Source organism: Centropristis striata, chromosome 13 (genome assembly GCF_030273125.1).
Source record: "Centropristis striata isolate RG_2023a ecotype Rhode Island chromosome 13, C.striata_1.0, whole genome shotgun sequence".
NCBI classification, from domain to species: Eukaryota; Metazoa; Chordata; class Actinopteri; order Perciformes; family Serranidae; genus Centropristis; species Centropristis striata.
This window is the reverse complement of record NC_081529.1, coordinates 24,434,486-24,578,664: the sequence shown is the minus strand read 5'-3', so window position 1 is coordinate 24,578,664 and position 144,179 is coordinate 24,434,486. Positions and strand designations below refer to the sequence as shown.

Sequence of the window (144,179 nt, the reverse complement as noted above, 5' to 3'; positions counted from 1 at the left end):
ATGAATGTATAAATGTTGGATGAAAGTCTAACAGGTGGTTGAAGAGACTGAGTGTGACTCCAAACAGCATGTGGATGACTCCCAGGATAACAGACATCTTCATCTTAAACGAGTTCAGGAACGTCAACTTGTTGGAGGCAATGTTCCATATCTGAGAGACAAAAGGGTCAAAGATGAGTGGCCTTTATCCTTTATATTTATATTAAAAGGGGAGATATTCTGCTCATTTTCAGGTTCATGCTTGTATTTTGGGTTTCTATTAAAAGATGTTTACATAATTTAAAGTACAAAAAACATTTTTTTTTCTAATACGGTAATAATACAGTCTAAATATGTCTGGATTCACCCGGTGTCTGAAATGCTCCTTTTCAGCATGTCTCTTTAAGGCCCACCTCCCAAAAAAAGCTCATTCTGCCCCGATTGGTCAGTGTTTTTTCGGGTCTTTCATATCTGCATTCTCAGGATCTCTGCACAATCATTGCAGCCGGAGAATAACTGTAACTACACTGTAGCATCACTTTCTATCTATATATAACATATTTGTGATATCAACCTTCCTGAAGTCCTGAAGGCTTGTTTAAAGGCAGTTTTTACTTTCACGGTATTTATATTGCACGTGGAAATCTCCTTTTTTATATTATGGGAATATTGTTAATAATTTGTAAAGGAGTGACTTCACTTTGTGCCGTCTGTATTGCATATTGATGACTGAATAGATAATCAACAATTTTTTGCCCCCGATATCATTATTAATGTGATTTTAACTAACTTACTATCAGGACTAAGATGTTACAAAAAGAATTTCCACCAGAAACATCCACCTGCTGAGCCCCTGCATCTCCATTTTCCATATTCATCAGCAATCTCAAGTAACCACGATCGGGTGAAAGAAAATACAGATTACAAAGAAAAATATTCACCGGATCGATGCCAATGGGGTACGGCCCCTTGAACACCCCATCGATTGTCGGGTCCAACTGCAAAACTTTATTACTTTCCAGTGTACTAGTCCTGAAAAGGATGAGAAGACGGATCAGTCATGTGACTTTCTGCACAACTTCAGCAGTCACAGGTTTCAAGCTTCAGTCAGTGATCACAGACGACACTTACGTCCAGTTGGCCCCTCCCCGTTCGTTGAACATGGGCCTGACGCTCCAGCCCGAGCCGAACACGTTAAGGGACTTGGAGAAGCAGTCGTTGTAAATGATCCCAGTGTACACTGAGAAGATTCCCATGAGCAGGATGATGTAGCGCCCTGCGAACACCATGCTGAACATCTGCCAAAGAACAACAAGAGATAAGTAGGTTTCTAAAAGAAGATGGATGGATGGATAGATGGATAGATGGATAGACTTTATTTATCCCAAGCTGGGAAATTACAGTGTAGCAGCAGCATTACACACAGAGACAATAACAACACAATTAAATAAAAAAGAACAACCTAGGCATACTTCAACCAATAAAATATAAAAATACAATAAAATACAATAAAAAATAAAGTGTCTAAAGAAGGAGTATGTATTAAGGAGTAGAATAGAATTGCAGTGCAGAATAAATATGAATATACAGTATAAAAATGCTATGAAACAAATAAGGTGCAATGAACAATGTGCATAAAAAACACATAAAGTGCATAGACAGTATATAATGAACCAGACTATTATTTGTTATTGATCTCTGCAATTATGAACACAAAACCGCAGAATCACAAATTCACAGCTGTGGGCCTGTTGGTGTATAAATAATAAGGATGGTGTAGGAGCTGACGAGATGGCCACAATGACATCCATACCTCGTTATCGTTCTTCTGGGCCATCAGTCGGCTCTCTCTCAACACAAGGTACAGGGCAGCAAGGGTCATGAGCACCCCGTGGCCCATGTCACCAAACATAACGGCAAACAGGAAGGGGAAGGTGATGATGGTGTATGGCGCTGGAGACAATGGAGGCAGGCATCACATGAGGGGAGGACGTTGTGGCAGGTGAAACATCATGAACAGCAAGTCAAACAAGGTGACAGTGGGTGATGACGAGGCAGCACGCCGTTTAAAACCAGAGGCAGCTGGTTAAACAGGCTATATATATATATATATATATAGACTGACAATTTCAATGGTTAAGGGCTGTACAGAGAAACATGCAAGACATACCTGGGTTAATCTCACGGTAGCTGCCAATTCCATAAGCATCCACAATGTTTTGGAAGCCTGAGGTGAACTTGTTTGTCTTGTTATAGGTGGGTGGGGTTTGCTTGGTCTGCATCCTATTGAGGATGGAAGGCACAGTGGAGCCGCTCTTCTCCTAAAGCAAACAAAATGTCACACAACACAAGATTATTCATTTTCTTTCACAGACCCTCTTGGAATATCTAGACAGATGTCTAATACTACGAATGGGATCATGTGCCAGAATGCAGAAGCTGTACACAAAACGTATCATGCTACTTTCACAGCCTATTACTGGTCCAACCTGACACCGCTGACTTCCTTAAAATCTAATGTTAATAAAGTGATTATTGATTATAAAAATGTATACACAGCCTGCCTGGACTACTTTGTAGAAAGGTGAAAGTGGTGGTACAGATGACATCTTGACACATTACACCCTGGCCTTGAGTTTCAAGACGAGCAGAATAAAGACAGCTGAGAGATAAATTGAGTGTAGAGGCATGCCTTACAGGCTGCTACACCAAGTCTGCAGTCAAAGAGTCCAAAACTGATGTCCTGTCTTTTCCTAACCACTTTTCCTTCCTGATGGAAAACGCTGAAGTGAAGGAAAGATGCGAAGGGGAATGTCTATGGAATTAGGAAAAGACAACAACAGTGCTATGAGACTGCTGTTATTGACGTGGGTCTGCCTTGGTAAAACTTAACCGTCAAATCTTCGACTGTTTATATCATCATTTGTTTGTTTTCATGATAAGCTCAATAGTTTGTCAATTTAAATGTTGCTGCTGCAAGGAATTTTGGGTGGGTATTATCTCCTAATCTGTTTTCTTTCGTAAAGGGATGGTCCAGTGAACCCTATGCTAAAAGGAGAATAGAAATGGATTTTTCACTCTGTTAGGAACCTTTCTAAGCAGAAAACTATTTTTTTTTTATTCCACACATTCTTTTTTGCAAATCCTGGTCCCTACCAAGGTTATTATAGTTAACGAAAACTAACGAAAACTAGAATTGAAAAAACATTTTCGTTAACTGAAATAAAAATAAAAACTAACTAACTGAAACTGTATTTTGTGGTTACAAAACTAACTAAAATTATAGTGGAAATGTCCTTAGTTTTCATTTTTGTTAACTCTTTTCATTCATAATTCAGTGTTTCTATTTGAACATGCAACACATGGTGAATATGTTTACTGAGACTGGGATGTTTACACTCCAACCAAAATTCAAAACCGTTAATAACCTTATTGGGGCTGAGATGATAAACCAAAGGAAATAAAGGCAAAATGTATTATGACCACTTTGAATCTGGCACCCAACACATAGCCTATTACAAAAAAACTAAAACTAACACTAAAACTAATAAAAACTAAACTAAAACTAAGCATTTTCAAAAAATAAAAACTAAACTAAAACTAGAAAACTCACTCTAAAAACTAACTAAAACTAACTGAATTTGAAAACAAAAATTCACAACGAAATTAAAACTAAAACTAATGAAAAATCCAAAACTATTATAACCTTGGTCCCTACTTCACCCAAAATGCAACTCAAACACTGTCAGAGATTCAGGTGTGTTATGGCAGTAGTCCCTGATGTACTGTGCCACTAGCCTCAGGCAGGAATGACGAGTGGGGTACAGAGGTCTGGTGAGCTCTCTTTTTTCTGACTCCACTCCCCGAGATTCTTTTTTTATTTTTAGTCCAATGTGCCATGCATGACTACCAAACATGTAACTGCCTATCAGAAAAAAATGACAACCAAAAAAAACAGCATTTGATTCCTGCAGTGTGAGCAGCTGGATGGCTTAATTTAGCTGATTTGCACAGCCTCATTCACCACCTTCCTGTCCACCATGAACAGCTGTCTGCAGCTGGTCACCATGATGGGGAATTGTTGGAGCCAGTATAGCTTTTTGTTTATTTAAAAAGAAAAAAATAACCATTTTTGGATCTGTGTCTGCTTCATGAAGAACTTTAATGTTGTATTTACTGCTGCCATGCCTTATAGGCTCCTCTAGTTGGGAGTTAAATAAACACATCAGTCAAAGTGAATGGACTGAAATTTGAATCCACATATATAAACAGCAAACATCCTGTATGTACTGCCGTAGTTTAGACCTGTTTGGTTCAGGTTTTCCTGGTTTTGCATTGGTCGTGTAGTAGAACCAGTTTTAAACAGAGTCTGCTTTCTATGAATTAAAGGTAGTCCTTCTGTATATTAGCTAAAGACCACTTTACGTTTAATATTTTCCTTAATCACAAAGTCAGTTGCTCAGTTACTCACCGTCCCCCTGCGCAGGGCAAACTGGATGGAGTCCATGTCGGAGACAGGACACCACACTTCAGCGATCAGACACTTCTGAGTGACGTCGATGTTGCAGAGGTTGAGGGTGTGATAGATGGCCTTCATCTTCCTCACCTTGATGAACCAAACCCTGACCGTCTTGGCTGCAGCCTGCAGGACCCTCTGCCTGTGATCCTCGGTCTGATTCAGCACCTTTAAAAGGGACGGGAGAGTAAAGGCTGTGGTCAGAATTAAATCTTTCATATTTGATGAAATTTGGTTCGTCTCTAGCTCATTGTTATTTTTGCATTTCTAGTTAATTAAATATAAGTGATGCTAAATATTGACATTAACTCTGGGAGGATTAACATTACCCTTCCAGTCCTGGAGCCAAAAAGTGACATGATAAATGTCTGTTGTGAGAGTAAACAACTATTTCGATTTCAGTTGAGCCTGTGCTTTTCTATAAACTACAAGCAGATCTAAGGGAAGGAAGATCATGTTTTAAATGAGGAACTTCTTGTTAAAATTCCAGTGAGTAAATATGAACAAATGTGCTATTGAGAAAGAGATTTATCATCTAGAAATCTATCTAAATAAAGTCAGTGTGTTATAATGTTCACAACAATCAGGAAAGGCTGCTAAAAATAGCAGCATCGAATCATACATTCCTTGATATTCATAGACAGGGTTTTACATTTACGGGATTAGTGAGAAGTGAGTCAAATGTTATGGAGCAGCAGGCTGTCTAAGCCATTAGATTTTCCTGAAGGAGATATAGGATATTCCCAGGTATGCTGCTGTATGACTCACATTTAAAGCCCAGTACCATGATCAGCAAATAGCAGGACATTTAAGCTCTGTGCTGTCGGCCTACAGTCTGTTACACATAGCTGGTTGCTGATCAAATAGCTTGACATTCAGTCTGTCATTCAGGCTTCATGCCCACGTAGCGACAAGCATAACACTGTCACAAAACACCAAGACTCGCATTCCCCCATAAGCAAAACCCTGAGAGGGTATCAATCGATTTGTCCAATGGAATGCATGCCGAATCCCAAGTATCTGTGTAGTGCAAGCTTGTTTCTGTGACAAATGTCAATTATCCTATAACAGCTAAGTCCATGACGATTGAACAAAATTGACACAACTGGCTGCAGCGAGAAAAAAACCCTGATCTTTGATATGCGAGTGTCTGTGTGATACGATGTGGGTGGATTTAACATCATACGACAAAAGATATGAGACGGTCATCAGTTGCAAAGCTAAAAGAAGGGGAGGGGGTTTCCTGAGGCTCTACCTTCTGCTTGACACAAGTTACTGAGGAGTAACCCAACACTGCAGGCTAAATAACAACATTTGAATGGAAATGGATTCTGGCTGCTGGAGGATTTATCTTTGACACGTTGATCAGTAGTCGCAAAGGTGTATTAAAACAAACCAATAATTCTATTATTAAAAAAATATTTATTCCCCAAACGGACAGGGCTGTGACTCAGTCGGAAGGTCGGTGGTTCGATCCCTGACCATGGCAGCCTATATGTCGAAGTATCCTTGGGTAAGATGAATTCCCAATGGTGGCAGGTGGCACCGTTTACCTCTTCCCCTGGTATCAATGTGAGTGTAAATGAGCATGTCTCTAGTGTAAAGCTTTGAGTGGTTGACAAAGCGACTAGAAAAGTGCTATATATATCCATCCTTCCATTTACAGGGCAGAAGTTACTGGGGTGTTAACAAGAGAGGACTGCCGGTAAAATGACAGCCGGGCAGTTACTGGAGGCTGTGGTACACAGACAGTCACATTTCACTAAGATAAGTTTTGTAACGAACACATTATTTCATGGAGGGTCTGTTGATTTCTAAAGCCATAGCTAAAACAGTAATGAAAAATTTGGAAGGAAGCAGATTTATCATGTTGTTATCGACAAATTCACAGAGCAACAGGGAAGGGTCTTAAGTAACTGATGCTTAAGTAACCTAAAGAGCAGTTTTGATTGCACGTTCCAACATTATTTATGTCAGTGGGTTGTAAAGCAAACAAAGGAGAAAATTCATATCAAGTAAATAACTCCTGTGGAGGAGACATTTGTGCAACATCTGGCTCAGAGCCTAGACAGGAGACTGAGAATTAACTGTAAAGCGCAGATGTCTTGCATGCATTGTGAAATTTCCTCTACTTACACTTTTTCAGAGGTTCACTTGAAAATATCTTGCTGACCAGGCAGCAACAAAAAACTGACCAGTTCTTGTCTATTTCTGTGGAAGTGAGTCAGCGGTAATGAGTCAACAATGTGTAGCTTTTCCCTGCTAGTGTTTTTACCATTTGCAGGTCGTCAATGCGTGCATTCACTCCTGCCAGCATCTCTTTCCTCTCCTGAGGAGTTTCTGGACACGGGTACAAGGTTGCTCTGAATCTGGAGACAGATGAAGAAGATGCACAGATAAAGATCTGTTGGACATAACACTTCCTAAAAATCGTACAAAATGTTACCCAGTCACTTACCCTTCACAGATCTTCTTGACTCTGTTCTTAAGCTGGTCTCCCTGGAAGAAGATGATGAAGACAGTCTTGTGGACCTGGTCTCCCTGTGGAACAATCATACAGTATTAGAATACTGAAACAGGCACTGACTAACTTCACAGGAGATCAGTGAACAGAACTGACTGTAGTCGGGTCCTCCAGAGGATCTTCAATGTCTGCCTGCCGCAGGAACACATTTCCCCTGCAAACTCTCCACAGCATCCTCTCAAATGTGGGAATACGTTCTCTGCCAATGACTCCAGCCACAAATCTATCACAGATGGAGAAATGCTGTCACTGTTGTTACCTGTTACCTGGGCTGGTGTTGATAAAGCTTCATTAGCTTTTATGAGTGAGGCCCTTTGGATATTAAAACCAAAAGGTACTTTGAGAAAAGTCAGTTTTAAATATTGACAACTTCATGTTTTTTGTTTTTTTTACATTAAAAATAAATATTAGCAACATAAAAACTTTAAGGAAAAAAAATCTTTCTTGGAAAAATATAAAGTTTTGGGTTTTTTTTAGCCTGGAGATATATTCAGCATAATCTGTGGCACTCTTTTTTACGGACTAAATAACTTCTAGATGTCATAGAACTATATTATATATTATAGATCCGATATCAGTTGCAGGAGAGTCAAAACTTTTTTTTCCTGTCCCATTTCTTTTCTTTTTTGAAAATGAACGATTCCTTGTACGGCTGAATTTTTTTTATTTTAAAAAAAAAATATGTGATAACTGTCAAATATTTAGTACTATTTACATAAATACTTAAATTATCCATAGGCTTCATTGGATGTTCAGTACAAAATATAACCAATTGGTGAGGCTTAGAGTAAACATTTAACACATCCCAAAGAGTAGATTTCCACTATAAGTGACCCTTGTTGCCTGACTAAGCTTGTGTGTGGGAGGTGATTGGCTTGTTGTAACACTCCGGACACAGATGGCAGAAGTGCACAGAATGGAAATCTCTAAGAAAAGCTTAATCCTTAAACAGACTCACCCCAGTCTGAGAGGAGCCACTCGGACAGGCTCATTGGGGTCCAGGAGGGTGGATGACTCCTCCAGTAAACTGGGATCCTCCATCTGCATGAGAGTCAGTACATTATTAGTTGTTATCACAACTAAAACTGCATTTCCTTAGATACATACTTGTGAACAATTGTGTTAGAAATCTGCTCAGACAAGAAGAAGAGCCACGGCCAATGTTTGTTTTCAGCAGAGACAGAGACTCTCTCCAGTTAATGGATAAACAGCTTTGTGTTCAGCTCAATGATTCACCTCAATTAAAGCCCATAACAACTTGTAAAAGATGACTTAACATTGTAAGTCAGCCTAGTTGTGCTGTTGTGAAGGCAATGAAGTGGAACTGATGTCGGTCAAAGGTGGGCAGGCTTAGCTTTGCCCAGCAAATGAACAGTATAACAGAATCAGATCTGTACAAAGTAGTATTACAGCAGTGTAATAATGGCATATCCTGTCAATGTGCCAAGAGCATGTGAGCAGCTACACACAATCACGGGTGATACACCTTCTGCTAGATCAAGCTGCAATAAATGCACCATTGTGTGTGTATGGGTGTGTTATCAGTGTAGGCAGCTTATCAGCAGAATCTGTATTATACCAATGTTACCTAGAAATGGCTGCCTTCAGACTAGCATTGTTTTTCTTGCCCATTACCACAGTGAATATATTGAAAAGCTTGTACAGTAACCTATCAATGCATATCAAAAGTTATTTTTGTTTTTGAGCAGCATTTAGTGGTTTAAGAGGTTACAACATAGTAATAAAAGTCACATTTCTCTTCCAGGCCACCACAATGTTAGTAAAATAAAAAAAAGACCTGAGGACATTGTTTTGCAAGGCCTACGTGTTTAGCTGACCTCATCAAAAAACTGCTGCGTGCGACGCAGGATGTGCTTCAGCTCAGTCAGTTCCAGGAAGTTCTTCTTTAGGGCTTCTTGGTTGGTGTTTATTTCCTTCAGCTCATTCTCAAGCTTCTCAAATGTGGCCTGTGGTGAGACATACAGCGGGGTCAGCAGAGGGACACAGTAGACGATGAAGTGCACCGTTTATCTTTATTAGAAAGAGAGAGAACAGTCACCTCCAGGTCGATCATGTCCCTTGGGAAGGGGACTTCAGGGTTCTCTCCTGTGTCAACTATCGGGATGTTGGCCTTCTTTATTTCTTTCTCCACAAATCCTGTGAGAGAGACACACAAGGTAAAAATACAGGTACAAGTGTTTATACTAGATAAAGAACCACTCCACAACTCTTTAAAAAAAGGCCCTGACATAGCTCTTTTAAAGAGTGAAAACTAAATAAAAAAAGGTGAAGTTGTGGTTCAAGACACTGAGTAGAAGTATCTACTTTCACCCAGTGCTCCTGCAAAGGCAGAGGCAGAGATATATCTAAGCTCACTTACTCAGTTTGCGATCCATCTCCTCACATCGTCGTACTTCATTGACAAACTTTCGCTGGAACACATTCACATCAGGATTTAGCTGCAAGAAAAAAAAAAAACATATGTAAGAGTCAAGCAGAAGAACACTGACAGTCATGTTTACGAAATAAAACAGATACATTTTGAAGTTCTTCAGCAGTAAAATTTGTAAAAGCAGAATGGGTGCATCTTAAGGGGTTTTGGTGTCAATAGTTTAATGACCTGCCCTAATTCTACATAGCTATCCATTGACTACCAAACCAATAAAGAGATCTTGACAATATATCAATAAACTCTTTTAAAAAGGTGTAAAAAAAAAAAAAAAAAAAAGAAAAAGAAAAAAAAATCCTTTTCCATATTAACATCTGAAAATGTTATAATTTTTTTTTAATCTGGGGGAGAACATATGATCCGTAGAATGTATCAAGATACCACTGGTGATGCACAGAACATCTCTGTTACAACCCATCCCACAATCTAAGCACAAAGCGTCCCTCATGCTCTTAAGGAATGGGCTTTCTCATGTGTGGAATGAAGGGTCAGCTGTGAGCACATGATGAACATGATGCTAGAGGCATGCACTTTCTCAGCAATGTCACTGATGTGTTAATTTTTATCGCCATGACAAATGACACTGATAACTTGAGCTTGTCCAAATAAATGCCCAAAACAACAGGTAGATTTTGAAAGGTGGTTGGTAGAAAATGACATTCAGAGCAGAATCCTAGATAATAACAGTAGAACAGTGCACTTACATCCCGAAACTGCACCATCCCGATCTCTCCCAGCTCACTGACACAACAGTAGGCAGCTTCCGACTGGAGGAAGAGCTGAGCCAGAGTCATCTCTTCACTTCTGAAGAGTTCCCCCATGTTGCTGAAGGTTATGAGTGCTCAGCACCCTTAAAAACAACCAAAAACTCTAGAAACTGAAAAGAGATGTTGTCAATTAGTCACACTCAAATAGAGGGGGGAAGAAACTCTGGCAAAACATGAAGAATCTGAGACATTCAACACTTTTCTCTGCATGACATTGTAGTGTCAAGATCACTGATGAGGGAGCCCTCCATCGTTTGTGTGTTAGTTTAGCACAAGTGTGAGAAGCTGACATGTGACAAAAAGAGAAGAAAAAAAAAATCAGGTTGCCCTCATGTTGGTCTTATGATCAGCGCAGGAATGTAGTTATGGTGAAAAAATGTTTTCTCTTAACTATTACTACAATAAAATTAACATTTAAGTGGCTTTAATTTCTATTGAGGATGCAAACCACATGTTAATAGTTAATTAGGTAAAATGTTTTTAATTTCACAAAAAGGTGAAGATTCTCAAATAATAATTCAGCTAAACAGCTAGACTCACACTGTAAAACGACCACACAGGGCTTATCTGTGGATTACAAGGTAGCATGTGACCAGTAGCTCCAGTAAGCCTTAACACTCCCACTGCCTCAACACAAGGGGCACATTCATTTATTAAACACACAAAGTACAACGTTTAGACAGGTCCTATTAGATATGTCATCGATTGACAAGTCCGACATCTACTGTAACTTAGCGTAACTTAACTTTAAACTAAATTAGCTTAGCAATGTTCCCCGGTTACTGTAGCTCCACCTGTCAAAAGCTGATGCCAAACAGCTTTCATTAATGGCTAACCAAATTAAATGTCACTGTCACAGCTACTTGGACATAAATCCACCAAAAACGATTAACAACACATAGTAGCAAAGCCACACAATCAAATCAATAGCTAATTAGCTAGCGTTAACGTTATTTAACGTTAGCAGAACAATATTATGGTAGTTGACGACTGCTAGTGAGGTTAGCAACCGTTAAAGTCTAACTTATTTACTTATTTTCCTCTGAAATCATACTATATAAGTAGTAAGCTCACTTATATTACAGTTAACCTAGCTCAGTTTACAGTCTGGGGCTAACAAGAGAGCTAACGCTAACTTAGCGCACCTGTTGCTCAATATTTGACAATAATAACATATTCGCCAGAGTAGTTTAAATAACATAACGTGCCAATTACAGTATAATTAAGCAAAACGCTTTCAACTCAGTGCACTTACTGGTTAGCTGGAGATGTTTCTCTCTTCTCTTTGGTTCCCTTCCTTGTTTCCTCTTGACTGGTCGCTCGGTGGATAGATTGTACTTTACAGCTGACAGCTTCTTCTTCTACTGCTTTGAGGTTTTACGGCACATGACGTCATTGAAGCTTCAGTACTGCCACCTTCTGGATGTAGTCTTCCTCGTTAGTCCAACAGGTCTAATAAAAAAAACAAGACATACCAACTCGTAACACTGTTAAAAAATAATCGCCTAAGTCATTTTTTTGTCAAAATTGTTTTGTTTTTTTGCCTAAATCATCTCCTCATGACGCCGGCCACCTATTATATGGTAAAATCGCCTACATCCTCAGTTGATCACATCATGTGATTTTACCCCTTTAAGATAATGGCCTATGTCAGGTGTGTGACTTAAGCGGATTTATTATGCCCAAGTCAAAATAAAATTTAACTTAGGCAATTTTTTGAACATGCCTTTGTGACTTTGTGAAGCAAGATATGGTAACACTTTATTTTGAAGGTGTCTACATAAGAGTGACATGAGCGTGTCATAAACATGACATGGGATGTGTCATGAACATTAATGACACTTTGAAGTAACATTAATGCTCATGATACTTGTCAGAAGGATACTTTCAGAATCCTATGAAAAAAATGTTGTTGAAATAATTAACTTGAAGTAAAGTTTTTCATACAAAACACATTATGGAAATCAATTGTAAAACAGAAAATGTATTTATGTTACTATCTTTAGTGTATAGAGTAATTACTTGCGATTACTAGTTAATTCTATACAAAGTAATGATGAATTTTGTTACCAATTACTTCATATAATTAGCCTGGGTATACCCATAATGCCTTGCACGCTCGATTTCATTTCGAACCTGGCAGTCTGGCAGCGATGGCCGTTTCTTAGCCCTGTTTTAGGGATCCAATCACAGAACGGGGAGACGATGACGCATACTACTCTACAGGTGGAAGGTTGTAGTTTTGTAGTTTTCTTACGGATCCAACATGGCTGCAGCAGACGCAAAACTCTCTTTTGATCTAGCTGTAGATGACGTTTTAAATAGTTTAGAGCGAAAGTTGATTTTAAAAGAAAAACAACGTTTGACTTTACACTCCTGTTTCACCGCGAAAAAAGGATGTTTTAGCTTTGCTTCCGACAGGACTCAGCAAAAGCCTAATCTACCAACTAGCCCCGCTACCGCTCGCTGCCGTAACGCCAGTGATCTGGCTACCAGCCGGGGGACAGCGGAGCCCCCAGAGACCCCCAGCAGCTCGTCTATTGACCATAAAATCAGTGGATGTGTGTGGCTGAATGACATGATGGGGAATAAGGCGTAAAAAATAAATAATCTTGCAGAAAGCGAGAACTGGAGAAGCAAAGCAGCAAGCAACACTCTCTCTCTCTCTCTCTCTCTCACACACACACACACACACACACACACACACACACACAACAACACTGCCGGTAGACTGTGAGCAGCCAGAGCCAGAACATGCTGCAGAAAAACGTTGCAGAAGCAGAATTGAGCATTTTAGTCTCAAAGTAGAGATGGGCTAGTCTTGCTATGTAAACATCAATTTCTGTCTCTCTACATACGCCATCTGGTATAACTGATACGATTGGCTAAGAGCTACGTACAGGCGCTTTTGATAGACATTCGTAGCGCCCAATAAACGGCTTTGGAGGATCGTAAACCACACCTCCTCTACAGAGAAATGAATGGCTGGTGTCCAGACTAATCTCATTTGTGATTAGTCTAGCTTTAGCCAGACTATCATATAATAGTAATTTGTTAAGCAACGTTGGAAATCATTTTAAATATTTGCTTCAATTAGGTTATTAATATAAAGATACACATATTTTACTGTAGGCTATACCTTCATTTATTTTTCTTGACCTTGAACACATCATGATGACATTTGCCTAATAGTGATTTTGCTGAGCGGACCTTGATCATAAACAAGAGGCGCCAATAATGTTCTGCACCTGCAGTTCTACCGGCGGTAAAAAAAAATAAATAAATAAAAATAAAAAGCTGTTCTACTCTTCCAAACCTAAATCCTATTCATAGTATCTATCTGTAACGTCTTTCTCTTTGGTAATCTAAATCTTAAATATTTAAATGAATATTCTGGGTTTTGTCATTAAAATCACTCTCATAATTTGAAGATTTGATTGCTATTTTAATTGCTTTTTATGTCTTGATAAAAAAAAAAAATCAAACAAACAAACAAAGCCGAGGACTGTTTTCAAAAGTCTTTATTTAGCAGACAAACAACTGAGTTCCATCGTTTCTATTTGGAGAAGTCCTCTGGATAATAACAAACAGAGTTTTGGAGGCTAATAGGAACACAGACTGGAAAGATGCCCCAAAGGTTGGGAAAAAAATGTTCTCAAAATACAATTATAGCTATTTTAGGTGGGTATTGGTCCAGACTAGTCAATGAAAGGAAACTGAAGCACTTAAGGTTGAGAATGCTCTACCAACTCCTTACTTTTGGTAAACAAAAGGCACTCTGCTTCCTGCACTGGGATTGAACATCTGCAATGGTACATCCATTGCCGATGTTTAGTTCTAGTACAATGCCGAGTCCTCCAGTATAAACGTAGAGATAATTAGAGATATTGGTTTATATAATGGAAAAATGTCATACACTAGAGACAAAAGTGTACAATGTTTTTATAAACATTTTATTGAAAGTTAGCCCTTTTAGACATTAATGGAGTGACCTAAAACTAGCTTGGATGTGCTTTTAACTGAGCCTCAAATTTTAAAAATATTATATATTATATTATATAATAAATATACTCAAAATAAAATAAATTCCCTATTCAACCTTTCCTTGTACTTTGCAAAAACATGAATCACTAGACCTATTAAAGGAGTGAATGAATATGGTACATGGAACGTTTCCTTGAAAATAAAAATGAAAATTACATCAAGAATGACCAGATGAAGACAACACATCAACAAAAAATGCAATACAAATGCAAATGTTGTTACAGAAAGACTTATCGTTTGGTTTGGTGTTGCCAGATGCATTAGATTGAGCTTCAATTGCTTCAATTTTTATTGGTAAGATAAATAAATGTCACCGTTATCAACCATCATTATCAAAACACCCGGACCGTACTTCTGTCATTCACAATACAATTCAGTACAGTAAAAATAAAGATGTATATACATCTTTATTTTTTTTCCACATACAGTAGCAGGATGCCCTGCCACTTTTGTTCAAATTGCATATATGTAGGCCTACCACTTTCACAAGAAGACCGGTAAACAAAAACTTCAAAGGCAAATTGAAGGAGTGGATTTGGTGTGCGTCATATTAACATGAGTTATCATAAGCCTGTTAAAGTCACAATAAAGTTATTTATTATATTTTTTTTCCACTTTTACTTCCAATACTTTAGTACATTTAACATCAGAAATTACTTTTGATACTTAAGTACAGTAAATATCCGCGACTTTAAGTCTTTTACTCAAGTAATATTCTAAAAGGTGACTTTAACTTCTACAAAAGTCAAAAATGTATACTCCCTGCCCTGTAGCTTTTACACACATTCATGTTGAACAAAGCATTTATGAGATATATTGGTACGGAATATAATTTTTGTAATGTCTGACTCTTTATCAGTCTTTACCCTTTCTCAGGCAAAGAACTATATTTGGTAACTTCAGGTAATATTTCGAGAAAAAAGTTGCAAATTTACTAGATTAAAGTGGCAAATCTACAAGAAAAAAAAGTTGCAGATTTAAGAGATTTAAAGTGGTGAATCTGTGCGAAAAAAGTTGCAGATTTACTAGATTAAAGTGGCAAATCTACAAGAAAAAAGTTGCAAATTTACTAGATTAAAGTGGCAAATCTACAAGAAAAAAAGTTGCAGATTTAATAGATTTAAAGTGGCAAATCTACAAGAAAAAAAGTTGCAGATTTAATAGATTTAAAGTGGTGAATCTGTGTGAAAAAAGTTGCAGATTTACTAGATTAAAGTGGCCAATCTACAAGAAAAAAAGTTGCAAATTTACTAGATTAAAGTGGCAAATCTACAAGAAAAAAAAGTTGCAGATTTAAGAGATTTAAAGTGGCAAATCTGTGTGAAAAAAGTTGCAGATTTACGAGAAAAAAGTGGGAAAAAAGCAACTTTTTTCTCCCAGATTTGTCACTTTAAATCTCATAAATCTACATATTTTTTTCTCGGATTTGCCACTTTAATCTCGTAAAACTTTTTTCTCAAAATGTGTTTTCGTATGTTTTTTTTTTACACATTCTGGCTTTATGTAATATCCTCCAATATTCTCTAGGGTTGAAATTTGGAATTTGCAAGTATTTCAATGAGTGCCCTATTAAGGGTTAAGGGGATAAAATCAAAAGTCAAAGTCAAAAGTCACTTTATTTTCAGTTCTGCTACACATGTACACATACAGAGAACTGAAATGACTTTTCTCTCAGAACCCTAGTTTAAAACAAATATATATATAAATATATATGTAATCCTGAGCGCCACCAAATGAATGCGGGGAGCGTCATGATCCCACCTGCTACTCATCCGGCTGACTTCAACACTGCTTTGGCCGTTCTCTTCTCCTGCTTCTTTGTGTTCAACATAGAATATGTTATATAAAAAAGGTCGAAACAGCCACAACCCTGGAGTTATTCATTGTCATGAATTGTTTAACCAGCATTTCATCTGGGTGGATTTTAACCATTTTGGTGTTGTTGGGAACTTTAATTTGCAGAATATTTTTTGAATCCTACATCCTAAGATAAAAGCTTTTGCATTGAAAGTTCAACTTAATTTATTATTGTGTTAAATAAAGGGGTGTTAAGATGCTAAATCACTCTCTGTCAGCGAATGGGTAAACAAACTGGCTTCTCTCCAGTTTCTTCCAGCACAGGGTCAAAAACATAAGTGATATCCTCATACACATGAGACTTTTCGGACAGTTTGGCACAATAACGTGGCCACAAACACACCTGTGTGTATCACTTTGCACCGTAAAATGTTGTGCGAGAGATTGAAATGAGATTGAAACTGTTGTTTCACAAACAATAGTTACAAACAGTCATACCAGTACCTCAGTTTAATTTCACAAGTGTAGATTGCTAACATCTTAATGAGAGGCACAGCAGTTATCTAGTACCTCATGGCTTTACAAACACAAGTTAACAATCTAAAGAATGAACATAACGATGACCATGGCTAGTTTTACACATTTAGCGCGAGCTGCAGTGAAAGTATTACTTTTCTACAACCAAACCTTCCAGGCACCACCATCTTAGACCCTCATTACACATAAGGTGCATTACAAAGTAATTATAATTAATGTCATTGTTTTTAATGTCAATTTGGGATTCCATGTTCCTCTCAAGCAATAATCATTTCTAGACAGGCAAGCCCTACAGTTGATGTTTCTTATGATATCTGCTTTCAGTGTGCATTGTTCATGCAAATGTGCAGTATGTTGTAAGCATGACATTTTAATGTTATTATTTTTATATTATGTGTTTATTCTGTATAGAATATTTTCATTTTGTGTATGAAATATACTACAGTATACAGTATAAACTACAAGTTTTTTTTTTACAAGTCATTTACTCTGTAAAGTTGAACACTTGAATAAAAAATGTGTAATTGACAATTTCCTTGTGTTCTGTATTTATCTAATTAAAAAAAGTTAAAATATGGATAATTTTATTTGTGATTCTGATATTTAAATCACAGTCATGGAATTTAAATTTTACAGTAGAAGATTATATTGACAGTGATTAATTGTTATCAAATTAACAACATTGTTTACTGTACCATATTGCCATATATAGTACCATTAAAAATCACAGGGCTTAACTGCTTTTTTTATTCTTACAGTAAAGAAACCAGTATTGTAAATAAAAATAAAACCACAGTGCTTAATTGTTTAATTGTAAAAAAAAAAAGAGTACTGTTTTACAGTAGTTCTACTGTAAATAATAATTACAATAAGTTACTTGTTAATTGCTGCCAATAAGTTACTGTAAAATCAGTGAATTCTTTACAGTGTAGCTGTCTCAATAGTCTCATTTTTTATGTAATTAGTGCAGTAAGCATTTGACAGTACAGACAAGCATGTACACACAACATCACATCACAAAGAGTTTCTGGATGTTTCCCCATAATCAAAACTGTTCTTCTCAGTTTGTCATCTCCTACCATACCAGCTTCATCTTAAAGTGAGAGTAGATTCCTGGTGCAGCCTTTAAAGTTTTAGCCATGCTCCCAAAACAGTTTGTTCATCTCTTTTCCTTCCTCAAATTAATTATTGGAATCTTGTACTATAACAAAGGTATTTGCCATTAACTCTGTCTTTTTTTTGCCATTTTTTATTGCCCTTTTTCTTTTAAAGTTACTGCTACTTTATTTCCATTATTAAAAACACTTTACTTTAATAAGAAGGTGCTCTAATGGAGCTTATATCACACCTTGTCTTTTTAAAATTATAATTATAAAATGTTTTTGGACCCATATTACAGATCAATTGCAGATTCCTTTTTCGATACTAACATATTTTCTTATTTTATTTCCATATTTTAAGCACACTGAATTATTTTATTATCTAACATTTGCAATTAAATGGAGCGTTACAAATCCCACATTTAACCACTAGAGGACAGTAAACACTTTCTGTCATCAACACCTAGAGTCACATATCCATAAAATTAGTATAATATGATATGTGAAGCTCTTCATTGGCATGGTCATTATTAACTTCAGCATAAACATACATTAGGTAATAACTGTATTCATAAAGAGCTGTTCTAATAATACTTTTATGATATGGAGACAGACTACCTGCTATGGCAGTATACCAGTATGCCATACATCAAAATAAACTGAACAAATGGAAGCAATTGGAAAATTAATAACAACATTTACGATCATGTTTATTGTTCTTGTGGTCACACTTAAAGCAACTCAAAGTTCTTCAGTGGGAATAATATAGATATTTACATCTGAGTATCGTAGTATCATCAACAATTTATTCAAGACTAATGTGCGAAACTTTGCTTAGTTTTCAATAATTCCCTTTGTTTTTTTTGTTTTTTATTCCCTCTTGGCTACACCGCATATCACGTAACTCGTTTTGTTTACTACGCCATTTTGACAGGAAGTGTGAGAGCCTTTAATTCCGAGAATTTTTAGTAAAAGGGTATTGAACGCTCTACTGTAAAACATTTCTGACTCTACAGCCTAGATTTGTCAATATATTTCAGCTTTGGAGTCTTCTGGCTAAATATTACTTTGTCCTCACTGGAAGGGTAAGTGTCACTTCAGGGAAAGTTAGCATAAGCAACAGTGTGCTTGTATGTAGCGTTAGCTTGTCTGTATCTTAGATAGAGTTACCTACGTGAATGCTGGGTGAATTAAATTCAAAAGGCGCTACCACCAAATATATAAAATTATACCTTTACTAATGAATTGCAGTTTTTAAAATTTGTATTACAGGTGAATTATTTACCAAAGATTAAACGGCAATTTGCTAAAGCCATGGGTGGCAGTCAGAATTGATTGAGTTGTGTTAGGACCGGAATAAAAGCCTGTCAAATAAATACGATTTTTTCTTTAATTGTCACGTTTCACTGCTCCACCAAAAAGAGGAGTCTGATGGATATGCTTCCCTATGTGCTTGGGGACAGATTGGGTGGAGCCCAGTAGCAGTAGGGGGAGCTGGGGGGCGTGGGCTGGGTGAAAGAAGGAAAAACTTTGACTGGGTGGTTTCACAGGGAGCAGAGGCATTTGAGTCAGGGCACACATGCCTCAGCTGTGAGAGGCCCTACTCCCCTTGGCTGGCTGGCATCCCAGAGCAGAGGCAGAGAGAGACAGAGCAGGCTGAGAGCGAGAGACTGAGGGTGAAGAGAGAGTTTAAGAGTAAAGATTAAGAAGAGGCAAACAAGTGATCAAGAAAGTTGTCTGAAAGAAAAGAGTAAAGATTAGGGAGCGAGTTCTGTGCAGCGTGGCTCCTGCAGGTTGTTTTTCAGTAGTGTATTTTTATCTGTAGTGACCGTGCAGGCAGTTTGACAGCTATGGCGGATACAGGTGTCCAGAAGGAGCACACAGCCCAAGCAGAAGTTTCTTACGATGATGACGAGGTAGCTCTGGTGAGTGCCGCCACAGAGCCTGCAGTAGATGATGATGACCCTGCTGAGGAGGTGGACCTGCTGCTGGCTACTGGCCCTGGAGGCAAGAGTGAGGCGCAGATGAACGGGGTCATGGTCCTGTCTCTGCTGGACAAGATTATTGGGGTGGTAGACCAGATCCAGCAGACCCAGAATGGGCTCGAGGCCCGGCAAGAGGCCATGGAGAAGTCAGTGTCAACCATCCAAGGGGAGCTGGCTAAGTTGTCCAAGAACCATGTCGGCACAGCCAATACTGTCAACAAAATGCTGGAAAAGGTACGCAAGGTCAGCGTCAACGTCAAGACGGTGCGCAGCAACCTGGAGAAGCAGGCGGGCCAGATCAAGAAGCTGGAGAGCAACGAAAACGAGCTGCTCAAGAGACGCAACTTCAAAGTCCTCATCTACCAGGTAAGTCTTTTTACTATTTACATCACGAGTAATAGCAAACAATCTTCGATGAGAATGTGAATGATGTGATGATCATGAGAATGTTGTGGTAGTCTTTTAACATGCGGTTGTTAAAATGACACTCATAGTACATGCTAAAGGGGTGTGCTGCATTCCCCATACCGCAAAGGAAAGTTAGCAGGGGAGTGTGAAATGTACCTGAGAACCTTTCAAACCATCAGAGCAACATTTGACATCATCTCTTCAGAGAGTTAGAGTCACACCGTGGCATGAGTTGACCCTGGTTAGTGGAAAATGGGCTGCAGATTCTCAGGCTAGAGGATGCTGGCTAAAACGTTCTGCTCTGTGGTTTCCATGACATAAATGTCTGAATCACTTATTCCTTAAACCTAAATGAGGCAGTAGTGTTTATGAAGAATCAGTTCTCTATTTAGAAGCTGTTGTATGATTTGTATTCACGCTCAGTGAGAGCTGGTTTCCTCCTCTCACCTATGAGTGGAATAGTCACTTCCATGGAAAAATAAAGTGACCTCTTTCACTCCACAGGACTTCATGATTACCCGTTAAACTATATAAAGACTAGATGGTGTAAATAAAAAGGCCTATAAACACTGGCATGAAGGGCTACTTGAGACATAACCAATGCCCCACCTCTGAGTTCCCAGAGGACAGATAGTTGGCAGAATGCTGCCATGAGAGATGAAGATGTAGTTTTTATTTTTATTTCTCAGAAGTGGGACGCACTGACATTGATGCATTCATAGTGCAGAAACCGGCACTTTAATACCTGAGATTAATGTAAACATTGGGGCAGGGGCAAATTTATCATAGAGATTGTTGTAGCTTCTTCTCAGAGAAAGGAAACTGTTAATAAATAAATAATAATAATAAAGGACACAATATGAAATAATGCATGAGTGTGACAGTGGAGCACTGATCTAACTGTGGTTGTTGTTTTAGTCCAGGTGAGAAACACATTTTTTTCTTTTTTAGCAGGATGTGCTGTCATGTCTGGCTAGTAAACTCAAAGCTTGCATGTATGCACAGCAGCAATCCTATTTGAGATTTTTTTGGGTGCAAAAGGTCTTGCCCTTTAATATGGAATTTTGTGAAAGCTCAAATGTCATAGGTGGTAACTTCATGAACGAGAGACGATTTCTTTGAAATAACATTAGTAACAGTGAATCTGAGAGTTGCAAACCTCTCGTGAGTAGACGTTACTTGCAGAGAGCCGCATTGGCAGTCAATCTTTTTCACCTCCCCCTCCTAGGATGTCTACTATGGGAGCGTGTTACACTATTGGCATGTAGCAGAAATCCAATCAGACATCTAGTCCTTAATAAATTACTCTGTAAAGCAGGTGCCTCCTGCTGTTTTGACACTACTGCAAACCCCCTTTAACCGCACGTCTGTGTGCAATTGGCGCTGTCTCATTTCGATGAGAATGTACTGTGTTATGAGGCTTATGATTTGACTGTTTTTATTTTGGCTTCAAGTTTTGATTAAGCAGACACAAATCACTTTAAGTCATTTCCTGTTGATGTTACCTAAACCGTAATGATCTTATCACCGTCTAAACTGGTCGCCGTCATGTTTCAACGTGGTTGTAGGAGCTGTAGCTTCCATGTTGCAGTAGCTGTTTCGGGTTCCCATGATCTATTTATTGCCAGGGGATGGCTGCACCGTGTCCAGTTTAATTGACTGACTTATAGGCTGGCCAGATATTGGCAGCATTGCAAATCAACACTGGCTCTCGGTCAGGTTTTACCACTTTCCACTGTCTGTTTGTGTGTTAATGTGTTAGAGTGGGATAATTTTAGTATTAGGTTAAGGATGAAGTCAGAGGTTAGAGTTAGGCATGTAGAAGTTAATGTTAAGGTTAAAGTAAACTACAGTAGGCTACAGTAAAGTAGGTCTAAGCTAGTGCAGTGTCCTCCTTAATGTAGTAATGCCAACATGTGTGTGAGTGTGTGTGGCCATTCCTCACCAATATTGCCTTTCAGTCACAGTGTCAATGTCAAGTTAGACTAGAATTTGAGTAAGACAAGTGAAACATTTTCACAGCGTTACCTTTTTTGTTGTACTCTTTGGTAAACTGAAACTGATACTCCTGCCACCCAGTCTCTCCTCTCTGAGAATAGCCACATATTGCAGGAATTTTAGCCTGGAAAGACTTTGACAGTGTTGCTTTATAATTAAACCTGCAATAATGGTGGCATGCAGGAGCCCCCCGCAACAACAGGGTTTGTTGATAAGGTACATCACATGTAAAAACCAGAACATTAACTTAGCAGCAAGCAAGCAAGGATTCTCTATGTAAAGATATAGTGGAGTAATGGAGCCCTGACCGGGGCCAATATGAAGCACAATGTGGTTCCTCTGGCCGTCGCCATGTTGCCAGAGCCTGACTCCGCCCTGCTAATCTGAAGAATGGGTGAAGAGGTGGAGCAACGTGCCGAATGAAGCCTGGTTGCCGAAATACGCCACCTGAGATGGCATCCCCCTGTCAATCAAAACGGCCACGCCTTAATTATGCATAACTTTAAGCAAACGTATAATTTAAAAGGGTGAGTTATGTAGTCATTTATCACCATCCAGTTGTCACAAACAGGGAAATTATCTATTTTTTTTGTGCCAGGCTGTAGCAATTTAAAAATAAATAAATAAATTGGGCATTCAAACATGGTGGTCTATGGGGATTAACTCGCTTTTGAAACCAGCCTCAAGTGGCCATTTGAGAAACTGCATTTTTTTTTGCACTTCATATTGGCTTCATTTTTCAGCCCCTATAGATTGCAGGGTAGCTTAATCTATAATAATTCTGAATATGAAAGAAACAAAAGCTTCCAAATGGATGTAATGGTTGGTAAATAACTACATTTGCCTCCATACTGCAGCAGAGTGTAAATATAAAGCAGAATGAAATAGAAATGAGAGATCTCTGTCTTTACATTTTGATAATGCATGAACAATAATGTATATTAGGTGTACATTATCTTCCTCGTTAGGTGGCATCTTGCAGCAGTTTTAAAATAAGAAACCCTTTACTGTAGGTGACCTTCCAGCAGCTGAGTGTCTCCCGGCTGCAGAAGGCACAACCAGCCTGTCATCACAGCTCCATGTTTCGCAAATGGGCCAGTGATCCAATAGAGTCCCGCTTTCACACCCTCCCTGCATTTCTCTCCTCTGACTGTAGCATGTCTAATATTGCTGTCTTTTATAGACCAATTGTTTTTCCATTTCTAAATGAGTCCAAGGTTATTTCCTTATTTCCCGTTAGGCTCATATTGCCTGGCATTTGCCTATAATAGTTCAGCCTTGCAAGTCTAATTTCCTGTTGTAGTGTTTTCTAACAGCAATTACTGTCAGGAAATAAACAAAGACCCGAGCTGTTTAGAGATAATATTGTGCCTTTCTCATTCAGGCCTCATTATGTTGGTATTATAATGATTAGAAATGTTTAAATGTTTCCCTAGAGGCCTTTCTGTTTAAGTGGAAACTCAGTATTCCTGCAATAAGAAAGTGGTGCATGTCTAAACACATGATAAAGAAATGACTAAAACCATTTATCAACTGTTGAAATAGTTTTTGTACATAGTTTCCAGTTTCCTGTTGCAGAGAACATACAGCTGCCATATTGGTAAAGATTAGCTTCCTGCTGCATCTTCTTCCTTGTCAAGTCTGGCACCTACATTTCCCAGAATGCAACTCAAGCAGCTCAGTCAAATTCAGGGTCTGATATACAAGTGGTGGCTAATGTAGCCTCAAGCCACTAACCTCACTAGCTACAGAGGTCTGATAACCCCACTTCTACAGGCCTCTAGTCATGTATCTATCAGCTCCAGCTGCGATCAGCAGTGATGGAAACATGACACCCGGGTGGACACTCAAAATGTTGTCCTTTTGTGCAACAATGCTATGATTCTTTGTCATCTGAGCTACAAATTCTCCATCCAAGCAGCGCTCTAACATCACTCCGAAATTCATCGGCACTGAGAACATAAATAAAAGTAACCACTGTAACATATTCACTTCACACTGCTTTCTACTGTTTACTAAGTTAAAAAAAAGAAGGCATTCTTGTTTTCTGGCATTGGGAATATTTATGGCCTATGTTTGTGGATTTTCCAGTGTTTAAAACGCATGTAGATAAGAGCGAATTTTGGTGTAAAAAAAGGGTAGAGACAACCATTCACACTCACTTTCACACCACCAATTTGGAGTCAGCAACCCAGCCTGCATGTCTTTGGACACTGGAAGACCCAGACCCCTACACTGCAAAAACGGGGTGTATAAAAACAAGATGAAAACACTAAATCTGAGGGAAATTATCTTGCTGCATGGACAGATAAATTCACTTCACAAGATTTTTTGAATTAAGATTCTTAAATCTAGAAATAAGTATGTTGAACACTTCGCTATTAAAATGAGATGAATTATCTAACCCTTTTTTTAGAATCATGGTAAGAACCAAATTCTTTGCAGTGTATTTCTGTGAGGCAACAGTGCAAACCACTGCACCACCGGCCATCCCTGTAAACAGACTTCCCCTTTGACTAAACAACATGGTTTCCATGTGATGCAAGTACCAGAGTGAGTGCTTATTTAGTTTACGTGATTAGGGGAAATGTGTGCTTTAATTAGATATTTTAAACAGTGACTCAGCCCATCAGAACTGGAGGTCATGAGCGAGTTTCATAATGCGCATTATCTGTTTAATTACGTGGATTAATCCACTTGATGCAATGCGATAGCGTATGTCCTTCAGACTGTGAGACAGTACTGATGTGCGTCTGGAATCAGGGTGTGTTTGGCTGCAGCTCAAAGACAGTGATAGCCATGTGGTCAACTCTATCATGGAGATGTAAGACCTCTCAGTTACAGTCTAGTTATTCCAGGCCAAGCTCACAGACCTTCCAGAGCTCAGATCACAGCCAACAAGCCTCGCCACCAGCCCCAGCCCACTTTTCTTTAATGGCTTTTAACTCTGCCCAGACTATGAAATAACTCTATTCCACTTACTCCACACATGCTGATCCAACCGGAGCTTTTTTGGCAGCGAGAGCTTTCTGAATGTGTGCGTTCAGATCCCCGTCTCATTACAGAGAGGGTAGTTATGAAGCACTTAGCAACCACTTGAAGGCAAGAACAACCAAGAAGCTGGACCAGCAGCACTAAGATAGTGTTGTGATTCATCCCGCTGGCATCTCTCTGCCTCTCCTGCCAACATGCCCACTTGTTCTCCTCCCTTCCATCTCAGTTTCTCTCCCACTATTAATTTAGCCCCTTCTACTCTAACTTAGACGTTTAATCCAGAACCAAGGGCACAGCTCATTCAGTAATTGCTACAGCTCTTGCATACTGTGTTGCTCTCCTCCAGTCTCTCTTCTCTGTCCTTTTCCTTCTGCTGCCCCCTCTTACCCGGGCTTGTGGAAAGATATCTGGCAGGCTCCACATTTCACTATTGCATGTCAGCTACCATGTCAAGCCAGCTTGGAGTTCCAGTGCTCGGTAGCGTGTGAGCCTCTGCATGTAAAAAGGTGTCCAGTAGTTAAAAAAGGTAGCTGTTGCAGGACTATGATATAGTATGTACTGTATATGTGGTAAAAATATATACTGAGAGAAGACATATGAGACACAGTAGGCTGTAACATCAGTGAGTTAAATTCTGAAGATGTTATCCGCAAGATCTTATTAAGATATACTTCCAAATTTAAGTAATGCACGTTTTCATTCGCTTTTTTTGCAGAGATGATTAAGATAGTGGTTTCATGTCTATGTAATTTACTCAGTGACACATGAAGCCAAAACTATTCGCCTTCTGTTTATGAAATTATTGGGACTTTATAGGCTTTTTGACATTTACAGGGCTCATAAGCACACTAAAGACTCCCCCTTGCTTCCTGTCTAAGGCTCCAATAAATTAAATGTGAATAAAATGATGCTCTTCTATACTTTCAAATGTTTTTGGACAGAATGAATCACATTCTGACAGTAAAATTGTTCGTTTTGCAGGGACTTAAATGAAAATAAAGATGCTAAAAGTATCCACTGATTTACAGTCAGTCTTTGTTAGTCTTTGGGAAAACTTATTTTTGGGACCAGGAAGTAATAGCTAGCCTGGCTCTGTCCACAAGTAACAAAGACTTGCCACCATAAATGGCTTACTATTCCTGTAAAGTTAAGCTTGTATTTTCTCTGCTAAGCACTTCCTCTTATCTTATTTGTTGAAAACAGGAATATGTTTCTCTTGGCATGATTGGCCAAATCTGGATATTGTAAAGCCCTGATCCTCTCTCTCTCTCTCTCTCTCTCTCTCTCTTTCTCTCTCTCTTTCTCTTTCTCTCTGACACACACACACACACACACACACACACACACACACATTTTTGTACACCACAAAGAGCAACAAGTGAGTTCCGCTTCAAGCAAGAACAATCCCTTTTTTGTTTGGTTTGAAATTCTTTTACATTTTATGAAGATCAAAAAACAATTAAGACACTCCAATCATTTTGAACACTTAAGATTTACAGTACAAGTGGTTGGTGTGGCATAATTGGACAGGTGTAATTGTATATACAGAGATTCAGTACATGTGCTCTTTGCTCTGCTTTATCAGATCAAGTGTACAACACTGTGGTGTGAGTGTATGTGTGTGTGTGTGTGTGTGTGACAGATACAGGAGGTCGATTTCATAGTGTTACTGTAGCCTTTCCTGTGCTGCTGTCATTATGACATACTGCAGTTGCTACAGCAGAAAAATGATCCCTGCTAATTCAACACATGTCTATATGTTGTTGAGTTATTATGGACACATGTATGACGTTCCATGTCATGTTTTTTTTCTGCTTTAAAACATAAAAAAATAGTTCCCAATCAATTCCTGCGAGTATGTGTTATGTATTATGTGCTACGTCCACATGTGTGCAGCAGTTTACAGTATAAAACTGTCCAGATGTGTTTGTGAGCTGTTTCTCTGAGTGATCTGATCTCAGACCCCAGCTGATCCCCATCCCACAGACGGGATTCACCAGCTGGGAGACCAATCTAGTCCTCCCTTCGGTTTGAACAGTTGTAGTTGTCATCCGGCGTCTTGGCCAGCTAACAGAAATGTGTCCTCATACCACATCACAGCTCGGTGGAAGCTGCTGATACCCTCCCTGCTGTTTATTCCAAGATTTGTAGGCACACCCTTCACCTACAAGGCCACAGCCAAAATAAAGAGTTGGCCAAATTATCCGAGATGGTATATTAAAGGAAACGGCTATGTTGCTGTTGATTATAAATACTCTAGCAGCAATGCAATGGAATGGTGTAGTGTCCCGTTTCATTGAGTGGGCCTGAATTTAGCCATCAGCAGCGCCAACTGATTGATTAATTGCATTAGATATGTGTTTGTGTGGGCTTTTTTCCAATGTGCGTATGTTCATGTTGTTGGTTTATTCGAACATTATATGCAACTGGTATAATGTCATTAATTGAATATATTTCCCGCAATAAATACCATAAAAATGAAACTACCTCCACTCGAGACATCCTCTCAAAGCATTACTTTATTTCAGTAATACAAAAAATTGCTGTTAAAGCAGCATCCATACATTCACTATTAATACAAGTACCTGTTATTGCTGTAATGTAAGAGGTTGCGTGTGAAGGCAAAGTCTGGTATGTTCAAACCTCCAGTCTGAAGTGCAACAGTCAGGTTACTCTGGTGGTATATTTCTCGCTGCTGTGGCGGCTTGCTGTTCTTGTCACTGGTATGTGAGTTATAGGCTGTTGCTGAGAGCGTGCCAGGTTTTGGGTACCCTTAGGATTAGATTTTGCATGCACATGGATGTTTAGGATGATTAATCTAAAAATAATAGAAATTAATAGAACCTAAATTATGTCATCAGAGGCAGTGTGAGAGGCACTGTAAGGTTGAACTTGGACTGTATTTTGGCATTTAGGATTTTCTTCAAATAAACAATATTGTTTAACCCTTTGATGCACAACATATAAACACCTTCTAATGCACAACATGGGTCAAAAATGACCTGCATTCATTTCTCATGTTATTTCATGCTGGCTGTGTGTTTGAATATCTTGTTTTTATTACAACAGATTATCAGATCATTATATCTATTTTATCTTTCATACTTTATGAAGAAAATTGTTTTTTGTATTACACACATGGGTCAAAAATAACCTTGTGCATTAGAAGCGTATACATACAATAAATGATACACTCAATTAACAATTTGAGTACATGTGTAACTATGTTTGTCTTATTTTGAAGGTTTAACTTTAAAATAGTTGTTAGAACCACTAGATTACATTGGATAATCACATATTTTAACATTTGAGACTTATTAGAGCCACCAAATAATAATTTTCATTGGAAAAACACCAATTTAACAAAATAGGATAGTTAATATTTGTGTTTTCTTTGTCAGGTTTTTGGAGATTGGTGAATTGGTGACCCTTTGATGCACAACATATAAACACCTTCTAATGCACAACATGGGTCAAAAATTAGGATGTATGATGATCAAAAACAAGTTATTTGAGGAACACCTGCAATACTAAATGATGAAATTAATTTATTGCAAAGATATAGAATTTAAAAACTTAGTCGGGTCACTTTAGACCATGTTGTGCATCAAAGGGTTAAAGGAATACCACACATTTACTATGTAACTCTGAAGCGATTATTAACATTTCCTGCACAGGGCCATGTGTGGATGGGAGCAGGGGTTTATATTGAGAGAAATCTGTATGGTCAATTTCCACCTCAAGTCCGAGTAAGATTTCAAGGAAAATGCCAGTACGGTTGTGTTGTGAATGAAAGCAAGCAAAAGCTTATTATAACCGCTTATCAGCATTCGGGTCGCTGGGGGCTGGAAACTATCCCAGTTGACATTGGGCGAGAGGCGGTACAACCTGGACAGGTCGCCAGACTTTTGCAGGGCTGACACATAGAGACAGACAATCACACTCTCATTCACTCCTACGGGCAATTTAGAGTCACCAATTAACCCATAAGAACCCAGACCTATTTATCCTTAAAGGAAAATTATGGGGGATATACCACAGACCAAGTGGACACATAGAACACATTTCTGATGTTTAAAAAAAAAAATGATACCCCTAAATGTCAAAGACACTCTTCACTTTCATACAGTAAATATGTTAATTCACTACTCACAAATTTAAATCGTGCATTCTCAAGTAATAATTAAAAGATACTTTACTATTCAGTTCACGTATATTCAGTGGGCAATTATTCCAATAATTGATAGCACGATAAATAACTGTTCTCTTTAAGCTGCCTTTTTTGGTCAATTTGTGCCTTTTCTGGTCATTTTGTGTCTTTTTTGGTAATTTTTTGTCTTTTTTTTTGGTCATTTTGTGTCTTTATTATCATTTTGTGGTCAATTTGTGCCTTTTTTGGTAATTTTGTGTCTATTTTTGGTCATTTTGGGTCTTTTTTTGGTCATTTTGGGTCTTTTTAGATAGATAGATAGATAGATAGATAGATAGATAGATAGATAGATAGATAGATAGATAGATAGATAGATATTTTTTTGGTCATTTTGTGTCTTTTTTTATAATTGTGTGGTCAATTTGTGCCTTTTTTGGTCATTTTGTGTCTTTTTTGGTCATTTTGTGTCTTTTCTTGTCATTTTGTCAACAATTAAACATTGTAGACATTATTATATACGTCATCAGAAATCATTCCGAATAAATTATTACATTCATATCTATTACATTAATTCTCACTTTCATACAGTAAATATGTTAATTCACTACTCACAAATTTAAATAGTGCATTCTCAAGTAATAATTAAAAGATACTTTACTATTCAGTTCACGTATATTCAGTGGGCAATTATTCCAATAACTGATAGCACGATAAATAACTGTTCTCTTTAAGGCATTTGATTTTGGACATGGTAACATCATCTGACCACCATTAGCTGACCTTGTCACATAAGAATGAACCTGATCACATCTGACAATTTGGTTATATAAGAAAACAGGTTGAAAAGAATAGGTACTGGGGGGCATGGGAATTATACAGATTTGTATGTGAGCAGTAGGGCTGGGCGATATGGCCCTAAAAGAATATAACGATATTGCAGGCATTTTTTGCGATAACGATATTCTTGAAGATATTAGGAGATACCTAAAAAGATATAGAAAATGTATAAATAAATAAAAATCTAAAATGTAGTGTGAAGTGCAAATCTCAACAGTTGCCAAATACAAAAAAATTACTCTCGACTCTTGAGTATGAGCAAATAATAAAAATAACCATTTAGGGGTTCCGGGGGCATATTTTAATGACATATTGTAAAGGAGAATAAAGGTTCTTGTATGTTTTATTTAAGGCATCTTATTTTGACAGTTCTTGTAAATTCTGTGGCGGATTCTCTTAACACACTGTGCTCTTATTTTGAAAGCTGCATGTGTTTAGCGACAGGGAGTAAGTAGCTTTTTGTGATTAAAACAACTTTAACCACTTCATCAAGAAGTATGAATGTTGCCAATATCATGATATGCATTTCTTTTAACCATAAAAAAAATATATCGATATTATCGTGAGCGATGCGATATGGCACACCCCTAGTGAGCAGGAGTATTTTGTAGTCAATGCGAGTTTGATGGGGAGCCAGTGGAGGTGGATGAGGGTGGGGGTGATGTTCTGCCAGGTCTTTGTGACAGTAAGGACCCTGGCCCTTAACTTATGATTTATTTACTTTCTCGCTAGATTAAGTGATTATGTTAATATTGTTCACCTACTTATCTTGCAAACCTGTGAAATATTAAAGTACATTGGTGCCAGTCAAAAACAGCTCATTGCCCACCATGGTTTTGAAAATAATAAGACACATATTCCATCATAGTTTGTACAAATACGTCCAGCCTTTCCCCTTCTTCACCTTCTTCTGTTGAGTTTTATGAAGCTTGGCATCCATAAGTGGTGCAAATGTTATCCCAGTAATTTACCTGGAGCTATTTAGGAAAAAGTCACAGATTAACACCAAGAAAGCTGAATGACTCATGTGCAAAGCAAAACTGTGGGTGGCATTGGCTTGTTGCCTTTTCATACCCCCAGGTGTTTTATTACAGGATTTATTGCTCATTAATCATTATATTGGCCTAGTGTTATTCAGTTGTTATAGTTTCCTATAGTTGGTCCTAGTACCTATTCATTCTTGCAGCAAAGTAATAAGTAATTAAACACTTTTCTATAACAAATTGAAATAATCTTCTTGCTAATTGCAGCAAATAAAACCTATGCCTAAAAAATCCTCAAAGTGCAGTAATGGAAATTTGAATCAAGTTTTTAAATTTGGTGGACTGACCCTTTAGTGTCAATACTGATGGCAATATTATAGAAAGGGATAGTTATATAATGTATTCCAGCACTGTAGCGGCCAGTTCACACCACACAGACGTAAATGGAAAAGTACATTTCCATCTATGCATGGAACGAACTCTAGGATTCCAGTGGTCTGGGAGTCATAAATGTGGAAAAGGGCTTCCCCCTTCAGGTCCCTGTGAAATCACAAATCACTGTGACAGAAAAACCGAGAAACTCCTTTCCTGTGGTGTGCACTGGTAGCATGACGTCTCCAAGTTGGCTGCAGGGCATACAGAGCCCCTCTTGTCTTAAGACAGAGTGGGACTGGTTGTTAATATTTCCATTACCCACAGGATGCTTAACCCTTTGATGCACAACATGGTCTAAAGTGACCCGACTGAGGTTTTAATTTTCTATATTTTTGCAATAAATTAATTTTATCATTCAGTATTCCAGGTTTTCCTCAATCAACTTGTTTTTGATAATCATACATCCTAATTTTTTGTTTTTCATTTCTTTCTTTTTGAATAAAAACCCTTTTTGTATCACTACGCTTCTTATGCACAACATGGGTCAAAAAATGTCATTATGGGGGTATTGTGTGTATAATTTTAAGGAAAAATTAATTTAATCAATTTTGGAATCAGGCTGAAACATAAAAAATGTGGAAGAGTGAAGCGTTGTGAATACCTTCCAGATACACGGTATGTGTGTGACAAAATAATACATAAACATGTTAAATATATTAAATATATGAGTGTGGAAAGTAACTATTTGAAACAAATTACTATTATTATAGTATTAGGTCATTTAATTTTAAATAATATTTGGATGAATGAGTCATTTCTGACCCATGTTGTGCATTAGAAGTGTTGTCCATATGTTGTGCATCAAAGGGTTAAACATGGCACGATGAGAGTGGGCTCTTCTAAAGGGGATTGGAGAGCTTCATTGCACAGAATTTGCATTATGCCCTCTAAAAGTCACGCCAAAATGAGGTAGCAAGTGACTGGAACAGTCCTCTGTGAATTGTTTGAGCCTTATTTAGAAGAACGTGGGAGGCATCAATATTAAAGACCAGAGTACATTAGCGTTCTTATTTTAGCCCGCGAGCGCTCTTTAGGGATCAAAGCATCGCAATTTAGGCCTTCCGTAGGGCTCTTACACGCAAACCTCCACCTCTGTTTCATGTCAATCTCTCGCTTGGCCTTCTCCCATCCTGCAGGAGCACACGGGTCAGTGGTATCACTCATTGTGAAAGCTAAGTGCACAGCTGCAAGGACTGGACAGGATCAGACAGCTGGTCCTGTGACTCATTGGAGAGGCCTTTCATCACACTGCCGCAAAAGGAATGGTGTGTGTGTGTGTGTGTGTGTGTGTGTGTGTGTCCATGTGTGTGTTTATCTAAAAGCATGTTGCTGAATGTCTGCATGCATGTAGGTGGCTCAGGATTGCAATTCGGGATAGTTCAGATTCATTGACCGTAGGTGTACTCTAGATGAGGCTCGGCAAACCAGTTTGGAAAGGCAGGCAGGAAGCTGAGCTATTTTAGCCACACTAAAAAAGGTCCATGTTAAAAAAAAATCAGTTGACGTTAGCTAAATATACAATATTCACCTCTTTTTCGTGTACTTGTCAAAACCACCAGACTCCTTTGAAATAAAGAATATTTTTAATTTTATGTGTGTTGTGTATATATATATACATATACATATACATATACATATACATATACATATACATATAATTCAATTCAATTGGCTTTATTGGCATGACATAACACTGTATATATTGCCAAAGCAAGCATCAGAAAAAGATAACAGTAAGGAATATTGAAAGCAATATTTACAATAAATTATTACAATTCTATTATTCATTTTAAAAGAAAACAAAAACGAATAACAATAAAAGAAAGCAATATTTACAATCATTGAATTACAATCAACATATAATTTATACAATCTAACTGTCCCAGCAAAAAAAGAAGAAAAAACAAAATAAAAAATAAAAATAAAAACAAAACAATACATATATACATATATATATATATATATATATATATATATATATATATATATATATATATACAGGCCCTAAGCACGAGGGCTATAGAGGCCAGGGTGTACCAGGTGCAGGCTGTGCAAAGATGCCCCTGAGACAGTCAAGCACACAGTAGCATGGTGTAAGTGTGGATCAGCGTACATGGAGAGGCACAACCAAGTGGCTTGGATAGTGTGCAGGAACATCTGCACACAGTATGGACTAGAAGAAGCTGCAGGCTAACCAACCAGACATGGTGCTGGTGGACAAAGTGCAGAAGAAGACAGTGGTGATAGATGTGGCGATCAGGAAGAAGGAACACAAAAAGATTGAGAAGTACCAAGGGTTGAAAGAACAGCTGGACCAGATGTGGCTGGTTAACCCTTTGATGCACAACATGGGTCTAAAGTGACCCAACTGAGTTTTTATTTTTCTATATCTTTGCAATAAATTAATTTCATCATTTAATATTCCAGGTTTTCTTAAATCAGCTTGTTATTGATCATCAAACATCCTAATTTTTTGTTTTCATTTCTTACTTTTTGAATAAAAACCCTTTCTGTATCACTACGCTTCTAATGCACAATATGGGTCAAAAACTTCATTATGGGGTATTGTGTGAAAGGAAAAATGAATTTAATCAATTTTGGAATAAGGCTGAAACATAACAAAATGTCGAAAAAATGAAGCGATGTGAATACCTTCCAGATGCACTGTATGTGTGACAAAATGATACATAAACATGTTAAATATAGTAAATATATGAGTGTTGAAAGTAACTATTTGAAACAAATTACTATTATTATAGTATTAGTCATTTAATTTTAAATCAACTTTGGATGAACGAGTCATTTTTGACCCATGTTGTGTATTAGAAGGGTTGTCCGTATGTTGTGCATCAAAGGGTTAAAACAAATCTGTTCCCTGTGGTAGTAGGAGCACTGGGGGCAGTGACCCCCAAACTGCGCAGAACCCTCAAACTCCGAGGCCTCTGGTAGAGGACCCCATATTGAGCATAACACAGATACCACCCCAAGAGGGGTGAGAGGGCCTTTTTTTTATTAAAGTAATTTTCATTTGACGTACATTTTAGGTAGCAGTTTAATGATCCTCATGTTAATGCAAAGTTTTATTTTAAATATATAACTGCACATTAACTGAACCCCATCTAGCAACCTTACAATTAATAGCATGGATAACATTAATTACTTTTCTTTATTTAACAGCCAATCTGGCTTATAATAATCCTTTGCATATGACACAGAAAGTTAATTATTTTGATAATTATACTGTTTGCTGATATTATTGTGGGTTACATCATATTTAAATAACTAAGCAGTAACACTGGACCAGGTGGATTAGTGTAGGTCTTGTCACAGCAGACAGAGACAGAAAGGGGGAAAGTAGACACCAGCAGCTTTAGTCAGAGCTGCACTGGTCTCTGTATAGCGCTGATTGAAAGCACTGTTTGCTCTGTCGTCCATGGTAACAGTTACCGGTTATATTATCCCCGAGCCCCGGTGTGAGTCAGACAGAGAACATTTTGCTGATAATATTTAGACGATGAAAAAGCTTTGCTGTACCTCAAATTCAAAGATTTTTTCAGAATTATATCATTTTCTCCACAAACAGAAAAATCTGGTTTTATCTTTAATAATAGAGAATTTGCAAAAGCAGGAGGCACATCTGATCTCCCAAAGACCTTTTTGTTCCCTTTCAACCTTTTTATAGTCTTTGCTGTTTACAGAAATATTTCCCCTCAGTCTACTGGGATTTTTAATTGCATCTCCTGTGTTATTCTTCCTTCTGACAGACAGTTGTTGGCTTGTATGAGCAAATCAACTTGGAGAGTTCCCACTCTTTAGCCAACTTTTCCATGAGGTATGATTCAAGCCACTCATGGAGGAAAAAAACATTAGCAACAGACCACCTTCTCATTGAACAGAGCACATATACGCTCAGTTACTCCCCAGTCCCCTGGCACCTGTCAGTGAACACACACACACAGTACACACACACACACACACACACACACACACACACACACACACACACACACATAGTGCTGACTTTTCCATTGGTGAGTGGGTGGAGAGTGGAAGGTAACACTGGGACACTAATGGACTTGTCATCTTCTTCCTCAGGCTCCCAGTCTCCTGTTTTGTAATCAGGAAGGGAAACCCAAACAGCGTTTGCTGATGTTATCACAATTTCCACAGATACAGTCGGCTGAATCAAGTTTTAAGAATGTAAACAGCAAATTGTTGTCTTGGGTGGGTGTTTGGTTCCCAGAAGCCTTTCCACCAACAAATGTCTATGTATGTTTTGGAGATTTGCATGAAAAAATCTTGATGGAAACACTAAAATTAAAAAAAAAAAAGTTTAAATCTCGCTTGGGGTGGTCTTTGTCTTATTTCCCCTGAAAAATAGTAAATGCGCTTAACAAGAGATGGAAACACCTTATCTGAATAAGTTCTGACGTAGCGAACATTTAACTCACATGACTGATTAGCTGTTTCAAACGAGCTGAAAAATGGCGCGTGTTGTTTTGCCGTCGAGTACTACGTCACATTCCGCTAATCGTCCTATCCAATCAGCAACCAGGCTTTTTTCAGGGAAGAAAAATGGCCACTAGGGGTGGCTCAGATTCAATTTAGGGGCGTTTCGGCGAGGGAGACCCGCCTCACCTCTTCTGACCAAAGTACGTTCATGCAGCTTTGTTTATTCACTCTGAAACAGTTGATGGAAATGTCCCTAATTCACATTTTCTTTAATGCGACATTTCAAAATTTGGCTTCATAATTTGCTTTGACTTTAATGGAAGCTAAGTTGACCGATAAGTACCAAGAAATATCCATGGATCATAAGTAACAATTCATAAATTCATGATTTAAAAATCTCATGTAGAATCACAAAGCCAGTGCACCAAACAAGGCCTTTTTGTACTATATATAATTCTTTCACCATACTGTGCTTATTTTTCCATCAATTTTAAGGTTAAAATCAGAAAAGTTTCCAGAAAAACATGAGTAAATTGTTCAGTGACAGTCTTCATTAAGCTACATAGCTTAACTGAGGTATGGAGGTGACGTCGTCCTGGACCATGCTATAGTTTCCCTGTTTTCTATGACCTCAGATGTTCCCAGGATGCTCCCTGCTGTTTTTCCATTGGCCACAGAAGCTTCCTGTTCAGGTGTCAGAACCTCTTTATGAAAGGTTTTCACAGTTTGGCTTCATGGAAAAAAGAAAGAAGTGTGTCTGCATTTCTGTGTGTGGGGGTGGGATGTTGATGAGCATTAATACTCGTGCATACTTGCATGCATTACTTGCATTTGCATGTGTGTATTTATACACACAGGTTGTCTTTCCTAAGTGGTGTTTACTCCGGGAACACAAGAGATGCACTTGTTTAAATGTAAGCTTTACACTTGGCTTTTAATTTTAGCCCAACAGCTAAACATGTTTTGCCAGGTATTTATAAGGTCATCTAAACAGCTTACAGTTTTGTGCTCATATGTACTTTATGTCACTGTGAGTAAACGTTTACTGTGTGGGTTTATCTTTATAGCAACGTTTAGTTCTGGTTACATATAAGGACTTGGCCAGGGGTGGCCAACCCGTGGCTCCAGAGCCTCATGTGGCTCTTTAGGCCGCCTGCAGGGGCTCCCCGTGGTTGAGACAAAAAAAAATTATATACATATTTTTACATTAAAATGTTCATTTTTCAATGTGGTAGACCAAAAGCTATTTGTATTCCTCAATTTTAAAATTGTATAGCCTTTTTTTACAGCATATTAAAAAAGTTTTGACATTAAGTCAACTAAAATGTGCTTCATAGCTTACGAAAGTCTCCGGCCTGGCGCCTTAACCTTTAAGTTTTGCCAACTTTGAGTTTAGTTTTGAGTTCCCCGAGATCGACTAGTTTTCAAAATCATATTAATAAATGCTCAATATGACTATTAATAATGTTGGTAGGCTAATTTAGACTTATTAGGCTGTTTCATTTTAATTTAAGGCTCAATATAAGGTTTGTGGCTCCATTCTGCGATTTTCTCTTTTTTTTTTGGCCAACAGTGGCTCTTTAGTTAGTAAAGGTTGCCCCCCCCTGGACTTGGCTTACTTGTCCCATTCAGTTTTGTGTTTCACATTACATCATTCTGACAAAATCTATGGAAAGAAATACTGTGTTTAGGCTTATGTGCTCATGCATTCAAAAATATCTGTCATTAATGTGTTCATTGCAGCACACTCAATCACTCACTCTCACATGTCTGCAAAGCAGGTGCAGTATATATTTCAGTTTAATTGTAATGCACTTATGCTTGTATATTGTTGTAGATATGTCAGCTGTTTATCCCCAGCTACACTTCACCGCCCACAGGAGACAACATGAGCAGGTGGTTGCCATGGCAACGGGGCGCTGTGTTTATCTGTTGCCGTGCGGGGGAGAAGGGTGTTGTGTGGCGGTGGCGGTGGTGGCCGGCAGCCAGAGAACGGTAGATGGAATCCAGAGAGGGAAAGGCCAGCCCAAAATAAACCCATACAGAGCAGGTCGGCCGAGCCCACACCATACACTGCACCAGATAAGGAGGCAATGTCCATTTTATTATAGGATCGTATGGCAATATTTGAACTGCCCAGGGAGATGTGGCGATCACATGATCTGACAGGTGTTTGTCTTTCAGAAGTTTGATATCAGCGTTTAAATGTAATTTTACTATAAATACTGAAAATTACATAACACAACAAAGCCCACATTCTCAAGTTCTTGTTTTTTTTCTGTAACAGTTTTAAAACTCTGTATACTTCTTAACATTCCCTAATGCAGTGAAAGTAGAAATACTAATAACACACTGCAGAATTACTCCACTACAAGTAAAAGTCCTGCATTCAAAGATTACTTCAGTAAAAGTACAAAAGTACCAGAATTGAAATGTACTTAAAGTATATAAAGTAAAAGTACTCGTTATGCAGAATGGCCCCACTCAAGTTGTTTTATAAATTCCAGATATTGACACCCTCTTAAAATAATGGCCTTAGTCATTTTTTCAGGTTTTTCTGGGTATTTTACCAGAGGTGGCCAGGATCATAAGGAGATGATTTAGGTTAAAAATAAAATAAAATATATAAATAAATAAAAAAATGACAAAAAATGACAAATAATATAATTATTTTAGGAAAGTGACACTACATTATAGTATTTTTTTTTTACTGTTGTCAAGGTAGGGCTAATTTAAACTACTTAGTATACTTTATTGTTTTTTAATTTATAAACATGCATAATTATTTTTAAATTGATCGTATTCTTTCATGTTAAATCCATAGACTGTATAAAATAAATAATAATTAAATGAATTAATACATTAATAAATAATTGTTAAATCTCGACCTGAAAAGTAACTAAAGCTGGCATCTAAATGTAGTGGAGTAAAAAGTACAATAATTGCCCCTGAAATATAGTGAAGCAGAAGTGTAAAGTTACATATGTGGAAATACATAAGTAAATTACAAGTGCCTCACAACTGTACTTAAGTACAGCACTTAGTAAATGTACTTAGTTACATTCCATCACTGCCCTAATATCACTCAAACACACTCTGACATGCCAGCTCCTCATGTGTTGCTCTCTGCTGTCAGTCAGCCGTTCTGTGTATCTGTTTCTGTGTGAGATTCAGTCTGCATGCAGCAAAAGGCTGACCATAACCATATTACTTGACCTGGGTCAGTACTGGGTCAGTACAAAACTAGGTTGTGTGTTAAATTTTTCAAATTATACATGAAACTTAGCCTTGTAATCCTAAAATGTGGCAAAGACACATATCAATTAAAGGATGCTGTCATTTGATGTATTTTTTCACATGGAGATATTTAAATATTAAAGATATTTAAGATATTCACTTATATCTTATATGAATTTTATCTGCTTGCACTTTTTTGACAGATTTAACATTGCACAAATGTCTAAATGCTGTTTAAAAGGCATTCTAACCTGATAAAAATACATTTTGAATCCTTAAAAGGCAGTTACTGTCGATGGTGACTTTAATGTAATATTTCTATCGAAATAAAACAAAGAAAAAGAAAATAACAAAAACAAAAGAATGCATTCATTTATTAGATAAACTTGTTTGGAAAAATATGGATTATCTATTATGTTCTATATCTTATGATGCTGCTTTCACTTTACTGGAAGGACACGGGGGTTAGTACAGTTTCAGTTTAGCTGTATAATGAACAGAATACAGCAGTGCAGCAGTTTCACATATACATATATCTATATGTGTAAACCCAGAAGTACCAGTAATACAGAGAGGTAAATCCAGTTGCACGGGTTAACACTTACACTTCTGCCTTTAACTTCACAGGAAATGCTTTTTCACACAGGCCACATAGAGCCCCTGCTGACAGCTGCCAATCAATCAGTCTTGCAGCAGCCATATTTCCATCCTCTGTGGCAGTGTGGCATCAGATATCAACAGCAGCACTATAATAACAATGTTGACCTCTTTACAGCATGTCTGTCCCCCCCAGAGAGATTAGTGGTCCCACTCTGGTGCACCCCAGGGCATCATTGTAGATCCCATCTCCATCTTCATTTATGTATTAAAATGTAACCAGTGGTGGAATGTATGTGTACATTTACTCAATTTTGAGGTATGTGTACTTTACTTGAGTATTTCTATTCTATGTAACTTTATACTTCTACTCCACTACATTTAGCTGCCAGCTTTAGTTACTTTTCAGGTCAAGATTAACATGAAAAACATCAATTTAAAGTGAAGTCATTAAAATGAGCCATATCTTTATAAAATTAAAATGCTGCTTTCATAAATTCATTAATACATATCATCTAATAATATATTTAGAATATATATATTCCATTCTGGTCCATTCTGCCTGAAAGTAAAAGTAATACCACACTGCAGAATTACTTCACGACAAGTAAAAGTCCTGCATTTAAAGCAAAAGTACCAGCATCAAAATGTACTTAAGTATCAAATGTAAAAGTTCTTGTGACCCCTGCTTAAAATGGTCCATTCTGCCTAACAAGTACTTTTACTTTTGATACTTTAAGTGCATTTTGATGCTGATACATCAAGATAGTGATGGTGGATGAAATCTACAGAGAAGCATTTGTGAGGTGCAGTACTGGGGTGCACCAGAGTGGGACCTCTAATCCCTTTAGGGGGGCACAGACATGCTGTTAGGGGGTTTAAGTTGTTGTGATAGTGCTGCTGCTCCCTGTGTGGATATCTGTCAGCGTCCTGCCACAGAGCATGGAGCTGTCAGCAGTAATTTATTGTGCACTGTATAAGAAAATGAAAGATTAGGAAGGGGGTGTAAATAAAGAGTAGTGTAATTGGGTATACAGTTTCTGGGAACCGTTTTGTATTGCTGTATGCAGAACATATGGTGAGGGCCTATAACTGTTCTGGTATTACATGTATAGATATTTGTGTGAAATGGCTGCACTGCTGTGTGCTGTTCATTATTTGACTAAACTGAAACTGTATTAACCACCAAGTCTTTCCAGTGAATCGAAAGCAGCATCATAAATTATAGATATATCGATAACCTATATATTATCCATAATTAAACATTTTAAAAAAAATCTAAAATACAATAACCTTGATTGTTTTCTGTTGGATTTGACTGAAAATTAGACCTTTGGGTCACAACATAGAAAGTGTGTTTTTATAGTATTTATAGAGAAATGATAGTAATAAGGCAGGAAATACACCTGTAGGTGTAATGGCCTGCTGGCTTGAGTTTCGGTATGACTGTGGAGTTGAAGAGTTTATTTTAATCCTCATATTTTTATCATTATTTCAGGAAAGTGGTATAAAGCATGTGTGACCACATTTTCTTGTAGTTGGACTTAGTAGTGTAAAAATAACTGAGGTTAGACATGTCTGCACTTGATTGTTGGCATATGATTGACACCACTAGATGGCACTCTACACCAGCTACAAGCAGAGAAAAGCTGTGTGCACTGATTGTGTAGATGACACGATTTTATGATGAATCATCCTCATATTTTCAATTTCATTTCTCACCCAAAGGCCATTTACTTCACTATCTCACACTGATAATTTTTGGATGACATATTAAATGAAATGCCATAATTTACATGAATCTTACAATACTATCAGTATAGCACCACATCTGATAATAGTGCAGTATGTGTCAAATTGAAAATGTGATTCACGTCATTGTGATTCCTTAATATAATTATATTATTCCTTGATAAAATTAATATAAGTTTATTAAGGATTCAAATTATGTATTTTCTAATCCTTCCTATTTTGTTCCCTCAGGACAAAGTGAAGCCACCGAAGACATCCAAATCGAAGACAGGAGAGACAGTAGTGGAAGGCAAAGCAGTGGAGGGCCTTGAGGAGATACCCGAGGGACAAGAGGGACATGCAGACAATCTCAATTCAGATGAGGAGGTGGAGATCGAGGAGATTATCGAGGAGTCTCGTACCAAGCGCCTCCAACGCACCACCAAGCAGCAAGTGGACAACATAAAGAAAGCCTTCTCAAAAGAGAAAATGGAGAAGACCAAAGTAAAGACAAAGGAGAACTTGGAGAAGACCAAGCAGAGAACCCGCGAGAACCTGGAGAAGACGAGACAGAAAACCCGTGACAACCTGGCGAAAACCAAGCACAGCCTGGAGAAGAAGATGGGCAAGCTCGGGACCCGCATGACCCCCAACATGGAGCGCAGGGCGAAGATGAAGAGCACAAAAGAAAAGGCGAAGAAGTCCCTCACTCCTGACCACACGGTCTACGCTCGCTCCAAGACCAGCGTGTACCGGGTGCCCCCTTTCACCTTCCACGTGAAGAAGATCCGAGAAGGGGAGGAGGAGGTGGTGATGCAGAACACAGAGATGGAGGAGGTGGCCGAGGCGGAGGATCAGTCAGGAGGCGAGGAGAACGGGCTGGATGTGCACGTGGAGGTGGAGGAAGGAGAGCTGGTGAATGTAGACAGCCCAGAGATGGAGGCTCTGTTGGAGGTGACTGAGGACTCTCCGCTGGTCAGTGTGGAGCCAGACCACCTAAAGAAGGCCCAAAGCGAGTAGAGCGTCCCAGCTCTGCAGGGCTGTGTAGAAGCTAGAGATAAAGGATGAAGAGGGGAACGGAGTCTAATGATGAGGACACAATATTAGATGTAGGGACTTTCTAGACGTGATCGCAATATATGACATCTCATTTGTTGTTTGTTCTCTTTTTATTATACCCAACAGGGATGATTTTCATATTTGCTCATCTTTAAAAAACAAATAAGAAAAACAAAAAAAAAAGCTAGCTTTTTGAAACATGCTGCAGGCTGACTGACTGGCTATCCTAGACTTGTACGTTTAGGCTACTTGCTGTTTGTTGTTGGTTTGATAAATTGAATGGCTATAATAATTTTCAAAAAAAGGTATAAATAGTTTTTGCTATGGAGCTGTAATGTATAATCTAATGTTTCCCATGTATGTTATGCACATTTTTAGGTGTGGTTACAGGAAGTTGATGGCAGGATTTATGCTTTAATCGATGGTTTAAGTGATGTAATGTGCACGAGGGAAACAAAAAAATAAACAAGAAGGAAAGGTGTAGGCCTTCCCAGTAGAAGAAAGGAGGAGAAGGAGACAAGTGGTCAGAAAATCCTCTCCTCAACTAAAGAGTTTACAAATATCTTACCCATGATATGCAAAAAGCATTACGTCATACAGGTTATTTACTGCCAGTGACACAGCTATTGTGCCTAATGTTACAATATAATGTAAATGCCTGTAAATGGAAGGGTAATGTCAAATAAAGTATGCTGGGAACACTGACAAAATCAAAATATTTAAACTATCACAGATAGCACCATGTATAACCAGTTGAAGTTACTGTTGTGAACAATCGTTTTAAGATCAAATATTTTACCTTTTTGAAGACAAAGCTGCAGGTCATATCCTGTATCCACATGTCTGTGCTTTGATAAGGATCATGAAGTCTGAAAAGAATCATAGTTGGCCACTGAGTTTTAAGTTTCAATATATTATGTTTCAAAATGTCTCTTTCTGGGTCACTCAATCAAAAAATCAGCTAGAAAATGAATTCAAATCAAATGTGGAATGTAGTGTTTTGTATCTTCACAGTGCATTGCTTGATTATCATTCACTGTAATGTTTTCATGTATGCTCACTATGCTATATTTGTTACATCTAGCCTTGTTGTACTCACAAACTTGCACACCTCTGCACAGAGGAGAAGAAAAACGGCTGTGTCACCACAGCTCATCACAGTACATTTTCCCATCCCTATTACATTTTGAGAAGGTAATTGCAGACATAAAAGTGACGGTCTGAAGAGCGAGATGACAGTTTAATGACTGACTACATGGAGATGAAAATGTCATCCTAAATGCGGTAGACAGTGCACTTCCAAATATAATTAATGTCATGGCACTTTAATAAATGGCAGAATATCATGAGATAGTCTTTTTTTATTGGTGAAATGTCTACAGTACTGATTTTTTTTTTGACCATCATTTGAGGAAGTTACAATACTTTAGTTGTAATTATTCTGAGCATGTTGTAAACTGGCAATGCTGATGTTTAAGCATTGCCTTTTGTTCATATAAGGCAAGCACACAGGGTTCTGGACAAGGAGAGGGTGAATGTATGGCTTCCATCTTTGTCCCGAGAGACTGTGTGTGATCTTGATGTGGTGCAGGCTCACAGAAGCCCCCTGTGTAGCACGGAAGAAGCCATAAAAATAATCAATGGGCTGGGGAATGCAATTAAGGAGAGTGCTCTCTCAGAGCACTGTGGAGGGAAGACAATAATGAGAAAGACAGAGAAAAAGTGTGCGTCTGTGCGTGTGTGTGTGTGTGTGTGCGTCTGTGTGTGTTTGTGTGCATGATCGTGAAGAGTAAGTATGCATACCATATATTCACACTTAGATCTTGGTGAGACTCCAAGTTTAGGTCAGCATCAAGTGCAAATTCCAAAGGAGCAAAGAAATAAACAACAAGCCTGTGGTATCACTTAGGCTTTAAATTATTATATACATATAAAGTATATAATGATATCCTTTTAGTGATTTTTTTGGGTGAAAAAACATCTACATTGTTTTGCACACCAAACATTGAAGCACTTGTAAGATATTGGTCCCTTTTTTTAAGAAGTGTGTTTTTGCCACCATGTATATTTTGTGTTGTTTTGATTAAATGGTTATTAAAAAACTGAAGCTGCAACACAATGTGACACATAATTGCTCTTGGTGTTACTGATTCAAACTCAAATTATAGGCTATATAAAGCTTGCCTTTTCATTATTGTGTTTTAAGGCCTCTTTTGTCACTTCAATATTAATAAAAGCTTACACTGCCTATCATTTTTTTGTTTTCTCGAATTTTATAAATGTTTTATATACCTGGTTACACCATTTGTTTGTCAGCTTGTGTGTTTGCTTGTGTAAATGAGACTAGGAGAGGTCAATGAAAAGCACTGGCGTTATTAAACTCTTGATGACGTCGACGCTGCCAGTAACTCAGATGACTTCCAGGCTGGCTGTTCTATTGAACGGCTTGTCCTCCCTGCGCAGCAAGTAAGCGCTCTGCTCTGTCGGAGGGAGGTTTCAATGGTGGTAACAGCGAAGTTGCGACAGCAGTAAACACGACGTTCTCAACCAAACCCACCGTTAAGACCCGCCTTTGCAACTTATACACTTAATTTGATTGGCTACCGCAGAATAGGTTGTTCCTATTGGCTATCGGAGCTGTCAATCAAGCCGTGTATGGCGTTTGTCTGGCTGGAAAGACTGCAATGTAGGAGATGGGCTCGATGAGACGTGCGTCGGAGAGGTGTTTCCTGTACTCGCAAGAAAACCAACACAGTTAGGACCTTCTCCCTCGCTTTTTCGTGTTCACTTTGTACAAAAATCGTCACTGACTTATTTTGTCAGTGTTTTTAGTAGAAAAAAGTTGCATTTTTCCCACCGAGAAACTTCCAAAAGGAGTTAACAACTAGCCAGGTAAGCGACTATTAAAGAGACTTCTGCTTTTGGCATTTATTAAACATCTTTTCTTCGACATGAGGCGAGGTTGTTTTCATTATTACGTTACCGCAAACGATGTGTGTGCATAGCTAAAGTTAGCTGTTCTAGCTATAACGCTATTGAGCTACAATTGCAGCATTGTGACGAGGTTATAACTTATTCATGCTGGGGAAGCCATTCTGTGCCCATGGTGTTAGCGTTACATAAGTTATTAAAGTGTTATTGCGTTTTAATTTTAGCAACTCGGTCCTACTTTTTCCTCATGTGGCTGATAGTATTACAACTAAGACTAATAATCATGGTTTGATGTTAATGTTAATGTTTTCGGTTCTGTTCTGGATCACCTAGTTTAATTATGGTCTCACATTCGTCAGTTGTCGTCAAACAGGACTGCATAATAGCTAAAACTTTAATGGGATGCATATTTGGACCCAGTGAAAATTAGGTCATTGTTGTGTGTTTGCCTTCAATTGTCACGCCCATCTCCATCCCTGCAGGCCAACACATTGCACCTGACACTTGGCACTGAGATCATTTCCATTAAGAAAAAAAAAAGATTTTAAGAGGTGATCTCTCCAGACTTTGAGAAAATCTTATTTTTTAAGTGTATGTCAGGGTTTTAATCATGAAAATATCATCTTTGTTGCAGCCACTACAGCTGTGGAGTCATAGTGATACAGTGTATCAGATAGATTACTACACTGTTGACTGTATGTTATCTATGTTTTAGAGTCACTGCCTGATATATTTCCCTTATAAAATGCATAAACATACATTTATTGTCACCTGTGTTTACAAAGGCCATAAAATAAAGAAAATGGCATGGTTACTGATTTTTTGTTTGTTTGTTTAAGGAAGTACTTCCTGGAAAAATCAGTCTCAGTGTGTTTATGGTTAATGCCCAATGACTACCGGGCTTTGGAAGTTGGACAAACAGCTCACATCTGGCTGGTCTGGGAAACTTCTGGCAAAACCTGCTTGCATACCTTGAGACTGATGTTCAAACAAAGATGTTAAAGATGCATTGTTAAGATAATAGCCTACCATTTACCCTTGGCATTAACATCAATATTTGTGAATAATGTGCATCTTTCTAAGATTGCTCAGTGCCATCATTGAAATGTTTAATTTATTTGACCAACAGCCAATATTTTCAAACTTTTGGACTAGTGACCTTACTGCCCAAAATAACATTTGACTCTTATCATTTGATACAAACCGGCTGTTAGCTTGTAGCAAGTGACAATGTTGCATTGACTCAGTGCAAAACATTGTTTTTAATAATTGAAGAATCAATAAAAAAATCTGTACTGTGCCACTTTTGGAACTGTACACACTAGGTCATTGATGATCTTGCAGAGTTTATTGGTAACTCTGTAATTCAATGGAGTACACGGAGCATGATGAAGGAAATAGATAATACAGTAAAAGTCACGTTGTGCCAAGAGGTTACTGAACGTAGTGAGCCTGAGACATTGTTTGTAATTTCAACCCCAATCCCCAACAATAAAAAGAAGGAAATACTAATTGAGATGATGAAATAATGAAACTAATCCTCACGTTGTTGAGATGACTCAGTTGCTCTTTGATGTGATGATCCTCTCAGGGTTTTCACCTATATATCTGTGGTTTTCACATGCCCAGAAATTCACACCAGATGCACCTTTTTCACATTTCGGTGAATGAGGAAGGTGGGTCATATGAAAACTGTCACATTTGGTGGATGATATAAGGTAGTGTCCCTTCCATGCTTAAAAAAACCATGGTCATACAATGTCAATCAGAGTAATTGTTTCAAATGAATTCCTGTGGCTTACTTGGGAGACTGACATGATTTAGGGGAAACAAACGTGAGATTGGTTGAATTATCCATGCATACAGTCCATTTTAACAAATACCTTTTCTCAGTGCTTTTGAGCCACAAACCTAAATGGAGTGAGGCCATTACTAATATTTGTTGTACTTGTGCTTTTTATGCTGCAATTGTTGCCAACAATTGTTCTGTGGTGTTAGAATAAGTAATAACAAATGCATGGCTTTTATAAGCTTTACAAAAACATAATGCATTGAAATGCTATAGCTTAATACGATGTGAGATAATACTTTTATTCTATCGTAGTTATTGAGGATGAAGTTAGCGGTGGTGGCAGGATTGGAGATTTAGATAAGTTATTTAAATTTGACCATTTAAATGTGGTATTTTTGAAATAGCACAGCTTTCAGTGCTGAGTAAATAACATTTGAAAAAAAATTGTATCAAGACCTCAAAATTGAAAGTCTATTCAAATCTTGAATTTAAAGAATTGCGACACTAAATACTTATAATACTGAGAGGAGTTTTTACACTTTTTCCCTGTATCTGTAATAATAGGGATGGGCAAAACTAAGCATACAGATGTTACCAAGACTGATATATTAGTCAGTCGATGTTGACCTATTGTAGACACATCTGTATTGGGGAATATGTTGTCTGACATGCACCGATATGAAATCCCATATCGATCGGTCTCTAATACAGAGTAATTAATGCAGGGCTCTATCAAGTACAGTGTGGGTGAAGCAGAAACTTGGACGGATGTTGAATGCAAATGTATGTATTTATTTGAACTTTTTGTATGTTACCAGCATTATCTTTTTGTGAGCAATAGCAATATCTTACTCACTAGAAACGGAAATCAGATTCTAGTTTTGTGGAGAACATAGCTGAGTCATCAGTTATTAAGGATCTGAGTTTGGTTGACCTTCTGTTCTCGTATCTAAATCCTGCCTAGAGTTGTGCAATTTCACTGAATTTACCGCCAACTAGGCGCTAGACTTTGGGTGGTAATGCAACAGTATTCAAAGCTTATGTAAGAGGCTCAAACAAAGGCTTCAGATGGTTATTTTATATGGGGGCCAGTCACAACAGAGGAGACAACTTGTTGGATTTACTGACTGTCTAGGTTATTGTTAGTGTTCAGTCTGGAGCCCTCCGGGAAACACTGTAGTCTTCTGTTGGTAAGATGAGAAGACCAACCGAAACTACAATGTGGATCAGATGGATAATATTTCTAATATTGCTCAAGGTGCATTGTACTTCTCAGTAAATGAATATGAAGGAAATGATTCAAGCCAGTCTTGTATTATGTCTAAGAATATGTTCCTTCGGTTTCAGACCCATCTCTATAGCTTTTCAGTTGCTGAGAAAAGGAAGGTGTGGTTTTTCGTTGTTTCCAGTGAACGCAGTTAGGGCAAAGATCATTTATGTCTGTCTGCTTAGGGAGTTCACAGCTGTTCATGTTGGCCTATATTTCTTGGTGAAGGCGTTGTGTTTCACTGAACAGGAAGTGACTGTTCTGAATAGGAGGCCTCCTGAGAGCCTGTTATCATTTGGCGAGAAAAGCTGACAATTAGCTTTTTCTCCGTGGTCAGTTTGAGAGTTACTCTGATACAGCACATGGCAGTTCTTTTAATAATAAATAGTTTTTGCCTTCTCTGCTTAATTCATGATATTACCCTCATCTTTATTTGTGTAGGTTTGAGGAGGTGAACGTCAGGATGGCCCAGTGGAACCAGTTACAGCAGCTGGAGACCAGGTATCTGGAGCAGCTCTACCACCTGTACAGTGACAGCTTCCCCATGGAGCTGCGGCAGTTCCTCGCCCCGTGGATTGAGAGTCAGGACTGGTGAGAAATAATTGGATAATTGAGCCGTGTTATGAAAGCACACTTTGTTTCTCATATCTGCAGGAAATATGGCAGTAAATTGTTTTTATCCTCCACTCCCTGCAGTCTGGCATTTGGCCACTCATGATGACTTGACACATGGAAAGCTTTTATGTTTTGGCATTCATTCATTTGCTTTCTTATCATGCCTCTTTCTTCCCTTGTGGCTTTGTTAAAGGGATCTCATGCCTATTATGTTTCACAGTTAGGGCTGCTTGATTATGGCAAAAAACCATTATCTCAATTATTTTAGTCAATATTGAGATCCCAATAATTTAACACAATTAGTTATTGATTTTGGAAGCACTATACAGTTTTTTTTTTTTATTAAACTTAAAAAAAAAAGTGGATTTAAGAAAAGAAAGAAATATAACTAAATTAGATCAAATCAAATAATATATTAATGCATAACTAAAATTATATATATATATATAAAATATAATAAAAACAAACAAATAATTGGAGTATTATATGGATTTGTTAAAAATATTAGTACCTAAAAATATTTTCTGTCCAATTTGTATTAAATTATCTTTTTTTAAAAATCCCCTAGTAGTTTTATTGTGATTCAAAAAAAGGTGAAGGTGATGTGAGCTGTGTATTCTCTTCCTACCAGCTTTCAGAAAGAACTATAAATAACCATACTGATTATCTTATCCTCTCCTTTACAAGGGCTTACGCTGCCAATAAGGAGTCACACGCCACACTGGTGTTCCACAACCTCCTGGGAGAAATAGACCAGCAGTATAGCCGTTTCCTGCAGGAGAACAATGTTCTCTACCAGCATAACCTGCGCAGGATTAAACAGCATCTGCAGAGCAAGTACTTGGAGAAGCCGATGGATATCGCCCGCATTGTTGCCCGCTGTCTGTGGGAGGAGCAGAGGCTGCTGCAGACTGCCACCACAGCTGTGCAGGTAGAAAAGAGTTAACATTCTTATTAAGTCAAAGAGCACAAGTTCATGAGTTTTAAGTGGTTCAACAGAGAGTTTTTTTTCTCTTGCAGGATGGCCAGGCAGCTCATCCCACTGGGACAGTAGTGACAGAGAAGCAGCAGATCCTGGAGCACAACCTCCAAGACATCAGGAAGAGGGTGCAGGTTCGTTACCGTCAGAGACTCACTGATTAAGGACGCAACAAAGAATCCTGAAGACTCACTTATTTGACAAAAGGAGTCTGTCTTCTTATAAATATATAAATCCTCATTTTTTTTCTTCAGGATATGGAACAAAAGATGAAAATGCTCGAGAACTTGCAAGATGACTTTGACTTCAACTACAAGACATTGAAAAGCCAAGGAGGTAAATTAATATTTTCTTAGCTAAAGCAGTAATATTATTTTATTTGAAATACTTAAACCCATATTAAAAAGGCTTTTATCAACCATTTTGGTTTAGAATAAATCAATCAAATTTGTTTGCTGACCTGTGGCCTGTACGCTCTCTCTCTCTAGAGTTGTCCCAGGACCTTAATGGTAACAGCCAAGCAGCTGCTACCAGACAGAAAATGGCTCAGCTCGAGCAGATGCTCAGCGCTCTGGACCAGCTGAGGAGGGTGGGTGTCTGTGCTTTACCGTTTAATGAGTTAAAGAGGAATTTTTCTTTCTCAATTTATTTTACCATGTTTTGGTGTCACTTGGCTCCAAACCAGTTGATTGAAACAGCTTTGCTATTGTTTGAATACAGAGACTGGAGGCTTTGACTTTGGATAATGGATAACTGATTATGACCGAGTTTAATATATGCTGTGCCTGTTATCTTATAGCAAATTGTGACAGAGATGGGAGGCTTGTTGACTGCCATGGACTACGTACAGAAGAACCTGACTGATGAAGAACTAGCAGACTGGAAGAGAAGGCAGCAGATTGCATGTATTGGAGGTCCACCTAACATCTGCCTGGACCGCCTCGAAACATGGTAACCACAAATAAACAACAACGTATTTACTTTTTATGTTAATTTACATAGAACACACAGAACTCTAGTATATGATAGGTATTGGAAACGTATGATTTAATTAAAACTATTTCTTGACCACAAATGTTCAGGATCTTGTAACAAACTGCAAGAAAATGTAATGTATTCATCCCCATTCAAAAGTATCGTTTGGATCAAAGTTTCTGTCAAATGCTGGCCATTGTCAGTCCTTTCAAAACCATAAATAAATTACTTTAGACATGCCAAATATTACTAGTACTGTATTGTCATGTCAGTTTGACAACTTGAGGTGTTTTTGAATTAAGATGTTTAACTTAAAGTGGGTGTCATTTTCTCACCAGGATCACATCGTTGGCTGAGTCCCAGCTTCAGATTCGTCAGCAGATCAAGAAGCTGGAGGAGCTTCAGCAGAAAGTCTCCTACAAAGGAGACCCCATCATCCAGCACCGGCCCGCCCTGGAGGAGAAGATTGTGGACCTGTTCAGAAACCTGATGAAGAGGTATTGCATGCATCAAAAATGTATTGCACATCTGCTCAGGCCTTTCCTTGTTTTTATATATTATGATGATCACATGGATGTTACTTGATCTTTAGGAAGAATTAATGGTGGGGAGATTGTGTTGCTGTAACTAGAAATGCAGTCATTTACATTTCCCATTTCGCTTGTGATGTCATCTGAGCCAAGTCTGTAGGAAGACCGTGAGATGCACTTAAAAGCTGTGAATCGTTATTAAAGGGACCTTTGACCTTAGATTCTCTTCGCCATATGTTGTTGTGATGTTTGCTGGAATCTTTCTGAAACATGATCCACTCTGTCTTCTAGTGCTTTTGTGGTGGAAAGACAGCCATGTATGCCCATGCATCCAGACAGACCTCTGGTCATCAAAACAGGCGTGCAGTTCACAAATAAAGTCAGGTAAGAAACCAACACTCCAATACTGGAGTATCAGAAACAACATAGATATGTTTATACATTTTAATGAACGCATTTTATGCATCCCATATCTTGTCTCTTTATTTTTTCTAGGTTACTGGTAAAGTTTCCTGAACTCAATTACCAGCTGAAAATAAAAGTTTGTATTGACAAGTGAGTTTTTTTCTGGGGTTTTTACATTTAATATGAAGTCACCAAGACCTAAGGAGAAAGAGCTTTACTGATGTAACTGTTTATTTTTCAGGGAATCCGGGGATGTGGCTGCAATTCGAGGGTACGACTTCAACAACACATTTTCCAAACCCAAGTGTTTACTGGTTTTTTTTTTTTTTTTTATAGAAAAAACTTTCACTTTCTGCTTTGCTTTTGGTTTTTTTAGGTCACGAAAGTTTAACATCCTCGGTACAAACACAAAAGTTATGAACATGGAAGAATCCAACAATGGCAGTCTGTCAGCAGAGTTTAAGCACTTGGTGAGTTATGGAGGAAAACCTCTTACTGCCTGTCAGTGATAAAGTTTTCTGATTAAAAAAAGACTGCTGTGGAGGACTAACTTCCTGTTTGTTACAGACCCTGAGAGAACAGAGGTGTGGTAATGGTGGCCGGACCAATAGTGATGTAAGTACTTCTTCTGACACCTGGTGGTATTTAATGCTCAAATTTGTTGTCGTCCATGCAGTTTATTTTCATACAGTTGAAGTTTGAATCATCTCTCTTCTCTTAGGCCTCTCTGATTGTCACAGAGGAGCTCCATCTCATCACTTTTGAAACAGAAGTCTATCATCAAGGCCTGAAGATCGATCTGGAGGTCAGCATCATTCAGCATCTCTGTGCCATGAAGTCAAACTCAGTTTAACTTTCATGTCACACACGAGGAAAACTACCCTCACCCGAAACATAATGTTACGATACAACTTTTTTCGATTTTTCTTTGACACCACATTCACAAGATAAGTCACCAGACAAACGAGTCATTAAGAAAGTCTTCAACCTCCAGAGACTGTCACCACCTCTGCTTCTAAAAGAGCTGCTACTTAGAGTTAAACATCCTCCATAAACCCAGTTATAGACAACTACAACTTGTGAGAAATATGAAATATTTCTTGAGTCTGCAGACTTCCGTCCACAGGAATGTAACACTGAGTCAAAACATAACTAGCTAGCAACATCCACATCTATGACAAAACAATTGTTGGCTTCACACCATCTGTCAGAAGGAGACCTTTGACTTGGGATGACGCCAAGTAAGCTTGCATTATTAGTCAAAAGTTGCAATGCTGCCAGTGTGCATTGTCCAACTTTTTCTATCTTAGTGGTGTGTTTATCTACATTACAGAGTGATTATTTTGCTGCCTACTTAATCTGATTTATTTCTCATGTCATATCAAGATGTAAAGAGAGATGAAGAAAATTTGAGGTGTAAACCACAACTGATTTGTTGACACGCTAGCACATGCATTTGACTTTAATGAATCTGACATATTATCGTTTCATCATACCCAAATATTCAACCCAGATCTTAAGGTATAAGATTGATAAGAGGGCCATCTGAAGAAATCCTACTAAATCCTACTACAGTTAACGGTATTTTTTTATTATTGATTAACCTTCCTGATTATTTTCTCAGTTAATCATTTGGTCTCAAATATCAGTGAAAAATATCCATCCCAGTTTCTAAAAGTCCAATGTGATGTCTTGAATGTCTGTGTCCTGTCAGTCCAAAACCAAAATATATTTAGTTTAAAGGAGGAAACCTTTATATTTAAGGGGCTGAACACTGAATTTTCTGCCATTTCTACTGGTTAATTTGCTATCAAAATAGTTTCTGATTTATTTATTTTTTCAACAAGTAATATCGACTAGTTGTTTTAGCTCTAGCAAGGAATAATCAAACTTTTCGAAATAGAAGAAAATAAGATAAACATGCTAAATGTTTCCTTTATTCTTGCAGACTCATTCCCTGCCTGTGGTCGTCATTTCCAACATCTGCCAGATGCCTAACGCCTGGGCTTCCATCCTGTGGTACAACATGCTCACGAACCACCCAAAGGTGAGACAGCACCCTCTGGTGGAAAGCGGCTGCTGGGGGAGGATGTTTGCATGTCACAGTTTTCTAAAGTGTGAAATATATTTTATAACTGTTGGTGTGTGTGTGTGTGTTTCTGTACAGAATGTGAACTTCTTCACCAAGCCTCCAGTAGGGACGTGGGACCAGGTGGCCGAGGTTCTGAGCTGGCAGTTCTCCTCCACCACCAAGAGAGGCCTGACCATCGAACAGCTCACCACACTGGCTGAGAAATTACTAGGTGAGATGTCATGCCTAAGTCCCCGTTCACACGAGGATGCTTGCATGTAAAAACGACAAAATATTTTATCTGAAGTGCCTTTCGTTTAGACGGTGACGGCGTTTTAGGGGCTTAAAGACGCAAAAATCTGAAACCACCCTCCAAAGTGGAAAAGTTGAATCCTCTCCTCCGTAGCGTGTCGTCTACACTGACAAGACACAAAACTCTGATCTGATCTGCTCACGTCACGTATGTGTTTACGTCACATACATGCTCCAGTACAGGAAATAAAGAAACGTGGGATTATTTCCATGGTGGGACCTTCAAGCTGCTCTGGCAGCTCTAATAAATTTACAGGAGTCTTTCCACCAAATGTACAGGATATGTACAGATAGTATTAGTGAACAGAGAAGGATCTGGAATTACCTCCATCACATTCTGGATGCAGCAATCGGTCGGAGGCGAGCCAGGCAGCTGTGAACGAGACCTGGGAGATCTAGTGATGGTGGAGAACTTTGTGGAAGGAGTAGCTGATGAAAATGTGTGGCGTGAAAATTTCCACATGCCCAAAGATGCTCTTATGGCTTTAAGTGATGCCGCCTGGCTGCATACAATCCAATTTCACACACTTTTGCGTCACCGTATGCAGCAGATTTCCTCCTGAAAACGCTCGTCTAAACGAGGAATAAAAAGTGAAGACGAGATGTCACTTTTGCGTCTTCTGTTCAGACCGTCCTCGTGTAAACATAGCCTCAGTCCCTAAAACATTACAATTAACACTGTCATTTATGAATGTACACTTACTCTTTGACTCTCCATCTAGGGCCGTGTGTCAACTACTCTGGCTGTCAGATCACTTGGGCCAAGTTCTGCAAGGTACTGACCTCAAAACAACGTACGGTTCAATCTTCTATGTAGTTATTGTTTTGCTTCAGTGTGAGTTATTTTTTGCCTTCCTCCTTGCAGGAAAACATGGCTGGCAAAGGCTTCTCCTTCTGGGTGTGGCTGGACAACATCATTGACCTGGTGAAGAAGTATATCCTGGCACTGTGGAATGAAGGGTGAGAGGTCGTTCCTTTGTTTATAAGTCCCTGAGCTGGCCTGTTTCGTAAAAAAACAAAGTGTTTACACATGCAGTGGTCAACAGTGCTAAATTAGATTTGCTATTCTCTACACAGCAAAGTGAGTGTTGAAATTTCAGTGTTAAAAATGTCAGAGTTGATTTCCACTCTCAAAGTGTCATTTTAACACATTCTGATTCAAATGGTGTTCAGTGTTGGAGTTATTTAACAGAGTTATTCAAGCCCAAGCAAATTAACTCTGTAGAGATGTAAAAAGCATCTCGACAAATAAATGCTGTTTTTGAAAATGTATTTTTCTTGGAATTAATTATTCTGTCATTTTAATTGTTGTATTAGTTATTATTTTTTAAACTATGTAGTGTTAATTTAATCCAGTTTAGTGAGTTAAAAAGTAACTCTTAGCACAGCGTTAAATAAGTAACTATTTTGAAAATGTTGATTTACCTCTGTAGAGTGTGGAGCTATATAAACCCTCAAAAAGTGTTAAAATTGACTCTGTGGGAGTTGATTCAACACTCCAGTTTTTGCTGTGTAATTATAAGGCTTCCTGTTGCTTTTCTGCAGGTATATCATGGGCTTTATCAGTAAGGAGAGGGAGAGGGCCATTCTTAGTCCAAAACCTCCTGGTACTTTTCTTCTGCGCTTTAGTGAAAGCAGCAAGGAGGGCGGCATCACATTTACATGGGTAGAGAAAGACATCAGTGGTGAGTTGTTGTTGACTATAATCTTCCCAGGATTTATTTTATTATCAGTGTTATCAATACTGAGCTTCCTTGTGTGTCTCCAGGAAAGACCCAGATGCAGTCAGTGGAGCCTTACACCAAGCAGCAGCTCAACAGCATGTCGTTCGCTGACATCATCATGGGCTACAAGATCATGGACGCTACCAACATCCTGGTTTCACCTCTTGTGTACCTCTACCCCGATATCCCCAAAGACGAGGCTTTTGGGAAGTACTGCCGGCCAGAATCACTTCCCGAACCCGAGCTGGGAGGAGACTCTACGAGCAGTAAGTGACCGCGAGACAAATATTGTTTAGTATGCATATTATTTATAACATTTTTGTGGGTGATAGTGCTGACATGTTTCTTTTCCCTGACAGCTATTCAGCCATACTTGAAGACAAAGTTCATCTGTGTTACCCCGTAAGTGTTTCCCTTTTATTTTCATTTCAACAATATTTACCGGAAGAAAAAAAAAAATATATATATATATATATATATATTTACCGGAAGATCTCGTACCCTCCGTTGACCTCCACTTATGTTATTCCTTTTTATTGTTTTTTTTACAAAGACGAGAGATTCTCTCTGAATGTTCCTGTAAAAGATCTGAACTTCCTTTTTTTTTAATTTCTTTTTTGTATTGCCAAATGTTCAAAAAAAAGAGAACAAAGCAGTTTTTACTCTCACTGTGACTCACTGATGTCAGTGGAGGAACTATCACCCTGTCCTCAGACCAAGTATTGTCCAGATTATGCAGAATGTCGTTTTAAAAGAATATGTTCCCTTGGAATGAAACCGACTCATTCCAAGGGAATCTCAGTTGTGTTTAAAGGGAAACATATATTTTCTCCCAGATAACGTCACAGTTTTAAACACACGGTTAACGTTCTCCTTCAGAGAGGAGTGTGTGCACAGGCCAGTCAGCAATGTGCGCTTCGGTTGTTCGAAGGTTTGATGGTGTGGCTTGTGAGGTTTGCTCAGTGAGATCCTGACCTGTCTCCGTAGGTGTCCCTCCGTGTTCATGGACTTGCCGGACAGTGAGCTGCTTGGGAACGGATTCCCAGGGTAGGCGCTCGGGGTGGGGGGGCAGGTCGCATGTAGGGAGGGCTTTGTTTGTGCATCTTGTCACTTTTGCTTATGTGTTTCATGGGTGGGTCCCCGGGATACTGGTGCTATACCCCTTCCGACATAATTCCTGTTTGTTTTTCCGAATCACCGTCACTTTCTCTGGTCCTAACACAAGAGCATCTCCATGCCATTTATCAAGTTTTCATTTGGTTCGGACCACACTCTGTTTTCCTGACATTTGTTTCCTATTTCCTCAACCATATCCATTTGTGCGGATTCTACAGTCCAAAGTATTTTAGATGTGTCTTTGGGGAAACTTCATAAGAGATTTCTGAGAATAGCAGCATTATTGATGGGAAATAAGTCACAATGATTCAGAATTCCATGGGGAAAAAACAGAAAGAACATTTCTTAAGCCTGAGTAATGGCCTGTTTGATCCACCAGCCAACTAACCAAGAACTTTGACTGTAGCTGTCATTAACATCAATGTGTTAGTGTGCTTAACACTGCCTGCAGTAGAAGTAGAAAACATGATGTAACATCTGCCCAGTCTGTTTCCTGATTTCTAATGTATTTATATCCAAGTGTTTTACCAAAGATCCATCGCATTTTTCACCTACTCTGCGCTCTTTTGGGCATGACTTTGCACACTCTCATGAATGCTGAATTATCTTTCTATGATGAGACTGATAGAGCGACACTTTCCCTCATTAACCACTGATAATTGTATTAAACTATAGGGCTGCACGGAAGGCTTCGTCAGATGTTAGCACCCTAAATTCTTGGGATTTCTTTGGGAAATGTTTGCATCACACAAGTAGCAGACAATCCTCCTGGAACAGCCCTGTTAAACATGTGAAACAGCCCTTTTACTTGTTGTAGCTCTGCTGTTAGTGTGACGAAGACCAACACTGACAAACACAAGCCGTTGGTGGCCGTTAGCTTATCACTTGTGGTAAAGTGGGACGACTAAGATGTTGTCTCTTTAGTACGAAAGTATTTAAACTAACATGTGTAAGTGTGTGTATAAACATCAATCGGCATTTCAGATGGTAATCTGATTATTCCTCTGCTTCTGTTTTTTTGTTTTTTTTTATAGCACAAACTCTGGAAACACCAGTGACCTGTTCCCCATGTCGCCCCGCACCCTCGACTCCCTGATGCACAATGAAGCCGACGCTACTCCAGCACATTTGGGTGAGTCAGTTACACACATGGTGTGTAATGGTACACTTATATAGATCAATGTATCGATTCATCGGTGAACAATACAACTGCAAAGATACATATCGGAATACTTAAAATACGCTTTTTTTTACAGTCTCCGTTTTGAGGGGAATGATATATGTTCATTATTTACAGTCCTAACATTGACACGTACACTACCGGTCAAAAGTTTTAGAACACCCAAATTTTTCCATTTTTTTATTGAAATCCAAGCAGTTCAAGTCAAATGAACAGCTTGAAAGGGTACAAAGGTAAGTGGTGAACTGCCAGAGGTAAATAAAAAAAGGTAAGCTTAACCAAAACTGAAAAATAATGTACATTTCAGAATTATACAAGTAGGCCTTTTTCAGGGAACAAGAAATGGGTTAACAACTTAACTCTATGGAGTCTTGGGCTATTTTGTCCATTGCTGAAATCTTTTCATGTCTTTGTAAGTCATTTTGTGTCTTTTTTGGGTCATTTTGTGTATTTTTTTAGTCCTTTAGTCCAACATAAAATGTGATTTTGAATCTTTTTTTTAACTTTCAAAACACTATCATGCTCAATAAAGAATTTTAAATGTTGCAAATGTGCATTCATTTCAGAGTACACTGAGACATTAAACTGCATCATTTTCAATTCAATTCTGGAAAAGTTGGTGTGTTCTAAAACTTTTGACCAGTAGTGTATATTGGTATTTCTGTAGGACACTTATTAAGATAATGGTTTTCTGATAGAGTAATCCCAATTTATTACTTCCAAACCCTAATCTTAACCTAAACAAACTTCTAACCTTAACCCTCATGCCTCATGATTCAAAAAATGTCCTCATTATGACCTCAAATTGGTCCTCACGTGGGCTGTAATGATATCAGATTTTCAGTACACGATTATCATGTAGAAATAATTCATATTAGCAAAATGATTGAGGTATTAATGGATTTTTTTAAAAATATAGCATAAAATATACCATAACTGTGCACAAGCATATTAATTTTTTTTTACACTTAATAGTTGAGGTTGAATAATTAGAAGTTGTGTTATTAACAGTTTGTGTTTGTATTTCTTTCCACAGAGTCGTTGACTTTGGACATGGATGTTGCATCACCGATGTGAAGAGATTGATCAAGTTTCTTCATTTTCTTTGTTGGATTCGATATTGTGTTGTGATAGAGGATTTTATGATGATTTATTTTTTCCCTCTGTTCACACAATCTGTCTGTACAGTTTATTTCTTGTTCTTGTGTAAAAAAGCAAACACTTTTACATCAGAGGGAAGTTAATGATTTTAGAAAAAGCATTTCCACTCTTGTAAATTCTGACTGTCCACTTAGTGTGTGAAACCCATTCTGTACTTCCATATCTGCATATTTGTCTTGAGTACCTTTTAACTATCTGGAATTATATATTTTTTGAGAACATTATATTCCTTAAGTGATTGACTTTTTAAAAAACGATTATGAACTCATCTGTTTTTCTTTTGAGTAAGAAAATGTAACAAGTAATTGTTGTATAAGCTATGCCCCTTTGACATTGTGTGTTTTCCTGCATTTAATGGTTCTTTTTAAGTATTTTTTGATGCATTTTAAATCCATGCCAAATGTTTTTGGGAATTTAGGACTCTTAGGGGGAGGTTATTTTCTCGTAAGATTTTTTCCCCCTTATAGTGTTGTGAGAAATTACTTGATATAACCTGTAAAAGTGGTGCTTTGGAAACATTTTTTTGCCACTCCCTCTAAAATACTGTCAATTGTGATCGTGTGAGTTGCACTTGCTTTTGAAATGAGCAGTTTTAGTATCGTAGTTGCGCCTAAATTCACCTGATGTGATCAGCTAATGTAAATCACTTTTAATAACCGTTTAATTTGCAGACAAACTTGTTATAAAAAATAACCAGAAAGATAATTCACTCTAACAGAGTGTTCACAGTAAGGGGTGTTGTAGTTTGAGTTTTAACCTTTCATACAGTTAAGTTCACCCGATCAGTGCAGCTTAATGCGAGCCACGTCGTCTGTCACTTCATTAAGATGCCATTAAGAGGATTTCTGTAAAATACGCTGTAACTATTCATGATTTGACAGAAGACAATAAAAACAAGTTAGCACTAAAAGTAAACAAGCAATCTGTTTTGTGTCAATGTTGAATTTCATGTAAATTATAGAAACATGTTGGAATTTTAAATTGTTCAACAAAAATCTGTTGTTTGCAGGTTCTCTCCGGGTCCTCCAGCTTCTTCCCACAGTCCAAACACATGCAGCTTAAGTTTAATTGATGACTCTACTGTAAATTGCCCGTAGGAGTGAATGAGAGCATGAACAGTTGTGTGTCTGCCCTGTAATATTCTGGCGACCTGTCCGGGGTGTACCCCACCTCTCAGCTGGGACGGGTCCAGCCCCGTGTGGGTTATAATAAGCAGTTATGGATAATGAATGAATGAAGTACGGTTTGATAACCTTGGTCAAAATTGACCGAGTTTAGAGCTTGTTTAGTTTATCAATTCAATATTAAAGCTATTTTTTTTACAGAGTTATATGCTGAGGAACAAACTTCAGGCACTTGTCAGAGTATTAAAAAGCCTTTATTGGTTAAACACAAAATGTTTTCAATCTTTTTCTCTTCAGAAGCACCAGTAATTGTAATTGTAATTTATTTATTTCAAACAGGGACAGTGCAAAATAAAACATTAATCTTGTACAACAAGAGAATATGCATTGTGCCAGTTTCTAGCAGATTGCTATTTTCCACCTGTAGTCCCTGGGCAGGTTGATGGAACAAAACAGTGTATTAAAAATGAGTATAAAAAAAGAAAATGATTAAGTAAAATTACAGAACAAGTGTTTGTTTACACACTGGTTCACCACTATCTATTTCAAATTAAACACTCTTATGAGCTGGACATATGCAATAGTTCCCTCTGTACCTTGAAATCCCTGGAAGTTTTTGAATTTAAGTTTCTGAAAATAGCACTGAAGATATGTGTCATTGAAAGTGCAATAATATAAATTGGAGCTCTTTATATATGTATGTATGTTTACATATCGTTAGCCTCATAGCATATTTGCCTAAGTCATATTTGAACGTTTTCGGAAAACAAGAAAAAACACAATTTTTAGTAAGCCCATTGGTATTCTTAACTGATATTGTAACAGTAAGTTCAAATAGAAGTGTGAACAAGTTTGCATGAAAAAATTAAACACATCGTTTTCATAACAGATAAAAGTGACTTAGGCAGAATATGCCCTGACTAAGGCCATTTTTCTCTTACATATAAATAATGTAGTTTGGTTTGTATGTAGCCGCAAAAATGCCTAAGTCAAGGAGATGACTAAGGCAGAAAGGGATTTTGGACTCTAACAAGTGTTCTGATAGGTTGAGAACATAGGCAATAAGGCAGAAAGATGCAGCAGTGGTAGGAGAGTAAAGTTAGGCAGATATCACAATTTAGCCAAAAAATGACTTAGGCAATTATGCTATGTGGCTAACGATATGTATGTATGTGTAGATATTATATAGGTGCGTGTCTGCACATTACAACAGCACAACGGAGAAATGTTCACACATTCACTTCTCTTTCTCTCTTTAATTATTGTCATGGAGCTCCTGCAAAGTTACTGCTGTTCTTTTTTATAAAAATTCTCAGTGTTGAAACGGTGAATAATCATGATGGTGTATTAATCATATTGGCCCATAAAGTTACAGGAATTAGACCTGGAAAGTCCTTGAATTTGATGTTTAAGAAGCTGAGGGGACATTTTTAGGTTGACACGTAATCTTAGGAAAGCAGATGTGAAAGTGATGTAATTAATAACTTCCTTTAACTGCTTCAGTTTTAGGTTTTTGTTTCTGGTATTGTACATTAGCTTACTGTCACTGTCATGTTTTAGTGTCTGGGATACAGAGCCATTGTTCATGTTATTCATAAGTCAAAACATCAGCTGTGAAAAAGGTACACTACCGGTCAAAAGTTTTAGAACAACCCAATTTTTCCAGTTTTTTATTGAAATTCAAGCAGTTCAAGTCAAATGAACAGCTTGAAAGGGTACAAAGGCAAATGGTGAACTGCCAGAGGTAAATAAAAAAAGGTAAGCTTAACCAAAACTGAAAAATAATGTACATTTCAGAATTATACAAGTAGGCCTTTTTCAGGGAACAAGAAATGGGTTAACAACTTAACTCTATGGAGTCTTGGGCTATTTTGTCAATTTTTGAATTCTTTTCATGTCTTTGTAAGTCATTTTGTGTCTTTTTTTGGTCATTTTGTGTCTTTTTTTAGTCATTTTGTCTTTTTTTTAGTCCTTTAGTCCAACATAAAATGTGATTTTGAATCTTTTTTTTACTTTCAAAACACTATCATACTCAATAAAGAATTTTAAATGTTGCAAATGTGCATTAATTTCAGAGTACACTGAGACATTAAACTGCATAATTTTCAATTCAATTCTGGAAAAGTTGGTGTGTTCTAAAACTTTTGACCAGTAGTGTATATTTAATGAATCTTATCTGTAGCTTTAGTGATTCTTAAGACATTTTAGAAGATTGTGGAGCTGCATGTTCAACATGTTTTAGTCTTATTACACCTTAAATTGTCTGTTTTCACGTACAATTTGTACAGCTGTTTCTGAATGTCCACATATAAAGCAGATAGAGAAGAGATACAAGATCACACAGTGCTTGGTGAGGACATCACTGCTTCTGATTCTGGAAACTGATGTTTGGGAACTGGATGAGAAGTGAACTAGTCACTTCTCATCCAGTAAACACAAAGACACAAGATCACTCTTTTGATCAAGCCTGAGGAAGTCGGAGTGAACTTCATTCTAACAAGGGTCAACAACACTGTGTTCTGGGAAGTGACTTGAGGACAAGTACCCGGAAATATTTCATGATTGGAAATGTGCTGAAATGCAGCAATGCAGATGGGAAGTCAGACGAACAACAAAGATGTAGGCCAAACATTTCAGATAAGCAATATGCAATAAATATTATGCAAGCCATAAAAGTTTTATCTTTATGAGGCCTCTGTTGACCTGCAGGGGATTAGATGCAGGACAGATTGTTTTAGAGCCACTGTAAAACATTAAACACGAGGAAACTGAGTTAATTTCATGTTCTGGAGTATATTCACATTGAAGCTGTATAAATAGTGTGTTTTAGTGTAATTTCCTGTACAAAGAGACTGTGTACATTGTAAGAAAATACTGTTTAATTTACGGAAAAATACCGGCAGCTCTGGTTGCCAGAACTTCACCGTAAAAATTACAGTGAGTGGATTTTCTATTCTAAATTTAAATGTAAATATCAGCAAAAACTGTAATTTAGACTGAATATTCCCGTTATTTTTAGGGTAATTGTGTCAGTCATTCACACATCATGGTATTTCTCCATACATTTTGCATGAAAATGTTATATTTTTACAGCAAAACTGCATGTTTCTTCTAGTTTATGACAGAAAAAAGTAAAAGTTTTTTGCTATTCTTTGATTTACGGTAATTAAAAGTGTCTAATACGGTGATGTACAATTTTTAATTTTACGCCCTATTTCTGATGTATTTGACAGAGTTTTACTGTTATTTCTACAAACATTTTTTACAGTGTAAGTGATACCATTTCTGACTCAGATACAAAAAGCAATTCAACAGCACAGAATATAAACCCCAAGAGTTTATTGGTTGTGTCTGCAACGGATATGTATAATTTCCTTTGGTGTATTTTTTGCTTTTCTTCAAATCCGAAGAATTTGATCTAGTCTGTGGGCACATACTTTATTATATTTTAGAAATATTTGGAATCAATGAACTCATAACAAGTTAGATATCAAAGATAAGCCCACATGCATTGTAAAACAAAAATCATAGAAAAAATTACAATGAATCTTAGTGTTTTTCCTCATTTGTTAAAAATTCTGACTTGGACTATTACTAAAATCATATTTTTTTCATGTGATGTAAAAAATGTTTTTAATTTTTATTGTTAGATACTTGCCTAAAGTTTGTCTGTACCAGATGTCAATATTTATCAGAACAAATGTGGCATTTCTTCTTATCCTATATTAAATATAACCTTAAAAAAAAGAAAGAATAAAAGTGTGTCAAATGTAATAGTTTGTTGCAAAACTGTGGCCTTTTTCTGCAGTGATATACAATAATAATATAATAATATAATAATAATTTTCGTGTGAGTAATTGGCTTTTTTTGAGCCAATTTCTTTAGTGCAGTCGATGTGATGATAAGATGTGACCTCATTACACTTCCTTTTTGTTAATTAAAATACAACACTTAACACAGCATCCCTGGGGTTTCCTGACTGGAAACCCCATACTGTGCAGCTCCGCTACATCTTCAGCTCCGCTACATCTTCATCAGCAGCGCTGTGACTGCTGGGATCCCCACGAGTCCTCTGCTGAGCATGTGTCAGCTGAGATAAACAGTCAGAAACAGTAAAGGAGGCAGTTTCTGCATCACTGGGTCTCTGGCTTGCTCTACAGCTCTCTCTCTCTCTCTCTCTCTGTCTACCTCTCTCTACCTCTCTCTCTCTCTCTCTGTCTACCTCTCTCTACCTCTCTCTCTACCTCTCTCTCTCTATGTCTCTCTCTCTCTCTGTCTACCTCTCTCTCTCTCTCTCTCTCTCTCTCTCTATGTCTCTCTCTCTGTCTACCTCTCTCTACCTCTCTCTCTTTCTGTCTACCTCTCTCTCTCTCTCTCTCTGTCTACCTCTCTCTCTCTCTCTCTCTCTCTCTCTCTATGTCTCTCTCTCTGTCTACCTCTCTCTACCTCTCTCTCTCTCTGTCTACCTCTCTCTACCTCTATCTCTCTCTCTCTACCTCTCTCTCTCTATGTGTGTCTCTCTCTCTCTCTACCTCTCTCTCTCTCTGTCTACCTCTCTCTCTCTCTTTCTCTCTCTCTCTCTCTATGTCTCTCTCTCTCTCTGTCTACCTCTCTCTCTCTCTCTCTCTCTCTCTCTCTCTCTCTACCTCTCTCTCTCTCTCTCTCCCTCCCTCTCTCTCTCTCCCTCCCTCTCTCTCTCTCTCTCTCTCTCTCTGTCTACCTCTCTCTACCTCTCTCTCTCTCTGTGTCTACCTCTCTCTCTGTCTGTCTCTCTCTCTCTCTCTCTACCTCTCTCTACCTCTCTCTCTCTCTCTCTCTCTCTCTCTACCTCTCTCTCTCTCTCTACCTCTCTCTACCTCTCTCTCTCTCTGTCTCTCTCTCTCTCTCTCCCTCTCTCTGTGTCGCATGTGCCTGGTTTGTCTCTGTGATAGGAAGTGAACTCAGACTGGTTTGAGGAGAGGATGGGAGTGTTTTTACCGTCACCAGCTGCTGACTCAGCTGTCTGAGGAAGCAACTGTCACACAGTCAGTTCTGTCCCGCGACCAATCAATCTGCAAGATTGATGAAGCTTCAACAGGATGCAGTGTTGTGATTGGCCTGGGTGGTTCTATTTGTGTGTGTGTGTGTGTTTGAAAGAGAGAGAGTCTATTAATATAAATTATGACTTTTTTAGGAATGTGGGGAAATGAAGTCATTTATTTCTGCTGCACGACAGCGGACTTTTATTTAGTTCCTATGGACACAGATGAAACACTGTAACAAGTGCATCTCTACAAGTCACAAACTTGGGTACATTTTTGAGGTTTTCATACTTTTTACTTTTTATTTTATTTTTTTTAACTGAGCTACATTTATCTGATAGATTAGTGTGATTATGTAGACAACATTTTTACACCCACACTTTATGATAAATACACATTACTGTTAAATGTGTAGAAGTATTATAATAATAAGTATTATCACGACAATTTACATAAAGTATCAAAAGTAAAAATATGAATTGTGTTTTTGGATTAATATTACTTCAGCATTAATGGGCATGTTGTATTTTACTGCTTTAAATGTTTCAGGTTGTGCACATTTTAACTCCTTTATATCCTGTTGGATAGTTTAATCTACAGCAATCCATCAAGTTCTATAAGATCATCATATTTTTGTAGCATTGCTGACCTGTGAGAACCACTTTTCTACTTTTCGTGGTATCAGAAAAACAGCCGTTTTCAACTTTGTGATGCATTTTTCAGGAGTTTATTTACCTTGAAGTAGGAGAATTTTCTTTAAAAAATTAATTAAAAACTTAAATTATCACAAACATTTAAGATAACACATTTGAGATACATGTTTTTCACTGGACATGATAAAAAAATAGATAATAATAAATAGTAGTGTGGTAAAAACTACAATGATGACCTCTGATATGTAATAGATTACAAGTATAAAGTATAAAGTTGCATAAAATGGAAATACTCAAGTACACATACCTCAAATTTGTACTTAAGTAGTTCAATTTCTCCATTGTCAATAAGGTAACAAGGCTATTGTAAAACAGAGTATGCATTTTTTTTCTTCTTCTACAATCAGCAAGTGTTCACACTGCGACTGTTTCCATTTTCTGTGTTTTTTTAATTTTTTTTTTATTTCAGGCAGCAGTATGTGTTTTATATGCTGAACTTTTGCCTCAGGCACACACTGTCCCCTAATTAATTTTGGCAGGTTTATCTTTAGTCCTTGCCACAATCTCTCCCTCTCGTTCTCTGTGTAAATTAATTCATCAAAATGAAAAAAAAGTTAATGTGCTGCTACAATAGAAGATTAATTCAGCTGTGAAACAAACAAACAAACAAACATGTTCCCTCTGTCTCTGTCCTGATAATATGTGATTTTTAGAATTAGGATCAGTTTTATACCAGAAGGTGTCGCTGTTCTCCAGATTGAGGGCGACAGATTTGGGTGTGTGTGAGTTGGACAGAAGATGCTTAATGCAGTAGATTAGACTTAATCTAATAAACCGGTCGGCTCATACCTGTGTGCAGCAGAGAGCAGCTTTGATCACAGCGAGTCAGAGAAAACTGAGTCCGAGATTAATGACCTGCAGCAGTGAGGTAGCAATAGGTATTACGGTATTTTTTTTTAAATTAATTTATCTGTACCTGTAAGTAGTTGGTCCTTTTTTGGTCCTTTTTTGGTCCTTTTTTGTGTCATTTAAATTATTATTTCTCTTTTCTTTTTTTCTTTTCTTTGTTTCCCTCTTGCATAGTTTAGAGTATTGGAAAAGCCAGTGGACTATTAATAAATAACGAAAAAAAACAAAACAAAAAAAGATCTTATTGAGTAATTTTATGTTCATGCAAATTAAATAAATTAAAATAAAATAAACATTGTTAATTTGTTTAAAATAAAGTCCTTATGTGTACACACATTAATTAAATAAATACAAATAAATAAATAGTATGAAAATAAACAAATGGTACTGATTTGTAAATTTCATAAATATCTCTCATCTGTGTAAAAATAAAATGAATAAAAACAAATGAATAGTATTAATTTGACTAAAATAAAATCCTTATGTGTACACAAATTAAATAAATACAAATAAATAAATAAATGAATAAATAAATAGTATTAATTTGCATAAAATCAGCTCCTCTTATTTGTGTGCAAATAAAATAAATGAATGAATAAACAAATGGTATTGATTTGTATAAAATAAAGTTCTCTCATCTGTGTAAAAATAAAATGAATAAATAAATAATATACATTTGCGTGAAATAAAGCCCTCTTTTGTGTGTTAAAATAAATGAATAAAAACAAATGAATAGTATTAAGTTCTCTCGTCTATGTAAAAATAAAATGAATTAATAAATAATGTACATTTGCATAAAATAAAGCCCTCTTTTGTGTGCATGAATAAAAACAAATGAATAGTATTAATTTGACTGAAAAAAAGTAATCTTATGTGTGCAAATAAAATAAAATAATAAATAGTATTAATTTGGATAGTCCTAAAAAACCCAAACCATTTTGCGCTGAATGTAAAAATAAACTAAATAACCAGAACATGAAATCTAATGCAATGATAAATATGTTTTGTTTTGTTTTTATGTCAGTTTTGTTTTTATTTTTTCTTCTTTTTTTGCTGGGACAGTTAGATTGTATAAATTATATGTTGATTGTAATTCAATGATAATTGTAAATATTGCTTTCTTTTATTGTTATTAGTTTTTCTTTTCTTTTAAAATGAATAACAGAATTATAATAATTTATTGTAAATATTGCTTTCCTTATCTTGTTATCTTTTTTTCTGATGCTTGCTTTGGCAATATATACATTGTTACGTCATGCCAATAAAGCCAATTGAATTGAATTGAATGAATAAAATATGTTATGGCAGAACACAAAGAAAAGACGATAGATGTGTTGTGTCTGTTGTTTAATTACCTCCTCCTTCAGCCTGAATCCTGCAGCTTTAGTCTGAAATCAATCAGCAGCAGCAGCAGCAGGACAGAAACCAACACAAACTGTTTCCCACTCACAGACGCTCGAGAGCGACCGGAAGTGGGTGGTTTGTTAGAGAAAGAGAGAGAGAGAGAGAGAGAGAGAGAGAGAGAGAGCAGTGAACTGTGAGGCGAAGTGTAGGAAACTACACTGCTGACAGACTGACTGACTGACAGAGAGATTGTAGGTTGCTCACGTCGCTGCAGCCTTTTCCCCTCCGCATTTTATGCAAAAGGACAGAGAGTCTCCAGTCTCTCCACAGAGGTGAGTGTTACACTTTAATGTGTGTGTTTCATGTCGTCCTCGTCTCGTCTGGTCTCGTCCCGCTGGCTGTCCCCGTTGCGAAACAATATTCTGACAGCGCTTTGTAAACAAACTGAGAGCGGCTCTGCTCCGAGCAGCCCGCATGGACCTAGTAGCGTTTCTGCTGGATTTACTTTTTCTTCTTCGTGGTGTGTTTTTTTCTTTTTCTTTACTGCTGAATCAACAGGCCGGTCCTTGCTATATTACTTTACTGTCATTTTATATGACATGCTACAGGGACTGACTCGCTGTCGCATAGTGGTATTTTTCTAGAATAAACAAGTTTTTTTATAGGGTCAACCCCCCCCCCAACCTGGCAGGACTCCAGTGTAACCTACATGAGGCGTTACGTCTCAGCCGAGGTGAAATAGGACCATAAAGATAACTTGCCACACACACACACACACACACACCGTTTTACAGGCTGTGGCTGTAATAATCGTTATACAGCACTCAGGAGTATAATAATGGTGTAATGGGCATGCTTCAGAAGTTTGACAGCCTGACAGAGCTTTTGTTCACTCACTCTGCTGCCGGCACTTTGCTCAACACTTAAAGTGCTCATTTTAAGTTTCTTTAACTAAATTTTAACATTTTGAGAAACTGCTTTGACTTCATATTTCTTTAAAAAAAAATCTTGGACTTTGCACTCCATGACATTCGGCTGACTGTTGGAGCTACTCTCAGATAAAGACTCCACATGCAAGTTCACAGAAGTAATCCATTAGCCTACTATCATTTAAACACAACCGTTTGTTATTTTTCACACCTGGACCAGCTGCAATCAGCTGCTGCTTTCAACATGTGTTGTTGTTACAAATACGGTTCATGTTAGGTGGGTTGTTCCTTTGGAAAAAGCATAAAGTACAACTCACTCAGTATTTAATATTGTAAATACAGTTGCAATGAAGTTGATTTCCCCCCAAAACCCCAAAATGTCACCATCATCTCACTACTAGAGCTTCATACAGACACACAGTAAGTCTTTATACTGTACTATACTCAGAGAATATGACCTGACAAAAAAACAAAATTACTTTCTGCAGTGGGACTATGAATACCAGATCTGTTCACATGCTCATTGTCACAGTCTCTCTAAAGCTGAATGATACATGATTCCTGAACGAAGACCTTGGTGTTTGTGTTCTTTTACAAATAGGATTGAAATGTCACAGATGTTTTGATATCGCCGTGCTGTGTGTGTGTGTGTCCCTGTGTGCAGATGAGTTTACCTGCACCTTCTTGATATGCATCCTCTGTCATTTTTTTTGCATGTTGAGTTGCATTGATGAGATTTTGTGTGTTTTTTGCCCACTGGTGTCATTTCCCCCCAAGAGGTTGCGGTGGGAAAGCTACTACAGCAAAAGTAATGATTAGTTTGCTTCTGTTTGGCTCTGTTTGGGATGTATATTGTTTTCAGGCTGTTCTGAAATGATGAACACTTCTTAGTTATTCCTATGAAAAAGTAATGCTCTGGATCTTTAGCTATCCCAGGACAATGTCAGTGCTGCCTCCTCTAAGTCCATGACTAATTGATCGATTGCTTTAGTTTGTTAGTCATTGGTTTTTGTGGTTTTTTTATGACTTATTTCCAATAAATTCACAAGCACATTGCTGGTAAATGATAAGTTACCTGCAACCAATCAGAGCAATAAAGCAAGTGAAGTAGCACTGAGGGACACATGGGAATGGAAGCAGTGCTTTCAAGCAGGAAAAACATGGTGGCTTGGTCGAACCTGGTCTCACAGAAATCCGTGAAATAGCCACAGAATCGCTCAAATTTCCGTGAAATGGGATATGATGCAATGCAAGTTAATGACAGTCATATCCCGTGGCTATTCCATGGAGATTTGTTCCTATTGGTTTGTTCCAAGTCCCGGCGGTCAGAACAAAAAACATGGCGGACAGTTCTCTCATTTTTAGTGAAAAATCAATATTTTGACTTAGTTTTTGAATAAAAATGGATTTTGATCACATTTCTAGCGAGAAATATATGTTTTATTTTCTAAATCTTCACTCAGTGAATGTACATAATCACTTTGTATGTTGGAATAGCCACGGGATATGACTGTCATTAACTTGCATTGTAGCGATATCCGTGTCAGTTTCACGGAAATTTGAGCGATTCCGTGGCTATTTCACGGATTTTGAGTTAAGCCATGTTGCTTGGTCACAAACTTTCCCAAATTACAGCTTAACAGTCACTTAAATGTGGTTTTGAAAACATCTAAGGCAAGAAGTAGGAATAAAAGCAATAAAAGAATCTGGATTCATAGCATGATTCACAGTTTGATCTGAGTTTTATGAGTTGTTCTGGACGTCAGTCATACCATCAAACCAGCCTTATATGAGATAAACTGTTGTGATTGGCCAAGAAATCAGTCTGAAGTTCATCCATCGGCAATGGCTGACTTACAATTGTTCTACCACAATTCATTTCAATTCAAGTGTGCAGTTTACATTTTGGGTTTGGTGGTGGTGAACACACATTTTTGTGGCTTGGCTCTCATATTGGGTTTGGGTGGGTTGATAGTGAAAAAACATGACCTGCACATCATTAATGGGAAGGAAAAATAAATTATAAAACGTCACGATAATTACTATATCGACTTATCGTTCATATAAAAATGGACACAATATTTTTTTTTCTGGACTCAATATATTGACTTTTTGTGCTTTTTTGTGTTGTGTTTAAAGTAATGCTGCAAATGTTTGACAGGCAGTACCAATTTGCCAAAAAAAACAAAAAACATATTTCCCAAGCAGTCATTCCAGCTGTTTATTTTTTATTATAAAATAATATAATACATAATATTTATCTCAGTGCAATATTTATTTTGGTTGTAGTTTATTTATTCATGTTTTATTTATCCAGGATATTTTAATATTTATTTTCCACATTTCAATTCCAAGGTTTAATATTCTCGAAATTTGAAAATGCATTGCTGTGGAAAAGGATGTACATATTATGCTTTAATACCATTATAAAACTAAAACAACATCAATACAACGATACTATCGTTTATCGTGATAGTTTGTGAGAAAATATATCGTCCTAACGAATGTGTTATTGTGACTCATGACCAGGTGAGTAGATGAGAATGGGCTCTGAATGGCTTCGAACATTTACATATATATAAAAATTATTTTAAATAAAGTAAGTAAACAGCAATATGATGTTTCATTGTGGAAAACAGCTAGGGTTGTCACAATACTAAAATTTTCAACTCGATACCGATAAAATAAAAATAAAATATTCAATACTCAATACCATTTTCGATACCACAAGGATAAAAACAAAGACCCCAAAATTTAACAGAAATTTTTATCAACAAGAAAAATGCAACATGTAAAAATTAACAGAACCACAGGTCAAATATTTCTAAAAAAAAAACAGTTGTGCAAAAAGAAACTGCAACTATGATAACAAGCTTCAGATACTCGATACTTTTGAAAATGAGTATCGTATCCGATACAACGTTTTAGTATCGATACTTTTTTGAGTATCGATACTATTGACAACCCTAGAAACCTCAATAAAACATATTAAGCGAACTGTGTCGCATACGTTTTCATAAGGAATCATAATGAGCACTTGAGTTAAGAGGATACACCATCTTTTTACTAATGCTGAAATAAGTCAATACAAATTTACAACAGTTTTGATAGTTGATTCATCAGTTGCTGCATTTTTCCGTCTTATATCATTGGAAATGTAACGCCATTTGATTATGTTTTGAAGCCATTTCAGGACATCACCTTTTGACATTTTATGATCTGATTTTTCAGCCTCTTAGTGCAAGACTCCTTGTCAGTTCTCATTTTATCTAGCTCGCTTCTGCACGTCTGCTCTCTCAATCAATAAAACAGTTCAGCTGTAATCTACAGGAAATAACGGTCATTGCCTTTTAGCATTTAACCCCGTTGGCCACGTTGCCCTGCATTCTCCTTCTGTCCCTGCAGTGCATGTCTGCACGGGAAAAAAGACAAGGTTTTCCCAGGTTTCTGTGAAAACCAGGGTGTTTTGGGTCGGTGTGAGAACACGTTGGTCAGACTTGGCTGGCACACCGTGTCCCTGACAGAAAGGCCCAGATGCTGCAGGAGCAGCAGCAGGGGAGACAGGGGAATCCAATGTTTTATCCCACAAGCCTGCTGTGCCATGTGCTCTCTGCATGGCATGCAGCTTGTCTGTGCTTCTTACTTTTTTACTCGCTGCTGCCAGGCGAGTGTAGGGTGCAAGAAGCCTGGAAAAGGCTGATGAGCACTGTAAGTAGGAGGGGGTTAGCTGAGAAGGACAGCACAGAAGACATGTTCCTCAGGACTGACATCATGAGTAGCTGGAAGTGAGCCGATTAGAGCAGTTGTTTTGATCTGACTGAGCCATGAGTCAAAGGTGTCAGAACCACGTATGGCTTAATGAATGTGCTTAGCAAGGGCCTCTCTTCATTCTGAACTGAGAGAAATAGGATAGTCAGATGAAAGATAAGAAGACCAAGAATGTTCTGTACTTTTGAATCTATTTGAGCTGTAAAAATGACGTGAAGATTGTAACAAACTATAAAAGATGGGCAATGAGGGGAAATTCAGAGTGAAAGAGAAAGGGAAACACATGCAAAGGGAAGTGATCAGGAAGCCTGTGGTGACATACACCCTAACCTCCTCCCCGTTTCAGTTGGGCTAACGCTAATCCATTGGTCACGTGACCATGAGCTTTTAGCCTGGCCTAGGCCAGGAGCACTCTGATCCATCTGTCGAATAGCGTTGCTGATTGTTGGCATGCACGGCGAGTACGCCTGTCCTGTCCCATGATCACTGCCTGCTCCACACAAGACTCCAGTTTGATTTCCATCAGCTAACTACTTCTGCAGGCTGTTTCTCTCTTTATCAGTCTTTCCTATGATCCTTTATTCTTCATCTATCTCTCTCTTTGTGTAGCTTTCATTGAATTCCTCTTCTCTTCGGCGTAGTGAGTCAGTGGGAGGAGGATGACAGTCAACCCCTTCCAGACACTGAGAAGCATGATAAGGCCTTGGGTTATTATCTCAGTGACGCAACAAGAACAGCCAGAACACAAATCAAGAAAAGAAAGAATACTCTTAAATGCCCATGAATTGTGTAAGAACGTTGGACAGAGGCCAACCCAGAATAGACTTGCATGGATATACGCGCTCTGGATTATTAATTTTCTCATCTTTACACAATGCCCCTTTGCAAGTCCAAACACACAGGGGAAACATGCTGTTGCAACTTGCTGGCGTGGCCCATAAAGGTCTCAGTATCATATTTCTTTCATGCCCAGAGCCTACTACTGACCCTGTGACATGAATAATCTGCACGTCACTATCTTGTTGATTTAAAAACTGCATTCAGATACTCGTTTTTTTAACTTAAATTATTACACAATATCTGCCATCCTTTGGCTTGGCTCCATGTTGTTACACTCCAGTAGGGACACACACCCAGCTGAGGGTCGGTCGGTAGCTCAGAGGTTCGTGAAAGCCAGCATGTGAGTGTCTGGCAAGTTGCCCTTTTCTTTGGATTCCCCAAAGCAGCTTGGCCGGAGTGATAAAAGTGTTTTTTCATCCACATCAGTTTGGTCTCAGCAAGAATCTCAACCCCAGAATTAATCCAAATGCAGCTCAGTGACCAACAGCACACGGCTATATCTGTGCCGTGAAGCTCATAAATAATAAAAATAAAGTTCTCTTTATGGTTTTGCTGCACATTTTGCCTCAGTTACAATGTGCCATTCATTGAGTTATTGGTCTTTTGGAAAGTTACACTGCTCCTCTTTTGTGTTTTACTAATGCCTTTATGCACTGAGTCATGCTTTATCTCTCATGCATCAATTATGTGAATGAATTGCTTCACCTGTGTCCTAAAGGATATTGTATCATGTGAACTTTTGAATCTGAATAAAGGGCGAGAGATTTGTTTGTATCATGCAAAGCATGTGCAAGTTGTTGTCCAGTCATCAGTATGGAACAAGGCAAAAACAGTTGGGTGTAGAATGAAAATGTGCGTGTAGACAGAGGGTTCTGCACAAATCCTTTCCATATTTATACTTCAGGTGCAGTGACATCTCTCTGTGTGGCACCAAGATTCACTTTGCAGTGCTGGCAGTTTGTTTTATCTTTTCACACCAACACTACTCATGCGGTGGGTCGCGACCTTGCATAGCCTGACCTGCTGGCCTACTTCTGAAGGTAGTGTAGTTTATCACCCATGAAGTGACCAGGAGGCTGTATTAAATGTGCTGCCATATGAGTTAGATAGATAGATAGATAGATAGATAGATAGATAGATAGATAGATAGATAGATAGATAGATAGATTACACACAGAGACAATAACAACACAATTAAATAAGAGCAACCTAGGCATACTTCAAGCAATAAAATATAAAAATACAATAAAAAATTGTATTTTCTAAAGAAGGAGTATGTATTAAGGAGTAGAATTCCAGTGCAGAATAAATATGAATATGCATTATACAAATGTTGGTGCCGTGAAACAAATAAGGTGCAATAAACAGTGTGCATAAAAAACACATGAAGTGCATATCGACTGTATGTAATGAACCCGACTATTGTTTGTTATTGTACAGTGTGATGGCATGTGGAAGAGGGGCATCTACAGTAACACTGCCTCTATGAAAGTTACCATGTCTGAAGTGTCTTATCCGACCAGACTAAACATTTCAAAGGTATTAGGAAAGATTCCCAGTGCAGCAAAGGACACGAGAATGAAAATACAGACCACTTCCAAGTCCTTAAACTCTGAGGTCTGAACCATTATAAGCTTTTGAAATTGGTTTAGCACTGTGATACTGTTAATTCCAAGAATTATAATGCAAACCTCTTTACATTACCAAACGTCTGAAGTGCTGCTACTTTAAGCAACATAGCATGACTTTCCATTATGAAGTTACACTCACATGAACAGTGCAAACTTCATATTTGGTTATATATTCCTCACAAACTCTGCCATGATGGTCCAGTTTTCAGATCATATGCAGACAGTTTCAGGTCATTAGAACTTGATGCAAGTATAAATGATAAATGTAGCCTCATCCTGTCCCCCTCAGTCTAATTTTTTTCATGATGAAACCTGAGGCTGAGGTAACTGCATCTGTCACCACAGGTGTAAAGGAAGTTCTCAGCATGTTATTCAACATGATTTTTTAATGACATGGTATACATGATATATATATATATATATATATATATATATATATATATATATATATATATATAATTTATTTTAATAATAAAATAATTCTTAGCCAAAAAGTAAACCAGATAATACATGGCTAATTACTTTCATTGACTCAACAAACGCAACATCTGAACACTCTGATGATTAGCTGCACATTATATCCTTCTTTCTCTTTATGTTTTTCTTGTTGGCAAACAACTGTTCCTCCTTCTTTGCGTTTTACTCGCAGTTGTCATTATCGCCACCAACTCTAATGGAGTGTGGATCGAAAAATGTGAATGTTTGGAACACAAGACCGTCGCAGCGCCCCAATTGCAGTGTGAATATGTGACTGGTGCAAGTCTGCAGCTGACTGCAGATGCAGAGTGAAGTTATTTTGTCTGAGCCTCTATTAGTCACCTTAAAAGTCGTCATTGCAGCAAAAATGCATTGCAATTCAAAGCAGCAGCAGCACACGGCAAAAAAGGGGTGTCTAAAAACATTAAAACTGAGGGAAATGATCTTGCTGCATGGACAGATAATTTCACTTGACAAGATTTCTTAAATTAAGATTATTAAATCTAGAAATGAGCATGTTGTATGCTTAAAATAAGAAATGAACCCTTAAAACAAGATAAATTAAAGCTTCAAGCAGCGATGAACTGGCCCGAGCAGAGTGCACTGCAAATTATTTGTTTCTTACCAAGATAAAAAAAACTTTAGATTTAGAAGTGTTAGATAATTCATCTTGTTTAGAGTTAATTTCTTATTTTAAGCGTTCAACATGCTTATTTCTAGATTTAACAATCTTAATTAAAGAAATCTTGTCGAGTGAAATAATCTGTCCATGCAGCAAGATAATTTCCCTCAGATTTAGTGTTTTTATCTTGTTTTTAGACACACCTTTTTTGCAGTGCAGCTGTTGTGTTAATGGTTATTGGTTATTGGTAAAACACACCATCCACATCATGCAACTCAGCTCATCACTGGCCAGTTTCCCTGACAGTAACTTGCCAAAAGAAAGAGCATCCAACATGTCACAGATGGGGTTAAGACAGGTCTCCAGGTCAGTGTCCAGACTTGGAGTTCTTGAACAGACAGGCATTTAGAATTAGGCAAACAGGTGATCAGATCAGGAAACAGATAGAGGAAAGCCACCAGGAATGGCTTGAAATGTCTTGGCAGTATAGATGCACAATTGATATTGATTTTTTAAAGTTCTTAAAAAGTCTGATAAGAATATATGAGCCACCATAAACACATATTACAACAGTTGTGATAAGAATCTCTTAAAGTTTGTTATCATATAATTGTGAGCGAGATATGTGCTGTACGGGACATTTTGTTTGAGAACATATTTTTGGCATCGCTTGATTGCTAGACCAATATATAAGTGATAAGCAAAAACTATCGGCTGTGCTGTTGTAATGTTCAGGTAATCATTTCCTGAAATGGAACCCTACTTGACCGGAATTACTCTGCAGCATTTGGAGGATTGTTTGAGAGCGAGGCTGAAGAAGAAGAAGACGGAGATGGAGAAAATGCCACGGTAATTTTGTGGTAGACGTAATGAAGCTTTAATGACTGAATAGAGATACAAGTTCAGTGATGGCTTCTTCTAGAAACAGCACCTCGGCTGTTTTTTTGCCGCTAAAAAGAGTTTTGTTTCTGCAGGGTCTGCACAGAGACATTGAGTCCTAATTGAGCAGGATGTGAGGTAGCTGCTGTTGCTGTCACGGCCACGTTCAAGCCTATTACAGGCTTAAAGCAAATGAGACGGATTGGGAATCAATGTATTGCTCATAGACGAATAAACACCTATGGTTAAAGAAGAGGTAGTGGATAAAAAACAATTTGTGATTCCAAAAAAAGAAAGCCTGCTGTTGACAAATGAAATAATGTCACCAAATCTATGTATCTATGTTGGCAACGCACTAGAAGCAGATGTAGGCACATGGGAGGAACACTATAAACAATTAAGCTCTGTTGTTTGTGCAGCCATTATTCATGACCCTTGTTAGAATGAGTGTGTGTGTGTGTGTGTGTGTGTGTGTGTGTGTGTGTGTGTGTGTGTGTAACATGTATTCATGTGTTTTGTTCGACTGGATTTAGGTCATGGATGCTCCCTTGTGTCTGGGGAAACATCTGTGAGAGATTACTGTAAGGAGCATTTGATTAAAAAATGATTATAGTGACATAAACAAGGGGGGAAAAAATCTTAATTATTTATGCTTATGCCTCATTTATATGTGGTTGTATCTTGGATTAAAGTGTGCTGGATTAGAGTAGAAATAGAGCTGAATGATCAGGCATTTCCTTTATTTCTCTGTATTGTTATTTTAGAAGTGTGTTTGACCTTTGTTGCATTTTCTCCCCCTTTCTTAAACTAAAGCTGCAAATAAAAGGTGATCGACAGAAAAATAATGCCAGCAGTTTTCACTGAGTTCTTTTTATTTTTTTATTTTTTTAAAAACAGCTCCCATAGTTACTGTTAACAGTAAATAGGCATGGACTTTCAAAAGGTTGTTCTTTCCAAATAAAAGCCCATAGGGTAACTTCAGCTTACTTACAAGTTCAGGATGAGTTTTCTTTTCAAAATAAAAGCCTGTCGAATAATTGTTAAAGTAATTTTTCATGCAAAAATGGTAGAAAATTATGTTTTCCGCCTCATAAGACAAAGATTTGTGAGGTGGAGAGATCCAATTTTCTCTCTTTTATGGAATATTGAACTGAATATCTTTGGGTTTTGGACTGACAAAACAAAACACTGACATCTCCTTGGACTTTGAGAAACTGGAATTAACATTTTATTATTTTCTGCCCATTTATGCAAAAGTTGAATCTATTTATTGAGACAATAATCTACCGATTAATCAATAACGCAAATTATCATTGCAGACCTATTTTAAACCAACACTGTCTGCTAGTAAACGCTCCCTATCTGTCTCTTCCTTGCTTGGAGAGGCACTGGTGTGATATATTGCAAAGTCAGTATTTGGATTTGTGGAGCTGTTATCCCATATTGATTCTGTGAGCTCATCTGTGCCCACGGCTGCGTCTGGCTAACAAGGCTTTCAGATGAGCTGTGCATGGCATCTCCAGCCACCCTGCCACTCCCACAACAAAACAACAACACTCTTTTTATTTGCTGTATGTAAAATGAAGTGATTTCATTATTTTATTTGTCAAATTTGTGTATGCTGTCTTGCTGATGCCACATGTTAACTTAACAACAACAATGTTTTTTTCTGCTCTTGTGCATGCAGTGTATGTGTGTCAGGGTGCAAATGTGTGGATGTTTGCATTAGTTTAGTGTCTAGTTTCAGTGTCTACAATGACGTTTGGGTTAAAGAGTGGTCCTCAATGAAGTCAAAGTGAAAGAAAGAAACATCAGGGACTCCAACCTGCCCCACATCTTTGACTGTAGGATGAGATTCATCTTTCCTTTCGCCCCCTGCTCCCCCTTTGAGGCATTTGGCCATGTGAGTTAATCACATGCGCTGTTAAATATATATGCTAAGAGGCAGTGATCAGGGAGGGGGGATGTTAAACTAGACATTTGTGTGCATGTTGTGCAAATACACTGTTTAGAATCTCCATGGCTCATCATGGTGTGTTGCATTACCATTAAACCTCATTAAACACATTTTCCATCCTCACATGATTCTCTTTGTTTTGCACACTGTGTATAGAATTGTGTATTATGAATAGATAGCCTAGCGCTGGAGTGTTTGTATTGTTCCCTTTTACTGTTAATTACAGAAAATACTTTTAACTGTGGCAAATCTATTTTTAATCATACTTGTGGATGTGTAAACTAAATTGCCTATAAAAGCCCTCTTACGAGTATGCAAATAGAAACAACAACAGAGTTAACGTAGATGAGTGAACAGCAGAAATGTCCTTGACCTCCACTGAGGAGGACTATAGGAGGAAAATGAAGTAGCTTTATTCTCCTCTGTATATGTTTTTCTTTGAAATCAGTTTTATATTACCATAACAAACTTGTGAATTCCCTTCTTTGTATTCTGTTTTTCTTCTTTATGGAGATTATATTATATTCCCTGCATTCAACCATTTTGAAAACATTGTGGATAACTCTTTTAGTCTGGCCGCAGCAATGCATAGATTTTCACATGAATTAGGAAATCATCTCATGCAGTGAAAGCAGTGTGTGCCTGTGGCACTCTGTGTTACCTCAGTGTCCATGCTCAGCTTATCCAGATTATCCCTGTGCCACTACCATAATCACCCAGACGCTACCGTGCATACAGCGCCATAAGGTTGATGCCTTTGTTTTCCTGGTAATGTGGCGGTGAGGAGAGCTCTGTCTTGTTTTTCTGTTGGTCCTCATGTGTGCCACTGTGTGAACATTATAGAGCAGAATGTGTGGTGTAAAAGTTATAATATGACATAGGGCTGGGCGATATGGACCAAAAGTCATATCCCAATATGTTTAGGCTGAATATCGATAAACGATATATATATCTTGATATTTTTATCGTAAAGTGACAGCAAATGTTCAGTTGAAGTCAAACCTAATATGACATGTCACAATTAGTTTTATTGAAACCGTTTATTTAAGTGAACATAAATACTGTATAACAACAGTACCTTTTTTAAAATCAAAGCTCCATAAAGCGCACATTTAAATAAAAATATATCAATAAAAAATAGCATATGAAATAGAATAAAAAAAATAAAAATAAAATTCTGAAATCAATATGTTTATATGAGAAAAGAATAACGAAGATTACAAAAGAACTAAATATGACAAACCCTAGTAAGGGCAGTATTTATATATTAAGAAAGAAAAAAAATGAGCTATATCGATATCTGTGATGTGGTCTAATTCCATATCACATTTAAAGATATATCAATATATCTTTTATATCAATATATCGCCCAGCCCTAATATGACATGATATTAGGGTTGTCACGATACTAAAATGTTCAACTCGATACCGATACTCAAGAAAATATTCGATACTCAATACCATTTTCGATACCACAAGGATAAAAACAAAAACCCCAAAATTTAACAGAAATATTTTTATTAACAAGAAAAATGCAACATGTAAAAATTAACAGAACAGAATATTTTCTCTTAGGTTATTAAGTTTACTGATATACTGTATGTTATTTAGGTTGGTTTTGTGATTTTGTTGTTGTTTTTCTTTCTTTTTTTTACTGTGTGTGTCCATTGGTGACTTATGTTGTGTTTTGTTTAAATTAATAAAAAATAAAAAACAAATAAAAGAAAAAAATTAACAGAACCACAGGTTAAATATTTATAATAAAAACAGTTGTGCAAAAAGAAACTGCAACTATGATAACAAGCTTCAGATACTCGATACTTTTGAAAATGAGTATTGTATCCGGATACAACGTTTTAGTGTCGATACTTTTTTGAGTATCGATACTTTTGACAACCCTACATGATATGCAATGATAAGTGATGCACTGATCCAGTGTCCCACAAGCCCAAAATAAGTACAGACCTTGTCACAACTGTGGGTTTTTGAGGCTTCTTGTTGGGTGGAGTTACTTTATCCAGTAGAAGTGTATGCAAGTAGTTATTTTAAGCCTAACCCTCTTCTTTTTTCCTCACCCCAACCAATACCATTGAGTGCCGTTCACATATGAGTTGATAAAGATACAAATATGTGCATACTTTTCGTAAAAAAAGCATCAGATTCATGAGAATATGTTGGTCCTGATGTCAGCTTTTTACCTCGCATGGATGTGGAGGAAGATCCTCTGTGACCTTCAACAATGATCTGTTGATGGCAGGGAGGATAATGAGTAACCGTCAACATCTATTTCATACATCTCCGTTATGTTAACGTGGCATGGTTCATTTCAGTGCCCACATTGCATATTCAGATTCAAGCTCAATCCTCATTCATAACCATGTCAAACTACAACAAGTGCCTGTGTCAGTTTACAGATGTTAATACTCAAGTATATGCGTGAGTTGTGAAGTTTGAGCAAGTTTTCTCCAGAAACCTGAACAAATTTGGAGTTCACCACTGAGCCCATAGGGTCCAATTTTCAAATTGACGATCCTGTTTTTGAGTTCTTCTGTTTTTGAGACGCCCTAGTAAATAAATAAAATGAGAAATTGTTGTTGTTGCGGTTTACAAACCTATGCTGCCTGATTTTAAGTTCTGGGCCCTGTTTTTGGGCTTGAGCTCAGTCCTGTCTGCACGTGAAGACCTGCGCGGCGTAAAGGTGGAGTTGACCTTTACTGGAAGCACTGAGCTTGCCATGAAGGGGGGGGAGACATGGTAAGGGGAGCAACAGTGCAGAGAGAAGGAGAGGGGGGATGGGTCCAGAGCTCTGGTGACTGGGTTGGATACGGTGTGTGAGAAAATGCAGCTATCTGACCTCTGACACATGAAAAAGCTGGGAAGATCAAAGGGCACAGCTCTCAAACTCTGCCTGCATCGGTGTTTACAGGAGCACTGATGGAGAAAGAGGAAAGGAGAGAAGAAGAATAGCACAGTGAAAGGAAAGGCAGAAGAGGATTGGGGAAAAAATAATGAGAGGAGGAATTATTTATTTTCATTATGCAGTTCGAGAAAAATCTACTTTTTTTATTCAGTAAAGTTGTAAAGATTTGTTATTTCCGTGTCAATAAGTCATCAGAGGAACATTGTTTTAGTGAAACAGCATGTCTATCCGAACAGTTAGGTAGACTGCAAGCTGATTTTCATCAATGTCATAAAATGAGCAATAACCTCAATATTTAACGGTGTAGTAGTACTAAAATCCCCGACACATAAATGAGCTTTTCTTGGTAGTAGGTTACTACAACTATTGTTTGGGGAAAAATCTGCTTTTATGTAATTCATGTGAATTTTTTCTAGACATATATAAGATGTATTGAGGAAACTCAGGTTGTAGCTTGCAGTCTACTTTACTGAACTACTGACTTGATTCTGGACATTTCAACTTTTTTCTCAACATTGTATTTCGACTTTGTTCTTGTAATTTAATTTTTTTTTCTCGAAGTGAGTACATAATTATTTTTTCCCCCTCCTCTCATTATTTTTTTCTCCTACCTGGCCCTTATCCTCTTCTATACATATAAATATGATATAATGAAACAGTGAAAAACAATATAACTCAGCAAGTCACTGTTGCTGTTAGACCAGTTTCAAGATGTTGAAACTATACATAACCCATATTTTTCTGACCATCCTCCCTCCCCCTGCAACACACACACACACACACTGCAACACACACAGACATACACACACACCGCACTGTCTCCCTGATTTACCAGCATGATGCGCCTAGAGTTCACAAAGATTGAGTGTGCATGACTGCAAGAGGAAATGGACAAAAACATGAACCCCCGAGATAAGGGTAAATAGAGTTAGGGCATTCAAACACAATTGAATGAGGTGCACCTTTCTCTGCTTAACGTAGTTAAAGTGAGGCTAACTTTTCCAATCACATGCAAATGTCAAGTGATTGGCTCCGGTAAACTACTTTAGAGTACACCCTATTATTCCAGCTGATGAAAAGCATTGATTTGGCTGCCTGAATCTGCTGTACGGATGTGAGCTCACACAGCGCACGGCCGTCTCTTCACGCAGCGGGGCGGCTGACTCCACAGCAGTCAGGGGTATGCAGCCAGATCCTTGTCAGGTGCTTAACTCTAACAATCTGAGCCTAAAGTGACAAGAACAGGCACTTACAATGAATATTACATTGATGGTGCATAATTGCCTTTGCAGCTGTCGATGACGGCACTTTTGCTTAATGCTGGACCAATTTCAGAAATTGTTCTCCTTATTAGTCACTTACACTCAGAAAAAAAACCAACCCTTTAAGTAGAGGACTGAGGGCAGGGCCCACATTAGTGATCCTTTGAGAGAAAGAGAAAGTTATATTGGCTGCCATCTCCTGTGTTGTACCGGTACCAAAAATAAAAAAAAATCCAGCTGAACTTAATGACTACAGACCAGTAGCCCTCACTTCTCACATCATGAAGACCATGGAGCGGCTGATTCTACGCCTACTAAGAGTTGAGGTCCAAGACAAACTCGACCCCCTGTAGTTAGCATGCAAACAACACATGGGAGTGAATGATGCTGTCCTCTACATGCTTCACCGTGCCCTTGCTCATCTGAAGGAAACTGGTGCTTATGTGAGAATCAAGTTCTTTCATTTTTCAAGCACATTCAACACGATCCAACCCAACATACTCCAAAACAAGCTTACACTGATGGGAGTTTCTTTATCTCCTGGATCACAGATTATCTGACAGGAAGTTCACAGTATGTCAGGTTGGGGAACTGTGTTTCTGGGACATTAATGAGCAGCACAGGGGCTCCACAAGGCACTGTTCTGGCTCCACTCCTGTTCACACAGTACACAGGGGACTTCAAATACAACTCTGAGTCCTGCCACATCCAGAAGTACTCTTACTGAACACCTCAAAGACTAAGGAAATGATCAGAGATTTCCGCAGGTTCAAGCCCCCCTTCAGCCAGTGAATACCTGTGGAGTGGACATGGAGGTGGTGCCAAGTTATAAGTATCTGTGTATACCTGGAAAATCATCCTCTTCTTGTGTCGCCATCTTGTTTCCGATACGGGGAGCAGACCGTATCTGGACTGTGGAGGAGGAAAGGGATCTGATCACTGACTACAGCCTCTCTACACCTCAACCTGACTGAGAGAAGCTGCTGCTAATTCATGTTAGCATTAACTGGAGCTTAAACTGGGATGTTAGTTTTGGCTAGCAAAAAACAAAAACAAAATGTATGTTACTTACCACAGAAAAATGAACAGCGACTCTTTGGAGTGTCTGTTAGTCCAACCAAACGCTGAACAAGACATTTTTACTGAACAAAACGTTCAAATAAACTGTCATTAAGTGAAAATACAGTGAAAGGGTCAAAGTTATGAGACCAAATCAGTAAACGTCCTTTTTTATATGTATATAACGTTATCTATAACTTTATTGACACGTTGCCATGGATACATATTGTTCTGCTTCTCTCCTGATGACGGCTCGCCTTGTTAGTGACCTGTCAATCAAAGGTAGCCCCGCCCCAAATCATACGATTCTTTATCTTCTATTTTCTTCTAAATGATTGTCTTGAAGAAGATTTTTTACTAGCGATTGAGACTATAGTGTTGTCCTAAAAAAAAAAATTCTGAGGTAGTAAATCAAGTGAGAAGTTTTCTCATTTTGCACTGAAATGAATAGACAGATTTTTTTTGCAGCCAAACTTCGGTAGAATGCAGCTCAAGGCACTTCCCGGTTTGCCTCCATGCTCAGACACAGAGATGCAAGGCGGTTGGACAGACTGGTCTAAAGAGCTGGTTCTGTGGTTGGAGCCAGGTTGGACACACTGGAGGAGATGGTGGAGAGATGACCTGTCAAGATGTTTGAGGTCATCCTGAAATACCAGGATCATCTGCTTCACAAAACCTTTATGGATAAAAAAAAACAGCAGTGAACGGCTCCTCTCTCTCAGTTGCAGGACGGATTCAAAAGATCCTTCCTACAGCCATCAGGCTGTCTCATTCTTCAAGAGCTAACAGACTAACAGAATTTGTCCTCGGGGATAAATCAAGTAATTTTGAATGGAATTGAATTGAAATTCAATTCAATTCCATTCGAAATTACTTTATTTATTTATTAAAATTGTTTTTGGGGCACAAACATTACATATCAGGCAGGCTCAAATATATATATATATATATATATATATATATATATATATGTGTGTGTGTGTGTTTATATGTTAAACAACATGAGGTGAGTCATTGTTACTGAGTCAGAGTTCATTCAGCTGCTCCAGTGAGCAACGTTTTCAGCAGCTGTGATTGCAAGAAGTTGACACATTGCTGTTGATAGAATCCCACAGGAGCATCTTGTTTTGAAAACAAGATTTTTAGTTCCAGGTTTTTTGGCCTTGGCCTGTGAGAAACACAGGCTTTGTCATGACATTTCCAAAATCAAAGATGCACATGTAGTGCATGCATGCTGTGTGGAAAACCCCAAGCCTACCTCTGGATGGGCTTGACTGCCTGCTTTATTTCAGGTTTGTTACAGTAATGATAAAATAGCATTTGAGATTTACCTCAAAGTTTCATTTCCTCCTGGTTTTTTTGTTTTTGTTTTTTTTAAATCAAACAGTAGCTTCTGAAAATCCACTCTCAGCATCTGTAAGCCCGAGGGGTTATGGTCGGGCCTCCACCGTTACCCTACCACAGAAATATGTAAACACCCTCATCAGGGGCCTCATCACAACTCCTCATTGACTGTCCCCGCCTAGAGTCATGTCTGTGGCATCCCCAGCTCCCGCTCCCTAGTCAGGCATGGGGGGGCCCCTTTGATGTTTATTCACTTGTCAGATGGCATTTAACACGCTGTTTGGGAAGACAACAAGGCTGGTTTTGGAGGAAGGGGGTTGTCTGACAGGGAGGTCTGATGGGAAGGAGGACTGCTTTCAAAATAAAGTTAAACCTTGTAACCTCTCGTGTAATCCGAAAGAAACTACATGTGTCAGGACAAGTGACTTTAATATTTAGTTGTAGGTAAGCAAATAGTAAGGTAACGCTTTATATTAAGGTCCTTGTAATAACCATTAATTAACAAGTAATAAGGCCCTTGTAAGTCCTTACAAGATGCTTATTTACATGTGTTTATAAGCTTATATAAGTGTTAATAATGGCATTACAAACACCCATGACCCACCCATTATGTCTTTGCCATGCCTTTATTAATCTTATTTTGTTTGCTTATTGATATTAAAATATACTTTATTGCTCATCTATTATAAGTTAACTATAAGTTAACTATGCTTTTTGCAACTACCGGATCTAAAGTGAGAACAATGCCTTATTCCTTGTTAATTAATGGTTATTAAGGACCTTATTATAAAGTGTTACCAACAGTAATAGTAATAGTCTCATCTGCTGCTCATAATTTATATTTCTATCAGTATCACATATACTTTTAAACAGCATTTACAACTATCAATCAAATATTATTCTGCAGTGCTTTATGTATTCTCATTCAGCTGACCAGAATACTGTTTTTTTAAGTGCAGACGTGTGGCCTGGCAGATAGATGAACAGCATACTGGCAGCCTGAGTTGGCCCTTTTTGTCCCAGTTATTATATTTATCATAGTACACAATATACACAGTTAAATATGTAATTTAATTAAGAGAGAGTGTCTTTCTTTCTGTGTAAACTCTGCTCCTGTATGGATAGTTGCTGTGAACTGAACTGAACTCAACTGAAATCCAAGAGTCTCTCTGTGTTTGTGCCAGGTACTAATTTGGCTTGGTCTTCTCTTCAGGGGCCCCTCTTGCCAGGCCTGGAAAAACTATTGGTGGTAAGGGGCCCCTGTGACAGTTCCTGACTTGGAACAAAAGCTTCAGTGCTCACGCTTCGCCCTGCTCCACCAGCCCAGGGAAATCATTAAAATAGTTTTGTTTTTGTGTGTAGATGAAACTAATATCAAGCCCAAAAATAACAAGCAGCTCCCACAGATTACTCATTTGTAGATTGTTTTCTTTAGCAGACATTTATCTATCTCACTGAGATTAAACACTGACTTGCTGATATGATTAATGAAAGGGTGCTATTAGGCATTATATCAGGGCGTTAATAGACAGTCTATACATTATTTTCACATTACTTTGACTCATAAAGCAAGCAGAAATATCCAGTCATGCCGCATATGGAAATGACACGTTGGTTTACGACCACAATGTCTGCGATAGAAGATTAGAACTGCATGTGTTTGGTTAAGAAGGGATGACACATTGTGACAATTACCCCAAATGCCCTCTGAACACATGGACCAGTGATCTTATAAGTCTCAGTCTGGTTATATGTTCTTTGTTTCCAGTTCATGCTGTATGTAGGTTAAGCTTTTTGTTGGTGATTATTTTGGAAAGCATTTTTCTTTCTTACCAGTTGGCCTAAAACCTTCAGCTCTGTGCACATTGTCATCCCAGAGAGTGTTATTCAGATAGAGCTTCTCTATTGTAATTGAAGGTTGTGAATTGAAGAAAACATAAAAATGTTATTCATGAAAACATCCAAACAGTAGGGATCCAGATGAATCAGTTAGGAGTCAATCTGTTGGACAGCCCACATCACCAAATACCTCTTAAAACTCGCCAAACCACAACGAGCAAAACCAGAATTTGTGGGCTTGCTTAGCCACACCGATGCATGTGTGTTGATGAGTATTGATTGTCCTTCTTAACAGGATCAAAATGTGCAGCCAAGATGGGAACAGTCATAACTTAAGAATAATCCTGTGTAATCAACAGAAGATGCAAAAGATATTCTGGAAAAAAATAGAGCTGCAATGATAAATCAATAAGGGCGGGATGTTTTTTTGTGCTGTTAGTTCATATTAAACTGAATATATCTGGGGTTTGGACTGTCGGTTGAGAAAACAAGACATTTGTTGATGTGTCTTCAACCAATTCATCAAGGGAAAGAGTTGGCAGAATAATCGTTAGTTGGCTTGGTGTGTTTGGAACCTTGGCAAAGAAGGTTGTTTAGTTAGTAACATGGTAACTATATATAAACGGGTTGCAGCATATGAATGCAGAATCACTAAACAACATCACAAGATTTTGCTATAATAGTCTTCTTTGGTCTGTTGGTTTTTTGATCGCTAATATTGACCTGGTGACCTTTGGTTGCCTGCAGGTAAACAGTCTGTGTTGAGAGCAAGAGAGGCAGAATGCATTGGCTGTTTTAAAAATGTATATGCTTTCATCAAACAATCCAATTGTAAATATTTCATCTCTCGACTCCAACTCCATTCTCATGTCTTAAGTTGCTCATCAGACTGTAAACAGTTGGCACTTTCATAGTGCGGTCCCACAAATGTCCCGCTATATTGCCGGAAAGATCAGTGACGGCTTTTCAGCTTAGGGTGTTCATAGTGAACCTGTGAAGGTGTGATATTCGGGCCCATTCATACAGCAGTCCGGCGTCGCGGAATGAGGTGGGAGGAGACGATAGTGACGTGCAACAGAGCAGCAGTAGCGCCGCACAGTAGCACAATGCTAGCAGGCTGCACAGTTAGCACTGTAGCAGAAGTAGTTAAATTGGTGGGATCACTTGATCCCGGCATCCCGCTTCTGGCCCTTTCATAGTGAGGGCAGGCAAGACGTTGTGTGAAATGTAACGGCACTATGAAAGGGCCTAGTGACTGCTGCATGGAAGTGAAAGTTTGCATATCCATTGGCTATACTGAAACTGAAACTTACTTAAATATTTGCAGTTGCCCTCAAAGGCTAAATTGTCATCAGACCGTTAGCCGATGGGTCCCCAGATTGGCAATTTTGAGAATAACTATGTAACTGTTGTAGTTATTATTTGACTTTATAATAAACCTTCTTGACACTCCATTTCTAATGCATCATTTAGATCATAGGCAGAAAAATGTGGCCTTTGGATGAACTCAGTGTGATGTAATTGAGTTGCATCCAATACATCCTTCACAGTGAAAAGCTAAATTAAATATGATGATAATGGCCTACATTTTCAGTCTCTCCTAGAAGGCATACATGGTGTTGAACCCATCTGTTCTTTGTTCTCTGAAATAGTCAAGAATGGGAAAAAAGAGTGTGCGAGAGAAGTTCTGCAGTGTTTCCCACAGACCAGGTAGCAATTTGTGGTGCTCCACTGACACCAGTGGGGGAATCGAGTGTCACAGTGTCGTGGAGTCGATCATCGGGTGTATGGAGTGGGCAGCGTTTAAGACTTTAACACTGAAGCTTCAATATGAAAAACCTGTATCTATTGTTCTTCAGAGTCACCTGCTGAGACACTATAAAGCTACAGCATTTGGAATTATTCAGCTCAATCTTACTTCTTTAAAAGTAAGTTCTTTAAGAGAAAAAACATTTTTACCAGAACCCTGCCTGGTTACATTCCTCACCCCAACCAGTTCAATCTTTAGATTCTGTGACAGGAATGATTTGCACAAAACAACTTTTACTTTCAACCGGTAACCTTTTTTTGGGTAAAATAATGTAACAATAAAATATATTAACACAAATGAAATAACGAAAATAAAGACACTACCTAAGGTACAAAGCCTGATTCAGATTATTTTTAGGTTCTTATACTGTAGCCTATTTGGTGCACATCTTGCATGTCCCATCAGAACACCTCATTTTCTTGGCTTCCTGAAAAACAACTCAAGTGCTCTCTCATTGGGTTCAGGGTTTTTTAAATTTAAAGTCTAAACTTCTCTTTTTCCACCTCACCTGTTGTTTCAGCAGCTGCCTGTCTTACAGGAGCATTTTGTCTGCTGTCCTCCTCTATTTCTCCCTGAGCACCACTGTTTGATGCCTATAGAACATTTGAAATAAACTACCGTTTACTAGCCATTTCACTGTTCAACTTTGTTTCAGACTGATACCTCCTCATGCTGCTCCTTGTCCTCTTGACGAGGCCGTTTTTGTCTTGCATCTCAAATATTAGGGCTGTAAAGTCCTAAATTCTTTAAATATATCACTTTGTTAACATTTTAAACATTTTTAGGTGAGAAAGTAGCCGTTTAGATCCCCAGTGCGTCGTTAACTTAAATACCAGCTGTTTACAATTTTGTTGGGACGAATTCGCCGCTACTCAAGCTAGCTGTCGTGAGCAACGCACGTCTGGTTACATTCGCAAAAATAAAACACCCGTTGCCCTTTATAACGATAGAATTTTTGCTTTTACTTTGAAAACAGGAAGCGAACCTACCCTCGATGTAGCTAGCTTAAAGCAGCCGTTTTGACTGCTCTCGTCCCGCTAATGGCATTTGCGGCAACCAATTTATTGATGTGAATGTGGTGTTTTCTGTGCGTTGGCTAACGTTACAGTTTTTTAATCCCCTAGAGAGGGAAAAAAACAGAATAATTTTGTGGCGGTCGGTCTCGCCACAGAATGGTCTATGTTTGGGAAACACTGGTCTGGATATAAACTGCACCTCACCTCTGCACAGCTGAGCAGGCTGAAGTGGGTGCCAGTGTCATTCCAACATGGGAAAGGTTTGTAGTGGGTGGGTTTCTGAAGCTGTTTGACAATCCAACGACCACTACTAAGCATACTGGTGGCTTAAAGAGTAGCAGGTTTGGACTTAGACTTAATGTCTGTTTTTACAAGTGGACTAACACTATCCGGCGCTGATGTCTCATTATAGCCGACTGCTAGACAATGACAACTGGCTAGCCGGTTGTCTCTGCTGTCCGTCTCTGCTCAGTGGTTTCCTGGCTGCAGGGTTCTGCTCCAAAAGTGGCTCTACTCCAGCAAGCTGGCATTTCTGCTGCCATGGACTTGAGCTTCAGGCCATGTCCACATTTAACACTCCCTCTGGGGCTCAGATTATATAATGTCACCCACTGGTTTCTCTGTAGCTGACACCAGCATGCATGGATGCACTCAACAAGTACACACAGAGACTTATACAGTAAGTCTGTGAATGCATGCACGAATGCAACACTTAACATCCAAGACAGAGACAGATAAGACAAATACAGAAGGAACTACTTTAAAGTAACAGTGCATCCCTGTTGTGTATTTTGTGTCAAAGGTGTGAAAAGTTATTGGCAACTGCTTTTCATGTCTTTGGCTTTTGTGAAGAAAAAGGAAGAATAAAGCAGAACTGCTGTGGGGAAAGAACTGTGAACTTTATACCTTTGGCAACTACTTCTCAAAGCAAACTATTAATTGGCAGCTATTGGATTTTCATTCATGCCAATACAAAATGAACATCAACATGCATGAGTTACCAATGCTAATCTGTGACCTTGAAAAATTTGTCAACTTTTCTTCGTCTTATTAAAACATCTTAATTTACTAAAACAAAGCAGAGATCTGTTTGTGCTGCTTTCAGTGACACTCTATACTTCAAATTCTTATCTAATGCAATCTTTTACAACTGTGCAAGTTGCTTTTTATATTAAAATTGGACTATGACTATGCAATTTCAAGACTGTTTAGACTGTATACAAAAAATGCCAAAACAACATTTATTTTTTACCTTTCATTGCATGAGATTTGCATAAAGTGTGTTAATAATGTGAGAACTCATTGGTAGCATTTCAGAATTGCATTGTCCTCTTCCTGAAAGGATATTATGACATGATTGGTACCTTTGGTCTCCTAGTTTTAGTTTGTTATCTTCTTGTAGCTCTAAAATTGACCCTGCTACAGCCTTTTAAATACAGTCATCTGATAATACTGCATTAGAAAAAGTTGAAAGGTGCTCAGCTGTTGGCTTGTGGGGGCTGTTTGGATATCTATATCTTTTGCTTTATGGAAAACAAATGCATACAAACTAATACAGTAATTGGTTGCTGTTGGTGCTTAAAAACGTACATTAACAGATATCTATCTATCTGTGGTATACACAATGTGCGCAATCATGCAGTGTAACAAAGTTCATACTTTAAATACCAGGCATGAATTGCTGCAGTTTGGTCAAAAAGTCTGTGCGTGCAATTTAGCCAGCTTTAATTCTGATATTCAGATATATTTTTGGGCTTCATGGTAGTTTTTTTTTAGCCCTGCTCTACTTGCACAGTATAAAGGTTGTGCTGCACTTGAACAAACAACTGATTCAGTCTCACACGTGAAAGTATTTTAAAGCTGCACGGTTTCTTTTTCACATATAGGCTGCAGCCCTTCTCACCCCAAATACCCTTACTAGCTGTCAGGCGTCTGTCCAGATGGTTGGAGAGTGTGAGCCAGGGGAACAAAGCAGATCATTGGCTGGTCGAGCTCTGGCTGGAAGGGGTTTAGGGTGGGGGTTTCAGAGGCTAGCAGGCCAGCTGAGCACAATGAGGTCACACTGCCATGGACTCAGTACAGAGAGTACAGCAATAGAGATCTGTAATGTGAAGCACTGAGTGACACATGGTGTTCATTTGTTTAAAGAATATTGCTATTTATAGAATACTTTTTTTATCCAAAACTACTTAAGCAGGCAGACACTAGCTAATATAAGTGTACAAAGCAGTTTGTTTCCATAAATGTATAGGGACAAATTGAGTGTCACTGTAAACTATAGACTTGAAAAGTCACTTGGGGATCTTAAAGCGATGATCACAATAGAATGAAAACATATTGCAGCCTGTCTTTAGCAGGCCAACTCCTTTAAATAGTCCGCCTCTCTCACAAGGTTGCAGAAGGCCACCATTGCGACATGTCATCACTGGTGAAGTAAGGCTTCTCTGTTACCAAAAAAAGTCTTGGCAAATGTACTTCTGCGTAAAGTTGCACAAAGGAGCTGGAGACGTTTTCCAGGCAGCGAGCCGTGTAGCAGTTTTCTTGTCTGTGTAAGGCGGTGACATGCATCGTTATTTTCCAGACTGGAGTCCGGCAGGTGGCTGTCACCTGCAGTATATTATGGCTCCCTGATTGATCCCACTTCACACTGACTGGTGCTCCATCACTCAGCCTGCAGGCTGCTCAGCTCAGTCACAGCTCCAGCCAGTCACACAGAAATAACAGATTGCCAAGGTCTGGTGTTTCATCAGGGAGGCAGGGGAGGGGCAAGTAGGTCCACTGTGACTGAGACAGCTGCTGATTTTTCTATGTTGTTATGTTTTGTTTGTTATTTTTCAGTTCGACCTGAGTATCTGCACTTCAGCTTCCCTTTCCATTCACAAGCCCCTTTTAACCCATAAGAACCCAGACCCATAATCCTTAAAGGAAAATTATGGGGGGACATACCACATGATGTTTAAAAAAAAAATAATAATACTACCCCTAAATGTCAAAGATCTGTGATGTGACATATACGATACATTGGGCGTTTATGGTATTTATGTTTATGATATTTCTTATTTTCAAATACAAAAACTAGACACATTTTCTGCTTACAGAGACACAAATTTGCCTTTTTCTTTGCATCTCAACAACATTTATGAAAATTGTGACATTTATAGTGCTGTTTAACAATCATTTTTTGTCAGATTTGTTTTTAAGTCACAAAATAAGAATAAATCAATAATAAATAGATTATTATTTTTGTTTACATCTCCATAACATATATATAAAACATTGTGACTTTAATTTGTTCGGGAATTATGGTCAGTAAAAATACGTTTTTTGAAATTAGCTACTTTTTCCACATTTTGTTCTGAATATGGGAGATTCTGGAAGATTTAAAGTGTTTGTTACACGGGTGTCACCATGGGTTCTTATGGGTTAAGTAGAGTTGACAGATTATCTTCATCATTCTGCTGGCTGGTGCGAAAATGTTTGTACATAAATGTAATTTTGTTAGAATTGTGACCTGCCCATATTCCCAGAACATAAATGTGCAAAAACCACAAGACAAATTACACAAGTTACACAAGACTGAATAATAATTGATCAAGATTAGGGCTCTTTTAAATGTTTCTTTACATTCCAAGCTTTCAGTCAGGTTTTTGAGTGAAGCTTTGAATTTCTTTTCTTGGAAAAAAAAAGGGTGGTACATTTAAGCTGCAGGCTGATTCAATAAGGGCACAAAATAATAATGAAATAATAACCAGGCCCTTAGAGAAGAAACAGATATTTATGTTATTCTGATTCTGGATTTATGGTGTGTAAGGTGTTAAGGTGTGTGCCTCCCATTGTGTGAAGCAAACGCAAGAGAACATTTTATTTGATCAAAACACGACAAGATCCTACAGATTTTATAAAAGATACCGGATTTCATCACAATGAGTAAGCATCCAAAAAACAATTGCTGTGCAACATTCCACTGCTGATTCAGAATTGAAATGTATAATTATGAATGAAACTTCCAAGCTGCAAACTATTTGGTAACTGTCGAAATCAAGAGCATCGTCAATCATACCACATCATTCAAACTCAGCCCATTAGCCATGGCCTCTTGACTCTCCACTAACAGCCAGAGTTTAGAAAGTTAATGGGCCAGGAAATGAGGGATCCACAGATTGCTCGTCTGTGGTCTTCTGTCAATGGCAAGGACATTCCTCTTAAAGCATGGGTCTCAAACTTGGGGCCCGCGGGCCAATTGAGGCCCTCGTGACGATGTTTTGTGGCCCCCACCTTGATATGAAAGTTTAATGTGAGTTTCATATGAATGGCACTTTACCGTGTTGTGTGTGGAAGGTCCGATTATGATGATGTTAACAAAAAGAAAGGCAGCTGCTACCGGACCGTTTATTATCTGCCGTGTTGTTGTTACCGGATGAAGTGGAAATGTTATGTAATTTTGTGTCTTTTTTGGTAATTTTGTGTCTTTTTTTGGTAATTTTGTGTCTTTTTTAATAATTTTGTGTCTTTTTTGGTAATTTTGTGCCTTTTTCTGATAATTTTGTGTCTTTTTGGTGTTATTTTGTGTCTTTTTGGGTCATTTTGTGTCTTTTTAAAGTAATTTAGTGTTTTTTCAGTTATTTTGTGTCTTTTTTGGTAATTTTGTGCCTTTTCCTGAAAATTTTGTGTCTTTTTTGTCATTTTGTGTCTTTTTTTTAAAAGTAATTTAGTGTTTTTTCAGTCATTTTGTGTCTTTTTTTGTCATTTGTGTATTTTTTTTGTAATTTTGTGTCTTTTTTTGGTCATTTTGTGTATTTTTTAAGTAATTTAGTTTTTTTCTGTCATTTTGTGTCTTTTTTTAAGAAAATTTTGATACTGCCTCCAGTGGCCCCCCAGTAATTTGAGTTTGAGACCCCTGTCTTAAAGAGAACAGCGTTGTCAAACCAGTATGTTGCTGCACACAAAATTAATAACAAAATTTACTACCATAATATTCTAATATCATATTTTAGTGTTGAAATTATAAATGCCTCATGGGCATTTTGATTCCCTTTTCCCTCAATGCCTCAATTGTCTTTTAATAAAATAAATTCAAGCAGCACTTCATCTTCTCTCTCAGTTCTGTGACTGATCGGCCCTCCTCGGAGGGTTTTAGCAAACACAGTGTAATAATACTTAAGTCCTTCAACCCCAGGGGGGCTACTGTAAGCTTGTGAGTAATAACTTTATTTTCTCTTGGGAATCGGCTGCTAACTTTGCAAAGATTATTTTACAGTCAGTGAGAATCTGCTTACATGTGTTTACTGTTAAAGTATAATGTAAGTGCCTATGGTAACTCCCCCCTCGTTCTGTTTGTCAGTGTCTGGTTACTTGGGAGCGGAGGGATTCAAACTGTGCATATAAAACCACACAGACGTGACACACACATTTTCGGATTTGGTGTACCTTACACTCCTCCAGGATATCATTATCTGCTATGCACATCGCAAATAAACAGCCATAAATCTGCTTAGAAATCATTGGCAACAAATGCACAACTGCAGAACTTGCTCTGAGAATTATCACATTTTCAAGTCTTCTTAATTATACATGTAATCCAGTGCTAATTGCATGTACAGGTACATTGCAAATGTGAAATGCTAACAGTTAATTCGGCTTGCTTTTAATGGTGCCAGTTTGTACTAGGGTTGTCACGATACTAAAATTTTCAACTCGATACTGATACTGAGGAAAATATTCGATACTCGATACCATTTTCGATACCACAAGGATAAAAACAAAGACCCCAAAATTTAACAGAAATATTTTTGTTAACAAGAAAAATGCAACATGTAAAAATAAACAGAACCACAGGTTACATTTTTATAATAAAAAACAGTTGTGCAAAAATAAACTGCAGCTATGATAACAAGCTTCAGATACTCGATACTTTTGAAAATGAGTATTGTATCCGGATACAACGTTTTAGTATCGATACTTTTTTGAGTATCGGTACTTTTGACAACCCTAGTTTGTACAAATATGTATAAAAAAGGTGGCTGAACTTGGAACATGTTTGTGTTTAGTGACTGTCATTTCAGGGAATTGAAATGCTCAGTTGTTGTTGAGTGTGTTGAGGCTTAAAGAAGATTAGTTGATGTCTGTCACAGTGTTTACAATAAATACACAATACCCCCCCACAGGCCATTGATCACCTGTGTGAAAGCAGCTGTATTATGTTTGTTGGAGTCGATCTTCTCCTTTTATTCGCAGAGACTCATCTTCACAGCCAGCAGACAATAAGTATCCTCAGGCCTCCGCTGCAGCACTGTTGGTGACTGGAGGCCTGGGGGCATGTGTGGATTCTCTTTCCTCTTTACACAATTACAGGTGATCTGTCTGTCTGCAGTGTGTCCGTGTGTCTAACAGCGCAATACAAAGGCAGAAGTCAGCTCTCTGGTACAGAAGTGTTGGCGTTTGAGCATGAAAACAGCAGGCCGCTCTGCCATCTGCTCTGCCTGACGTATGCCGTTCACTCGATTGTCAAATTCTTAATTAACAGAATGAAAGATTCTGTCAATTGTGTTTAACACAATCAACATTATACAGAATTTATGGAATGTACATTTTTCAATTACAACTTTGACTTCCAACAATTATGATAAGATAAGATAATCAAAACAAAATGATTGTGCCTCATCCCGTTTTCACAATGATGCTCTCGCTCTGTTTTGTATTATAGGCCCCGTTTACATGATGACGGTCTGAACAGAAGACGCAAAAGTGGCGTCTCGTCTTCACTTTTTATTCCTCGTTTAGACGAGCGTTTTCGGGAGGAAATCTGCTGCATACGGTGACGCAAAAGTGTGTGAAATTGGATTGTATGCAGCCAGGCGGCATCACTTAAAGCCATAAGAGCATCTTTGGGCATGCAGAAGTTTTCACACCACACATTTTAATCAGCTACTCCTTCCACAAAGTTCTCCACCATCACTAGATCTCCCAGGTCTCGTTCACAGCCGTCTGGCTCCTCCCACCAATTGCTGCATCCAGAATGTGATGGAGGTAATTCCAGATCCTTCTCTGTTCACTTATACTATCTGTACATATCCTGTACATTTGGTGGAAAGACTCCTGTAAGTTTATTAGAGCTGCCAGAGCAGCTTGAAGGTCCCACCATGGAAATAATCCCACGTTTCTTTATTTCCTGTACTGGAACATGTATGTGACGTAAACACATACGTGACGTGAGCAGATCAGATCAGAGTTTTGTGTCTTGTCAGTGTAGACGACACGCTACGGAGGAGAGGATTCAACTTTTCCACTTTGGAAGGTGGTTTCAGAGTTTTGCGTCTTTAAGCCCCCAAAACGCCGTCACCGTCTAAACGAAGGGCACTTCCGATAAAATATTTTGTCGTTTTCACCCGCGAGCGTCCTCGTGTAAACGGGGCCATAGATTCAGCAAATTCAGCCGAGTTACCAACTGGAATTTTTCATTGAATACAGTTTTTAGCAAAAAATGTTAAATACTTGCTTAGTTGTTTTCAGAAGGTTGTGGCAGTTCACTTGCACATTTTTTTAATTTTTAAATTATTTATTAAAATCTAGATTTATGTATTCTATATGTTTTCTTAATTATATTTTTATGCTTATAATTTAATTTATTCATTTTCTTAAATTTATTTGATCAAATTCAATTAAATTTCATGAAAATACACAGCTGAATACACAGCTTTTAAAATGTAATATATACATTATGTTTCCAAACTCAATGAGTTATCCTAAAATATTCATGATCTCAATATTAACCAAAAATAATAGTGATTGTTTTCCATAATAAAGCAGCCCTAGTGTTTATTTCAGTTGTTTATTATTTGGACCGCAACCAATGTTTTTTTCCCCCAACGTAGGTACTTTATTATGCTTTTGAAAAATAAAAGACTATAATATTTAAATACAGGTAGAGCGACACATTTCAGGTTGACATTTGCCCTTAAGTAAATACAGAAAAATTAATGTATACACCTTTTTGTACAGCAGCTTCCTGTCACGCAACATATGCTGTCCTTTTACCCCCTTTACCCTACAGGCCCTGAGCATGAATTTTTAACTCATCTCTCTGTTTTGTATTCAGACTTGACTAACAAGAAAGAACAGTATTCTCTAACAAACTACACTGTAGCTGCAGGCAAATGTTCTGTTACTTTTACGTGGTTAATTTTCATTTATCCACACCACTGGAAGTGCCCTTTATTCCCCATGGTGATTTTCCAATTCAACAAGTGTTTTTGTGCATAAGTGCAGCATTTTTCTAGCCGGTGTCGGTCGAGATTTCCTTAGTTTCGAAGAGGCACTTTCCCCTATAAATACCCTTCACCCCTGTGATGCGATAAAATTGACCAAATTATGTATAATGTCAACGCTAAAATGCTGAAACTTATTGTCCATGTGAACTGCTGGAGGGTACTGCCTGAAGTATGCTGTAAATATGTTATAGGTTGTTTTCCCTTTAAAGAATCACTCTTAAACAGCATCACATGTTTGTCATGTAGCTTCTTTTAAGAGCGGAGAAAATCAAGAGCATCCTAACTCCATTAACTTACAAGCTGTAACTAATATGACCACATGAACACAAAGAGACACACAAAAACATGCATTTACATCTAACTGCTTCTGACTGGTGCACATTTCCACTGATTGTAGTTGGTTGTCAGCACAGATTCTTGGTCCATCACGTGGCTGACAGCTCAAAAATGAGCTCGTCCTGCTAATGTGAGGATGCGACAGTGACGGCCGTATCCCACTGACGTCCTTGTTTAGCCTGTTGCAGAAATAACAACAGGAGCTGACAGTGTGGCTGATAGGAAAGGCCTGCGGGGCAGAGATGTTCGACTCACAATTTGATTTGCCCATTAAATGTGTTGCTTTTTTTAGTGTTAATTTAGCCTTGTGAGCCATATTTAATTAAAGTTTTTCCACATTCAAAAGTGAGACAATACACGAGGCATGTGTCACCACCTGTGCACTCTGAAGCGTGCATGTGCACACACAGACAGGCACATTACTGAGCTAATGAGAGATCTTCCTCATGTTGACAGCGTGATGGGATGTGGTTTGGAGCGTAGCAACACGACCTCAGGGCAGGTTACACTGCACAAAGACCTTCTTGTAGTTGACTGTCCCTCCCTTTGAGCTCCTGGCACATTGGCTTGTCATGTGCTCCTCTGTGTCTCTCATGTCTTCTATTTTTCTGATTGTGTGTGTTCAATATGAATCAACGGTCACATTTATTTCACCCTCTGTCAATGATGATCTCCTCTTTCATGTGTCTTTTTGACTTCTCCCTCCTGTCTGCACCAGCAGGCCCACAGATCTGGTGGAGGTGCAAGTCAATAAAGGCTCCCACCTTAATGTGCGGTCAGATCGATGCTGTCAGACTGAAGCAGAGACACATTTTACTAAACTGATCTGGCTTCCAAAATTGAACCAATTTTTTTTGCTTGAAAAAGCGAACGAGTTGACGCATTTACACGACACAGGTTTTTGTAGTGGAAAAAAATACCAATTACAGATATGACGTCTTATAGTGCATTTTTAAGGTGGAATAATAATAATAAGAATGTTTGGATAGTGGCCCTCATTTATCAAACGAGCGTACGACAGAAAGTGAGCGTAAAGTGGTCGTACGATCATTTCTACACAAGACGGTACGATCAGATCTCACGTCTGCTCTCAGCTCGTAAACGCAAATTTGAGTCAGCGTGAAGTCCACACGTCTGAGTCGGAGAATCGATCTTAGACTATTGTATTGATGCCTGGAGCTGATAAATCTCTGCGGTGCTTTGTTTTTTTATGTTGACAAACCAAAGCATGTTAAGGCTACATCATTTATCACTAAAACAACTTTAAACATCATTAAAAATAAATACCGTGAAATTCTTTAAACAGGCTACAATCCAAGGCTATTAAATGTTGTTGTCTTCTGTTATTTACCGTTATCCGGCTCCGACACTGGAGTTAGTGTCCGAATAGAAACATTTCCAATCAGCGCTGCCACACGCTCCTCTGACTGGGACAGAATTCGTACTCACTGTCAAGAAGTGAATAATATCTCTCCATCATAATAATAACAACAATATTTGCATATTATATAGGCTATTAGGCTTTATATATTGCAATGTATAAATGAAATATTCCTACCTCATGGCAGGTAAAACCGCCAACAAAGGACGATTGGATTGCAATAATTAAGGAAATAAACTGTATGGAGAGATTGACCTTTTTATTAAGGCTGCAATCTGACCAATATATGAAAGTCTGGAGGAAATGGTCTACACAAAGTATGTAATGTAACCTGTTGTAATTGGAAATCACTCATGTGCTATTTGTTGTTTTTTTCTCTGCGTGTTTTGTTCCTTCGCTTTTTAAAGAAAAAAGATATTTTATATATTTTTTTTGTATCTGAAATTGTGCAAACTTCTCCAAGTCCTTTTTGCAGGGGCCTATGGCCAACAGCTCTGTTTTTGCCATGTTGATTTTATAGCCTGAGATCTCTGAAAAAATGAAAAAATTAATCAGCTTAATTTAAACTGTTTCTTATTTATCTCAATGCCTGTTATTTCTTTTGTCTCTCTAATTTTTTGAGCCAAGGGTTCGATTGCCAATACAAACAATGATGGTGAAAGAGGACAACCTTGGGCAGTGTATGCATATGCTTTAGGAGCCCTATACAGGTTTCTAATCATATTTATAAAGCTAACTGGAAAGTTGTATACCTTTAATACCTTAAACAAATAGGACCATTCTATTCTATCAAAGGCCTTCTCCGCATCTACTGCCATTAATGTTAAGTCTATTTTATGTCTCTTTGCATATTGGGTAAGAGAGAAGCATGTTCTGATATTAGTTCTTAAATCCCTATGTTGTATAAAACCAGCTTGGTCATAATGAACTAAGCTTGGTAAAATCTGTACCAGTCTATTAATCAGAATTTTGGTTATAATCTTCCTATCACAGTTTATTTAGCTTATTGGCCTATAATCAGAAGGTTTTTTACAGGTCTTACCTGGTTTTGATATAGCAGATATAGTTGCTTGGTACATTGTTTCAGGGAGATTCTTAATTTTTTGCACTGAATTAACCACTTCTGTGAAGAAGAAATCAATTTTGGAAAGTTTTCAGAAAGTGGTATAAAATTCTATGGGAAAGCCGTCCATTCCCGGAGCTTTTTTGAGGGGAAAGTTCTTTATAGCAGAAAGTATTTCTAAGTTGCTTATGTCTTTGCTAAGATCTTCAATTTGTTCAGGAGAAAGGCACTTAAGGTTGATTGAATTTAAGAAAGGGAGAGGGTCCTAGTCTTTTATTTCTGATGTATATAGTTTTTCATAGAATGATCTAAATTTATCATTTATGGCCTGGTTATTTGTATTGGATCTGTTTGATATCTCATCTCTTAGAACTATAGGTTGCCTTTTTAAAACTTTCTTTATTAAGGAAGTCAGATGTCCGCCTGATTTGTTTGCAGCTATATAATTTAATTTGTTAGAGTTATGCTTGAAATCTTCCGCTTTCTTAATTAACAGACTGTCAAGTTTTAATTTAGCTTCCTGAAGTTCTATATAAATTCTATCATTTGTTTGGGTCTTGTGTGCTCGCTGTATCATTTTGATCTCTTCTCTCACTTTTCCCAACTCCTTCTCAAATTCCATTTTCTTCCTTGATGCATATCCAATCATAACTCCTCTTAGGTAGGCCTTAAAAGTGTCCCAAACTATGTTGATTCCTGGTCTATCCTGTGGGTCCCCACTTCGCATATTGGTTTCTATAAATAGGTCTATGTGGTTATTGACATATTTGAGAAATTCAGTATCCATTAAAAATTTTCTATTCATTCTCCAGATCCTGTGGGTCTGTTTGTTTTCTTTTGGAAACAACTTGCATGTTCAGATCAGATCAGATATTACAATGTCATTGATTTGACTTGTTACTACTCTCTCTAGTTCAAACCCCGAAATAAACAGATAATCAATTCGACTGTAGCTATTTTGCGCATGTGAGAAGTAGGTGTAATCCGTTGTATTAGGGTGTAAGGTCCTCCACACATCCTGAAGGTCGTTAATAGATAAAAAATGTAGGAGTTTATTTGGTGGGTTTACCTTTCTGGTTGTTGTTGAGCTGTCCTTTGAACTCTGGGACAGGTCTACTTACAGTCCCCAGAGTTAGGACTAAACAAGGAGAAGCAGCGTTTAGTTTTTATGCACCAAATCTCTGGAACAAACTCCCAGAGAACTTGAGGTCTGCTGCAACTCTCAGCTCTTTTAAATCAAGTCTGAAGACTTTTCTGTTTCCATTTTAACCTGTAATTTTTATTCATTCGCTCTTAAATGTTTTATTCATTCACTTTTTTTTTTAAATTCGCTTTTAAATGTCTTCTAATGTGTTTTATGTATTTTAATCTTGCCCCTGTAAAGCACTTTGAATGTCCCTGTGTCCGAATTGTGCTATATAAATAAACTTGCCTTAATTTGCCTAATAAACACCACCAAGTCAGTGCGAGAGACAATGTCTCAGAAATAATAATAATAATAATATACAAATAATATACAAACAGACATAAGGTGCACACTTTGAATTGCAGCAGTGAAAGATAAATATGGTCCATATACATGTGAGATATTGCACTTGTTTGGAGGTATTGCACAAGAGGGAAGATCAGTTCATACTGCAGTTAAGGGTGATTATGGCCTTGGAAAAGAAGCTGTTCTTGAGCGCCCCAAGTTTGTTATCGATTGAGTCCACTCTTTTCGATAAAGAAGACACAAGAGTGTTTGTCGCCGTTTGCAGCGCCAGGAGTTTATCAAGTTTACTATCCATCTCGTCGAGTCTTGCTGCGTTTGTCGGCATTTCTGCAGTTTGGGATCTTGTATGCATGCGCACCTGCCGTCTTTTGTTTTTTGCACTTTACCGATCCAGCTCTGTCTTATTCCCCGTTGTTTAGTTGGTAGGGTTCACGATTCACTGTGCTATTCAGTTCATGGCTTTAGATTTGTATATTTGGAACATAAAGTATGCATTTAACCTCTCCGACCTCTCACATCGCGCATGCTCCCTGGTTCTGTGTTTTTCACATTTATTGCTACTGGGGGTTGGTGTATTTGGTGCCTGCAGATGCATGTCCAACCTTTTGAAAATATCCCTGAATGGGCCACAGTTGCTGTCGAAATAGATGTAATCACATGAACTGGACGTAACACCGGAAGTAAGTGATGGGCTTAATTTACACCCAGCAGTTTTACACTGATGTACACAGATGTTATGTATAAATGCCGGCTCAGGGTGGGTGTGATAATGAATCCTCTGTCATGGAGCAGCTGGACTGTGGGAGAGAGAGAGCGAGAGAGAGGGCAGTCTTCTGTTTGAACGTTTGTGTGCATGGAGATTGTGCTCTCAAAGAAAACACAGGAATTATTAGAAAGAGCAACATCACTCAATACAAGCTTATGCATCTGCTTACATTGGAGGGAATCATTAAACCAAATGGCAACTCCACCTCAAGGTTATTATAGTAAACAAAAACTAACGAAATAACGAAAACTAGAGTTGAAAAAACATTTCGTTAATTGAAAATTTTCAAAGTTTAAAAAAAACAACCCATAACTAACTGAAACTAAACTAAACTAAACTAAAACCAACTAAAATTATAGTGAAAATGTCCTTAGTTTTCGTCTTTGTCAACTTTTTTCATATGTAAACCTTTTGGGTGATATGAAACCCTTTTCATCTATTTGATTTTATGACTTAGTAAACTTATTTTGGCTAAGATGGATAAGACAAAGGACATAAAGGCAACATTTATTGAATCTTATTGAATCTCGCACCCAACAAATACCCCATTACAAAAATACTAAAAGTAGCTAATAAAAGCTAAACTAAAACTAAGCATTTTCCAAAAAAATAAAACTAATTAAAACTAGCAAACACAATCTAAAAACTGAATCTTGAAAACAAAAATTGACAACGAAATTAAAACTAAAATTAAAGAAAAATCCCAAACTATTATTACCTTGCTCCACCTCCTTTCTGCACTCCAGTCTCACGAATAAAACTGAAGCTCTATGAGGTTGACTCCTTAAGAACAGCTGCAGTTATGATGTTAATAAATCATTGATTCAAAATGTTTTTCCTGCAAAAGATCTAATAAAGCTAGTTTTACAGTGTTAAAAGCATTATCTGGATGCTATATTTAATACATTTGGAGTTAGGCGCTTCCTCCTTCTGAGCAGAATCAACATTATTACTATTATATTGTTACTATATTAACCCTTTGATGCACAACATGACCCTCATTCATTTCCCATGTTATTTAATGCTGCTGTGTGTTTCTGTAGGTCTATTCTTATTTTATGATTGAATATTCCAATAATTATTTAAATATCTTGTTTTTGATAACAACAGATCATTATTTCCATTTTGCTTCTCCTACTTTATGAAGAAAAAAAGTTTTTGTATGATTAGACAGCTAACTACTTGGCTAAGTAGCTTGCTTAGCTAACTACTTAGCCAAGAAGTTAGCTAAGTAGTTAGCTTAACAAGCTACTTAGCTTAATACTTAGCCAATAAGTTAGCTAAGTAGTTTAAGAAGCTACTTAGCTTAATACTTAGCCAAGAAGTTAACTAAGTAGTTAGCTTAACAAGCTACTTAGCTTAATACTTAGCCAAGAAGTTAACTAAGTAGTTAGCTTAACAAGCTACTTAGCTAAAAAATGGATATGAGCCATTTTTGCCCCATGTTTTGCATTAGAAGAGTAGTGACACAAAAAGGGATTTTATTCAAAAAATAATAAAGGAAAACACACAAATTAAGATGTATGATGATCAAAAACAAACTAATTGAGGAAAACCTGGAATACTGAATGATGAAAATAATTTATTGCAAAAATAGAGAACATAAAAACTCTGTCGGGTCACTTTAGACCATGTTGTGCATCAAAGGGTTAAAGTATCACACAGGGCCCTGGCTTGTCCCAGGAAGAGTCATGATGGTCTCAGAGTTTGCTGCATTTTGTACACAAGCAACCGTATCAGACTGGGTTAGTAATGATGGACGCCGAGGGGGATTTATAGCAGACAAAATGGGGGTAAAGTTTGGGTTAAGTTTGGTTCCAGCAGTTTACTGCAGTCTGTGGTTCAGGAGGTCAAAGTAGGTGAATCCTCACAGGCTTTGGTGTTGGTGAGGAGGGTGCAAGGGGTTGAGGCTCCCCTCAAGGTTTCTGCCATCCTGCGTTATATCTTCTGATTGTGGTGATTCCTCTTGTCTTTTGTCCTTGGCAGAGGGAACAAACGGGTGATGCTGGACATGAAATAGATTTGAGGTGAACAACTTTACTCCTGACTTGTTACACTGTAAAAATGTTTGTAGAAATTACAGTAAAACACTGTCAAATTGCATCAGAAATAGGTCATAAAATTTGTACATCACCGTAGTAGATACTTTTAATTACTGTAAATCAAAGAATAGTATAAAACTTTAAATTCTACCGCCATAAACTGTAGAAAACACATAGTTTTGCTGTAAAAATGGAAAATTTTCATGTAAAGTTAATGGAGATATACCATGATGACACAATTATCCTAAAAGTAATGGGATTATTCAGTATAAATTACAGTTTTTGCTGATATTACATTTAAATACGCTCACTGTATTTTTTACGGTGAAGTTCTGGCAACCACAGCTGCCGGTATTTTACTGTAAATTAAACAGATTTTTTTTACAGTGTAAGGCAAAGTCCATCTGCCTTAAAACATGTCTGCATCTGCAGGCTGTCAGAATTGTTCCAGCTCAACTACAATCCATTATTAAAAACAATAGAAGACGATCTCCAGCGCTGGATGAATCTACCATTATCTCTATTAGGACGAATAGCCACAGTCAAAATGAAAATACTCCCCCACATCAATTACTTTTTCTCAATGATACCCACCATCCCGACAGATAATTGGTTTACATCTATTAACTCTATCATTACTCATTTCTACTGGAAAAATAAAAAAGCAAAAATTAAACTATCTACTTTACAAAAAAGCAAATCCCAAAGCGGACTTGATGCACCGAACTTTTACCATTACTACCTCGCAAATCAAACACAATACATAGCAAGTTACGTAAAAAAACTTTCAAAAACATGATTCACGTAACTTACGTAAGCAACGAAATTTAAGTTAAAAAACTTTACCAGATCTCCTGTGTGAAAGCCGTTTGTTTCGACCCAACCACCACCCCAACCTCCTACCGAAAGCCTCGCCATCAGTTACTATTACATCAGCAAGATGTGGCAGACGCATTACAGTGGACAGTGAAATACATAAATATAGTTTGTATTTCTCTGCCTGTACACACAAGCTATATTGATTGATTGTTTTTGAGAACAGGCTGGCATGATCCAGTGATGAGGATCATGCCAGCAGCCAACCTCCTGTGTGTGTGTGTGCCTGTACTCAAACAGAAACAGTCATTCATTGGAAACGATTTGCCTTCATCATGTATTTTGCAATTCATGGAAAAATGGGAAAAAAGGACAAATTCAGGTGAAATGGTGAATGGAGAGATGTGGACAAGGACAATAAACTCTGCAGACAGCTGGAGGTTAGTGAACTTTTGCTGATGAAACCTGAGTAAACTGGATTATGAAGTAGTACTCTTTAAATCACGGCACACTGTACTGCTTTTCCATTTTATTGACGTTCCCTTGATAGTCCTATTTCTAGTCATACAATTTTAGTGAGAATGACAGGAGAGAACTGAATCAGTCAGCATCAATTGTAATCACCAAACAGGATTTTATCTCTTGACTGTCACCAGCAACTGGCACAGCCAAGAATAGACTCAATAAAAACTATTTACAATGGATTTAACTGCAGAATAACTGATTCTCATTGGGTAAAGAAATGTGGATATTTTAATTTTGTCACTTCCATACACTAATTCATTCATCAGTTTCACATGATGTCAATAAAGTATAAAATTCTGCTTCTGATCCATATGTTTCTTATGAAACTAAGTTAAAAGTACTAATTTGCTGTGGGAATCCCCAACATGCAAAAGTCAGCTTCTGAATAGCATCACATTCAAAAGCTACAAAAAACCCAGACAAAATAAGTAAACATGGAAACTTAAACATAGTTAAACAAGCTGACCCGTTACAGACATCCCCACTTTATGCTAATCCAATGGAGTTTTTGGGAGAAATAATTATGTTTTTGCACATGGCATAAATGTGAAAATGTATTTTAATTTATTTATTTGAAAATTTCTGCATACTGTGGTTCCCAAATAGTGTTGTAATTTCATAAAATGGGTATGACAGGAAAGCTGAGACTTTTGTGGATTCAATGAGCCCAATTTTACTCACAACATATTTTTTTTCCATGGTGTTATTTTCTAAGTTCTTGCTTACTTGTGGTATTGCAAGAAATTTATGACCATTTTTATTAGTTCTTGAGTGGTTAAAAATGGTACAATTTAGCACCAAATCTGTGTAACGAATGGTATCATGCCCAAAATGGCTGCAACAATTTATGAGACATATTTGAAAATGGGAATGGCCATCATATACTGTAGTCTTAATCCTCTATGCCCTTATACAATCTAAACTTTTAGTGTTTCAAGAGGCGCCGAACCAAAATACATTGTTTGTTAAGGAGTTATTCACTGTAAAAAAAAAAAAATTGCCAGCTGTGGTTGCCAGAACTTTACCGTAATAAATACGGTGCAACTTTTTGTAATATTGCGGTAAAATGATATTAGCACTGTTGATTTCCCATTTAAAATGGCCATTTTATTCCATATTCTACCATAAAAAATAAAACGTTTTTCCATCAAAAGAAACGCTGTTCTGCCATATAATTGATAAGAAAATATTTTATAAATGATGCATGAATTAAGGATTTTACCATTAAATATTTAATTATATTTCTCTTAGAGATATGGTGTTTAATACATTTAACAAAAAAGAGAGAAAAAGTATTTTAAAATATAAATGCAAAAATGATGGCTTGTTAATATATATTACAGTACATTTTTGCTACAAACACGGTGCCAGTGTATTTTACAGTGGGGTAATGTATTTTAAAAAATTTAAAAATACTGTTTTGGCTGATATATATATATATTTACAGTGTTTCAATGTTACTGAAACTGAATTAACTCATTTATCATTTTACAGTCTTTTACTGTCATGGTTTAGCAGTTTTTCACCGTAAAATCTCTTCAGGGTCCCAGCTTTCAGGTGATGTACACATATTCTATGTGTTGACCCCTAAATTCCCCTCCAAACAGAGAACAATGGCTCTATGTGGGTCTCAGAGGGTAAATAGAATTTCAAACATAAGTAAAAAACTAAATGTAATGTATTTTAAAGCTTTCAAGGTATGTTTAAAAAAGTTACACAGAAGTAAAGAAAACCTATGTTTTGGATCACTTTTTTTCATCTGAACATCATAGTTATTATAGGTAAATGTTGTTTACCTGTAATTCCTATGGTAAACAATACTGATTGCATCACTACATTTCATTTTCATACTGCACTAACATGAACTGAAACCATTAAGTACTTGGAGATCTGAGAAAAACTGCATCCATAAATCATAAAGACTTCTTTGGACATCCTTCAGTAATGCTAAATATGCAGTATTTCAATAAAACATGCAGAAACACCAGTGTGGCCCTTTAAAACCCACAAAACAAGCTGCAGCATCATACGGCATGTTGTTGTGCGTGCCCTTTCGATTCTGCCGTTCTCAAGCCTTTGGTTTAAAGGAGAGTGGTAAGATGGCTTTGAATGGTGGGTGGCACTTCAGTTTCCTAACAGGAAGTGCTTACGTTGATGAATGGCAGTTTTTCCTCAGAGGAAAGAGTGGGTGACACAAGTTTGTATTTCATTTAGCTTTGTTCACGTTGGAGCCAGCTAAACGAACATGCAGCCATATTCTGAAACCCAGGGGAATTTAAAAAAAAGTCTCAGCTGGGCTTTAAAACACACTTGTCACACGCTGCTAATCCTGCACTATGATCCAGGTCCAGCACAAGAGAGGTTGTAGTGTTGTTATTGCGGCCTGCTTGGCTAATAATATGCACTTGAGAGAAGATAATAGGAACATATCAGTCAGCAGAGGAGGATGTCTGCTGCTTAGATTGTTCGGTCTCTCCTCACACAAGCACACTCATCCAGAACCTCTCCCTGTTTTCAAGCTCATCGTGTACTGAACTCTCTTTGGCAACTAGTCTTGGCCGAAAAAAAATTTTTTTTTTTTTTTGTTGACTTCTCCTCATGTAGAGTGAGAGGGATTTTTCTTTACTTTCCATTGATTGACTCATAGAAAAGCTTTGATGTGTTCTTCTGTTTTGCATTCCATTTGCTGCAGGAACCGATGAGTATGACCAGATGCGGTGATTGGCGTTGCTTACATGACATACGCACTGTTTTGAGCTGATACTGAAAATATGCGTCAGTCTTTGACGCAGCAAGTGTTGAATGAATCACGACTCAGAGACCAGATGACCTTTGGTCATTAAAAACAATACTCAACGATTGTGAAATATGTTTTTTTGAGGTTTTCAGGGACAACACCATAAGTAAGTTAACCACTTGAGGTGGAAGTTAAGTTGCTTATTGCAGGGAGATTCATTACATCATCCCCCACATGCACAAAAATGTCAAATGTTAAAAATATGCTGTGTGGCTGGGGCTGTATGTTGGCGTCTTGACTGATAAATTATCATCATTATTGAGTTTAAAGTTGCCAAAAAGCACTACAGCACTGTGACATTTGGCTGTTTCCTTTGGTGAAAAAGACAAAATGATCAGCCTAAAAGTCTTTTTTTAGGAGCCACACAAAGACATACATTCTGATTTAGATTTAATCTGTGTAAGGGGAACTAAGATCTGTTAAATTGAGCAATATGTTGATGGAGTCTGGACAGGGTGTGAGGTCTGTGGGGTCTTAAAAGTCTTAAAATGTCTAAAATCCAATAATTTGAATTTCAGGCCTTAAAATGTCTTAGTTCAGTCAGGAATACTGTCGTCATAGATTTTTAACCATTTATTGCAAGATGGTTTGTATAGTTGTATTTGGCTGTGTGGATTCTGAGAGCTCTCAGCAGTATCTGTGCAGCACGCCACAGATCCTGGCTGAGAGCTCAACATTTAATCCCCTCAGGACAAGTAGAACAGAACATGAATTTCTATATGCAATTATACTGGCACTTTGCAGACATTACAAACATTGCAAACAATTCATCCTAGAAAGTGCTGTTGCGCTAATGAGTAATGAGGTGGCGCTTGGGGTAGTGGAGGGAGGCTTTACCAGGCGGCAACTCCTGGTCTGAGCAGGGAGGCAAACCAGGAAGTGCTTTCAGCCTGCATTCTACCAAAAATTCTAGCAGGGGGTGCTAAGTTTGGCTGCAGAAAAATTTCTGTCCATTCATTTCAATGCAAAATGAGAAAACAATATTACCTCTATTTTTTTTTAGGACAACATTATGGTCTCAATCGCTAGTAAAACATCTTCTTCAAGACGATTTGATGTTAATAGTTCAAATAATGGCCCCATTTAGAAGAAAATAGAAGTTAAAGAATCATATGATTTGGGGTGTGGCTACCTTTGATTGACAGGTCACTAACAAGGCCGTCATCAGGAGAGAAGCAGAACAATGCGTATCCACGGCAACATGTCAATAAAGTGATATATAACATATAACATCTTGTTCAGTGTTTGGTTGGACTAACAGAAACTCGAAGGAGTCGCTGTTCAATTTTCTTCAGTAAGGAACATACTTTACTTTTTTTTTTTTTTTTAATGCTAACATGAATTAGCAGCAGCTTCTCTCAGTCAGGTTGAGGTGTAGAGTGATCTGTACAGTGATCAGATCCCTCTCCTCCTCCACAGTCCAGATATGGTCTGTTCCCAGTATCGGAAACGAGATGGCGACGCAAGATGGCGACGAGTGTAACGCTGAACTCGAGGCTTCCAACGAGCAGTCTACAAACCACTGGTTGACGTCACGATGACTACGTCTATTATTTACATACAGTCTATGGGTTTAACGCAGCAGTGTTTAGCAGCAGAGTGATGTGATGCAGGAGGAATGAGAGGCAGAACAGTTTAAATGGACCACCTTGTTGTCTGTGTGTGATTGTGATTGGTTGGGCTTGGAGCGGTTCTCAGGCCAGCAGACAGCCAAGCAGGCGAAACTATTGCATTCTGCCTGAACTAACACACAGCTCCATATTCTCTTAAAATCTCATAAAATGTTACTGAGCAGGGTTTCTGCTATATTCATTTTGTTGTGGCGAACAGTCAGCCTCCACTTGTTTCCCCCGTGCATGTTTTTACTAAGCCTTACGGTAAGAACGTGTTAGACCCACCTTCAAAGTAAAAGCAAACACATGTAGCTTTCGAAATAAGAGCACATGGATGTGTTAGCAGAGTCCACCACATCATTTACAAGAAGACTGTCAAAATATGATGTCTTAAATAAAACAGAAGAACCCTCAGTCTCCTTTAGATTTGTTCATTAAAATATGCAATGATTAAGATGGAAATTTAGGCTTTATAGAGCAACATTTTCAGGGGACAAATAACCCTTTACCTTCACTGCTGAAAAAAATAATCCTAGAGGAAACACTCAGTTACTTGTATTTAAAATTGCACAAACTTTGGTCACGCTTTTAAATGTTTCCATTTTTGATGATGCTTTAACATAACTACTAAAGGGAACTAAGTACCTATGCAGTCCAGTTAGAATTTAAACAATCAGAATTTAAAAAACAGTCGGAATTTAAAGATCTAAACAAATATTAGTTCACAATAGAGAGGATTCTGGTGTATTTAGTTAGGTTAAGCATTTTTTATTTCAATGTGAAAGAGCTGTAAATAATTTCATATGCTTTGCAAGTAATTCCAGGCCTCCGATTTTCCTTCATATATTTTGTACTTTTTTGCCAGTATGGATGTGAAATGGGTCTTAAATTGTATTCATTATGGTCTTTAAAAAAGTCTTAAAAAGTCTTAAACATGACTTGTTGAAACCTACAGACACCCTGCTGGAGACTTGAAAGACGGGTGGTCACTGGACTCCCAACAGCTCTGGTGTTTATTTTTAGTTTTAAAGCAACAGGATTTTGTTTTCAGGATAACCAGCCGTTGGACTAATCAGTTTTGGGATTTTTTTATAGGTTTTTGAATAATGAGCATGTTTGTGACCTTGACACACCAGAAAAAGAAACAAAAAAGCATAATTGTCTGCTGGCAATGGGAAAAGAGTCGTTCATCTGCATTTCAGCAGCCTGTTCAGCTGGGTTAGGACAGGCCTTTATATGTTTTGTTTTTAGCAGTTTCGTAATGCTAGCTGGAACCTATTCTCCTGATTTGTCATCCAACCATTCTCAACTCATAAATATGCCACAATTCTGCACAGTGGGTGAAAAAGAAAACCACTGCTCCTTGCGCCTTTGCCAGTGTTTTGTGGGACTGAGGGAGAAGACTGATTCTACATCAAGTTAATGTCCAAGTCTAAGTTGTTAAGTATCTGAGGGAGTGGAATCAAACACTGGAAGCCAGAGAAGATTCATTCATTTAAATGACAATTCATCAGTTGGGAGAAACGAGTGTGTGTGGTGTTACTATGGTGTTGAATTGGTCTAACATACGAGTATGTCAGAAAGAGACAGAGAGAGAGAAAGATGGAGCAGGGAAAAATCTGTTGGCAATAAATTTAAATTGGAAAACAGAAAGTATGTGTGAGTGTGAGAAGTGCTTTGGAGTCAGAGCCAAGGTCTTCCTCCCTCTGCTGGAAAAGAACAGCAGTAAAGATAAAACGATAGCGACAACTGATGATCTTTGAAGGGTGAGCCAATGTAAAACATATAGTGTGTGTGTGTGTGTGTGTGTCTGTGTGTGTGTGTGTGTGTGTGTGTGTGTGTGTGTGTGTGTGTGTTTGTGGACATCAAGGTTATTATAGTTAACGAAAACTAACAAAATAACGAAAACTAAAATTGAAAAAACATTTTTGTTAACTGAAATAAAAATAAAAACAAGAGTTTTTTAAAAAACGATAACTAACTGAAACTGTATTGTGTGGTTACAAAACTAACTAAAACTAACTAAAATTATAGTGCAAATGTCCTTAGTTTTCGTCTTTGTCAACTTTTTTCATACATAATTCAGTGTTTCTATTTCAACATGCAGGAACACATGGTGAATATGTTTACTGAGACTGGGATGTTTACACTCCAACCAAAATACAAAATACCCAGAACTGTAAGAGTTAATAACCTTATTGAGGCTGAGATGATAAACCAAAGGAAATAAAGGCACATACCCATTACAAAAAAACTAAAACTAACACTAAAACTAATAAAAACTAAACTAAAACTAAGCATTTTCAAAAAATAAAAACTAAACTAAAATCGCAAACTAACTCTAAAAACTAACTAAAACTAACTGAATTTGAAAACAACGAAATTAAAACTAAAACTAATGAAAAATCCAAAACTATTATAACCTTGGTGGACATACATACAAGGAGTGGACGAGACAAGATAAAATAAAATAAAAACTTGAAAAATAACTGCAGGTTAACAAATAACTCTAAACTTCAAAAATGCAGTGTTTATTGCAGGGCTATTGTACCGATTGCACTGTGCTGTTTATATTCCCGTCCTGTTCTCCTGATACAATGTGAAGATGTGTGAGTTGTCCAGCTGACATAACAACCTCCTGTTAAGAGTCAAAAGGCTTCTCCTCTCAAGTAGCATCACTCTGTTTCCAGAAAACAGGGCCAACAGTGCCTCATAGTTTCTATTATGGGAAGAGAACACATTAGTGAGCATTTATATGAGAGTTACACAATAAACACCAGTGATAATTGTTTCAGTAAACCACTTCAGAGAGTATGAAACTGCATTTTTGACTGCTCTGTGGCATTTAAGTATGTATGTGTCATGGTTTCGGGTAATTCATAGATGTTAACTGTCTCTACTAATAATCAATCGCTGATAAAGGAAGGATATCTAAATGTTACTTGACCGAGTAATCAGCATGAAGGTCTGCTAAAAAAAGGTCATGGTTCCAGTCATGACATGGCTCATCAGTCACAGCTGGAAGCGGATTTATTAAAGGGTAAAAAGATTCAACAAACAAGCAGAGAAGCGGAGAATGATCTAGCCAAGCAAGACAGTAAAATAAAGATACTGACATATTTGTCTAGAGACTTGAGCCAGCATGTGGGTTCCTGCTGTTCTTCCTCTTCAGGGTCCAGCCAGGAATGAGAGCTGTCTCGATCACGATAAGCTCAACTTCAGTCTGGCTCTGTCTGCTTCGTGATGACAGTCATGGCTGTCTGTCAGGCTGTAGTTCAAAGCTTAAGGCAGCTGTCACGACTAGACTCTTGATCGGTCCAAACACTTTCTGCATCTGTGTATATGTCTGGTTTCAATTGGACTTTCCTATAATTCCACAGATGCTCCAGTTTAGTTTTTCTAAGATGAATTCCAAGCAGGGACAAAAACAAAGCTTTAAATTTTCTTCAGTATAGGCCTACCTGTCTTGAAGGAAAACAACATATTGCTGCTTGTTTTTGGCTTTTTAATATTTGGTAGTTGGTTCTCTTGTAGGGCTATACACTGTAAAAAAAAAACTGTTGTTTTTACGGTAAAAAAAACGGCAGCTGTCGTTGCCAGAATTTTACCGTAATAAATACGGTAGAACTTTTTTTAATATTACGGTAAAAAGATATTTGCGCTGTTGATTTCATGTTTAAGATTTCCATTTTATTCCATTTTTCACTGTAGAAATAAGTTTTTCCATTAAAAGAAACGCTGTTCTGCCATATAATTGACAAGAAAATACTTTATAAATGCTGCATAAATTAAAGATTTTACCATAAAATATTACAGTATATTTATGTTAGAGATATGGTGTTTCGTATATTTAACAGTGAGAAAAAGTATTTTTTTACAAAAGAGAAATGCAAAAATTACAGTGACGCTTATATATATATATATATATATTTAATATTTAATACATATTACAGTGTATTTAACATTGGAGTAATGTATTTTTCAAAAAATAAAACTGTAAAAAATACTGTTTTGGCTGATATATACATTTACAGTGTTTCATTGTTACTAAAACTGAATTAACCCATTTATCATTTTACGGTCACTGTAAAATCTACAGACATTTTTTTTACAGTGTAGATGCAAATGTTGCAATTTCCGTCAGGTTAATACTGCCCTACCAAGCCTAACTGCAGTAACTACATTTTTGGTTGGTTTTAACTAAAATTAACTTCTTGATGTCTGTTTTATCTTGTGACAACATTTTATATTTAAAATTTGCTTTAATTCAGAGAAATAATGATGTAAAAATTGCAGAACTCCAAATTTGATGATTAGTGATTTTTTAGTAATTAAAAAAAAAGTCTTAAATACACAAATATTTGAATAGAGTTGTTAAACACTTTTAAAGACAGTCAATTTGAAAATGTTTATTCACTGAAAACAAAATATAAAATCTAGAAGAAGACAAAACATTGTAATTGCTGCATTACTATTAGAACCTTTTACAGCAATGCAAAACCAGAGTGCAGTAACTACATTTTTGGGGTCAAAGGTCAAATAAACAGTGATTTTTTAGCATAAAAAATCCATCATCAATACATGTAGAAATAACATATAAGGTCATATCACTGACCTTCCTACAACTCATTTGGCTGGCCAGTTAAAAAACATGAAAAAACTTTAAAGCAGTTTTTCTAAGTTTTACCCTTTGCGTAGTTACTGCAGTTAGGCTTTGTAGGGCAGAATAGCATGGAAGTCTAAAGAGAACTGGATACAGCATTGGAGATGGGGCCACATTAACATCTTAAAAACCCAGGGTAGAGTTATTTTGGTTTTCCTTGGTTTTAAGAAATTATTGCCTGTGAAAGTTGCTCAGTGGCGCATAGAGCAAGTTAAGTTGCATGTATAAAATGTCACAGATCTTCGCACTGCTGGGCCCAATTACAGAGAAACTTCTGCTGGATAATCTGGCTACTTCCAGTTTAGCCCTCCGCTAACTTAAATCTAAAAATATATTATTGTGCAGCTCTTCTAGACTTTCCAAATGTAACAAGACTGAATGGATCAAATTCTGTTTGTGAAATGAATCATTTGTGATGCTCAAATAAAAATGTATTCACTGATTTACAGAAGTCTCTTTCACGATGACCACTAGAAGTCCTCTTGGGCCCTGTGGCATGATGTGGCGGTCATTGTAACTCCAGGGTTTGGCCACTATGTCAATAGTTTCAAAGCCTGTTGCTTGATGAAATGATGCTGGATCCCCTCCAAACTGGTTGTGGTGATGTCATTATTCAGGGACGATTTGTTTATATGCTGCTATTGCACAGCCAAACCAGCCTGAAATCCCTGGTGATAAGTAGTGATAATCACTGCACAATAGAAGCCCTAAAGAAGATACTGCTTTTAAACATCTTTTTAAATGTCAAACTCTTTGACCTACTGTATTTGTTAGCTGCACATTATTAGAAACCCTTTTGATTTTACCTCTGAACAAAGCAGTAGCTGATCTGGCCTTACTGTTGGCTCTGTGATGGTCATCTTGTCTGATTGTCTGACCTCTTGTGTTTCTTGCTCCGATAACGATTTCACCACGTTTTGAGAGCTTAGCAAATGGAACAAATAGAACTGGTGGCCTGAGCTAAGAAAACAAAACCAACGTGGTGATAAAGAGAGACTTTTAAAGACAGAGAGTATCTGTTCAAGTTGTTACATTTCAAATTCCTTTCATGGCTGCATCTCTGTGGTTGATGTCCGTTTCCCACAAATGTCTTTTTAATCGCAGAGCATCTCCAAGATCCCTACATAGCATCACTAAGACTGCTTTGGCTTTGTATATTTCAGCATTGGGAGGATGTTATGATGTTCATGTCCAAGACTACTGGAATAAATAGAAATCTGTTCAGTGGACTTTCCCTCTCAGCTCTCTCTCAACCTTTCATACTCTTTGGTAATGCTCCGGTCCTAAAAAAAAAAAAAAGAAAAAAAAAGATAGCTTCCTCAGAAGCACCCAAGGGTGACTCACTTCCTCCTTTTACTTTCTCTCTCTCTCTGTCTGTCTATCTCAGGTTTGTGGTCCTCCTCTTTAGAGTTTCCTGCTGTTACATGGTAACACAGAGCTGAAGGCAAGAGGTAAGGTGTATTTTCTTTTTTAATGATATGTAGTGGTTTGATGTGAAGTGGGTGTCATGTTGAGTGTTGAGAGTTTTTTTCGGAAGAGAGGACAAAGAAAGAGACTTGAGAGTTGCTCAGGTTCATGTCAGGACTGTTGCGTTAGTCAGAGTCAAACAGCTGCTGGGAAGCATTTCATTCTCCTGTTGGAGGTGACAATGGAGGCGCTAATGGTGAGCAAACAGCATCTGGAGCTTCCACCTTAAAGAGCTGTTAAAGAGACAGACAGACTAGTATATGGCAGCTTCTCTCTCTGTTAGCAGCACAACAAACACTGTTTTAAGCTTAAGTCAGCATGCCTCCCAGCATGCTCTGTTTGTGTGTCTGTGTAGTACAGGATGGTGCAGAAAGACAGTCTTGTACCCACAATGGGTGTTACAGAAAGAGGTGGTGGAAAAGAGTTGGTGCTCTTCCTGTTCGGTTCCTCTTCCAATCAGCTGATAGTACGAGTGCTGATGCTTGCTGCTGATGCCATCACAGATAAAACATGTGCATGTTACTCATTTAAAAAGTGAGTTGAAAGAAAGCCATGACTATGCCTTTGATTCGCCTTCGCATACACAATCTTAAAACAATCAGCACGTTCAAACTACAGCAAAGATAACAGAGCGTTAGTGTTGTGTTTGTGAAACTTTGCATGTCATCAACCAGCTAGGTAACATATGAACTCACCTGAATCAATGACACATTTCTGGCTTCGTCAGTCATGACAGGTGCAACACATTGCACATGAATATGTCCCTGTAGAACCATAGAATAATTTTTCATTTTATTTAATAGGGCGCCTTTCAAGGCACTCAAGGTCGCCTTACAACATGGAAAAAACAAAAAAACAATGCAGAACATCATACATATCCGGCGGCTGTGGCTCAGTTGGGAGAGTTGGTTGGCCCCCAACCGAAGGGTATGAATGTGTGTGTGAAAGGGTGAATGAGCGCAGTCTGTAGTGTAAAGAGCTTTGAGTGGTCGCAAAGCGACTAGAAAAGCGCTATATAAGTGCAGGTCCATTTACCATTTACCATCCATATCATACAATCAAACCAAATCATAACATTTACAAATACATTACAATAAAGGAGGGGAGTTTGTGCGGAGGATCAAATGGAGTGAGCGAGTCTGAACAGGTAAGTCTTGAGTTGTGATTTGAATTGATTGAGAGATGTGATGTTGCGAAGGGAAGGGGGAAGGGAATTCCAGAGCAAGGGAGCAGAGCGACTGAAAGCTCTGCTCCCCATGGTAACCAGACGGGCAGGGGGGACGGAGAGGTGGGTGGAGGAAGAAGATCTGAGTGGGCTCGCGGGTGTGGCAATCAAGGTTATAATAGTTTTTGATTTTTCATTAGTTTTAGTTTTAATGTCGTTGTGAATTTTTGTTTTCAAATTCAGTTAGTTTTAGTTAGTTTTTAGAGTGAGTTTGCTAGTTTTAGTTTAGTTTTTATTTTTTGAAAATGCTTAGTTTTAGTTTAGTTTTTATTAGTTTTAGTGTTAGTTTTAGTTTTTTTGTAAAGGGTATGTGCCTTCATTTCCTTTGGTTTATCCATCTTAGCACCAATAAGGTTATTAATTCTTACAGTTCGGGGTGTTTTGTATTTTGGTTGGAGTGTAGACATCCCAGTCTCAGTAAACATATTTACCATGTGTTGCATGTTGAAATAGAAACATTGAATTATGTATGAAAAAAGTTGACAAAAACGAAAACAAAGGACATTTTCACTATAATTTTAGTTAGTTTTCGTTAGTTTTGTAACCACACAATACAGTTTCAGTTAGTTATTGTTTTTTAAAAAACTCTTGTTTTTATTTTTATTTCAGTTAACAAAAATGTTTTTTTCAATTTTAGTTTTTGTTATTTTGTTAGTTTTCTAAAACTATAATAACCTTGGTGGCAGTGTGGAGGAGGTCAGAGAGGTATGGAGGGGCGAGGTTGTGAATGGCCTTGAAGGTGAGCAGTAGAGTCTTGTACTGGATGCGGGGTGTGATTGGGAGCCAGTGGAGCTGCTGGAGGATTGGTGTGATGTGGTGACTGGATGGGGTCCTTGTGATGATACGGGCTGCTGAGTTCTGTACCAGTTGTAGTTTGTGAAGAGTTTTTTGCGGAAGTCCAAACAGGAGAGAGTTGCAGTAGTCAAGACGGGAGGTGACGAGACTGTGGACCAGGATGGCAGCTGTGTGGGGGGTAAGAGAGGGGCGGAGGCGGTTGATGTTACGGAGATGGAGGTAGGCTGAGCGGGTCATGTGACTGATATGTGAGGTGTATGAGAGTGTGCTGTCAAGGATGACACCCAGACTCTTTACCTTGGGGGATGGAGAGATGTTGGAATTGTCTATGGATATTGTGAAACTAGGAGATTTGGACATTATAAAGTACAGCTGCAGCTGTCTGGAGACATGTAAAGACAGTGTTACGGTAGTGGATTTTGTACTTTTTTTAGTCCAGCTTTTGAAATTCATGAGTCCATGTCTACACTAATATTTCTAGCTTTGTCTGTGGTATTTAATTTTGCAAACTGAAGCTAAGCTCTGGCTTTGTATTTGTTCTGTATTTGTGTAACTGAAGATTCTGAAGAAATTCTGTTGAAATGGTCTTTGCACTTAATCTGTGCAGAATATAGTTGCTTGGTGAAACATTTATGTAAATGTGTGTGTTGTCTGCACTGTTATGATAATTTGTTTTCATAATCTCAACCAGTCGAAGAGTATAGATGTTAAACAGAAGAGGCCCCAGATTGGAGCTTTGTGGAACTCCGCTTGTATTTTTGGATAGGGTGGTTTTTGTGCCAATGAGTAGAATTTCTGTTTTGTTGCTATTCAGTTTCAGGAAATTGGATGAAAACCAGGACTGTATTTCGAGGAGGCGAATAGATGAATATGATCATATATTATTAAAAACATAGACATATTATGCACATTTCATGGTCAATAATTCGTTTTTAAGGTTTCTTCGTGTTTACATGCTGTAATGTTCAAAAATCACTTAAGTTTTCTCATATAGCCTAAGGCCGCCACATTACTCATCTTCCATCGGAGACGAACAGTGATTTTGAACAGTAATGATGTTTATTTAGCTTATTTTATTCCTATCTATTCTTTATTTTGTCAGTTGTCATTTAAAGAATTGGCCGACTATGCAATACATTGTTTGTATGATTTATGATTATGTTAAATAGTATTCAATTGTTTAAGAAAGTAGCTCCCTGGGTCCCTTGGCAAAGTGATGTAAAATTGGTGCACAAGCCACACAAAATAGGTATATTTTCATTCCAGCTAAAAAAAGGTATACATACACACACACACACACACACACACACACACATATATATATATATATATATATATCGTATCGGTCGGACTCTCCTTGTTTCCCTCATTTTTTTTTGATGTGCACATCCAACATTGTAACATTATATATATATTTCAGAGAATTAGGAAAATCATTGGTCCCCTTTAAATCTAAACATCACATATTTTAGCTTTAAAGCTATGATGTTCTTGATGCAAACTTTTGTCTAATATTTTTAAACAATTTCTTTGTGCATTTCATTTCATTAGTACAGGAAAAGTCCCTTTAATTCCAACAGTTTCAAGTCCCTTTAAGTCATCCGCCAAGTGTGGTTGTTGTTATTGTAGTGCACAGTTTACTGAAGCCATCTGTCAGGATTTACTGATCAAAGCTTTTGCTCCACAGAGAAGTGAGCCACTTATATAACTATTAACACTAAACTATCGTAGCAGCATAAATATGCTATGCCCTCTTTCTAAAGTCTGAAGTCTCCAGTGGATAAGAAAAAACTGGAAGGTCAAAGGTCAAAGTGCGGGACACTCTTAGTACGATACGAGTGCAGGAACATTTTCATCGTCTCACAGGATTAGTGTCTGGAGGCACAAATACCATAAGGAGTGGAATTATCTTTCTGAGCTCATCTTACCTAGACATGCATATAGTAGTGCCATGACACACACACACACACACACACACACACACACACACACACATAGACATACACACATGCACATGTCCAGTGATCAAATTAAAGGGACGTTTTTGACAAGGTTGTTGAGTATTTCATTAGATTAATTTATTATCCAACCCATCTTGTGACGTCATTAAATGAATGACTGAAGGTCATTTGTGTCAAGTCATGGGATCCTTATCAATTTGAAGTAGCTTCTTTTTGTGCAGGGAAATGCTTTTTTAGGCAATGTGAAAAATTACTGTAAAGGTCAATTACTGACTAGTTTCTGTTCCTGAAGAATTAAAAAAGGGTTTGCAATGGGAAACGTGTAGTTTGACAGCAGCACCATGACCTTGTGGGTATTGTGAATAATGTAAACTGAAAGTGTGGAAATAAAGGAAATAAATGTTGAAATGTGTGTAGGTCTGTTTGTGTCAATGACGTATACATTTATACACAAAGGATGCAAACGGTGTCAAGCAGAGCCACTGACACCACAAGCACCTACAAATACAGACGCACAAACACACATGTGTGCGCCACAAACTTCCCGCATACTCATATCACTCAGTCTTTTACTGACAGTGACTGTGCCACTTTTGAGAAAGGTGAGTGGGTGTGTTGACTGGAAACAAGCAGCAGTGACCCAACACAAGTCCTCTGAACCAAGACACTTGACGTGGAGCTGTTGGCTCCTCAGAGGAGCCTATTTTAGGAAAGGCAAGGCAAGGAGAGTTTATTTATGTAACACATTTCAGCGTCAAGACAATTCAAAATGCTTTCCATAAAACAATAAACTCATTGAGACTAAGTGGAAAAGCAACACATTATAAAGTACAGCTGCAGCTGTCTGGAGACATGTAAAGACAGTGTTACGGTAGTGGATTTTGTAATTTTTTTAGTCCAGCTTTTGAAATTCAGGTCTGAGTCCATGTCTACACTAATATTTCTAGCTTTGTCTGTGGTATTTAATTTTGCAAACTGAAGCTAAGCTCTGGCTTTGTATTTGTTCTGTATTTGTGTAACTGAAGATTCTGAAGAAATTCTGACACATCCAATTGTTGAAATGGTCTTTGCACTTAATCTGTGCAGAATATAGTTGCTTGGTGAAATATTTATGTAAATGTGTGTGTTGTCTGCACTGTTATGATAATTTATTTTCATAATCTCAACCAGTCGAAGAGTATAGATGTTAAACAGAAGAGGCCCCTGATTGGAGCTTTGTGGAACTCCGCTTGTATTTTTGTCGGCTCAGATGTATAATTAGACCCTGTTCTTTTAAGCAGGATTCATACCAGTATGACCTGGATGGAGTTTGGGCGTACAAAGGAGGTGAATCCTCACAGGGGCTAGTGTTGGTGAATGGAGTGAAGGGGCCATCCTGTGTTATATCTTTCTCTTGTTGTGATTTGTCTTGCTTCTTTTCCTTGGCAGAGGGACAAATGGGTCACACAAAAAAAAGAGATTAGAGGTGAACAACTTTACTCCTGAGTCGTTAAGGCAAAGTTCAATGTCTGCGGTCCCAGAAAATCTGAAATTGTCAATAAAATGCACTGAATGGACAATAGCTGCAGTTTAAAACCTGCTGTTCAGTGCTAGAAATATGTTGACTCTCTCTCTTACTGTTACTACTTTTCCAGTCACTGAGCAAAGGCTTCTGCTGCTGGTAGGCCACGTTCGTGTTGGACTTAGCAGGTCATAAAAAGGTTGAAATAAGGCAATAGCCTATGCTATCTACAAAAGAAAAAAGTGATTTATGAGTACAGAAGAAAAAGAACAATATCAGCAGAAAAATGAAAGTAGAGGCAAGAGCAAGCAGCAAAGTGAGAAAAGACACACAACCACCTCAACCACTAAGGCTTGGAGCTTTAAAGGGAAACCAGAAACATGTTGATGTACTGTAGGTTTCATTTCACCAAATCCATACTCCTGTGAGTTAGTAGTTAAATGTCAGGGTGGTTGAATTCAATGTGGATTTAGTCAGTCCTTGTTTGATTATACATGCTCCCCTGGCAAGCCTTCAGTTATTAAAGCATACATTCACTTCACAATGATAAAGTTTAGGGCTGGGCGATGTATTGATATAAAAGATATATCGATATATTTTTAAATGTGATATGGAATTAGACCATATCCAATATTGATATAGTATAAATGCTGCCCTTTCTAGGGTTTATCATATTTAGTTCTTTTGTAATGTTCGTTATTCTTTTTCTCATATAAATAGAAATATTTCAGAAAAATATCGTCCTATTTTATTTCATAGGCTATTTTTATTTAAGATATTTTTTTTATTTAAATGTGCACTTTATGGAGCTTTGATTTTTTTTATTTTTTAAAAAAGGTACTCCTATTGATATACAGTATTTATGTTCACTTAAGATAAATGGTTTCAATACAAATTCTTGTGACTTGTCATATTTCGCTTTGACTTTGACTGAACATTTGCTCTCACTTTGCGATAAAAATGTAGGGATATATATCGTATATCCATATTCAGCCTAAATATATAGGGATATTACTTTTGGTCCATATCGCCCAGCCCTAACCCTCACCTTCATGCACAACGTACTATGACCTTAAATTATCCCTATTTTTCATCATCTTGTTTTTTAAGCTGTGCTCCCATTGATAACAACCCCTTTTTTGTCAACTTCAGGGTGTTGAAGATGGCAGTGTGGATCCAGGCCCAGCAGCTCCAAGGAGATGCTCTGCACCAGATGCAGTCTCTGTACGGTCAGCACTTCCCCATTGAGGTGCGACATTATCTCTCCCAGTGGATAGAGGGCCAGCTCTGGTGAGTCACGTGTGTACAATCATGCACTTATGTACATTTGAACATTTGCATATGCTTCCTAATTTCAGCATCTTAGAGTTAATTTAGTTACTGTGTGTGTGTTTATTTATGCAAATGTCTACTTTTTTAGATAGATAGATAGATAGATAGATAGATAGATAGATAGATAGATAGATAGATAGATAGATAGATAGATAGATTACTTTATTCATCCCTGAGGGGAAATTCGGTTGTCACAGCAGTCCGGTATTCAAGTACAATAAAATACAATAGAATAAAATACTGAGGTAGCATAAATTAAAAACAACAATAGAAAAAAACACAGAATAGAACAAGGACAAGGACACTTAAGAAGTTAAGAAAAGAACATCATCAGTTGGTAGGATGGTTGGCAAGATGATGGTAATAATTAAACTGGTGATATGATGGAAACAATGCTATAGTGACTAGACGGTATATAATAATAATAATAATAGTACAGTATATAATATATATAGAATATAATATAATATATGTAATAATAGATAATGAACAATATAAAAGTAAAAAGAAAAAATATAAATAAAGTAATTACAAGTAAAATAATATAATATATAATAATAATAGTAATAATAATAATAAATAAGGCCGGTAAGGCCGGTATAATAATAGTAGTAGTATATTACAGTATATAGTAATAATAGTAATAATGGCAGCAACAGTATGTATAATAATAATAATAGTAATAATATTAATAACATAGCAAAGTGTCGTGCATAGATTTAGTGCAAAGGTTTAGTGCATCTCAATAATGTTGGTTGTTGGTTCTTTTTTGTATGTTTCTTTGTGTGTGTGTGTTGTTAGGGATGCCATAGACCTGGAGAACCCACAGGAGGAGTTCAAGGCTAAAAGGCTGCTGGACAATCTGATCCAGGAGCTCCAAAACAAGGCCGAGCACCAGGTGGGAGAGGACGGCTTCTTACTGAAAATCAAACTGGGACACTACGCCAGCCAGCTTAAGGTAAGTCTTTTGGATATATAATATACCTCACCTATCACAAGAACAGCACAGTATATTTAAGAATAGACAATACTTTACTAGATCACATTCCTGTTCATACGACATCTGACTGAGGGACTTTTTTGCATTGCTTTTGGGGGGGTCAGTAGGGCTAAAGTTTAAGGACAAACAAACACTAAAGGCAGGATGTATATCAGGTTTGTCTTTCAGTTGTTTGTCAGATTCATCACTTAAAGAGACCTTGGTTTTCTATGTCTTAGATATGACTTTGATACTTTATCTGTATCTGAAATATGCCTGAAAATAAATCATGTTTTCACCAAAATTCTCCCCTTCAAAGGCATACAATGCATGCTTGAATTGGCCCTTACTGTTTGTAAGCAGCAGCTTTTAAACTTGGACCCTTATCCTCCCCAGAACCCAGTGTTAACTCTGATTTGGGATTTTTTTTTTTTGCACTTTGTCCACTATTTTCCGAGTGCTTGAAGATAAATTCCAGAAATGTCCAGTAAAGAAAACGGAGAATACAGGAAGAAGACGGGGTCTCTGCAGATACAGACACTGGCTCAGACTTCTAAGGGGTCATAAATTGATTCAGAGGGATTCCTTTTGTACAAGTCTGCACATTTACTTGAGGATAATCCTGCATATTAGACCTTTAAGCAATGTGAGAAGATGAAAAACAAGTTGTTGACGATATAACTGTTTTCAAAGATTCTTAGAAAAGGCACATGGTGGACAATATTTTTTAAGAACAGGTTGTATCCACCAGGAGGAAAACTAGAAGACAGCCCAAGTGAGGGCCTTGGTAGCCAGCCAGCTCTGCTATTTATGAGCTCCCTGCTCACAGATCCGTTCTTCTGTTTGTCTTCTCACCTCCCCGAAACCAGGCAGAGAAACGGGGTGAATGGAGCTGGCTGTGCAATATTATACTGCAATCCCAAATTCCTTCCACTCTGTTTCCCCCTCTGGGATTGTGATATATCAGTGCGACATGTGAAATGTGATTCTGTGTATAAATAAAACAGGTAAACTAATACTGTCGATACCATGTGCTCGGTGTGTGTCCAACTCAAATTTTAATGCAATGTCACTCTTCGACTTAACCCATTGACACCTAAAACTGCCTGTAAAACCTCTGGGCGATTTTAAAATAAGCCCCTAAAACCTGAAGTTTTTCTGGAAATTCAACAGAAGTGTCAACTCTTCTACTAAATAATAGATTTTTCAGCCTCTGTAGCAGATAGAAATGAAATTTAAAAAGTATTTGAGAGCTTATACAAATACTACAAAACGACGTATCCGCTTTCCAGGCTTCAATGGGTTAAAGGAGGAAACAACACGAATATTACCAACTCACTCACAACAGCGTCTTTTTAACTGAAAGTGAAACCACAATCTGTAACACTACTCATCAGGGGAAGAAATATTACTGTAACACACCACTCAGCTCTGGAGTGTGTGTGTATGCTAATGGATCATATATGAAGTGCACTGTGCCTCAGAGATGGGTCTGATTAGGCTCTCCTAATGGGTTTTAGTGTGTCTGCCGCGTTGGCTCCAGAACTTAGTGAGCTCCCTTGATGTGACTAAATTGGTGAGTCCTGTGTGCGGAGGCCGCTCCACTCGTCAGGGGCTAACAGGCCTTAACACAGCACATGTGCTCCTTGTCTTTCAGAGCACGTATGACCGCTGTCCTCTGGAGTTGGTCCGATGCATCAAACACATCCTCTATACAGAGCAGAGGCTAGTCAGGGAGGCCACCAATGTGAGTAGGATGCATGTTTGTGCTGTAAAATACATACACAAGTTGACACCTGCATGCACGCTTGTCCACACAAAGACACTGAAATGTAAACTTATTTAAACAAACACCTGTTGCTTCTTCATGCATTATTCATTTCATAGCCTGTGCAAAGCCTGCAAGCGCAAACGTTAGCTCAACTACATAATGGTGATGGATTCAGAGCCTGGGTAATTGCATAACTATGGTCTGTTTCCTCCATTTGTCGCCCTGAAGGTCTGCAGATTCCTTTGTGTTATTATAAATGAGATACCTGCATGTCATGCTGTGAAATGGACATGTGAAAGTAAACATTTTAGATGTCTACACTGCAGCACTGCAGTATGGAAAACTGGAAGTCAAATATTTCATAGTTTATAAAAAGCACTGAGTTATAAAACCATAAAGCCAGCTGTGCGTAAAACGTGTGACTCTCAGCAACTCCTGGGGAGAATTGATTTCCAGTCACAACATGCCTTTTCTATTAGTGGAATGCATATTTGGACTGATTGAATTTCACCCTGTTTAGTCTGAACCTTTAGGCACCATAGTGTTCCTGTTCAGACCCTTAACTGGCCACACAGTCTGTCTCAGAATGATAAGCAAATGCTTTTCTTGCTTCTCTATTTGCAGCTTGTAGTCACTGGGGATTTTACAGTCAAATAACTGCCACACGCAGATGTCCATGCATCAATTCCCGCTTGGTTATCCCTGCTCCATCCCCCACAGATTTCAGCTCAGTTCACCAGCGGCCAGCCATTTCCCCTAACAACTACCATAAACAACCCAATGACAGACAATATCCAGGCTATGCAACCATACCAATTGCTGTTCCAAACCTGCCGTTTCCCTCTGGGCCTGTCTCTCAATCTCACTTTGTAATTGACAGTCAAGCTCTCCGGTGGGAGGGATGATGGACAGCATGTCTCAGAAATACCAACAGATCAACCAAGCCTTTGAGGAGCTCCGCCTGCTGACCCAGGACACTGAGAATGACCTGCGCAAGCTCCAACACAACCAGGAGTACTTCATCATCCAGTACCAGGAAAGCCTCCGCATCCAGGGTGAGACCTGAATGTTGTTATTGCTGCTCTAAAGTAATGCAAATGTTTTCACTGGCTAGACTGTGAGGAAATTAAAGTCAACAGTTTTTGTAATTAGTTATTTGTCAGAGTCATTCATCATGCATGCCAAACAGTTGCTGGTTCAAGCTTTTTAAATGTGCAGATTTGTTGCTTTTCTCTTTTATTTCATTACAAATGCAGTAGATTAGAGTTTTGGACAGTACGTTGGATAAAACCTTTTCACTGTTTCACTATATTAATGATATTTTTGAAAGTCAGATATTATTTTTTTAAGTGGGGTTGTATGAGGTACTTATTTAGAGTCAGTATATTAACTACAGTGGACAGCAATCAGCCTGACCTCAGTTTGGAGATGCAGGCAGGAGGTGTTCGCTCAACTCAAAGAAAAAAGGCCCAAAATCAGTTTAAGTTTACAATATATTTAGAATGTTTTCACCACTTTACCTTGCTGTCAGGATAGTCTCTTTCTTGGCTTCCAGTTTCTACTGAAGTTTCCGTCTTCTTTAAACTTTGGTTCATGAAGGTATCCTCGTCTCTTCTGTCTCTTCAACTGTGGAAAGTCTGACCGAAACAGCTGACAGCACAGTTGCAGTAATGCATAGGAATACGGAAGTTTAGAAAGGGTTGTCTGACAGAAAACTGAAATGCATGTTTTTTCGGTAGGCCTTCCTAAAGTCTGTTTTATTGTCCCTGTCCAAAGCAGTATGCTTCTGTGCCAACTCTCCTGTCTGCTTCTCCAAATTGATGACGTGCTATTACTACTATAGTTAATCCACTGAATATGGATAAGTACCTCATACAACCCCACTTCAAAAAATACAAACTATCCCTTTAATTGACAAATTAATGAATTAGCATTAGCTGAAATTGATCATTAGCTGAAGCCTTGAGTGGTTTTAAGTGTGACTTGAAGAGACTGTGTCCAGCTGTGAACTGCAGTGCAGGTTTTAAAAACTGGTTTGAGTCGAGTATATGTCATAGCTTTGAAATATGTGTGAAATACCTCCACACACCACACAAATTTCACAGCTGTCTGAAATAAAATTGATCCTATAGATCAGCAATGGGAAAACAAACACCCAGAGCGTCCATAATCAGCAACCTTTGCATACATGCTGCACCATTCAAAAAAACAACACCCACCTCTTTTGACATCTGAGTTATGCGCGAGGAGGTTATCCTGAGTAAATCATTATTCCTCCTGGGTTTGCATGTATGTACACTGTACGTGCACAGGTTAAAGATTTTTACCTCTTTTCTCTTTCCCTCCCTTCCTCTCTAACTCGTCCCCTCCCCTCCCCCATTTGGATGGCAACAACCCCACCCCTCCACAGCTCAGCTGACCAGCCTGGCCACGCTGCCCCCTGCTGACAGACAGCTACGGGAGCCCGCCCTTCTCAGCAAGAGAGCCACTGTGGAGGCATGGCTGACCAGAGAGGCGAACACACTACAGAAATACAGACTGGTAAGACACGAACATGCACACATGGGGGAGAAAAAAATGTGCCTGCAAGAGTGCTAATGTGTGATTGGAAGTCAAACCTCCTACTTTTTGTTTTTCTGCAGGACCTTGCAGAGAAGCACCAGAAAACACTGCAGCTGTTGAGGAAGCAGCAGACCATCATTCTGGATGACGAGCTGATTCAGTGGAAGAGACGGCAACAGCTGGCAGGCAACGGGGGCCCGCCAGAGGGAGGCCTGGACATCCTGCAGTCCTGGTGAGTTTTCCTCCACCTCCCACCAAGATCACAGCTACTCGACTCCCTCACAAAGCAAAGGGTCACAGGTTTACAAGCCTTCAATTGACTTCCACTGGGCTTATTTCCAAAGTTTATTGGCTGCTATTAACAAAGACGTTGTCAAGATTCATAGTTGTTCTGCATAAGCAAAACTTTCTGCTGTAAGAATTTCTGTAAGAAACATGATACCTCTGACTGTGTGTGTGTGTGTGTGTGTGTGTGTGTGTGTGTGTGTGCCAGGTGTGAGAAGCTGGCAGAAACTATCTGGCAAAACAGGCAGCAGATTCGGAGGGCAGAGCACCTCAGACAACAGCTGCCCATCCCCGGCCCCATCGAAGAGCTCCTCAACGAACTCAACAGTACAATCACAGATATCATCTCAGCATTGGTCACCAGGTGTGTGTGTGTCTCCTGACTAGATAGATTTAAGGCCATGGATGTAGGTCAGTATAATGTCATTTCAAGTATATCAGCCCCAGCATGCGTGCAGGAGTTTGTTTTGTATATTGGGGCATCACCATTTCCTGCACACACTGTGGGCATTTGTGCAAGCAAGTCCTTACTTAGTTTTGTGCTCAACAGATCTTTTACTAGTGCTAGTGCACACTGTAGTGGATATGTTGGCCGTTCGTGGGCGTCTTTGTTCGTATTCTCTTGTTTTAGAAAATAACATTTCTTTTAATATTAAGTCTTACAAAAAGTAAGGTTATTTTGCAGTTCTAAAGATTTTAGCCCATTTTAGTTTATTCTGGGACACCTGTGGTGTTTTGGTGACTACTTTAGCTGTTAATGTCAAAACAGAAACTACTATCTGTTTACAGCACAGCCAAAAAAACTCAAAATCCTCAGTTTGAATGAAGAGATTTAGAATTTTGCTGGTACTGCACTTTTTTGGGATCATCTTTAGCAATCTATTTTTATAGTCATTGGTATAATATTAGTGTAGCCCAATCTATATTTGCAACCATGCAGAAATATCAGATTTAAACAGAATTAATAGTACTGTTTGGTACAGTGAGAGTAAAAGCATTTCCTGTGGTTAATTGCATTTTCATTTGCATCAGCAGAAACTTGCTCTGATGCTGTGTAAAGACAGTGAATAATAAGCAGTGAGGCTGTGTTTACTGAGAGAAAATTCCACTTGTGCATGTAAAAACTGTTTTTATTCAGCAAGGGAATGGCTGACTCTGCCACTAACAATGATTACTGACTGTAAAGACACTGAGTGGTTATTACAGAGAAATGATGAAAGCATAAACAATTAAATTCCATCATCCAGGTGAGAATTAAGACTGTAGTGATGATGTGGTCCATAGTTTAAAAAAATAAATGTACTCAAGTAACATGTGTGTGCTGTCTGCACGTCTGAGCACTGACTGAGACAGAATGAAAGATGGATGAAGGAAAGAAGAAGCTTATGTGGTAGAAGAAGACTCTCAGGAGGTAGAAGAAGAAAGGAGAGTATGACTGTATGGAAGTGTGCCCGGAGGCAAAGGATGAAAGTTAAAAGCACATAAAAAGATCTGCAGAGACAAAGAGAATGCAGTGTGCAAGAGATTAATGAAAGCGAGAGCACATGAAAGTTGCTGCAGGTCATATTTTTTGGCCCTGAAGGCACATCTGCCAGGCTCTCTTAGCCCTCCAGCGTCTCTGAACAGGAAGTAATCTGAAGTTTTTGACAGTATCCTCTCCAACTTTCCTTGAAGATTGTCCCTGCAGGGACCCGTAGCACATTGAGAAGCCATGTTTCTGTCACAGCGATTTCCGATTGGCCACGGACGAGCCTGCGCCCACACAGTAATGCACTGTTATCATGCACAGTACAAACACAGGTTATGTGTCCTTAACAACATCCCCTCTTTATTCCCCTGGAGGACCTGGAGGTTTCAGGCTGAGAATGTTCACCATCACCACTTATCTGAGCTACAGATCAGGGGGCTTCGTGGGTTCATAACAACAGTATATATTTGCTTCCAAGCTGCGTCTGAGTCTGCAGGCTTAATCTGTGTCTGCTATTCTCTCATTCCTCACTCTCTGAATGTGCTAATGAGGTAATTCAAAGACAGCTAGACAGAAAATCACACCGACTATGTCAGAAGAAATTGACCCTGTTGGTTGAATGCACGATGATTACTTGAATTGACTTCAATAGCATCTATAAGTGGTTTATTTATTTATTTAAAGGCTTATCAAATCTTCAGGTTAGTAGAGCTGAAAGGAGTAAATAGTTTGCCTTCAGCATTTCACACCAAACACATTGTATGTGCACTTGAAATATAATTAATACATTCAAAGCATTAGTCTTGTGTCATTGTCAGTGTTTTGTTAAAAAAATGAATCTTTTGGGTCACTTCCTGAAGCGATCTGTTAATTCAGTGCAGGGACTCGATGAGTGAATGACTGAAGTCATTTGTTTGCAGACTGTTTCAAAAACCATCTGCTGAGACTGTCTGAGATCCTTTTACTGCGAGGGAGCAGTGTATATTCAGTCATTCGTTCATGGAACGCACTAAACAGTGAACTTGAGTGATGGACAGTCGCTGAGTCACTCTGCTTCAAGTGTTTGTTGTAGTACATAGAAAGATACACATAGTCCACATAGTGGACTGTAGGTCCTGCAAAGTATACCTTTAATTAACTGAGCCACCTAATCAATTCTCTTTTGTCTTCACAGCACCTTCATCATTGAGAAACAGCCTCCACAGGTGCTAAAAACCCAAACCAAGTTTGCCGCTACAGTGCGGCTCCTAGTGGGCGGGAAGTTGAACGTTCATATGAACCCTCCGCAGGTGAAAGCTACCATCATTAGTGAACAGCAAGCCAAGGCCCTGCTGAAGAACGAGAACACAAGGAAGTAAGTACAATGCCTAATAATGCCATGGATTTAAAAACTGAAAACAATAGAAACAATTGCGAAAAGTATACTTTTTCGCTAAAGGTTCAGACTTCAGCGATATGGTTTACTTTGAATTTATGCATAGAAATATTTTTTGATCTTATGTTTCAAGAAGTTACACACAAGAGCTTTTTCACACTATAGCAACAACATGTCCCCTGGCTGTTTCCTCTAATTTGAGTACACATTTTTTTAGAAACTCTACTTAATTTACAATGATTCCTTCCAATCCATACAACCACATATGTCATCTGTTTCTACCCTCAAATACAGCCCACAGGAGCTTTTCCAAAATAAGCACCCTTGTGGTTGCAGTTTTGTTGGGTGTAGGCAACAAAACTAATTCATTTTGGTTAGTAAATAAAGTGCAGTGGGGAGGTAACTAACATAAAAAATATAAGCATTGACTTTTCACATTGACATGAACAGCATCCTGCTGGGTGAAAGTTTTGTTTGTTTGCACCATCCAGCCCTCATAAAGTGGACCATGTTGTTCTTTATACTCGTTAGCGTCCTTCATAACTATTAGCGCTGCCTCAATAGAAACAAAAATAAGGGTTTTTTTAAGCGGCTGTAAAAACACAGATGGGTTCGTTTTGGGGAGGATTCGCTTCATTTAGCTGGGACACCACAACGAGCTCCCATGGCGCCATTAAGATAAGGACTCTTAGTTTTCTCCACGGAGTACAGGATCCCAGGATGAACTCTGGCCTAGTGTGTGTCCAGACCTCACCACAGAGACATGGCTGGAACTTGAACAATGCCTCAGAGGAATCTATGGTGTGGATGCAGAATCCACATTTAGCCTGTTCCACAGCCTCGTTCCACATTCCTCCTGACAAATAGAAACCTTCCAAGACCGTAGGTCAGCCATGCAGCCAGTGGTTGTATGTTTGAGCAGCTCAGACGTCATCTGCTGTTTCTCAGCCCAGAGACATCTGCTTGGTGTTTTCTCTTGGAGAGAACATAGTGTTGTCATTTCTACACCTTGCATGTTTCACTCAGCCCCTGCGGTCCAAACAAGCATAATTATTGTTTCAATTTGTTCTCGGAACAAGATAATTCCCAGCACTCAAGTGCGTCAGATATTACAGCTAATTGACTCCCTCCTTGATTGTCTCTCTTATCCAGTGACAGCAGTGGAGAAATTCTCAACAATAACTGTGTGATGGAGTACCACCAGACTACAGGCACTCTCAGCGCCCACTTCAGGAACATGGTGAGTGGTTCTCGAGTGAAGAGAATTGGGTAAAATAGCCCATTGTCAATGGGTTGGTACATGAGTGCAGCTTAACCTGGCATGCAAGATCTGCAGTTTGTAGCTTTTAGGAGAAGCAGTTGCCAAGATGTGTGTAATCACCATATCAGTTTGGAAATTAAAGGCAAAAATGGCAATATTCCAACTGTAAATAACTGTAATTTTTTTTTTAATTTGGGTGAACTAGCTTCACTTGCTACTTGTTACCTAGAAAATGTAATAATGTAATACAATTTAGGAGGAATTAAAAGCAACCAGTGCAGTGCCCGTAGGAAGTATGTATTTGTACATTACATGCAGACCACTATAACGCCTGCAACTCCATAAAACACTTATTACATAAATAATGATGATATTTTGAAACGCTTCTTGCTTTTATAGATAGATAGTGCTTAACTTTGCTGCAGCATCCAGTGTGATTGTCAAGTGCATTGTGGGTATTATCTGCAGGATCAGTCTGCAACCTCAGTAGAGCTCCTCTCTACATTACACATATTGTTAGCAACAGTCCTCAGAGAACCTCCATGGATTATTTACATGTCACTGCTGCAGTCTGACTAAAACTGAATAATGCATGCATGTACTGTATGTAGGATGTGTGCATTGTCAGCCCAAATGCACTGTATATCCAGTGTTTCTCATTTTTACACATGTCATCTTTCATGTAGTCTTTGAAGAGGATCAAGCGATCGGACAGGCGAGGAGCAGAATCTGTCACGGAGGAGAAGTTCACCATTCTGTTCGAGTCCCAGTTTAGTGTTGGAGGCAACGAGCTTGTTTTTCAAGTGAAGGTAAGAAAGCTTTTAGCCTGGATGCACACTGACAGAATACCGTGTTCATTTTTATTAACCAAAGTCACAAACTCAAGTACAGCCCATCAAGGTTATAATAGTTTTGGATTTTTCATTAGTTTTAGTTTTAATTTCGTTGTGAATTTTTGTTTTCAAATTCAGTTAGTTTTAGTTAGTTTTTAGAGTGAGTTTTCTAGTTTTAGTTTAGTTTTTATTTTTTGAAAATGCTTAGTTTTTGTTTAGTTTTTATTAGTTTTAGTGTTAGTTTTTTTGTAATGGGCTATGTGTTGGGTGCCAGATTCAAAGAGTTCATAATAAATGTTTCCTTTATTTCCTTTGGTTTATCATCTCAGCCCCAATAAGGTTATTAACTCTTACAGTTCTGGGTGTTTTGAATTTTGGTTGGAGTGTAGACATCCAAGTCTCAGTAAACATATTTACCATGTGTTGCATGTTCAAATAGAAACACTGAATTATGAATGAAAAAAGTTGACAAAAACGAAAACTAAGGACATTTTCACTATAATTTTAGATAGTTTTAGTTAGTTTTGTAACCACACAATACAGTTTCAGTTAGTTATCGGTTTTTTTTTAAAACTCTAGTTTTTATTTTTATTTCAGTTAACGAAAATGTTTTTTCAATTCTAGTTTTCGTTATTTCGTTAGTTTTCGTTAACTATAATAACCTTGCAGCCCATTCCTCCTGTCTCTTCTTCCCAGTTGTTTTATGATTTCTATTAAAAAGCTCTTATTTTCCATTAAATCTATAAGAAGGCTTTGCAGTATTTATTGTCACAGCATTCTTGATTCTGTGAATCCTGATGGTGTCACCTCTTTCTCTGAACAGACGTTATCACTTCCTGTAGTGGTGATAGTTCACGGTAGCCAAGACAATAATGCCACAGCGACTGTGCTGTGGGACAACGCTTTTGCAGAGCCGGTAGGTAAACGTTTGTGTGTGTGTGAGTGTGTTGTAGATTTTATCTGGAGATAGTTAACCTTTCAGATTAGCCTGTTATTACACGGTTGCTCATAAAAGTGGAATACATTTTTTTTTTACCTCTTTTTTTACCTCTTTCCATAAAACAATTGTGACAATGGGATTTATTCTTGACTGATAAAGTATATATCTTCTTTATTAATCAAGCTCTTCCAAACATATCACAATGAAAATAAAATTACAATTAACTGATTGTTTCTGAAAACAAAATGATTCCAACTTTATGGGAAACCGTGTATTTTGATGTATCAGAAACACCTAAAATTAGCAGGTATTTGTAACAAACGTACCTTAATTCATCACTTTTTAAGAATAGTTTTGTTCAGTTAAAGACACACCAAAACACTGTCAATAAAGGCGGCGTTATTTTGACCATATGGGAATTGTGTTTATCAAAAAATAATGAACATTTAAGAAAACTGACAGCGCACTTTTTTCTTTTGTTTTCTGTCATTTTTTCCTTTTTCTCTTTGCAAATCCTGCCGCAATATCAGACATTACCACCAAAAATACAATTCTGAAGAAGAAAAATATCCACCTGCATGTTGTAAATGGTTTGGCTGTTTCCGCGGGGAAATCAAACCTTGCTTAAGGTCTTGTTTGGTTGTATAGCTCATATAGAGTCATCAGTATTAAATGTATACTATTTCGTTACCATCAAACAAAAATAATTTGCGGAATCAAAATTTTCCAGTTTTTAGATTCATAGCTTTTCTTTAAATTGCTGTATCAATCTTGACAATTAAAGCAATCTTAAAGAGATCCCGCCATCTAGGGACCTTTTATGGGCATTTGTTCTTGTTTTCTGACATTTTATAGACTAAACCACTAATCAGTTAATTTAAAAAATGACTTTGTAGATTAGATTAAAATTGTACTGTTCCTTTATGGTTTTTGTCTATCTACTCGGTAATTACTTTATGACTTTTACATGATAACATATAATCCTTGCAGAAACAATGATGCAATATTCTCTGGAAATAGCTTTGTGTGCTTTTGTTTATCTGCTCACATGTGCACATTTTATCCACGACTCCATAAAGCGTGTTTAAATTCTCCGCCGTCTCCTCTGTGCCTACAGGGACGGGTGCCTTTCCTCGTGCCAGATAAGGTGCTGTGGCCTCAGCTGTGTGATGCCATCAACATGAAGTACAAGGCGGAGGTGCAGAGTAACCGAGGCCTGTCTGAGGAGAACTTGGTCTTCCTGGCTCAAAAGGCCTTCAGCAGCTCCAGCAACAACCCTGAGGACTACCGCAACATGACCATGACCTGGTCACAATTTAACAGGGTCAGCATCAGCCTCTTCCTCTCCTGCAGCTTATATAAAGAGCATACTAATGATTTGTGATCATAATGTATGGATCCCTCTCATATTTGCAAAGGGTTTGCTCCTTGTAGGTTGCATGCTGTTCTCCACGGAGTCGTTTAGTATCGGTTATTCACACGGATATATATTTCGTGCTCCATTAGCGGTGCTCCTACAATCCTATTCTGTAGTCGACTTGAGTGAGCGCGCCTCATTGGTGGCCAGGTCTTCATCTTAATGGGCTTGTTTTCCAAACAGTGAAAGGCTGGAGGCTTCATTTTCTGGCTCAAAGCAGCTGGCGGTTGCAGAAAACACTCTCACATTCAGCACACACCATCAGTCTCATTAGATTACAGGAACATCAAGTTTCAGCCGCTTCACAGACCGCTGTACGAGCTATACACACTTTCACCTGCTCTTCTTTTTATCCTGTCACACACAACATATACACATACACTGGTTATATCATGAATGCAACTGGGTTGAGGACATGATGTTCTGTGTATTTATTATGTGGATGGACAAGAGGAAATGTGAAAAACCTTTTTAAAGTACATGTCCTGTGTGCTTTTTAAAAAAAACATGTTTTTTTTTCACTTACAGGAGAGCTTGCCAGGGAGGAACTTCACATTTTGGCAGTGGTTTGATGGCGTGATGGAACTCACAAAAAAGCATCTCAAACCACACTGGAATGACGGGTAAGGAGGCTGCAGAGGGTTCTTTTTTTTATTTTTTTAGCTGTAAAATGTGTCAGCACAGAAGAATAAAAGCTCTAACTCAAATCAAGCTCTAACTTTTTTTCAATTTAGCAGGACTGTGTGTACTGTGAAAGTAAATGTCCCCATTTCTCAGTCTATACAAAGCAGGCAATAATACACTTTCATGATTTACCATCACAACCTTGGGAGCTGGAGCAGCTTTTCCTGGTTAACCAGGATTAAAATAAAGACGGTAAATGGTGAGGAAATGAACATGAAAGATTTAATGTATTTCTTTTTCTCTGTCTCTCATTTTTTTAGAGCCATACTGGGCTTTGTGAACAAGCAGCAGGCTCAGGACATGCTGATGTCTAAACCCAACGGTACTTTCCTTCTGCGCTTTAGTGACTCTGAGATCGGAGGAATTACAATTGCCTGGGTGGCAGAAAATCCTAACAAAGCAGGTATGTTGCAGGACATGTTAAACAACAGGTTGTACTGGTGAAATGTCGATATTAGGTCAGGAGGATTTAAATACGACGCCTTATGGATGTACAATGCCTATAAAAAGTATTCACCCCCCTTGGATGTTTCACCCTTTTGTTGCTGTTACACATGAAATAATGGTCATAGTGAATATTCCATATAAGAGGTAAAATGAGGATCACATCTAGTTGTCATTTTTTATTCTAAATTTATTTGACGTTCAAGTTTCATTCATTGAGCATGATTGTGTTTTGAAAGTAAAAAAGTCCATCATTTTCAAAATCTGATTTCTTTGTTGTGTTTTTTGAGTTGAAAGTGTTAACTCATTAAGAGTTAACCCATTGAAGCCTGGAAAGCGGATACGTCGTTTTGTAGTATTTGTATAAGCTCTCAAATACTTTTTTGAATTTCATTTCTATCTGCTACAGAGGCTGAAAAATCTATTATTTTGTAGCAGAGTTGACACTTTTTTTCCCAGAATTTTTCCAGAATTTCCAGAAAATTAGAGGCTTATTTTAAAATCGCCCAGCGATTTTTCAGGCCTCAATGGGTTAAAAAAGAATTAGCAGGTCATATTGGTGAGATTGTGCTGAAAAGAATGATACCTACATGGCATGGCAAACATTTTGGTGGTGTATACAGGCAAAATGAAAAGTCAGAAATGGCTAAAATAGCCCAAGACCTTAAGGGTCAAAATGTTCTGGATATAGACTGATTAAGTTGTTGTTTTTGCTGCTATGTTTCTCCAGGTGAGAGAATGGTTTGGAACCTCATGCCCTACACAACCAAAGACTTCTCCATTCGCTCTCTGGCTGACCGCATCAGCGATCTCAATCACCTCCTGTTCCTCTACCCCGACAGACCCAAGGATGAGGTTTTCTCCAAATATTACACCCCACCTCTGTGTAAGCAACCTTCTTTTTGCACCGGCTTCTATCACTTTCAAAATTTGATACACCGGCTTGAAAGCCCTCTCAGTGAATGGATGCATTGATCGCTGTGTGATCACTGCACTGAGCTATCGTTCTCCCTGTGCTTGTTTGTTTTAAAGCCAAAGCAGTGGATGGATACGTGAAACCGCAAATCAAACAAGTGGTGCCCGAGTAAGTACCAAGCTTCCTGTTTGCCGTTCATCCCATTCTTCCATTCCTCTCCACTCTTTCATCCCTGCCGTCCGCCTCTGTGGCAACATTTAGAAGTAATCACCACATATTGGACCCTGAATTCAGATCAGCTATTAGCTAGCTGTTACAGTTGAAGGAGGCCAATTAAGCATGGCCAGGGTTCCTGAGCGAGCTCGTCCTCCGCTCATCATTAGAGTTAGGCTTGTTATTTAGCAAGCCCTGCTCCCTGCCTGTCTCCACAGTTGGTTCTCCCGCAGTACAGAGAATGTCCATAATGATGCAGCGAGGCCTGGAAAACACGCTGAGGGTAGTTGCTTAGGCAACTGCTGAACATACACTAATAGACCTTTATCTTGGTTTTGTGTGTGTGTGTGTGTGTGTGTGTGTGTGCAGGTTTACTACAGCCAATCCAGACCCAGCAGGCGGCAATCCAACCTATATGGATCATGGCGCCTCCCCAGCACCTGTCAATCACCCTCACACCTACGGCATATACCCACCTATGTGAGTCAACAAGCCCTTTGAACATATCAGCTGTTGTGTGTTTGTATGTGTATTTGTATTTGTATTTGTGTATTTGTATATGAGTGTGTGTGTGTGTGTGTGTGTGTGTGTGTGTGTTTTGTGTGAGAGAGTCTTGTTGCTCGTGCTGTTTTTTTTTTTGGTAATGTGCTGCCAGCTTGTCTGAGTGTGGTCTGGCTCCACTCTTTGTCCTGTGGCAGGAGTGACTCTATGTTGGACGCGGACGGAGACTTCGACCTGGACGACACCATGGACGTGGCGAGGCACGTGGAGGAGCTCCTCCGGCGACCCGTAGAGAGCCAGTGGGGCGGCCAACAGTCCTGACCCTTGACCATTTAACCCTGTGATGACACCAAACAAACCCTGCCTCCCAATTGTCCCCACTCGCATTGACATTTCTCATGGTTTAATTCAACTCATTATTCTTTTTTTTTTTTCAGATAGCTATAATGTGAAATGTTAATAATGGTTGTGACTTTTTTTTCTGTTCAGCTTGAGAGCATGCATGTCAGTGACTTCTCTTAGTTTTATTTGTGCCCATAAGTGTTTGTAAAACAGACTAGGTATAAAGCAACACCTACAATGTTACAGTATTGTGCAAAAGGAAAGAAAAGGTATTGTTCATTCACATTGTGCATGCATTTCCAATTGATTTTGAACAGATTTTTAAAAAAGATGCTACTGTATGAAGTAATTTTAACAGTTGAATGTTTTTATTTTTGTTATATTTTCTGCTTTGTAAATGGGTTATCATTATTTTGATAGCGACATTGAACTTGCCCTTGGACAAAAAAGAAACTTTAATGAAGAGTTTTGCTCTTGCTCTCGACATAATCGGAGTCATTTCTCTGCAGTTTTTTTCGAAGCCGTATACACTAACCTGAAGGCAGAGGAGCGGCTCTCTTTGCTCTCTGCGACTGACAGCACACACATCAGCACACGGTACACACGCAGGTGTACGATGTATTTGCTCTGATTTGTTCACCAGCTGAAACCCAGGAAGGGGAGTTCATGCACCTCCCTCGCTCTCTCGAGGCTATTTGTCTTTTGTTTGTACACAGAAATGCAAATCTAAGCATTTACCCAGTGCTGCCTGCTTGTCCTCTCAGGTCCCTCTGTTTTCCTCATCAATGCTACCTCGCATTATTCTACTGACAGTCGTTATTTCTATTGGTTCTGTTGTTGTTTCTGCACCACATTTCACACCAGTAGGTATGGCGGTTGGCGTTTTGTTCTTGTGATGTGTGTTAAATACAACATGGTCTCACAGGAATCCGTGAAATAGCCACGGATTTTGCTTAACTCAAAATCCGTGGAATAGCCACGGAATCACTCAAATTTCCGTGAAATTGACACGGATTTGGCTACAATGCAAGTTAATGACATGTCATATCCCGTGGCTATTCCAACATACAAAGTGATTATGTACATTCACTGAGTGAATATTTAGAAAATAAAACATATATTTCTCACTAGAAATGTGATCAAAATCCATTTTTATGCAGAAACTAAGTCAAAATATTGATTTTTCACAAAAAATGAGAGAACTGTCCGCCATATTTTTTGTTCTGACCGCCGGGACCTTGAAAGTCATGCGACTTGGAACAAACCAATAGGAACAAATATCCATGGAATAGCCACGGGATATGACTGTCATTAACTTGCATTGTAGCGAAATCCGTGTCAGTTTCACGGAAATTTGAGTGATTCCGTGGCTATTCCACGGATTTTGAGTTAAGCGAAATCCGTGGCTATTTCACGGATTTCTGTGAGAGCAGGTTCGTTAAATACGTGTGAGGAAGATCTTCGCCGTCTGACCGCTAATGGCTGTTTTTTTATGCTTGAAGCCACTCACCTGATGAACTCACGTCAGGATCAGTGTTCCTGAATATTTGTCTCCCTTCCGGACATTTCTGCCTATCCGTCCACTTGTCTTTGTACCTGTGTTATGACACTGTGGCAAAAGTCTCTGTGTGTCAACATGACTGCACCAGCAGCTGAAGATGCAAGGCAGACAGTACATAGATACACAGACGCAGGGTTGAATGCTTGCACAGACTCACCAGCCACTGGGCCACATGTAGAGCTCAAGGGTTTAGTGTCATTTCTCTGTCTGACTTTTGTTTTTCGGACAAGCTTATTTTTTGCATCCTCTTTTTGCTATGCTTAAAAAAGTACATTTACTAGAAAAGGTTGAGACTATTTCCCCACTCCCTCCTCTGACACACACACACACACACACACACACACACACATCACACGCTGAATAGAAAATATGTCAACAGCCTTGCACCTCAGGAATGAATCGCTTTGCTTAGCAGATGTATAAGCCAAATCAAAAAATTATTAATGTATACAGAATATATGAATTTATTTTCTCTATCATAATTCTATTTTATTATTGTTTCTCTGGCACTCCCCCTATTGAATGTAACCCCCTTTTGCATGACCCTGTTGAGGATATACGTACAAATACCTTCTCAGTCTGAGCAGAAGTTTCAAGTCTCGTATCACAAGAAGAACCATTTGAAAAAGGACACGGACAAACTGGAAATCAGAAGAATTTACAATGTATTTTTGTGTTTGTCCAACAGACATTACAGTATTAAAGATATTCCCTCATCTAACTTTTCATTTCTTCCTCAAACATCTTTTTTTGTATCTTTCTTTCTTTCCTGTTTTTGAAATCTCAAGCTCCTGTACATGGACAGTCTTGTGATATATCCTTCATTACCATATTTCTCATCATTTAAAAAAAAAAAAGCTTTGTTCCACTGTAGACTGTATTTTTTGATGATGTAGATGGTTCTGTGTGCTGTTCAATGTATGTACCATGTTTGTGGTTTGGGTTTATCGCTTGGAGGTTTTCCAAGAGAAACAGTTGAAAAGAGAAAAATAAAGTTTTATAAATAATTTTAACTCAACCTGTAGAAGTACAGAAGAGTTTGATGTCACTACAAAATAAATGCTTTTCTTATTTTTTATGTATGCAGTCAACACCATCAATTTATCCCGAAGCAGAAGAGTGGCACCCCAGAAGCTCACCTGGATTCAACAGGAATGTGCGAGTTGTTTATCTGCAGCTGAAGTCAAGGATTTTATGTTTATAAAAAACTATTCCACTGAACAATACACTGTGTGGGGCTTTTTGTATGGTAAAACTTGGCATTGGTGAGAAGGATGTTGCAGATATGACACAGATTTCTTTCTTATTGAGGAGCAAGTAGCAGGCATCCTAGTTCCACAGTTCACTTCACAGCCACTAGTGTCAATAATAACATGGGTTCTCTAATAGCTTTCCCCTTTTCCACCAAGGCAGTTTGACAGCGGGTTTCGGAACTGGTGCCAAATCTTGAACCATTTCCGTGATTATTGACTGCCAAAGAATTGGCTCTCAGCCAGGAAAACCGGTTCCACAGTGGCACCAAGTCTTTGCTGGTCTTAAACCA

General features: G+C 38.1%; 4 protein-coding genes across 9 annotated transcripts in view; 3 read left to right on the top strand and 1 right to left on the bottom strand.

The window, feature by feature from the left end:
• The window catches only part of atp6v0a1a (ATPase H+ transporting V0 subunit a1a), a 19,461-nt gene extending 7,835 nt beyond the window's left edge, over positions 1-11,626 (bottom strand). For both annotated transcript variants that reach the window (XM_059347951.1, XM_059347952.1), the window contains exons 1-15: positions 11,491-11,626; positions 10,173-10,345; positions 9,400-9,478; positions 9,079-9,176; positions 8,858-8,986; positions 7,978-8,060; positions 7,116-7,242; positions 6,954-7,036; positions 6,771-6,864; positions 4,451-4,663; positions 2,150-2,300; positions 1,793-1,932; positions 1,111-1,277; positions 921-1,011; positions 33-151 (exon numbers count right to left, since the gene is read on the bottom strand). In XM_059347951.1, coding sequence (XP_059203934.1) covers positions 33-151; positions 921-1,011; positions 1,111-1,277; positions 1,793-1,932; positions 2,150-2,300; positions 4,451-4,663; positions 6,771-6,864; positions 6,954-7,036; positions 7,116-7,242; positions 7,978-8,060; positions 8,858-8,986; positions 9,079-9,176; positions 9,400-9,478; positions 10,173-10,289 — 1,691 coding nt within the window. In that variant the 5' untranslated portion in view covers positions 10,290-10,345; positions 11,491-11,626. The remainder of the gene's footprint in view (positions 1-32; positions 152-920; positions 1,012-1,110; positions 1,278-1,792; positions 1,933-2,149; positions 2,301-4,450; positions 4,664-6,770; positions 6,865-6,953; positions 7,037-7,115; positions 7,243-7,977; positions 8,061-8,857; positions 8,987-9,078; positions 9,177-9,399; positions 9,479-10,172; positions 10,346-11,490) is intronic.
• A 7,044-nt stretch (positions 11,627-18,670) lies between these two features.
• Positions 18,671-43,928, top strand: cavin1a (caveolae associated protein 1a). 2 transcript variants are annotated; one of them, XM_059347219.1, is made up of 3 exons: positions 18,671-18,798; positions 19,539-20,064; positions 41,773-43,928. In XM_059347219.1, the coding sequence occupies exons 2-3, from the start codon at positions 19,564-19,566 to the stop codon at positions 42,538-42,540; spliced, it is 1,269 nt and encodes a 422-aa protein (XP_059203202.1). In that variant the 5' UTR covers positions 18,671-18,798; positions 19,539-19,563; the 3' UTR covers positions 42,541-43,928. The 2 variants fall into 2 exon arrangements, with proteins under 2 accessions (XP_059203202.1, XP_059203201.1); XM_059347218.1 differs by lacking the exon at positions 18,671-18,798 and having other exon boundaries at positions 19,397-20,064.
• Positions 43,929-45,245: 1,317 nt separating this feature from the next.
• stat3 (signal transducer and activator of transcription 3 (acute-phase response factor)) lies at positions 45,246-60,065 on the top strand. Of its 2 annotated transcripts, XM_059347557.1 has the most exons (24): positions 45,247-45,471; positions 49,011-49,160; positions 49,872-50,115; positions 50,205-50,297; positions 50,418-50,499; positions 50,652-50,752; positions 50,963-51,114; positions 51,477-51,635; positions 51,960-52,052; positions 52,164-52,223; positions 52,315-52,344; positions 52,450-52,543; positions 52,641-52,688; positions 52,795-52,878; positions 54,022-54,120; positions 54,241-54,376; positions 55,179-55,231; positions 55,322-55,416; positions 56,002-56,141; positions 56,225-56,446; positions 56,540-56,582; positions 57,168-57,227; positions 58,331-58,428; positions 59,513-60,065. In XM_059347557.1, the coding sequence occupies exons 2-24, from the start codon at positions 49,033-49,035 to the stop codon at positions 59,551-59,553; spliced, it is 2,355 nt and encodes a 784-aa protein (XP_059203540.1). In that variant the 5' UTR covers positions 45,247-45,471; positions 49,011-49,032; the 3' UTR covers positions 59,554-60,065. The 2 variants fall into 2 exon arrangements, with proteins under 2 accessions (XP_059203541.1, XP_059203540.1); XM_059347558.1 differs by lacking the exon at positions 57,168-57,227 and having other exon boundaries at positions 45,246-45,471.
• Positions 60,066-68,875: 8,810 nt separating this feature from the next.
• On the top strand, positions 68,876-143,839 carry stat5a (signal transducer and activator of transcription 5a). 3 transcript variants are annotated; one of them, XM_059347555.1, is made up of 20 exons: positions 68,897-69,021; positions 118,191-118,254; positions 124,905-125,042; positions 125,886-126,042; positions 127,721-127,810; positions 128,715-128,889; positions 130,245-130,375; positions 130,477-130,628; positions 130,890-131,045; positions 133,324-133,503; positions 134,677-134,764; positions 135,472-135,594; positions 136,442-136,534; positions 137,676-137,882; positions 138,504-138,598; positions 138,920-139,062; positions 139,834-139,989; positions 140,136-140,187; positions 140,602-140,712; positions 140,931-143,357. In XM_059347555.1, the coding sequence occupies exons 3-20, from the start codon at positions 124,915-124,917 to the stop codon at positions 141,052-141,054; spliced, it is 2,361 nt and encodes a 786-aa protein (XP_059203538.1). In that variant the 5' UTR covers positions 68,897-69,021; positions 118,191-118,254; positions 124,905-124,914; the 3' UTR covers positions 141,055-143,357. The 3 variants fall into 3 exon arrangements, with proteins under 3 accessions (XP_059203537.1, XP_059203536.1, XP_059203538.1); XM_059347554.1 differs by lacking the exons at positions 118,191-118,254; positions 140,931-143,357 and adding an exon at positions 143,724-143,839 and having other exon boundaries at positions 68,876-69,021; XM_059347553.1 differs by lacking the exon at positions 118,191-118,254 and having other exon boundaries at positions 68,876-69,021.
• Positions 143,840-144,179: the final 340 nt, after the last annotated feature.

Bases quoted from the DNA above. Each gene is read 5' to 3' on its own strand.
- cavin1a (XM_059347219.1), top strand. From the start codon at position 19,564: ATGGCGGATACAGGTGTCCAGAAGGAGCACACAGCCCAAGCAGAAGTT. The intron at 20,065-41,772 runs GTAAGTCTTTTT...TTGTTCCCTCAG, and splicing joins TCAAAGTCCTCATCTACCAG to GACAAAGTGAAGCCACCGAA.
- stat3 (XM_059347557.1), top strand. From the start codon at position 49,033: ATGGCCCAGTGGAACCAGTTACAGCAGCTGGAGACCAGGTATCTGGAG. The intron at 54,121-54,240 runs GTGAGACAGCAC...GTTTCTGTACAG, and splicing joins TGCTCACGAACCACCCAAAG to AATGTGAACTTCTTCACCAA. The intron at 57,228-58,330 runs GTAGGCGCTCGG...TTTTTTTTATAG, and splicing joins CTTGGGAACGGATTCCCAGG to CACAAACTCTGGAAACACCA.
- stat5a (XM_059347553.1), top strand. From the start codon at position 68,984: ATGCAAAAGGACAGAGAGTCTCCAGTCTCTCCACAGAG. The intron at 125,043-125,885 runs GTGAGTCACGTG...GTGTGTTGTTAG, and splicing joins TGGATAGAGGGCCAGCTCTG to GGATGCCATAGACCTGGAGA. The intron at 137,883-138,503 runs GTCAGCATCAGC...TTTCACTTACAG, and splicing joins CCTGGTCACAATTTAACAGG to GAGAGCTTGCCAGGGAGGAA.